We start from the raw sequence: 102,677 nt of genomic DNA, 5'->3' as shown, positions 1-102,677 counted from the left end.
CTAATTCCCAAGTTCTTAGCCTTTTCTGAAACCCGATATGTTGCCACATATGGCTCATCGTTCTCACACCTGTCCAAAAATTAGGTTTATATATAATTCAATTATATCTGTTAAACATAATAAAATAAAAAAGTATAAAGTAACTAAAAATAATAAACGCACGCGAAGATGAGTAAAATGAAAGAGTAAGAAAAATTCTAAGATATTATAATAAACTAAAGCTATGCCACTTTGAAAAGAAATATGGAATAAAAATATAATATTTAGAAATAATTATAAAACATCTTTAATTTCGCTTTTCATATACTATAATACATAATTAGATTTACATCACCTTCAACACAAAACTCTTTTAACAAAATACACATACGATATATATGAAAATCACTGATTATAAATATGGTTGGAGTTGGAGAAATTAAATGGTTTACGTACTTATTTGCAATTTGTAATGTCGGGTAGAGATTACGTAACATGTTGGCAAGTTCAGAGAAATGCACCACTCTCTCGGCCAAACAATATCTTCCAGTAGCTGAAGCAACTTCATATGCTAAAATATGAAAGTTTGCAACATCTTTCACGTTCACCCATGGATAACACAAATTTGGAAATGTCTTTGTACCTGAACACTTACGTCAAACGCTTCCAATTATAAGCAATATATAAATAACTCTTTTCTAGGGGCAAAAATGTAATTTTACTTTCACATGATGGAACTAAACACATGGACAAAATCATGAAACTAAATCTATCACCACAGATATATTTACAAGTAACACACTCATATTCTAGCACTTTTATTATAACCATTAACAATTGATATGATTCTACTCTAAGTTCCAATTAAATTATATATATATATATATATATATATATATATATATATATATGGTGAATTCTACCGTACCCTCTCTAAAATAAAGGGTAAATTACCCCTTGTGATATATACAGTGATTATTGATAATTATCTTTCTATTAGAGTTTTAAGATCCACGTTATCTTCTCTTTCTTTTTTAATTGACGCTATGTTTCTCTTGATTATTGATAACAATGTCATTTTCATTATTCCACCAAATACATTTCTTCTTCTCCAATTTTAAAATTCTAATTCCTTTTAATGAAAGGATAATTTATCAATAATTATTGTATATATCACAAGGGGTAATTTACCCTTTATTTTAGAGAAGGTATGGTAGAGTTCACCTATATATATATATATATATATATATATTTTTTTGGACTGAACTATAATAATATAGACAATTAACAAAATATATATTGGATTAAATGTAAAATTTTTAATTGAGAACCGTTAGATAAACATTTAGTCAAACATATTAAATTATTTAATGATTTTTAACTAACAACTTTACATAAAAATAATTGTACGTGAGTTTTTATGAATATATATTTTTATGAAAACTCACGTACAATTATTTTTATGTAAAGTTGTTAGTTAAAAATCATTAAATAATTTTTATGTTTGACTAAATGTTTATCTAACGGTTCTCAATTAAAAATTTTACATTTAATCCAATATATATTTTGTTAATTGTCTATATTATTATAGTTCAGTCCAAAAAAAAAAACTTTTTACACTTATATAAAAATACAGTTGTTATTAACTAATAATTATGCATTTACTTTTGTTTAAATACTAAAGCAAGAAAAATATGTGTTTAATTGTTAAAAAACTACTAATGTCAAAATAATATATATTGTAAGAAATGTAGACATAGCTAGTGAGACTAAAATAGAAATAACTCAATTTGAGGAGTAAATAAAAATATTTGATTACTACCATTAATTAGGTTTAAAATTGGTGTAACGCTATAATTAATGAGTGGTTGTAAGAGAGGGCCAGCCACCATTCCTGGGTTAATGCAAACCATGTCAATGTTGTTGTTCTTTGCAAACTTCCATGCAGCATCCTCAGCCAATGTTTTTGAAAGACAGTACCACATCTTTGCATTGTGAACACATATCGCAAGTACGCAACACAAAATAAGAAAATTAGAAAAGTTTGAAAACAAATAATAATACACTTAATTAATTAACTAATAATGCGCACTTGATTAATATAATTAATTAATTAATCATCATGTGTTTCCACTGATAAGGCTAATATAATAAAATAAGCTTCCAATTATTGATTTGATTTGAAACTACCTGTGATTCCCTACAGATATCTGGAAGAGAGAAGAGTGTCTCATCAACAACATCTTCGGGAGTAGTTCTATTCTTTCCACTATATAGATTTGTAGCCATGGAAGATGTTAACACCACTCGCTTCACTGATGGTGTTTTTGCACATGATTTAAGAACATTAATTGTTCCCTTCACTGCTGGATCAATTAGTTCTTTCTGAAATTAGAAATTGTGGACACAAAAGTTGTTATATATTTATTAACCCCGGATAAAACTAAAGGCTCAATTCATCTGTTTTAGAATAGGATTTTAAAAGAAAAATTAAAACAAAAAATTGTAACTTTATTACAATATATTAAAAACTTAAAAAAAATTATATTTTCAATACAGTGATGCTATATAACCAAATATTTTCACCTATTATTTTTATTTTTCGATAATATTATATGACTAAATTATTTTAATAATTAAGTTCAACTAAATTGGTTTAGTAACTTAAGAATTGATAACAAAAAATTTTAGTTAAAAAAAAAGAAGAGAAGGATAAGAGACATAAAGAAAAAGAAAGATTTGGTTAAAATTAGTTACGAAATAATTTGTTTAACTAATATTTTTTTTTTTAAATATGAGTAATATTATAGGACCAGTTCAGTTATTAATTTTAGTTAATAGTTAGCTAATAATATTTAAAAGTGTTAGTTAAAAGTATGAGATAACGAGCTACTAAATTAAAAATGTTGGATTATTGATTAAATTTCCTGGTCCTTTAAACTTTTTCATTTTTTTTTAATGGGCGAACCTGTGGATCTTGCACATCCAAAAGAACAGGTGAAGCAACATGAAAGACACCATGACAGTCCCTAATAGCAGAATCAAATGAACCTTCTTCCAAGAGATCTGCCTTAAAGAGGTGCAACCTCTCTTCTGCACCATCAAGCTTCAACAAGTGTTCAACCTTCTTCGGATTACCTGCATGCGTGTTCACCAAACAAATCGATACTCTAAAATGGAGGAGCTAAGACAAACATAAATGTGGAAGGAAAGCTAATTAAAGGGAGAGGGCAATATAATTAAATTACTTGGGTCGCGAAGGGTGGTTTTAACGGTGTAACCACGGTGAAGGAGAAGCTTGACAATCCATGAAGCTATGTAACCAGAACCACCAGTCACACACACCACCTTTCCATTTCCATTTCTCTCCATTCTTCTATCCTTCACTTTCTCTTTCCCTTTGCATGTTGCCTCGCCTCCGCATTTATATATCGCCAAGAGAATTGTTAGGAATAATTAAAATTTATTGTTTTTACTTATTAGTTGGTTATTAATTTAATAACATATTTTATTTTATAATTTTAAATATTTTTCTATCAATAATGTTAAAAAAATTAAAAAAAAAATTATTTTTTTTGTTACAGAACATATCTGTTGATAGGCACCGAATTCGGTGGTCTCAGAACGTTTAGACCATTAAATAGTCTCATAATAAAACATATTTTTTAAGTTTTTTTAATAACTGCTAAATAGTCTTTTTTTTAATTTAATTATAAATTAATCCCATATATTTTATTTAATTATAAACACAATTTTTTATTTTATAAATAATTATTTTATCATAAATCTATCCTGTTTATTAACAATCAAGAACAAAAACAATAACGAATGAATTAGATCTTCCATTGATCCTAATAATTTTTTTGGCTATTCCAATCGATTAAAAGATTAAATCGATTGGACTATCAAACCAATCGATTGAATTATAACTCAATCGATTGAATTACAGTTTATCACTAAACAATCGATTAGAAAATTGCTGGGCAGCATGGTTTTCGCAAAAATCAATCGATTGATCATATTACCCAATCGATTGAACGATGACTAAAAATGTGTGTTTCTTACAATTCAATCGATTGCTTTTGATACCCAATCGATTGAATTCATGAAAACAATATGGACATGCCAATCGATTGGGTATCAAAAGCAATCGATTGAATTGTGAGACCCAGGTTGTTTTGAAGCATTCAATCGATTGAAAATTCTAAACAATCGATTGAATTGTAAGAAACACATTTTTAGACACCATTCAATCGATTGGGTAATATGACCAATCGATTGATTTTTGCGAAAACCATGTTGTCCAGCAATTTTCAATCGATTGTTTAGTGGTAAACTATAATCCAATCGATTGAGTTATAATTCAATCGATTGGTTTGATAGTCCAATCGATTGGTTTTCAAGAAAACACAATTTTATGATTCCTCGCGAACGTGACGAATCAAATTTAATATTTTAATCAATTGAAATAGCCAAAAAATTTATTAGGATCCATGGAAGATCTAATTCGTTATTGTTTTTGTTCTTGATTGTTAATAAATATGATAGATTTATAATAAAATAATTATTTATAAAATAAAAAATCGTTTTTATAATTAAATAAAATATATAAAATTAATTTGTAATTAAATTTAAAAAAAAAATTATTTAACAATTATTAAAAAAACTTAAAAAATATATTTTATTATAAAACTATTTAATGGTCCAAACTTGTGAGAATACCTAATCCTGTTTGTATATAAGTTCCAACACCAAATATTTGGCAGGTTTTCCCTAGATGGTAAGGTGGACACGTGAACATGTACAAGAAACTTCAATAGATAAGTACATGGGATGGGCCAAAATCAACTTCCAGTGTCGATAGATAACAACTGTTGTTAGCATGCAAGGCCCATGAGTTAATATTCTTTCTTTTTTATTGTTTATTTTTAATATGAAAGATTACAAATTATTGGATCCATTAACTTTTTAAAAGTTAAATTTCTGTTATTTATATATGTTTTTCCTCTTCCAACTTCGGTTCCACAATAGGGTCATTCATAAAATTCACTCCGTTTTTCCCTTCCAACACTAATATATTAATTTATAGGTAGAAACTTAAAGTACCTTAAATTAATAATTAAGAGTTGTTAGATAAAAATTTAGTCAAATTAATTAAATTATTGAACAATTCTTAGTTATCAAGTAAAGTTGATTACAATTGAATTTTTATCTACATTTAATTGAAACTAATTCTAGAATTATTCTTTTCACACATTTTAAAAGACTAAAAACTATATTGTATATATGTTTATTAACAGAAATATTTAGTAATCAAAATAAATTAATTAAAAATAATTAAAATTTATTTTATTTAATATTTAAATTATTATAATAATTAATAAATACTAAATAAAATAAATTTTAACTAATTTTTTTGTCTTCTTAACATAACTGCTTTCTAAATATACTTGTAACGTTGATTTTAATTGGATAGCTAAAAGAAATTGTTAGTATAATTTAGTCTATTATACTTAAAGAATGTAATATTAACTCTGATTTCATATCAAGTATTGCCCTCATAAAAAAAAGTATTCTGCTAGTTAAGAAAAAGTATAATTTTTTTTTTCCATATTTCGCTATATAATTTACATTTTCTCCTCTTCCCTCAATTAAAATTACCTTCATTATGTGTATGTTTGTAGATAGTGTTTTTAAATACTGCCACAGCATCATAATAGTGAAGTTTAATATTTTTCTTCATTCATGTTTACTTTAGGGTTAAGTATGATTTTGGTCCTTAAAGTAGGGGTTGAAAATTTTTTTGTTTTCGACAATTTTTTTTGCTATAAAATAGTCCCTAAAATTTAACTTTGTTTTAAAATCATGTAAGCGGAAGGAAAGGTGGGGGAAAGAGAATCCGCCGTTGCTGCTACTCCTCGCCGCCACCGCTGCTCTTCGTCGTTCGGTCCCTGGATCTCGCCGCTGCTCTTCGACGTCGACACCAACAAATCCGCGAGAGTGGACGTCGCACGCCGCTCGCCGCTCGCCGTTTCTAGATCTGCTTCTCCTCCTCATTCGGTCGCCGGTCGTCGCTGCTCCTCGCCGGTCGTCGCTGCTTCCGATCGGATTTGCTGTCTTCTTGGTCCACTTGGCAATCATTCCTATCACTAGAACTGGGATTAACCCAGCTAGGAACTTTGGTGCTGCCATCATCTTCAATAGAGACCATGCATAGAATGATCAAGTATGTCTTCTTCGTTTGTCTTTTTTTTCTCACTCATTTCTTTCTGAATTTCACATGTTCTTTTCTTCATTGCAGTGAATTTTTTGAATTGGGCCTTTCATTGGAGCTGCTCTTGCTGTCGTGTACCACCAGTGGATTATGCTTCTGTTTCACTCTGATTCTAATTCTATTTATACTTCTGATTACATTGATTTTGCTTCTGATTTTATTATTATTGTTGTTGGTGTTGTTGTTGTTCTTCTGGTTCTGTTGTTTCATTGTTGCTCTGCTTTTGCTTTGCTTCTCGTTGATTTTGAAGAAGGGAAAGAGGAATGGGAAAGGAAAGGGGAAGGGTATTTTAGTTCGAAGGACGATTTTAAAACTAAATTAAATTTTAGAAACCATTTTGTAGCAACAAAAAGGTTAGAGACGAAAAAAAATTTCAACTCCTACTTTAGAGACTAAAATCGTACTTAACCTTTTAATTTAGATAGTGATACTAAATCTTTTTATTTTTCTATTTAGGTTATTAAATGATAGGTTATAAGAGAAAAATTAACAATGTAAAAGATAATTCTAAAAAGAATCTAATCAAGAGAATTAATGAGTTCATTTGTTTCAAAATCCTTATTTTTAGCCAAAACGTTATAGTTATTATTCATTTTATTATTCTTATCGTAAAATATTGTCTTTTTCTATCCCAATCTAATAAAATTTTATTTAAAAATAAGGAATATCCAGACCCAAAAGAAGTAGATTATAAAAAAAAAAATTATAAGATAAAAAAAAATTGACAAATCCAATCTAATAATTTAAGTCTAAATAATTGTGAAAAATTCTAATAGTAATTTGTGTATGTAGTAATTTATTAAATAATTACAAAATCTTTAAATGAAAATCAAATTTGTAGTGAATTAGTTCTTGATATGCAAGCCTAATTTAAGGTTGAGATGTACTCCCCTAATGAACTAGCTAGAATATAATGAAGTTCTTTTCTTTCAAGCTTTCTACAGTTTCTTTAAGGCTCACTTCCAAAGGAATAAACTCAATTCCTAAGCTCTTTGCCTTTTCTTTGGAAACCTGAAATGTTGGCTCATAAGGCTTATCATCTGCACACCTGATAAGTAATAATATTGTGAAAACCTTGTTAGAAAAAAAAATGAAAGATATTAAAAATAGCAACTTAATTATCTCTTAATTAGTTCATTAGTCCTTGTACATACAATTCATAGTCACTTACTATGATCAAGGGAAAAACAAAACCAAAATAATTAGCTAACATAAATTTCAAATATGTAATTTTTTTTTATTGAATTTTATTGTTTTCCTAACAAAGTTGTTAAACTCACTTGTCTGGAATTTTTATTGTTGGGTAGTTATCATGCAAGATCATGGCTACTTCAGAGAAATGTGAGACTCTCTCCACCAAACAGTATCTTCCACTGGCTGAGGCAATCTCATATGCCTGAATACGTGCATTAGCCACATCTTTCACATTTATCCATCCAAAGGTTTTATTTGGAAATGTTTCTGACCCTGCTTGCACCACCAACCAAGTATATATAAGAGCTCGTAGAAAAAAAAAAAAAAATCAAAGTCCTCATCTACCACTTGAATAGGTTTTAGTTTTCATATGGATTTAAGTTTTATATTGGTCCTCTGTTTTTTGCCTACCTTTTCATGTCAAGTCAACAATTTCATACAAAAGAATCAAACTTTGTACTTGTAAAAGCATAAGACTTTTACTTCTATTAACAATCTTACTTTAAAATGTTTTTTACACAGAATTTTTAATAATGTAAAAGATGTTAGAGAACCAATATGTTTAATGAAAAATAGAGAGTTAACTAGTATTAGTTTAAATATAAAAAATAAATAATTATATTAGCTGTACATTAAATTCAGTCACTATTAGTTTAAATATAAAAAATAAATAATTATATTAGCTGTACATTAAATTCAGTCACTAGTATAAAATATATATTAAAAATGAGATAAATTACACATATATTTATACACAAATATATAGTGATTAATTTTAGTGTGCATGTAGTAACATTCTTACCGCTAAGTAGGTCTAAAATTGTAGAAACACTTGCATTAAGCTCTGGTTGCAATAATGGGCCTATGGTCATTGCTTGGTTAATTACAACCAAGTCAATATTATTTTCACTCAGGAATTTCCTTGCAACATTCTCGGCCGAAGTTTTCCCAAATGAATACCACTTCTGTAGTTAAGGAAGGAAAAGCACACATATAAATATGCATTATGAGTAGAGGAGTGCTAGCGAGCCAGCATTTTTGTTAAATTTTGGCCAATACTTAACTATCAAAAGGAAATTAAATGATTCTACACCATTAGATACAATCTCACATCACTAAAAACATCATTGATAGCTAATTGATGGCTAAAAACCACAAAATCTGCTGACCTCCTAGACTTTCTCTTATGGTTATGGAGTATGATTATAGACCAAGTTTTAGGGAAAATTATTAAGGGAGGGGACGTACGCGTTGTTCCTTGCAGTAATCTAGATCTGCAAACCATGTCTCGTCAACAATTACATTCGGATGTTTAGGCTTTCCATTATGTATAAGTGTTGCAAAAGATGATGTTAAAACTACTCGTTTCACTGATGCTGATTTTGCACATGATTCAAGAACGTTAATCGTTCCCTTTATTGCTGGATCGATTAATTCTGCCTGAAATAAAATAAATTAGTTAAAATTAGTTAGAGCTGTTAGTTGTGGGGTAAAGTTAGTTAGAATTTGTTACATACCTGTGGATCTTTAACGGTAGATAAAACAGGTGAAGCAGTATGAAAGACACCGTGACATCCCTCAACAACAGAGTCAAAAGAACCTTCTTCTAGAAGATCTGCCTTAAAGAGTTGCAACCTCTCCTTTGCACTTTCAAGTTTCAGCAAGTGCTCAACCTTCTTCGGATTACCTACTCCAATTAAAATAAATCAAATTACATTCACAAAACGCTATACTAATTAATTTATAATTAAGCCCCAATTAAGTAGAAAAAGAAGACACTTACTTGGATCACGAACGGTGGCTCTAACAGTGTAATCACGTTGCAGGAGGAACTTGATTATCCATGAAGCTATGTAACCAGAACCACCCGTCACACACACCACCTTATTTTGTGCCCCGCTGCTCATCTTCCTTGTTTTTCTATTGATTGCTTCAAAGTTTTGGACTAATTCATCTAATCTAAGATTTCTTAATTGTGTTTGCTAATGACGACAGCAAGTGCATCATTCATTTCTTATAGTCATTACTACTTAGTACTAAAAGTCTAACACTATAATTTTCAAACTGACTTGTCAATGTCCAGATCTTAATTTGAATTCGGATATTTCTCACAAAATTACTACAAATGCCTATTATCAATGTCTATGATGCACGGACACTAACACGGACACGAGACACGATACGATACAGGACACGCCGACACTCAAATTTTAAAATCTTACATGACACGGAGACACGCATACATATAACATATAAAATATTTTTTAGATAAATCATAATGATATTTTAATATTTTATTGATATTAAAATATAAATTAATTTTTTAAATTATTTTTAATGTCTTATTTTAATTATATCAAGTATTTAAAATATTTTTTGTTTTAATAAATAATAATATATACTATATCTAAATTTATTTTAAGAATATATATTAAGAATAAGACCGGACACGCTGACACGTGATGGTATTTAGGTGTGTCCAAGTGTGTCCAGAGAAGAATTTTTTATTTTTTAATGAGACACGATTTGGACACATCAGACACGCCGGACGAGAGTCAGTAAGTGTCATATAAAAAATGTGTCTGACACGTAGATACGGTAACTCAGCAAAGTGTCCGTGATTCATAGGTCAATGTGAAATATAATTAAATTTAGGTTATGTTATCCATGGCTTGAGGTGAATTTTATGATAAATTATGTAATTTATAACAGAGGAGTGTTAGGTGACCAGTAAATTTTATAATTTGTAACCATAAATTAGGTAGCGTTTGTTTTCGGGGGCAGGACACAGAGATATGAACAACACTTGTTTAAAAAGTGTTTGGAAGCAGAGACATGGACAGTGGACATATTGTCTCCGAGACAGTTTTTTATACTTTTGTGTCCACTCTTTCACGAAGGACAATGATGGACACGGAATTTGGAAGAGTGGACACGGACAATTTTATAAATTTTGTTTTCCATTTTTTTTCCACTATTACCCCTTCTTATTTTTCCTATTGCGTTATTCAGAGATACTTTTTTCTTGCTGTTCTTCCTCTATCTCTTTCTTTTTCAGATACTCTCTCTTTTCTGTAGAATTTTTTATTGGGGGTAGATAATTCTTTTCTTTTTATCGTTTTACTTCAATACCATTTTAACCTTATATTATATTATTTGATTTGTAATAAAAATAATTAATCTTAAAACTTTTGAAAGATAAATATTAGCAAAAGTAAAATTAATCTTTTAAAATGTTAAAAAATAATTTATAAATTGTAATTGATTTTATATAATTTAAAGAAAAATCAGTTTTTAGATAAAAAAATTAGTTTTTTTTTTAAATAAAAAGATATTTTTATATGCAAAAACTAATTATTTTCTCATGTAAAAATAGATTTTTTTAAAATTAATTTTTTATTTAAAATTAATTTAGCTTATTAACTTAAACAAAAATTTTTATTAATCAAACTCAAATTTATTTTTTTTGTTAATCTTAACCATATGTATTCCTATATATTAATAATAAATTTTAAAATAAAATAATTATATTTATAAATTTTATTTTAATATAAATATTAATATATTTTTTTATTAAAATTTTTTGCCTCTTCAAATATTTTTTTAAAGTTCCGTTTGTACTCCTACGTACTCTCATTTTTTATTAAATTAATTTGTATTGATGTAGAAAATTTAGAATCACAGGGCTATTTTAGTCATTTCATATAATATTTTAGTCTTATCCATGTATATCCAAACATAATATTAGACATTACATTAGTGTCTTGTCCATCGTATCCAAACACAATACACAAAAGATAATTTTTAGTGTCTCTATCCTATTGTCTCCGTTTCAGTGTTATGTTCTGTCCTGTCTCTAAAAACAAATGGAGCCTTAATTATTATTAGTATTTTTAATTGTGTGAATTTATATCTAATGGTGTAATATTGCTTTTTTTTTGTTAGTTAAGTGCTGGTCAAATTTTAATAATATTGCTGGTTTTTTAAATTTTCTCTTTATAATATACATCTATTTTATGTTTATGTTGTTATCACTTATAATTGTGAAAAAAAAAAAGATTATGTAGATGAATTTTTTTTTTTTTTTTTGTATAAATTTTGTAGGGGAGTAACTACGATTGTGTGTACAACAACTACTGATAGTAAATAATTAGTAGTTTTAAAGTAGTTTCTATTTAGAAATAGTTATTAGTTGATAATAATAACGTGTACATGCAAGAATTGATAGGTAGGACTGACACCATATTTAGGACCATACTTGTCTTTCTCGTTTTTATTGGTTTGACCCTGTATTTATTTGATTTGAATCATTTGATACAACCTCAATTTTAAGTTTAATTAGTCTGGTGTAAATATCTTATTATAATTAACATGTTGAGACATATTATATTAAACGAGTTAGTTGAATATAATAAATTATTTAATAATTTTTAATTATTTTCGTCATATAAATGTAAAGATTTATGTGACTAGTCACCCATTAATAATTACTCCTTGAGTAAGGAGTATATAAAATATCACAGCAAGAAGAATACCATAAGTTTTTAGAAAGAGTAATATTAGGTAGGTAATAAATTAAAATTATTTTATTTAATTTAATATTTATAATTTTATGCGTGTAATATTTAATAACAATTAATAAACATAAGCAAAAGTAAAAAAATATGGCTTACTTGTAATTTCTAAACTTTAACCTCAAATATTTTTATGTAGAAAATACCGTGAACTAGTATAATTTAATTAAGAGAAAGTCTAAGGGTTAATAGATTTTGTAGTTTTTAGTCATCAATAATGTTTTTAATGGTGTGAAATCATTCAATTTCTTTTTAATGGTTAAGTGCTGGCCAGAATTTAACAAAAGTGCTGGCTCGGTGGCTCCTAAGACTCCTCTTTAATTAATTAACTTCTTTACTTTCAAACTTTCCATAGTTTCCTTGAGGCTCACTTAAAAAGGAATAAACTCAACTCCTAAACTCTTTGCTTTTTTTTTTCTTTTTTGGAAACCTGGAATTTTGGCACATATGATTTATCATCTGCACACCTGATAACATTTTGAAAAAATAAAAAATTAAAAAGGATAATTTTTAAAAAAAATGCATATGTGTGAAATGGACAAAAAGTGAAATTATATTTACTTGTGTGGAATTTTGATTGTTGGGTATATTTAACACAAAATCTTTGTGACTAGAGAGAAGTGCACTACTCTCTCAACAATAAAATATCTTCCACTAGCTGAATCAATCTCATATGCCTGAATATGTGCATTAGCCATATGAAAAGTTTCAGAAATGTTTCAGAACCTGGATGCACCAACAGTGAAAAGTTTCTGTTAGAGGTGTCCAATCAGAGAATAATTTGTAGTATAATAATCTTCTTGTTCCATTGTGCAAAATGCTATAGAAGAAACAAGAAAAAGGTTGGATTTTCATATTGGTTCTCTGTTCTTCACTTTTTTAGTCACCTTAATAATTAATCAAACTATACAAAAGAGATGGAATATATGCTCCTCTTGATTGATTAAAATTAGTATTCATGCCTAAGCAAAGCATCAATATGGAATAAAAAAAAACACCAAAAACTAGCAGTTCAAAGTGAAGAAGAAAGAAAAGAGACATACAAGAGATGAAACAGAGAAAATTTCAAACACCATCACACCCTTCAACAACAGAGTCAAATGAGCCTTCTTCTTCCGTGCTAGAACTTCACTATTCATGATGCTATGAAGCCATTGGCACCTTTCACACACATCACATTCTCCGTGCTGCTCATCTTCTTCTTCTTTAGCTGCTGCTATTATTGCTTAGCTTGCTTCAAAGAATTCTTGGTTACTAATTTTCCTAATATATTTTATAAAACGGACCTATATTGAATTGAATAAACGTAGTGACGGCGGATACTAAAGAAAAAAAAATGAGATAATGTAGTAGATGTTAGTTTTTCCTGCCAAACTCTGTTGCTACTATTGAATAATTCTAATTTGGCTTCTCATTATACGTTAACCACTGAGAGAGGTTTTATGATATTCTTAAACTAGGTGGTTATAGAATACATGTTAACGCTATATTTTCTATTATGAACTATTTAATCGCATTTAACAGGTATTCCAATAGTGTAATTAGAATCCATTTATTCTAGTTGTCTTGTGATAAATTAAAATAGATATTGTCTCCTTTTGGTCCCAACAACCAGCTAGTGAAGGCCGAATGAAGCATAAGAACAGTGCGGTAGATGCTCCATTCCAATCATAGATTAAAATAAGTACTTAATTAACAACATGAACCAAATTAAAAGAAAACAAATTAAATTAAGGGTTCATTTATTTCTTCATTTAATTTTGTGAAAGAATAAAAATGTGAGACGTATATTACGTAGGTTTGGTATTGTTTTAATCTAACAATGATAATACAAGAACATGACGCAGTTGTTTCCTGTTATTCCATTCCCACTCGTGCATTTCGTTTTATTCAATTTTTTTCCCACTGTTTTTTGTGTGATTTCGTTTACGTTGTATTTGACATCACTCCTATACTAAATGCCATACATATATAGGTGATAATGTTCGATATCAGTCAGGTATATTCAAATTACAACTTTATTAGCATATTATTTATTAACATATTATTTAATTTTCGCTTGCTAGCTATATAGGGGTGATTGAGATTCAATTCATTAAAAAGTCTCTTTTTCTATCAAAAGCATCTAGAATAAGATATATTATTCATTTATTCAGCTTAAAAACAGAATTTAAATAGCTTACGGTTCAAGATTAGCCAAAAGCAAATGAGATTTAGAGTTTAAAATTTGAGTTTAATTTTAATATATTATATTCAATTTTATATATATATTTGAATAATAATTTATTAATGTATTTATGGTAATCAGATATCCATATAGAACTAAATTCTCAAAGTTTTATATATGACCCCAAGAAGTTGGCATATAAAGCACCAAAGTCAATTTGATCGGATATGGTCTCATACAAATCCATATATGCCATCAATTTATACTGTAGGGTGTACAAATTTAGTTTTCATAGAAGATTTTTATATTTGACTCCAAAAAATGGGTTTCATCAAGTATCACTAGCCCCAAATATATATAGACATAATTAAGAAACAATAATGTTGTCGGCAACCCAAAAAAATTGGGAACAATGCAGTTATGACTTAAAAGATAGATAATATAGCTATGGTGTTTGAAAATGCTATTTAATTTGTCAAAAAAAAATTAAAAAAAATAAATAGTTAAAATTTATTATAAAAAGTAAATTAAAAAAATAAACATTAAATAATAGAGATCTAGAAGATAATCACAACTTATAATAAAAAGTAATCTCATTATATACCAATTTTATTAGATGAACAATAAAAAATACGAACAACGAGTTACATTTCAGGTTTATTAATTATTTAAAATAAAAATTATATCTACTTAATTTAAAATTTAATTTTAAAATTAAAATGAACTTTTTTTTTTAACTTATTATTTAAATTATTAAAAAAAAGCATTGTTCCACGTACTTTCTACTTATATACACACACATTATAGAGAGTACAAGGGCACACTACTCTGTAACTAGTGGCTAGTTGCTAGTGATGATGACTTGATGAGATTAGCTAATTCCATTAGGTAATGGAATGCAAGTCATAATCCACATTCCCAATTTTCATAATTGCTACTCAAACAAAAACGATTAGAATAATCTTAAATTAATTTAGTTAAAGATTTTAAATTGAAATTTACTTTTTATTTACAGTTTTATAATGGACATTCTATTAGTATCATAAATAAAAATAATTATCTTTTATATTAATTATACGAATAAATATCATCTAAAAAAATAATATAATTATATTAAATATTTTATATAAAAATTACTCTAATTATTTTAACGCCAATAATCACCTTTATTTTATTCAGGTAATAATTTTTATAAAAATACTATTTGTATATTAAAATTAATTATTAAAATTAGTTATTAATATATTATGTATAAATATATGTGTGGTTTAATTTATTTTTTAATGTATATTTATATTTTAACATATATTTTATACTGATAACTAATTTTAGTGGTTGATTTTAATGTACACGTACATGCTCGTAATTTCTATAAGTAAGTTATTTTTCTTTATGAAAATAGGCTCTGGCACTAATGTTCGCATCTTTCATGACTCCTGGTTTCCACCACCAGTTATCTTTAATGTCCCTCAAAATGCACTCACAATCCCGCCAAATCTATAAGTGTATTACGTTAGTGCGTTACTAAATCTTGATAGAATCTGAAATAGAAATCTGATTGAGTATTCTTTCATTCTCTTATTTTACTCTTCTTTAAGCTCTTAGTTAGTCACAGTTGATGATAAATGGAAATACCCAATTCTTTTGTATTTCCTTATGAAAACACTTTTATTTTATATTAATAAAATAATATTTATCTTTTTTAAAAAAAAAAAACCAGAAATACATTGAAACTATGTGGCTTCTATATGCGCACCTCTATTATTAAGGTGGCTCTTGAGGACCTGCTCAAGATGAAGCGCCGTGTCCGGTGGATGAGCCATCATCCTAGGCCGCTCGGGCAGGATCCACCGGCCGTCTCGGCTCCTGACCATTCCCTTGTTCTCGTCCTGTCGCCAGTGCGGCGGCACACCATACTCACTCCTCAAGAAATCACAACTCTTATTCACCAACGCTATGTCCCTCTTGGAAGCCAACCTAAACCTCCTCTTCTTCCCATGGTAGCCATCAACAAGGTGCAGGTGCGCCTCCAAGTTATGTGCGCACCCTAAATCACCCGTCGCCTTCAAAAACGGACTCTCTCTATGATCCAATGCAAGTTCCACACCAACATGCGCGTAGCTCCACGGAAAACTCAACGCGTCTTCTATGTACTTCTGAAACTGAAACTTCTCGTTCGTTATTATCCCTGGAACGGTTGGAACCATGTCATGCACGTTTATCACCCTCAAAACTTTCACCCCAAGCTCCTCGCACCGTTCTTTGAATTTCAGATTCCCAACCCTGGGCCCCGCAAACGAGAAAACCGTTACGGGAATCTTGGCCGTTACATCACCGTTTTCGATAACGTTCAGTTTGAGTTCCGCTATGTCATAAGCGCTTAGTACGGCCAAAGCAGCACCCAGACTATGCCCTGTTATGGTTATGCTGAGTTCTTCGTCTTCGTAATACTGTACAAGACGTTTCACCTCAGATAAGATTTGTTCACGCGCCGAGAAGGAGCAGTAGCTGCACGCGTCTTCTTTCTTGGTGTACAAGTCATAGAAACCGGACTCGATCTTGATGGTTGGGTCGTTGGTGAAGTTTGCGGGCGTGAGAATGTCCTTGAGGTCGTAGATCCACTCGATGTACGTGACGGTGCCTCTCCAGGCGATGACGATGTCTCGGCGTCCGAGACGCTGGATCTCGTCCTCGTCGGTGGAGACTGCCACGTATCCCATCCAGTTGGCGTGTGGGCTCCACACGCTGGCAATGGAAGATTTTTGGAAGAAGTTTGGAAGGTTGATGTTGGATGTGGCGTAGAGGTAGCGGCTTATGGTGTACCCTTTTTCTTCCATGAGAAGCTTCTCGAAGAAGTGTGAGGGATGGTACTTGCAGGTGCCGCAGTATTTGGAGTGAGGGTCAAAGTCAAAGGAGTCGTAGCATGCTTGTGCTAGCTCGCCGCAGCGGATAATTTCCCTTCTTAGGTGTGGGTTCATGGGGTCTAGTAGGCCTTCCCAGTCGTTGGAGCCTTGGATTTGTTTCCACACTTGGTTCAAGGGAGGTTCATGGGAGAGAAGAATTTCTTCTTCAAGTTCTTCTTCTTCCTCCTCCTCTCCGTCCTCGTCTCTTGATTTTTGGTGCAGATACTCCTGGTCTCGGGGGCGTAGGCTTGAGATAGAACATTTGATGAAGGATTGTGGGGAAGAGAGTTTGTTGTTTTGAAGAGAGAGTGGGTTGTGGAAGATAGGTGTTGTTGGATGGAAAATTAGGCATGGGAAGGTAGTGGTAGGGTGGTTGTGGATTGGAGAAACAAGAAAAGAAGCCATATATGGCATGAATTGAAGAAGAGAGATCAATGTAATTACTTAAATGTGAGGGAGATGGCACTAAGAAATAAAGAGGGAGAAGCCACTAAAATGGAGTGGAAGCTAAGTTATGATGAAAAGCATGGACTTGTCTTGTATATGTATGTTGTTGAGAAATAATGGAAACATTCTTTTTGCAAAGTGATGCCCTTCCAATAATGTTATATATTTTAGAATATTATACATCCAAAATTTTTTATAAACTACTTTCTTCATTTTATCCATTAGATAATGTTTTTTTTACCATCTCAACTAAAAAAAAAATCCTTTTATCTTGACATAATATGCTGCAGGTGTAAACCTCTTTTTTATGCAATAAAAAGTATATTTAAAAGAAAAGTTTTTTTTTATAAATTAAATCTAACTAAGTTAAATAATAAAATTTGAATTAATATTAATCATAATTATTTTTTGTTATAATAGGTTAATTTAATTGAACTTAATTAATAAAAAAATTTAAATATGTAATATTATTTTATATTTTATGAATGTTTTTTAAAATTTTTATTTTAGTATTAAAATAAATTAATAAAAAATAAAAAATTTCATATATATACACACAAAATACATTTTCTGATACATTCTTAATTTCCCACTTCGAATATATCTTGCACATAAAATTTATTACTGTACAAACATATGCGCGAACTATCCAATCTAAAGTAATTATAAAGATATTTTAGTAGTTATTAATAATCGTCACATGTATACCACCTATCAATCTTGGAGAAAATAATGTTAATATTCATATTCATTATAATAGGAGTAACACGTAGAGTTTCTAAAAGAATTTATATCTAACATAACTCTTAATCTTATAGCTAGACGATGCATCGAGATTCTTTATACTATTTTGCAGTATAAGTGGATGATGATGTTGGTATAGATATCACTTTTTTGTTTTAATTATGAGTAGCAAAAGAAATAAGTTGTGGAATCTGATCCCTAACAGAGGCATGAGAGAAGTATATATACATAATGTATAATTAAAGAAGCGTTAAAATGCAATTGGACGGCAAGGATCTCTCAAGAAGTTTATTCGGAATCCTTCTCATGCACACAACCTAACACCTTCGCGGGAGGGAAACTGTTGACAAAAAAATGTTTTAAAAACTAAAAACATGCAATTATTGTGAATATTGGTGATCGAATTGATTTTATATTTGTTAGCAGAGATTGGAATGAAAATTAACAAAGCGGTTATTTGAGAATAATCGAGAGTAATAATATTTTATATAGATAGTTGTTTATTATTTGGAAAGGATATCTTCTAGTATGTGACTTGGAGTAAAGAGGTGTGATTTGTGAAACGGATTGTGTGAAAGTTTTTAATTTTGTTGAAAATTTTCAAGATGATTCGAGTTTTGCATATCTTTTGGTGTTTAAAATCAGAGATATCATGACTTAGAAATTACGTGTTGATTGATCTTGAGAAAGGCAAACATAGTGGCAGACATCATGGCAAAGACAGCATTGAGGTCTTATTCTCAACAAATAGAGTTTTCGTTGCCTTAGAAGGAGTTTGAGAATAATATTTAAAGGGACTGTCCTGTCTTAACAGTCTCTTAGAAATTTGTTTCCTTTTTCTGTTTAGTTGTGCATTACTTTTAGTCACCAACAAAAAAATTGTCGTCGCAACTCGCAAGGCTAAGAAACTAAATTTCGGATATCGGACATACCCAATCAAAAAATATATTCTTAAAATTCAAAAATTTAGAAAAAAAAAATTCATCAAAACCAAACCCTAAGCCAAATAGTCACTGAAGCACAATTCAAAAAAATCAAAATTCTTTTCACCACAACCTAACCCTAAGGCAAGCAATCACTGAAGCACGAATTTTAACATCAACTAAAAAAGACTTATATTATTTAAATTTTTAAAAAATAAAAGACTGCAGAAGCAGATTAGAGATTGAAGCAGAATGACAGTAACGATTAAGAGATCCGTCTGAGCTGACAAACAAAACAACGAATAGAGATGACGAACAGACAAAATGATAGCAAGGCAAAGTAGTAACAAGAACGGACGATAGAGATGCAGTGAGACGACGACCACCCCAATGGAGGAGACGACCTTAGGAGTCGCGGTCTGAGAAAACGACGGAGGAAACGCGACGATGAGCGAGCCGCCAATGACTGAGGTGAACGGCAGTGGTGGATGAGGATAGAAGTGAGATGAATTTGGGACAATGAGCGGGATTGGGTCTGTGTGAGAGAGGACAGAGGAGAGGCCGAGAGGGAGAGCATGCGCCGTATAGAAGGGGTGTCTGAGTTAGGATTTGCGTTTTCTTAACTATGGTATTTATATTATAGGTGAGGATTCGTAGATCTGTAGATTAGATCCGCGGGTATCAATGCAATATCCGCTATCCGATCCCATCAGAGTGCAGATCGGGTCGAATAATATCCGCAAAATATGATCGGATGCGGATAAATTTCGCGAATTTGAGCTCTTCTTATCTTGGATTTGGCTCTCTAACATTCATGGAGTTTTCAACCACCCCAATAAGTGATGATATTGCAAGTGCAAGCTCACCAAATGTGCGATTATTCCCTATATCGCATGCATAATTCACTTCATGATTGAAATTCCTGGCGAAATAAGCAGATGCCACCAATGCTGCCAGAGGTAAATTTACCGGCGTTGAGCTTGAAACTCCCATTGTGCTCACAGAATGAGGATTTGGAGCCGATCCTCCAAAACTTGCTACTACATCTTCAAGTTTCGCATACAATTTTGTTGTACGAATCTTCGGAAAGCTTTTATAACAATAAAATATTACTTGTAAATCATCATCATTCCGTAACTCAAAAGAATTGAACTTCACAAATCCTTGCCCAACTACAATGGAAATCCTATATTAGAGTTGAGTCACTTGCCTTTTTCCCATGTACACTATTTTTATGTAATAACTCTCTAAATGTTGTGGACGGCTTGATAAATATAGCAGTTGGCTTCTTCTTCCCAGTAAAAGTTACACCCTCCCTAATTTCTTTAATTTCTCCATTACAATGAACAAGTGTTAAGAAATTATCACCAATTTTTTAACTATACTATACTCTTTTACGTTACTCTAGTTTATTTGTACCATCAAAATGTTCTGATCCATATACTAAATCGTTGCTTTTCGTCGAGTTTTGTCTCCTTACATTGCTAAATCGTAGTATTTATATTGGTTTTATGCCATCTCCACATAAATCGTTGGTTCAGTGGCGGAACTTGAAACAAAATTTTGGGGGGCCAGATAGAAAATAATTGTCAAAATATTTTTGATATGGACCTCATTTAAGATAAGCTCGTCTAATCTCATCTCTCTGGTTTGGGTGATATTGCCAAATTTAATGTCGTTTTTCAAGATCTCGTTCCAAAAAGTTAAGATTAAAGTTATCAGATGTAACTTTTTGAACTTTTGAAGGTTATATCTCATTTTATTCGTGATTCATTAAAGTAGAAGAACTATCTACAGGTGTTGATATTGTAAAAGTTATATGTTCTCCTTCTTAAATATTAGTCTTCCTCTTAAAAAATGTATCAATTATTTGATTTTCATTATTATTTTATATAAAAATTTGAATATATATCCTGTAAAATATGTAAAGAAGAAGTTAGAAGGACAAATATTAAAATTTATAATATTTATTGAATTTTTTTTATCAATTTATACAAATACAATAATATTAATACTTATTGAATGTTCTATTATTTTTTACCATATAAAAAATTAAATTAAATAAATAGTAAAATATAAAATAATATTAAATTAAATAAATAAAAAATATCTAATTTTTTATATTTGAACTTAAAGATAGAGATAGTGTTGTTTATTGAACTTATTAGATACTTTAAGTCATAGTAAAGTATTTAAGTCAATTGAACTATTTTTTATCTTTTGAAAAAGTACTACTAAATTTTTTATAAAAAATTTGGGGGGGCCATGGCCCCCTTTGTCTGAACTAAGCTCCACCACTGCGTTGGTTTTACTAGTGTTTCACGCTGCAACAAACTTTTCACCTAAATTGTGGTGATTGATTGGGTTTTAGCTTACAATTTTAAAACCCTTAAAACCTAAGTAGAAACTAGAATTTAAACATAGATCCGGTTAATATAAAACGTGGCTTATGTCCTGATTTTACATTTTAGTTAAAAACTTGTATGAATTCTACAATTTATATTAAAAATAAAGGTAAAAGTATAATCATTTTATTTTTAAGACAATTTGATAGTTTTAATAATGTAATAATTTAAATAAATAAATGACCCTCATATATAATAAAAATATGTTAAACAACAACACATATATAATTATGCACATATACATTATAGCGGTGGATCAAACACTTTTGAATTACATAACCTCTATTTTGTCAGATTTTACTGCCAAAGTTGTCTGTCCATATATTATACTACTAAGTTTACTTATCCAAATTCATCAATTTTTATCTTTTCTATGGTAGTTTTCTTTTCTTTTCAAACTAACATAACTAACTACCAATCTGCCATTATTCTTCTTAATAATTGTGTAAATTTTTAGTGGTATAGGATTAGACTGTCCAAGAGATAGTGGTCCTTTTTGTTGTTGTTGTTGGTTGTGGTGGTGGTGTTAGTGTGTGTGCTTTTCTTTTTTTGTTTCTTAAAAAAAAAATGTCCTTTTTGTTGCTCGTATGTATAATTGTATCCACTAACTCGTAAAGTATAGTAGTGGTCCTGGTGTTCATTACGAAGTGAAAACTTTTATCATCATGATAATGAAATTGGAATATATATTGCCAAATTTTAGACCCTATCCAACCCCACTCCGATGGAAAATGAAAGATTAATCCACCATAAACACGACTCAAATGAGAATGAGAAAGGACATACACCAAAGCATTCTACACGTGCGTAATCCCTCTTTCCCAATACATATTACTATTATGAGCTCATATATAGATAAAAAGGCTGTAAGAGAACCAAAAGTTTGGTGAGCAATTTAGAATTTCTTTTTAAAGTAATATGTATTGTAAAAAGCTATAGTATTCGGATTAAAGTGAATTTAGAATCATTTTATTAGAAGAATTCAAATTCTACTATTTTTCTATTGATTATATTTTTTAATTCTCAAGAATTTTAGATAAAACTCTATCAACAAGAGAATTTAATTTCTAAAAGGATTTTACTATCTGTGCCTTAAGGTATTGATTAAGCATACTATAGAAAGAAATATTTTAATGCTTTTGATATATTTAATATATTAAAAACGTAAAAAAAAAATTGCAATAAATAGCATTCTAGAAAACTAATTAAGAGAGTAGTTAACTAAAGCCAACTAATTAGAAAACAGGAGGTATATTATAGAAAAGACAAAACAACTCTTTACTATTTTAATTTTTCGAATTTCAAAACTAAAGATACAAAGAAGGTAAGAATTGACTTAAGTTAGCTTATATTGTAGTTAACTCCTTAAACTTTTTCTTAGAACCTTTTTTTTATGATATGCTTAACCAATGTCCTTAAGGCACAAGATAGCAAACTCCATTCTAAAATAATGTGTGCTCCCTTTTTTTATAAATCTGATTTGTTAATGTGTACTTATTTGTTTAGCTAGAATAATAAATGTGTTAAAGTTGGAGGTGAGGAGGAATTTAAAATTAGTCCCACATTTAAAAAAACACAAAAAATGTAGAATTTATAAAATGAGAAATCATTAATTTAACACTTAAGATTTTGAATTGAATTTAATATCTGATAATATTTGTTCACTTGTTTTGTCTTGTTGTTTTGTCTTGATACTGGAATATAAAATTGGTCTCAATATCGTAAGGTTTGAATTGGATGTAACTTTTCCAATAGTCGATATAGTTAAGTTTTAAGGTAGTCTCTAAAGTTGCACTCGAGTCTTAAAATGATCATTGAAGTTAATAATTAACTTGAAATACACGACATACATAGGTACAGAAATAAAATCCCTTAATACTAGGAGATAAATTCCCTTAATACTAGGAGATACAACAGAATCAGATATCTAAAAACAGAAACTATATCAAAACAAAATAATTTATATAAAGCATATATCTCTCAAAATAACTTATATACAGCCTATATCTCTAATCTAATATTCAACACTCCCCCTCAAGATGGAGCATATAAATCATATGCACCAAGCTTGTTACATATGTATTGTATCCGAGGACTCCGGAGAACTTTGGTGAAAATATCTGCAAGTTGATCGTTAGAGTTGACAAAGGCTGTTACTATTTTTCCACTTTGCAACTTCTCCCTTATGAAATGGCAATCAATCTCTATGTGCTTGGTCCGTTCATGAAACACAGGGTTGGAAGCAATATGTAAGGCAGCTTGATTATCGCACACCAGTTCCATCTTACTTGGCTCACAAAACTTAAGTTCCTTAACTAATTGCTTCAACCATATAAGTTCACATGTGGCAAGTGCCATAGCTCTATATTCAGCTTCCGTACTAAATCTTGCTACAACATTTTGCTTCTTACTCTTTCAAGATATCAAGTTTCCACCAATAAAAACACAATAACCAGATGTAGAACGTCTATCAGATGGAGATCCTGCCCAATCTGCATCAGTATACCCAATCATCTGGTTATGTCCTTTATCTTCATACAACAAACCTTTTTCTGGAGCACCTTTGATATATCTAAGGACTCTAACAGCTATGTCCCAATGACTATCACATGGGGAGTCAAGAAACTGACTTAGGATACTTGTGGCAAATGAAATATCTGACCGAGTGACTGTCAAATAATTCAATCGGCCAATTAATTTACGATATCTACCAGGATCTGCAAGAGGTTCTCCTTGATCTGGACTAAGTTTTGTGTTGGGATCCATTGGTATATCTACAGGTCTAGAATTCAACATTCCATTTTCTTCAAGAATATCCAGAGCATATTTTCTCTGTGAGATACAGATCCCATCATTAGATTGTGCCACTTCAATTCCTAGGAAATATTTTAATTTCCCTATATCCTTAGTCTGAAAGTGATCAAATAAGTGCTGTTTTAATTGAGTGATTCTCTCATGATCATCTCCAGTAATGACAATATCATCCACATAAACAACCAGATATATGGAGGTCGTGGAGGAAGAATGATGAGAGAAAACTGAATGATCTGCTTCACTCTGAATCATGCCAAATTTAGAAATAACAGCACTAAAGCGACTAAACCAATCTCGAGGGGATTGTTTCAAGCCATATAAAGATCGGCGTAAATGACATACTAAGCTGGAAGACTCCCCCTGAGCAACAAACCCGGGAGGTTGCTCCATGTATACTTCCTCCTCGAGATCACCATGTAAGAAAGCATTTTTAATATCAAGTTGATGAAGAGGCCAATGGCGAATGGCAGCCATAGAAAGAAAAAGACGAACAGAGGCGATCTTCGCAACAGGAGAGAAGGTATCACCATAGTCCAAACCAAAGATTTGAGTGTAGCCCTTAGCCACAAGGCGGGCTTTTAATCGATCAATGGTTCCGTCTGGGCCGACCTTAATAGTATAGATCCAACGACAACCCACAGTAGATTTGCCCGGTGGCAATGAAACAAGATTTCAAGTACCAGTAGAATGTAAGGCAGACATCTCCTCAATCATAGCCTGGCGCCACCCTGGATGTGAAAGAGCTTCTGCTGTTGTTTTAGGTATAGAAACAGAAGACAAAGAGGAGGTAAAAGTATAGTGCAAAGATGATAAATGATGGTAACTAAGAAAATTATAAATAGGATTAGGATTACGGGTGGAACGAGTACCTTGTCTGAGAGCAATAGGAGGACTACTGCTAACTCCCGAAGAAGGATCCAAGGACGGTTCAACCACGGGTTCAGGAGATGAGTTATCTTGGACTGCAGGCCGTGGGCGGCGATGATAAACCTGGAGAGGCTTTGTGGGAATAGGAGGCCCATCTAAGTAATGAACAGGAAGCACCTCCGTAATTGAAGGTGAAGTGATGTCGGGTGCAGAGAAAAAAGGGGTATTCTCAAGAAAAAGTGACATCTGCAGACATGAAGAAACGATTAAGAGCTGAAGAATAACAACGATAACCCTTTTGAAATCGAGTGTACCCTAAGAAAACACATTTGATAGAGCGAGCAGTTAACTTGTCTTTGCATGGGGTAATATCATGGATGAAATAAGTACAACCAAAGACTCGTAGTGGAAGAAAAAAAATGTGCTCATGAGGGAATAAAATGGAATGAGGAACTTGATTTTACAAAACAGAAGAAGGCATACGATTAATTAAATAACATGCAGTCAGAACAGCCTCACCCCAAAACTTAAGGGGAACATGAGTATGGAGAAGAAGAGTGCGAGCAGTTTCAATCAAGTGACGATGTTTACATTCAGCCACACCATTCTGTTGAGGGGTATGAGGACAAGACGACCGATGTAGAATGCCTTAGGAGGACAAGTAAGACGAAAAGGGTGCTGAAAAATACTCACGAGCATTATTACTTCGTAAAATTTTAATTGAAGTTTTGAATTGGTTTTGAATTTCAGAACAGAAAGACTTGAAATGTGCAAATAATTCAGATCTATCCTTTATTAAATATAACCAAGTGCAATGAGAAAAGTCATCAATAAAGGTGACAAAATAGAAAGTTGGCTAATAGAAATCAATTTGAAAGGACAATTGGGCATGTAAAGAACAGATTTCAAAGGTAATGTAGGAAGAGGAGTAGCTTGACCTATTCCCTTAGCACCAATTTTAGAACCATCAGCCAAAGTGATAGAAGGAAGAAATGCAGGATGTTCAAGTTTAGAGAGGACAGAAGAAGTACCAGAAATGTGATCAGAAACACCTGAGTCAAGGACCCATGGTCCAAAAGAAGAGGAATGAGAGATACAAGCAACAGAATTACCAGAGTGGGCCACCGAAGCAACGGGAGTAGATGCCTACTTTGAAACTTGGTACTGGAGAAACTCATCATAATCATTGCCAGAGACAAATATCCTTTGTGGTTGTGCGGCAGAGTAAACGTCAGATGGCTCATTAGTTTGGACAACATTAGCTACCTTGGTAGGACGACCATGGAGAGCATAACATTTATCCTAAGTATGACCAATCCTATGGCAATAGGTACAACTAAGGTGAGTACGATTACCACGACCATTACCACGACCCCCACGGCCGCCCTGAGTGGGCACTTGAAAGGACACTTGAGAAGAAGATTGGGATGCCAATGCAGTTTGGTCGAAAGTATGGGTCTCAAGAGAGGGGCCGGATTGCAAGAGTCATGCAAATACGTCCTGAAGGGAAGGAACGGGTGAGGTGCCCAATATTTGTTGCCGAAGAGATTCAAGTTCAGCTGGCAACCCAAGTAACGTAAGTACCAAAAACAGCTTTCCCTGTTGAGCATGATGGTCATCAGCATTAGACACATAGGGAAGGAGAGTCAAAAACTCTCCCTTGACAGCTTCCACAGCCCCAACATAAGATTCCATATCAGTTCCTTGAAGCTGTAAACTACACAGCTTCTTAGCAACATCGTAAAGTCTTGCAATGTCATTAGTGTATAAAGCTTTAGCACGGTCCCACACCTTTTTACAAGTTTTGTAAGCCCGAAACATAGTCAGCTTTGGTGGATCAATGGTCTGCCACATAAGGTTACATAGCTGGGCATCAATCTTCTTCCAAGTGGTTTTGTCAGCGGCGCGAACATCATCAACAGATTTAGTAAGGTGGTCTTCATAGCCTTGGCCCATGAACCAAAGTTCCACAGAATCAGCCCAAGAAAGGTAATTTTTGGCACCCATCAATTTTTCAGAGGTCATTGTAGCGGTTCCAGAAACAACAGATGTTAGAATAGCCGGTTTGCCACTATTGGAGTTGGTGTCGGGGGTTACCTCAGAAGACATGATGGCAGACACTCAGAAACGGCCAGAAAACACCTGCAGAAGGAAAACGAGGGCCGGAAAAAAAAAACCTGGGCAGCGGAGCGTGACGTTCACGCGCGTCTGGAGCGGAGGCGCGTGAGGACCACGCGCAGGAAAAAGGGGCGGCGCGTGTCAGCGCGTGCGGCAGTTGACAGCGGTGAAATTTTGGGGACAGGCCGAACTTGGCTTTCCGGCTCTGATTCTGGGGTTGCTTCGGAGTGGGTCTGATGTTTGACAAGGTTCTGACCGGAAAAACAGTTTCTGACAAAGAGACACAGCTGATAGTGTCAGCTGGTGGGAAAAGGGAACACGGCTGAGAGATTGCAGCCGGAAAAGAAGAAAAACAAATAGAAACCAGAGCCGGGTCGGAACCCGCTCTGATACCAACTTGAAATACACGAATGGAGTGAGACAAGTATTGTGTTTTGGATGAATTCCTTGAGAGAATCATCTCTCAGCGTCAATATATATATATATATATATATATATATATATATATATATATATATATATATATATATATATATATATATATATAGGTACAAAAATAAAATCCCTTAATACTAGGAGATACAACAGAATCAGATATCTAAAAACAGAAACTATATCAAAACAGAATAACTTATATAAAGCCTATATCTCTCAGAATAACTTATATACAGCCTATATCTCTAATATGATATTCAACAAGTTACTCAACTTTATCCTCGAATTTGTACTCCGGAACTCATACTAATCTCTAATGCGCTTTCCGTTCCTCCCTTTCCCTTTCCCCTTCCCCTTCCCTTCCCTTTTCTCTCTTGCTGCATCTCGCCGGCCTCCGTCACGTCGCCGCGCCGCACGCCCCCTTCCCCAACCTACTCTCTTACACTCTTGTCTCTTTTCTATCTCTCTTTGCCTCTCCTTCTCTTGTCTCTTTTTTGTCTTCCTCTACCTCCTTGATCTCAAAATTAATTCCTCTATTACCTCATTTTATTTTTCTTCATACACCCCGTGCAGAATAACAAATGCATAGAGACAGTAAACTAATGAAGTAAATTAGTGAAACAAAAATTCCAGTCAAACAAGAAATGAATTGTAAAAACATGGACAAACACAAATGCCAAAATCAATACATCCAGACATCCAGAACAAACTCTATTACAATAAAAAAATTGAAAGGAAAAGAACCCATACAAAAAAAAAAGACAGAGAAGAGAGACTAGGTTAAGAAAGGAGGCGAGCAGCGTGACATCATGACGGAAAAAGAAAAAAATCCACTATAACATGGAAGAAAAACCCACCATAGAGAAGGCTGAGTATGCAAAATCAAATGCTCCAAAGTTGACACCATCAAATACAAATGCCAATGAGTTCAGGGGTTGTGTTAATGCTACAAACTGGAAAAACAAGTAACATCAATTTAGAGGATTTTAACACTTGCTTTAATGATTGAACAAGGAATAAAATTATCGGTATCTCTATTCTAATGAGATGGAGGACTTTAACATCTTCAGTTTAGCTCCAAAGTGCAATCATGTTCCAAGAATAAATGCATGCAAAATTTTGGAGGAGGGAAAGGGAAAGGATCTCATATTGGGAGTCTCAGTTTGGAAAAGATGAGAGGACGGGAAAGGAAAAGGACCTCAAGTTGGAGAAGGAGAAGAAGAAGGAAAAGGAGAAGGGTTAGGAAAGGAAAAGGGGAGACTCGGGGAAAGGAAGGCGCTTTGGCTTTTTGTTTTGTTTTTTTTTTTTTTTAATAAATATAAAACAACATTGTTTTTAATGTTCCGAAGGGAAAACGCCTTAGGGATTAGTATAAGTTTCGAAGTGTAAATTTAAAGATAAAATTAAAAAATTATTAATTTTAAGAATCACTTTAAAACTTAAATGCAACTTTAAAGACCACTTTAAGGTTTAAGCCATAGTCTAGAACTTTCCATCCCACGTAGCACAACAAAATGTTTACCCGTTTTATTTTTCAATTTTGTGATTTTTGGTTTACAATTTTTAACTCGTAATTCTTTTATTTTTTGAACATGGGCCAAGCCCTACAAGTAAAACCCAATCCGCAAACCTGGTCCCCAACCTATTCCTATGCCCATTACAAAAAAATAAACCCTATTCCTATGCCTCTTAATTCGTTTTGTGAGTGCGAACTATTCATTTTGGCCATGCTAGTTTCTTTTTTTAGGGTAAAGTTCCACAATGACTTTGATAATGAATTCATGACCAGTCATATGAACATTTTTGGGTAGCATTCTTAGAAAATTTTAACAATTGGGCTATAAGCAATAGCAAAAGAATTAACCCTTTTTTTTTTTTCAAAAACCTGACACTATAAACTTAAAAAAGAAAAAGAAACGACAAAAAGTGAAAAAGTAGTGATCGTTGTATTTGTATACATGCTTAGTTGCTTACAGCTTAGAATATGACAAATTGTCAATTAGGAATTTAAAAATGTCATATAAATAATAAAAATTAATCATTAAATTGTTCACTATATATTTATATATAAATATATATTATTTAATTTATTTTTAATATATATTTTATATTGTAATGTGTATTTATATAAATATTTAGTGTAATAATTAATTTTTAATGTATACATAATATTGATATGAATTAGAATCTGATACTAAGCTTGAAATTATTGAAAGTAATTAAAGTTGTTTTCAAGAAAAAAATATCTTAGATCAAGTCTTTTTTACATCTAATTCTCAAATTAAGTAATGACATCTGGATTTTTTTTAAATCTTAATATGAGTATAAAATTTAAAATTTTAATTATTCACTTAGAGCAAAAAAGTAAACATGTAATTGTTTGAATTGAGAATTGACTGAAATAAATATAAAGATATAATACAGCTGCCAAAAACACAGTGTCCTTTAAGGCATGTCCACATAACATTAAGGCATAGATATAATAATAGTTCAAAACAAGAGGAATTACCAATACCAGTATAAATTCTCAAACCAAATATTCACAAGAGTTCAACGTATAAGAACAGATCAAAACGCAGCACATTAAAAAGAAAAGAAAAGTTTTTCACCAACTATTAGGAAAACCTAATTAAACAAACTTGTACGAAGATGCAAGCATGCACGAAAAGGCAAAAGTAGATTTTGTGACACAACATAATAATTCTCAAAATGGAACAAGTGACAAACTTCAAATCACACAGTGACACATTGAAAGTGAACCACAACCCACAAGCGATAAATTTAATTTAACAAAAGAACAAAATGAGTAATAAAAGGGAAGGAAAGAAAATGCTAAAAGTGTATTCTATAGATAAAACTATTTTGGGCTTTATTTAAAAACAAAAGTATTACAGTCTGAGGAAAATTTTCCAAACAGGTTGGATATGATTTTTCTTGGCATGTTGGAGATTCTGTCGTGTATAATTTTTTTGTCAAAAGAAGAAAAAGGAATTGATAAAGATTCCTTTGGTATTTGTAATAATGTAATAATATTCTCTTGAACTTTAGTGAGGCTAATATTGAAGATTCAGGTGAGTGGGAATAGCACCAAAATGAAATGGAGCCCACAAATAAAATAGGCGTAAATAGTGGACAGTTTAAGCTGTGACCAACTCCTTGGAGCTTGGACCAAGGGCCGGCCTCTCCCATAGTCACATGTGTTCGCACCTTTTTTTTTCCTTCACGGAATAAATAGTTTAGAGTAGACTGTCATTTAGATTAGCTAGGATTTCGACCTAGAATTAATTAATTTTTTAACCAAAAAAAAAATATCAATTAGATTATTTACAATAATAATTAGTAGATATGTTTACTCTTTTAACAGGTAATACGAAATAAAATAGAATTATTTATATATTTTGTTATTTATAGTAGTATGTATTTTATTAAAAATGATCTAATTTTAGATAATAAATTATTTATTATCTTTTAAATTTTCATATAATTTATATCAACTGTTCTTTATTTATTACGAGTCTTACCAAAATAGATGAAGTTGTTATTTATATAATAATTTTTTATAAATAAACACGTTACAATAGTTAATAGTACATAAAAGTACTATCGTTAAATTTTACGTATTAAATTAATAGAAGAACATAACATGTTCACTGTTTGCTATCGAAAAAAATCAAATTGATACTTCTTTTTCTTAAAAGACTAATTAGTTTGAAGTCAAAATCTTTGAAATCTTAGTTGTCATTTTACTCATAATTTTATTCGAGTAGATGTTACTTTAAATAGATGCTAGTTTCCCTAGTCAAATTGATTTGTGTTTAGAAAAAAAATAGAATCGAATGGATGAAATTTAGTCAATTTAAATTGGATCGAATAAACATATTTTTAAATGGATCTAAATCAATCCAAATTGATTAAGCCAGTTGGATCGACTTAAATACCCAGATATCTAAATTAGTAAATATGTGACGGCGAAAAAAAAAAAGATAGCACCAATCCAAATTGATTAAGCCAGTTGGATCGACTTAAATACCCAGATATCTAAATTAGTAAATATGTGACGGCGAAAAAAAAAAAAGATAGCACAGGTGAATTACAAATTATAATATATCATTAAATTTATATTTAAATAAATATCATTTAAGAATTGACGAAAAAATCAGAGTTAGAGTAATAAAGATAACAGACCTGCTATACATACATGCGTTTTTGGCTTATAAGTCATATAACTTGGGCCAAACCCAACAAAAAGGATGCTCACTCATACGAGCGTGTTAACACGCGCACTACTCAATGGTTTTTATAGCACGCTCACTCACCATTACGAAAGACGCTTCTTCTTCTTCCTCGATCAAAACCACAACTGTCGTTTTTCCTTCGTGTTCCTCCTCTTCATCCTCCTCTTTCTTCTTCTTCTCCTTTTTATTTACGTTTCTCCTTCTTTTTCTTTGCGTGTTTCATCTTCGTTGTCTTTTTTTATTACTGTTGTTGTTGCTGCATTTTTTTCCTCCTTCTCTTTCTATTGATTTTGCAATATTATGTATTTTTTTCTTCTTTGTTTGATTTTTTTCTCCCAAGAAGAATGACGAGAATATGAAATAAGAAGATGAAGAAGAAGAAACAGTAGAAGATGAGGAGGAGGAAGATGAAGAATTTTGAATTATGCAAAACTTATCAACACACATACACCGAAAATTCTCAAACAATACACCCAAATATATTCGTGTTACACCCAAATATGTTCGTGTTACACCTAAATTTACTGCAAATACAGAAAAATATTTCTCTAATGCTGCATTTTTTTGTTCTTTTTTTTTCCTTATTTCTTTCTTTCTCTTAGTTGAACGAATGTAAGTTCATCATCTTCCAAATAATTTTGTACCATTATGTGTTTTTTCTTCTTTTTTGTTTGTTTGTTTTTATTCTTATTAAATGAGTAAAACAAGTTAAAAAAATATGAATAAGGAAACAAAAGAAGACGACAATGACGAGGAGGAGGAGGAGGAGGAGGAGGAGGAGGAGGATGATGATGATGATGATGATTATGATGAAGCAGAAGATGAGGATGAGGGAAAATAAGAGTTTTGAATTATGCAGAACTTATTAGCACACATATACCGAAAATTCTTAAACAATACACTCAAATATCTTCGTGTTACACCCAAAGACAGAAAAATATTTTCTTTAATGCAGAACTTTTAAATTACATTCAATTCAAACCATCAATGATGAACAACAATTTTCACAAACAAAAACAATATTATTCACTTACAGAATCATAAACTACTAACAAAAATATTAACTAGAATCAAACCACACCTCAGCTACTTGATTAGATTCAAAATAATCAATTTTGTTCTGGTTCAATTGACAATCTAAACTTGAATTATTCATTATCTTCAACAACGATATAACTGACGATGGAGGAGAAGGAGAAAAAGGAAGGAGGAGAAGAAATTCCAATGAAAAAAGAAGGAGGAAGATGAGGAGGAGGAGGAGATGGTGGTGTTGGTGAGAGAGTAAAATAAGAAGAAAATTGAGAAGGTAAAACAAAAAGGAAAAGATGAATAAGAAAAAAAGAAGAAGATGGTGATGATGATGAAAAAAAGAAGAAAAAACAGCAGAAAATGAGGAGGAAGAAGAGAAAAAGTTTTGAATTATGCAGAACTTATCAGTACACATACATACATAGAAAATTTTTAAACAATATATCCAAATATCTTCGCGTTACACCCAAATATCTTCGTATTACCCCCAAATTTGCTGCAAATACATAAAAATGTTTCATCTAATGCTGCATTTTTTTCTTCTTTTTTTCCTTATTTCTTTCTTTCTTTTAGTTGAATGAATGTAAGTTCATCATCTTCCAAATAATTTTGTACCATTATGTGTTTCTTCTTCTTTGTTTGATTTTTTATTCTTGTTAAAAGAGTAAAACAAGAAGAAACTTAAAAAGATAAAACAAAAAAAAAGATGAATAATAAAAAAAAGATGATGATGATGATGATGGAAAAGAAGAAGTAGAAGATGAGGAGGAGGGAGAAGAAGAGTTTTGAATTATGCAGAATTTATCAGCACACATAGACCGAAAATTTTTGAAGAATACACCCAAATATCTTCGTCTTATACCCAAATTTGCTGCAAATACAGAAAAATAGTTTTTTAATGTAGAACTTTTATATTACATTCAATTCAAACCATCAATAATGAAACATTATTCACCTATAGAATCATAAACTACTAACCAAAAAATTAACTAGAATCGAACTACACCTCAACCACTTGATTAAATTCAAAACAATAATTAAATTTCGTTCTGGTTCAATTGACAATTTGAACTTGAATTATTTATTATCTTCAACAATGAGATAATGAGGAGAAGGAAGAAAAGGAAGGAGGAGAAGAAATTCTAATGAAAAAGGAAGGATAAAGAGGAAGAGGAGGAGGAGGTAGTGTTGGTGACGACGATAACGAAAAAGAAGAAGAAGAAGAAACGTGCAGTAACAGCACGAAGAAGAACGTGCATGCATTGATTGAAATCTGTTAAATTAAGAGGCACGTGAAATATGGGTGCGTAAGATGCACCGTACACGCGTGATGATGATTTAAAAAGAAATGATTTGTATAGTAAAATAACTTGTATATGGAGAATAATTGTAAACATAATATTTTATTTCTTTAATGCAAATATAAAACTAATCGAATTTGCTGATCCATACTTTTATTTATGCTGTAATGACTCTCTTAAGTCTTAATAAATGATTTGCAAGTGATAAATTCCTATCTAAAACATGCTTGTATTTGTCTCTTTGTGAGCATTATAATGCTATGTGAATACTATACATACATGAGAGAATCTATTCTTTTGTTTTCTTTAGTTGTTTTGAAAACGAGAGGTTCATTACTTTTATTTGCTACATGTTATTTCTACAAGTTGTAATTTCACCCATAATTTAAAACTGCATGTGTTAGTTTGCTGAATTTCAGGTAGATATGATTTAAACGTTAAAATTAATAATTAGATGCAAAATATTTACCAAAATGACAAACATATATAAAAAATAAATTGTTCAAGTTTTATGATTTAAAGTTATTCAGTGGTTCTTATTTTTAATTATAAGGAGAAGGGGAAAAAAAAAGGTAAAGAGGTTTATATATATAAGAAAGTGGGCATTTTATTCTTGATGCTTCCACTTCCCCTTTGAAAAAAAAAAAAAAAGGAATGACCGAATGAACGAATCAAAAGATAAAGTGATTACTAAAGAAAGGTAAATTTAAAGCGGATTAGTTTTTACATTCCAATAGTCTAAAGTATTTTATATTACCTACTTATTATCAATAATATGATTTGCCAAATATAATTTGCCATAACATTGAAAACATTAAATATTTTGTTATTATCGTAGTAATTTAAAACTAGAAGTTTTATATAATTTTTTATGTCGATAATAAATTAAAATGGAGAAAATAAATAAAAATGAATATTTAAATTGAGTCAAAAATAATAAAAGTATTGATGTAGTAATAAAAGGTTTAATTATCTATTGGTTACTGTATGTAGTTTTACTAACTTTGTAATTAGATTTTTATATTTTTTTATTAGATTCTTACGTTATTTTTAACTTTATAATTAGATCTTTTTTAGTATAAAAAATGTTAGAGTTAATTGAATATTTTTTTATAAATTGAGAGTATATATAATTAAAAATTTAATTAGATATTTGACTACATATATTTTAAAAGAAATATTCTGATAATTTTAATATTTTTTATATAAAATATTCTAAATATAAAATTAAAAATAGTGTAAGAATTTAATTAAAAAATATAAAAATTTAATTAAAATTTAGTAAAATTATAGAAACTAATATAATAAATAAAATGCAATAAAAGTATAGTATTTTTTTTACACTTTTTAATTTCAATATGGAGGTAAAGTTTGGGTTGGATGCGATTATGGAGAAGAGGAGTGCTTAACCTGTGTGTGGTGTCAGAACACCACAAATCAGACCATGCATGTTCCTCATAGCAACTCGGACGGTCCGAGTTGTAGGTGAAAAAACGGATGGTGCGTGTTGTGGTTCCCCAACCACGTGTCGCACGCAAATGTCTCCCCGCAACAGTGCCCTTATATCCAACATTATCCCATGCTGAACCCACACCCACCGTCCATTTTCACTTTCATCTTTTTACCAAAGAACAGCCACTACTTCTTATTCTTTCTTTCTTCGTTCTTGGTTTGCATGGTGGAAGAAAACTTAAAATGCCAAAAAAAAATTTTTTAAGATGTTGATCGTCCTGAACTTCATATTATACATTATCTCAGTCATCTAAAATATGTAAGTTTTTTTTTTTATTTTTTTAATATTTATAATTATAATTATTATTGTTAGGAAGTTAATTATTATTGTTGTGGTTAGAAATTGAATTTAGGAATTATTATTATTTTTACCTGATTATGTAAGTTTTTTTTTTTTTAATATTTTATAATTAAAATTATTATTGTTAGGAAGTTAATTATTATTATTGTTATTAGAACTTGAATAGGAATGTTTATTATTTTTATGTGATTACATTTTTTTTTATTTTTTTAATATTTTATAATTATAATTATTATTGTTAGGAAGTTAATTATTATTGTTGTTGTTAGAATTGAATTTAGGAATGTAAATGATTATTATTATTTTTACCTGATTATGTTATTTTTTTTTTGGAAATTTTTTTAGTTTTTTATAATTATAATTATTATTGTTAGAAGTTAATTATTATTGTCGTTAGAAATTGAATTTAGGAATATAAATAAAATGATTATTTTTTAAAAAAAATTAAGAATATATGGAAAAATAATAGTTAGAATATTTGTTTAAATGTAGTTAGAAACTTAGAATATTTTTTGTAATAATTTTTAAAGTTATAATTAGTTAATTAAATTTTATAATTAATTTTAGAGATTATAATTTTAGATATTATAACATTTTTTTGTAACCGTGAATAAATAAACAACTAATCTAGAATTGTTAATTAAATAAGAGCATTATTAGTTTAATAAGAATTGAAATTATGTATTAGTTGTTATTGTTAATAGTTAGTTATGAAAATTTTTTAGGATTATTAAGTAAATTTAGAAGTTTGAATTATTTGTTTTAGTTGGATTTAGTAAGATAATTTATGATAATTGTGTGGTTTCAATTAATATGTTGTTGAGTTAGTTGTGCAGATTTCTTACTAATGAGAGTTAATAAATTAGTGGGTTAGTACATGGTAACTATTAAATATTGTAATTAGGAAAAAGTTTAGCACGAGTTTGATATTTTAGTTGCTCTAGTAGTAAATTAGTAAATGTTAACGAGTTGACTAATAATAATTTGTTATATTTTTGTAGAGTTTAAAGATGTTGACATGTGATCATCCAGTCCCTCCGAATCGATACAATGAAAGGGTGGAGGAGCATTTACGATTAACTGATTTTTATCATGTATTTCAGATTGGGGTAGTCCAATGTCAGAAAGGTGAATACTATAATCGAAAGGTGGCACCCAGGTACACATACCTTTCACCTTCCGATGGGTGAATGTGCTGTGACGCTTGAAGATGTGGCAATAATTCTTGGTCTTCCGACGGACGGTCTTCCAGTCACAGGGATGACAGTGAGTAGTTTTGAAGCCTTGGAGGCGGAGTGTTTACACCAATTTGGAGTTGCACCCAGTAAGTCAGACTGTAGAGGAAGCTGCATAAAACTGACCTGGCTGCGGGATCTAAAAGAAAATTTACAGTTGACTAATGAAAACAGTATACAAAGGTACGTGAAATGCCACATTATGTTGTTGATCGGAACGATCTTGTTTGGGGACAAGTCTGGCGCAGGTGTGCATTGGAAGTTTCTACCTCTGCTTTGTGATTTTGAGAGTATTGGACAGTACAATTGGAGATCGACATACCTAGCACACCTATACAGGGCGTTATGTAGGACATCTCGTTATGACTGTAAGGAGATCGATGGTCCGCTAACACTTCTGCTGGGTTGGGCTTGGATCCGACTGCCATATCTAGAGCCACTTCCTAGGGAACCCCGCAGTTTTTCGCTTGCAAACATGTAATATTATCTTATAGTCACCCCGTATCTTATTATTTAGAATACAATTGTGTTAATGAAATAAGTCATATTAGGTGGCGTAATTAGGAGCGTGGAGACCGACGCTATAGATATCTTACGCTTGCTCACTTTAGGAAGACCTTGGATGATCTTCAGGAAGGCCAGGTGTGTTTTCATTAAAGAAGTATTTATTTCGGGTTTAGTGTTAGTGTTAATCTTATTGTTATTGTTATTGTTCTTGTCATTATAATTGTGAAGTGGATTGTAATCATGAGTTTACTTTATCTTTCCCAGTTTGTGTGGGTTGCTTATGCTGTCGATCGCGTGGATCCGGACATAATTCCTCCAGACATCTACATGCACTCGGTTTGTTGGAGCGCTACGGTGTCGTTGGTCTGTTTTGAATGCATTGAGTGGCATGCAACCGATAGGTATAGGCGATAGTTCGGTTTTGTTCAGGGAGTTCCTCATCAGGAACAGAATCTAAACAAGGCACACGGAGAAGTCCTGATTGGTCCTAAGAATCTTAACTGGACCACGGTCACGACTCATTCATTTTGGGTGATGCAGTGGACAAACATGTATAATCACATTCTCACTAAGCTTCCCATGCCTTCACAGCATTCCTTGGATACTTTCAAGTACTGGTACCGGAAAAAATTTGGGGACCGTTTGAACTTGTCCAATCTTGTGGTTCAAGAGAATGATGAGGGTAATCAGGATATGGATGTTGACAATCAAGAGCAGGAGCCACAGTCACCTGCACGATAACAAAAAACAATCGTAAAAAATGGATGACAAGCACTTGTTGAAGGTTACTCTGTTAGCAACGAACTTAGAATTACTCAACGTTACCTATATTGACGACCAGTTTTTGTAGGTACGGTGCCTTGAATTTTCTCAAAAAATTTGACTTTATATGCCTGATGTAAAACATGTGGAAAGCTCTGGGAGATGACCAAGCTCCGTTACTGCGTGCCACAGCTGCATTGATGGATTCGTGTCAGTCGGATATCAGCCTCACACCATCCCGAGTGACAACATGTTGTCCCAGATTACTGAGGAAAAAGTGCCACGCATCAGAAGTCTCCCTCCACGATAGCAAATGCAATTGGGACGATATTGTTGTTGCCATCCTGTGAAACTGCCACTAACAGACAACCCTTATACTTTCCGTACAAGTGAGTCTCATCCACCTGGACAATTGGCTTACAATGTCTGAATGCTCTAATGCAATGGTAATAACTCCAAAATACTAGATGCAATACCCGAATATCAGTCACCAAGTCATCGCCTTAATATGCAGGCATAATCTCAAAATAGACGACAGCTGATGGCTCCTTATGACACATGACCTCAAACCATATAGGCAATGCTTCGTACGATGCTTCCCAACCTCCGTATATTTTTTATACTGCCTTTTGCTTAGACAAGCATGCTTTTCGATAACTGACGGTGTAGTTGAATTTCGATTGCACTTCTGCAATAACTGATTTTACCTTTAACGAGGGGTCAGCCTCGACCAACGGCTTGATGGCTTCTGCAATTGTGATCGAATCCAGTTTAGAATGATCCTGAGAAATGGTGGCTTTGGTATAGGTGTGACTAGCATTATACCTCCTTATAACCCAACAGTACTTCCTGCTGATCATGCTAACCCTGACAAGCCAATCACACTCTAACCCATACTGTGTACACTTGGCATAAAATGTCAACGACTCCGACTCATACACCCGGTAGTCTACACTTCTTTGGATGGTATACTCTTTCATTGCCTTAATAACAGCTTTCCTGGAACTGAATTCCATCCCAACGGCAAATTCACCATCTACGACAACAGGAATTTCTGCGGCGAACGCAGCCGAACAGAAAATACTTAATACACGAATATTTAATAAAAAAAACTAGAAGTAAATCAATACTCACAGTATCAATTATGATATAAATAAACTGTACATCTGATCATTATCTCATTTTAAACAAAATAACAACATAAACACATAATTAAATACTGATTAATAAATACTAATTTTTTTAACTAAATCAAGAACTAACTAAAAGCATTATTATCTTAAACTTAACTAAATACACCGATAAACAAATGCTAGTTGAGTATATTTTCACACTTCACTTAACTATTTGGTCCATCGATCAATCTAAATTATTACAAGCTTCTAATCCTATTTATAAATATAGGCAACCACGTACTTGCACTCATATATTCCGGAAACTCTGGAACATGCATAGCATCCAAATCCAAAATTCGCATAAAAGATGGCTCCTCAAACGGCACTTCGTTTGCGAGTGCATTTACCACGTCTATCACATTTGGAGCCATGATGCCGTCACCTTGATATTCATCACCGTCTGGACCAACAACTTCGTAATTGCTTTCGAACTGTTTGGTGTGCGAAATCGTGATCATTCCATTCCTTGGTAACGGCGCTAAAAACTCAATACGCACGTTCATGATCTTATATCTGTTTCACAACTTCGTACAACTAACCAGCAAGTGCAGTGGGTCGTCCAAGTAATAAACCTTACGTGAGTAAGGGTCGATCCCACGGAGATTGTCGGCTTGAAGCAAGCTATAGTCACCTTGTAAATCTCAGTCAGGCGGATTAAATTGTATTAAGAAATTATAGTGGCTGAAAATAAATAAAATATAAAATAGGATAGTGGTACTTATGTAATTCATTGGTGAGAATTTCAGATAAGCGTATGGAGATGCTTTCGTTCCTCTGATCTCTGCTTTCCTGCTGTCTTCATCCAATCAATCCTACTCCTTTCCATGGCAAGCTTTATGTAGGGCATCACCATTGTCAATGGCTACATCCCATCCTCCTGTGAAAATGGTCCAATGCGCTGTCACTGCATGGCTAATCATCTGTCGGTTCTCGATCATACTGGAATAGGATTTACTATCCTTTTGCGTCTGTCACTACGCCCAGCACTCGCGAGTTTGAAGCTCGTCACAGCCATCCCTTCCCAGATCCTACTCGGAATACCACATACAAGGTTTAGACTTTCCGGATCTCAGGAATGGCCATCCATGGGTTTTAACTTATACCACGAAGACACTAATAACTCGGACTCGGTCCCCTGTATTCGATATCCAAGAGATATCCATTCAATATAAGGTAGAACGGAAGTGGTTGTCAGGCACGCGTTCATAAGTTGAGAATGATGATGATTGTCACGATCATCACATCCATCATATTGAAGTGCGAATGAACATCTTAGAAGCGGAATAAGTTGAATTGAATAGAAAAACAGTAGTACTTTGCATTAATCTTTGAGGAACAGCAGAGCTCCACACCTTAATCTATGGTGTGTAAAAACTCTACCGTTGAAAATACATAAGTGATGAGGTCCAGGCATGGCCGAATGGCCAGCCCCCAAACGTCTAAGATAGCATAAAACTAATCAAAGATGTAAATACAATAGTAAAAAGTCCTATTTATATTAAACTAGTTACTAGGGTTTACAGAAATGAGTAAATGATGTAGAAATCCACTTCCAGTGCCCACTTAGTGTGTGCTTGGGCTGAGCTTGAAGTTTACACGTGGAGAGGTCATTCTTGGAGTTGAACGCCAGTTTGTAACGTGTTTCTGGCGTTGAACTCCACTTTGCAACTTGTTTCTGGCGCTGAACGCCAGACTGCAACATGGAACTGGCGTTCAACGCCAGTTTGTGTCATCTAAACTCGGGCAAAGTATGTACTATTATATATTGCTGGAAAGCCCTGGATGTCGACTTTCCAACGCAATTAGAAGCACGCCATTTGGAGTTCTGTAGCTCCAGAAAATCTACTTTGAGTTCAGGGAGGTCAGAATCCAACAGCATCTGCAGTCCTTCTTCAACCTCTGAATCTGATTTTTGCTCAGGTCCCTCAATTTCAGCCAAAAAATACCTGAAATCACACAAAAACACACAAACTCATAGTAAAGTCCAGAAATATAAATTTTAATTAAAAACTAATAAAAATATACTAAAAACTAACTAAATCATACTGAAAACTATGTAAAAACAATGCCAAAAAGCGTATAAATTATCCGCTCATCACAACACCAAACTTAAATTGTTGCTTGTCCCCAAGCAACTGAAAATCAAATAGGATAAAAAGAAGAGACTATACTATAAATTCCAATATATCAATGAAACATAGCTCCAATCAGATAAGCGGGACTTGTAGCTTTTTGCCTCTTGAATAGTTTTGGCATCTCACTTTATCCATTGAAGTTCAGAATGATTGGCATCTATAGGAACTCAGAGTTCAGATAGTGTTATTGATTCTCCTAGTTCAGTATGTTGATTCTTGAACACAGCTACTTTATGAGTCTTGGCCGTGGCCCTAAGCACTTTGTTTTCCAGTATTACCACCGGATACATAAATGCTACAGACACATAACTGGGTGAACCTTTTCAGATTGTGACTCAGCTTTGCTAAAGTCCCCAATTAGAGGTGTCCAGTGTTCTTAAGCACACTCTTCTTTTGCTTTGGACCTTGACTTTAACCGCTCAGTCTCAAGTTTTCACTTGACACCTTCACGCCACAAGCACATGGTTAGGGATAGCTTGGTTCAGCCGCTTAGGCCAGGATTTTATTCCTTTAGGCCCTCCTATCCACTGATGCTCAAAGCCTTGGGATCCTATTTATTACCCTTGCCTTTTGGTTTTAAGGGCTATTGGCTTTTTTGCTCTTGCCTTTTGGTTTTAAGAGCTTTTGGCTTTTTCTGCTTGCTTTTTCTCTTCTTTTTTTTGTTTTTTTGTTTTTTTTTTCACAAGCTTTCTGTATTCATTACTTTTTCTTGCTTCAAGAATCAATTTTATGATTTTTCATATTATCAAATAACATTTTTCCTTATCATCATTCTTTCAAGAGCCAACATATTTAACATTCTTAAGCAACAACTTCAAAAGACATATGCACTGTTCAAGCATTCATTCAGAAAACAAAAAGTATTGTCACCACATCAAGATAATTAAACTAGTTTTAAGGATGAATTCGAAACCATGTACTTCTTGTTCTTTTGTAATTAAAACATTTTTCATTTAAGAGAGGTGATGGATTCATAGGACATTCATAACTTTAAGGCATAAACATTTAAATACTAATGATCATGAAGACACAAACATAAAGCATAATAAACGAAAAACAGTAAAAATAAATAGACAAGGAGATTAAGGAATGAGTCCACCTTAGTGAGGGTGGCGTCTTCCTCTTCTTGAAGAACCAATGGTGCTTTTGAGCTCCTCTATGTCTCTTTCTTGTCTTTGTTGTTCCTCCCTCATAGCTCTTTGATCTTCTCTAATTTCATGGAGGATGATGGAATGCTCTTGGTGCTCCATCATTAGTTGTCCCATGTTGGAACTTAATTCACCTAGGAAAGTGTTGATTTGTTCCCAATAGTTTTGTGGAGGAAAGTTCATCCCTTGAGGCATCTCAGGGATTTCATGGTGAGGAATTTCCTCATGCTCATGTTGAGGTCCATGCTATCTTGTTTGCTCCATCCTTTTCTTAGTGATGGGCTTATCTTCTTCATTGAGGATGTCTCCCTCTATGTCAATTCCAGCCGAATTGCAGAGGTGGCAAATGAGATGAGGAAAGGCTAACCTTGCCAAATTAGAGGACTTGTCAGCCACCTTGTAGAGTTCTTGAGGTATAATCTCATGAACTTCCACCTCCTCTCCAATCATGATACTATGGATCATGATGGCCAGGTCTATAGTAACTTTAGACCGGTTTCTAGTAGGAATGATTGAGCGTTGAATGAACTCCAACCATCCTCTAGCCACTAGTTTGAGGTCAAGCCTTCTTAGTTGAACCGGCTTGCCCCTTGAGTCAATTTTCCATTGAACTCCTTCCACACATATGTCCATGAGGACTTGGTCCAACCTTTGATCAAAGTTGACTCTTCTAGTGTAGGGGCGTGCGTTCTCTTCCATCATTGGTAGGGTGAACGCCAACCTTACATTCTCTGGACTGAAATCTAAGTATTTTCCCCGAACCATGGTGAGCCAATGCTTTGGGTTCGGGTTCACACTTTGATCATGGTTTCTAGTGACCCATGCGTTTGCATAGAATTCTTGAACCATTAATATCCCGACCTGTTGAATGGGGTTGGTGAGGACTTCCCAACCTCTTTTTTGGATCTCAAGTCGGATCTCCGGATACTCATTCTTTTTGAGTTTGAAAGGAACCTCAGGGATCACTTTCTTCTTGGCCATAACTTTATAGAAGTGGTCTTGATGGACCTTAGAGATGAATCTCTCCATCTCCCATGACTCAGAGGTGGAAGCAATTACCTTCCCTTTCCTCTTTCTAGAGGTTTCTCTGGCTTTAGATGCCATGAATGGTTATGAAAAAATAAAAAGCTATGCTTTTACCACACCAAACTTAAAATGTTTGCTCGTCCCCGAGCAAAAGAAGAAAGAAAGAAGTAGAAGAAGAAGAGAATGAAGGAGATGGAGGGAGAAGTGGTTTCGGCCAAGGGGTGAAGATAGGGTTGTGTTGTGTGAAAATGAAGAAGGAATGAGGGGTTTATATAGGAGTGGGGAGGGGTTTAGGGTTCGGCCATTTAGGGTGGGGTTTGGGAGGGAAATTATTTTGAATTTAAAGGTAGGTGGGGTTTTTGGGGAAGAGAGGATGGATGTGATTGGTGAAGAGGTGATGGGAAAGAGTGATTGAGTTGATTGGTGAGGGGTATTTGGGGAAGAGAGTTATGAAAATGTGTGAAGAGGAGAGAAGAAGTAGGTGGAGATCCTGTGGGGTCCACAGATCCTGAGGAGATCCTATGGGATCCACAGATCCAGTGGGGCCAATAACTTAATCATCCCTGCTCCAATTAGGCGTGTAAACGCCCTCTGTAGGTAATCCTGGCGTTTAACGCCAGATTGCAGCATGTTTCTGGCGTTAAACGCCACTTCCATGCTTGTTTTGGGCGTTCAACGCCAGTCTATAGCATGTTTCTGGCGTTGAACGCCAGTTTTCCTTTGGGGTGCATTCCTGGCGTTTAAACGCTAGAATGCTGCTTGTTTCTGGCATTTAACACCAGTTTCATACTCTGTTCTGGCGTTAAACGCCAGCCAGATGCTCCTTACTGGCGTTTAAATGCCAGTAAGCCCTTCCTCCAGGGTGTTCTGTTTTCAATGCTATTTTTCATTCTGTTTTTGATTTTTCAGTAGTTTTTGTGACTCCACATGATCATCAACCTAATAAAACATGAAATAGCAAAGAGAAAATAAAATAAAAATGATTAAATAACATTGGGTTGCCTCCCAACAAGCGCTTCTTTAATGTCAATAGCTTGACAGTGGGCTCTCATGGAGCCACACAGGTGATTAGGTCAATTTTATAAACTCCCAACACCAAACTTAGAGTTTGATTGTGGGGGCTTTGTTTGACTCTGTACTGAGAGAAGCTTTTCATGCTTCCTCTTCATGGGTGCAGAAGGAGATCCTTGAGTTTTAAACAAAAGGTTATCCTCATTCAGTTGAAGGATCAATTCTCCTCTGTCCACATCAATCACAGCTCTTGCTGTGGCTAGGAAGGGTCTTCCAAGGATGATAGATTCATCCTCCTCCTTCCCAGTATCCAGGATTATGAAATCAGCAGGGATGTAAAGGCCTTCAACCTTTACTAGCACGTCTTCTATTTGTCCATAAGCCTGTTTTCTTGAGTTGTCTGCCATCTCTAATGAGATTCTGGCAACTTGCACCTCAAAGATTCCCAGTTTCTCCATTACAGAGAGTGGCATGAGGTTTATCCCTGACCCAAGGTCACATAGAGCCTTCTCAAAGGTCATGGTGCCTATGGTACAAGGTATTAAGAACTTTCCAGGATCCTGTTTCTTCTGAGGCAATGTCAGTTGATCCAGATCACTTAGTTCATTGGTGAGCAAGGGAGGTTCTTCTTCCCAAGTCTCATTACCAAATAATTTGGCATTTAGCTTCATGATTGCACCAAGGTACTTGGCAACTTGCTCTTCAATAACATCTTCATTCTCTTCAGAGGAAGAATACTCATCAGAGCTCATGAATGGCATAAGGAGGTTCAATGGAATCTCTATGGTTTCTAGATGAGTCTCAAATTCCTTTGGTTCCTTAGAGGGAAACTCCTTATTGATCATTGGACATCCCAGGAGGTCTTCCTCACTGGGATTCACGTCTTCCTCCTCTCTTGTGGTTCGGCCATGATGGTCAATTCAATGGCCTTGCACTCTCCTTTTGGATTTTCTTCTGTATTGCTTGGGAGAGTACTAGGAGGGATTTCAGTGACCCTTTTACTCAGCTGGCCCACTTGTGCCTCCAAATTTCTAATGGAGGACCTTGTCTCATTCATGAAACTTAGAGTGGCCTTAGATAAATCAGAGACTATATTTGCCAAGCTAGATGGATTCTGCTCAGAACTCTCTGTCTGTTGTTGAGTGGATGATGGAAAAGGCTTGCTATTAAACCTGTTTCTTCCACCATTGTTAAAGCCTTGTTAAGGCTTTTGTTGATCCTTCCATGAGAGATTTGGATGATTTCTCCATGAGAGATTATAGGTGTTTCCATAGGGTTTCCCCATGTAATTCACCTCTGCTATTGCAGGGTTCTCAGGATCATAAGCTTCTTCTTCAGAAGATGCCTCTTGAGTACTGTTGGATGCAGCTTGCATTCTATTCAGACTCTGAGAAATCATATTGACTTGCTGAGTCAATATTTTGTTCTGAGCCAATATGGCATTCAGAGTATCAATTTTAAGAACTCCCTTCTTCTGAAGCGTCCCATTACTCACAGGATTTCTCTCAGAAGTGTACATGAACTGGTTATTAGCAACCATGTCAATGAGTTCTTGAGCTTCTGCAGGCGTTTTCTTTAGGTGAATGGATCCACATGCAGAAGTATCCAATGACATCTTAGCTAATTCAGACAGACCATCATAGAATATGTCTAGGATGGTCCATTCTGAAAGCATGTCAGAAGGACACTTTCTAGTCAGTTGCTTATATCTCTCCCAAGCTTCATAGAGGGATTCACCTTCTTTCTGTCTGAAGGTTTGAACGTCCACTCTAAGCTTACTCAACTTTTGAGGAGGAAAGAACTTGGCTAAGAAAGCCGTGACCAGCTTATCCCAAGAGTTCAGACTATCTTTAGGTTGAGAGTCCAACCATACTCTAGCTCTATCTCTTACAGCAAACGGGAAAAGCATAAGCCTGTAGACCTTGGGATCAACCCCATTGGTCTTAATAGTATCACAGATCTGCAAGAATTCAGTTAAGAATTAAAAAGGATCTTCAGATGGAAGTCCATAAAACTTGCAGTTCTGCTGCATCAGAGAAACTAATTGAGGTTTCAGCTCAAAGTTGTTTGCTTCAATGGCAGGAATTGAGATGCTTCTTCCATGTAAATTGGAATTAGGTGCAGTGAAGTCACCAAGCATCTTCCTTGCATTATTATATTTTCGGCTGCCATCTCCTCTTCCTGTTCAAAAATTCCTGTAAGGATGTCTTTGGATTGTTGTATTTTGGCTTCTCTTAGTTTTCTTTTTAGAGTTCTTTCAGGTTCAGGATTTGCTTCAACAAGAATGTTCTTGTCCTTGCTCCTGCTCATATGAAAAAGAAGAAAACAAAAAATAATAGGGATCCTCTTTGCCTCAGTAGAGAGAGGTTCCTTTGTGTGAGTAGAAGAAGAAAAGAATGTAATGTAAAGAAGAGAAGAGGAAAAACTCGAACACAGAGAGGGAGGTGGTGTTCGAATTTTTGGATGGGAGAGAAATATTAGTAGATAAATAAATAAATAGAAGGAGATGAGAGAGAGAATTTCGAAATTTAATTAAAATAAAAATTAAAATTGAAAGTTAGATTTCAAAAATTAAAGTTGAAATTAAATTAAAATTAAAACAATTAGTTAATTAAAAAAAATTTTGAAAAAGGAGAGAGAGAATTTTCGAAAATAAGAGAGAGAGGATTAGTTAAGTAGTTTTGAAAAAGATATGATTGAAACAAAAAGATAAGATTGATTGAAAAAGTTTTGAAATTTATTTTTGAAAAAGATATGATTAAAATTTAAAAAGATATGATTGAAACAAAAAGATAAGATTTGAAAATCAATTTTAAAAAGATAAGAAGTTAGAAAAGATTTTGAAATTGAATTTGAAAAAGATTTGAAAAGAAAATTAAAAAGATTTGATTTTGAAAACTAAAGTTGATTACTTGACTAACAAGAAACTAAAAAGATATGATTCTAGAGTTTAAAGATTGAATCTTTCTTAATAAGCAAGTAACAACTTGAAATTTTTCAATCAATCATATTAAATGTTAGTAAAGATTTTGAAAATTAAGAAATAAAATAAGAAAAAGATTTTGAAAATCAAATTTAAAAAGTTTTCGAAAATATGAAGGTAAAATGAAAAAGATTTGATTTTTGAAAAAGATTTTGAAAAGATAAGATTTTTAAATTGAAAATTTGATTTGATTCATAAGAAACAATTAAATTTAAAAAAGTTTGAAAAAGTCAACTCAAATTTTCGAAAACTTATGAGTGAAAAAGGGAAAGATATTTTTTTTATTTTTGAATTTTTAATGATGAAAGAGAAAAACATCAAAAAGACTCAATGCATGAAAATTTTGGATCAAAACATGTGATGCATGCAAGAACACTATGAATATCAAGATGAACACCAAGAACACTTTGAAGAATGCATATGAAAAACAAGGAAAGACACAAAACAAGAAAATATGAAGATCAAACAAGAAGACTGGCCAAGAACAACTTGAAGATCATGAAGAACACTATGAATGCATGAATTTTCGAAAATTTTTAGAAAAATAAAAATATGCAATTGACACCAAACTTAAAAATTGACTCAAGACTCAAACAAGAAACACAAAAATTATTTTTGATTTTATGATTTTGTAAATTTTTTTTTGTATTTTTCGAAAATTAATTGGGAAAAACGAAAAATAATTTTTTTTGTATTATTTTCGAAAATAAGAAATAAAAAACTTAAAATTAAAATAAAATTACCTAATCTGAGCAACAAGATGAACCGTCAGTTGTCCAAACTCGAACAATCCCCAGCAACGGCGCCAAAAACTTGGTGTGCAAAATCGTGATCATTCCATTCCTTGGTAACGGCGCTAAAAACTCAATACGCACGTTCATGATCTTATATCTGTTTTACAACTTCGTACAACTAACCAGCAAGTACACTGGGTCGTCCAAGTAATAAACCTTACGTGAGTAAGGGTCGATCCCACGGAGATTGTCGGCTTGAAGCAAGCTATAGTTACCTTGTAAATCTCAGTCAGGCGGATTAAATTGTATTAAGAAATTATAGTAGATGAAAATAAATAAAATATAAAATAGGATAGTGGTACTTATGTAATTCATTGGTGAGAATTTCAGATAAGCGTATGGAGATGCTTTCGTTCCTCTGATCTCTGCTTTTCTGTTGTTTTCATCCAATCAATCCTACTCCTTTCCATGGCAAGTTTTATGTAGGGCATCACCGTTATCAATGGCTACATCCCATCCTCCTGTGAAAATGGTCCAATGCGCTGTCACTGCATGGCTAATCATCTGTCGGTTCTCGATCATACTGGAATAGGATTTACTATCCTTTTGCGTCTGTCACTACGCCCAACACTCGCGAGTTTGAAGCTCGTCACAACCATCCCTTCCCAGATCCTACTCGGAATACCATAGACAAGGTTTAGACTTTCCAGATCTCAGAAATGGCCATCCATGGGTTCTAACTTATACCACGAAGACACTAATAACTCGGACTCAGTCCCCTGTATTAGATATCCAAGAGATATCCATTCAATCTAAGGTAGAACGGAAGTGGTTGTCAGGCACGTGTTCATAAGTTGAGAATGATGATGATTGTCACGATCATCACATCCATCATATTGAAGTGCGAATGAACATCTTAGAAGCGGAATAAGTTGAATTGAATAGAAAAATAGTAGTACTTTGCATTAATCTTTGAGGAACAGCAGAGCTCCACACCTTAATCTATGGTGTGTAGAAACTCTACCGTTGAAAATACATAAGTGATGAGGTCCAGGCATGGCCGAATGGCCAGCCCCCAAATGTCTAAGATAGCATAAAACTAATCAAAGATGTAAATACAATAGTAAAAAGTCCTATTTATACTAAACTAGTTACTAGGGTTTACAGAAATGAGTAAATGATGTAGAAATCCACTTTCGGGGCCCACTTGGTGTGTGCTTGGGCTGAGCTTGAAATTTACACGTGGAGAGGTCATTCTTGGAGTTGAACGCCAGTTTGTAACGTGTTTCTGGCGTTGAACTCCACTTTGCAACTTGTTTCTGGCGCTGAACGCCATACTACAACATGAAACTGGCGTTCAACACCAGTTTGCGTCATCTAAACTCAGGAAAAGTATGGACTATTATATATTGCTGGAAAGCCCTAGATGTCTACTTTCCAACGCAACTAGAAGCGCGCCATTTGGAGTTCTGTAACTCCAGAAAATCCACTTTGAGTGCAGGGAGGTCAAAATCCAACAACATCTGCAGTCCTTCTTCAACCTCTGAATCTGATTTTTGCTCAGGTCCCTCAATTTCAGCCAGAAAATACCTGAAATCATAGAAAAATACACACTCATAGTAAAGTCCAGAAATATGAATTTAATTAAAAACTAATAAAAATATACTAAAAACTAACTAAATCATACTGAAAACTATGTAAAAACAATGCCAAAAAGCGTATAAATTATCCGCTCATCACTCTTCTTCACTGTCACTATTGTAATCTTCGCGTACAATATTCCGGTCGGCCTCAGATTGTTCAAACTCAACGTACAACTCGATGAACGAGATTTGAGTACGACTTTCAATATACATTGAAAACATCTCTTGCAAACTCGCTTCGTCCGTTACATATTTGGTTTGAAATTGGACGAATCCACCAAACACTAGTATGGGATATCTGTATAAAATACAAGATATTTTCCTTGATATCTCAGAATCTATCTTCTCACAGGTCACACCTTTGAGCTCTTCAAATGATATTGTGAAGGGAATAAAAACATCTAACGGATTTTCACAAATGAATTTTACTCCTTCAAATGTTTGTAATAAAATTTGACCAAAATAATACACTTTTAAAAGAACTCTGTCATCCATTTCTCTCACTCTACTAAATAACAACAGAAACTACACTACTAGATTATTGGGCTACATACCAAGAAGGAGAAAAACACAAATGGAAGAAACCAGAGGAAGAAGCCGAGCAAGATGAGGAAGAAGACGGGATCTGAGACTCTTCTACGAGTTACACACTTTATATATACAATATCCATAAATCGGACCCACCGATTAGGGAGAGCTGATTCAAATTAAATTTAAAAAATACAATTCGGACTGTGCGACTTCATTTTCGGAGTACAAAAATTCATATATATATATATACAAAAGGCACTGTCTGATTTGCATGCTGTGAAATTCAAATTTCAGCCCCTGCCAAATCAGACCCTCTGACTTGTTTGCACATTTTTTTCTAGTATAGAACTCGAACCGTGCGAGTTCTAATCCCTGGCACTCACATCAAGTTGTCCTACCATTTCGTCTAGCACGCCCTATTTCCATATTCAGGCACATCACATTCATGAGTTCCATAACGAACAAAATTGAGCCATTTTTTTAAGTGCACTGCCATATAATTTTAGTTTTTTAACCGAGTACCTTAAAGTGGGGGGATTGGATGGCAAATCACATTTGTAACGAACTAATGTCAAAGACATTTTATTTTATGTTTTATTTTTTTAATAAAAGAGCTCAACAAAGCATAAGGTGGAGCATAAAATGAAAGAAAAAAAAGAAAAAAAAACCAACAATAATTACCTGTATTATGTATATAAAAAATTTATTTATTTATATAAAATATATATTAAAAATAAATTAAATAATATATATTTATATATAAATTTAATTTAATAATTAATTTTTATGTACATATAATATTTTTAAAAAACAATAAAATAGGCAAATAATTATAGGTGACTATAAGAAAATTCCAGTAAGGGAATTTTTTTTTTATTTGTGCAGAAGAATTCTTTCGTTTGCTCTACAAAAGAATAGAATAATGAGATTAACATGCTTAAATTGAACAGTAAATATCTTATAATTAGTCATTTTTTTACAGATGATTTTATCTTGTTTTGCAAAGCTAGAGCGAGAAATTAATGAAAATTATTGAGAAAAATTCTAAACAGCCATTGACAATTAATTCGAAAGACAACGAGGCTCTTAACAAAAAAAATACTCAATCTGGCTCCGGAGCTTTACTTTTATGGGACTGATTAGTCTCTGTGTCAGTATTTTTTTTTGTTTTTATTTTGGCACAGAAACTAATCAATCCCATAAAAGTAAAGTTCATGGGTCGAGTGGAGTATTTTTTTAAGGACCTCATAGTATTTTCGAGATATATGTCAGGGATCGGGTTGGATATTCACTCAAAATTATTTGGGTTTATAGTGAGATAAGTGGCCAGAAAGTAAATTTGAACAAATCATCTGTTTTCTTTAGCAATAATATCCCTCAAGAGGAATGAATAGTCTTATCTACTATCCTACGGGTCTCCACATTGACTCACAAGACAAGTATTTGGGGCTGCCATCAGTGGTGCATATATATAAAAAAAAAAGGTGACATTTTGCTACAACAAGGACAAGATAATAAAAAAATTACAACATTGGAAGCGAAATTTACTTTCAACAAGCGAAAGAGACCATTTATAAAGTCAACTGGATCTGCAATATCAATCTATACACTTGCTTGTTTCAAATTACCTAACACTCATTGATGATGTTCAAAGGAATATGATGCAGTGTTGTTGGGGTCAAAAACAGGATGAGAAAAGATACAATGGACTAAACAAGATACATTGTGCAAGGAAAAACGATAAGGCGATATAAGTTTTAAGGACTTAAAGACCTTTAATTTAGCAATGTTGGAAAAATAGAGATGGAGATTGATAACAAAGACTAATTCTTTAGTCCTTAAGGTATATAAAAGCAAGTATTTTTGCTTTTCTTCATTCCTAAAAGCAGAAGCGGGTTCGAACCCATCTTGAGCATGGAAAAGCTTATTGGAGGGGAGAAATGTGCTAGAGAAATAAATTGTTTGGCGAATTGGGAGACCGTCGACAGTGAGTATTTGAGAAAAAATTGGATACAAAACCATCCAGTTATTTTAGACCTTAAAATTTGCACTTATGGACTAATTTACTATGAGTTAGTCAACTAATGAAAAAGAAGAAAATTAAAATGCTCAAATTATTCAAAACAGTTTCAACCCAGCACAACCCAAACAATTTTACAAACTCTAATTCATAAAGGCAGAGATAGAATTAGATGGAGCAAAAAAAGAAATGGTACTTACTCAGTCCGCACAGGTTACTTTATTGGTTTCCAGTTCTATCACCCCCTATAGATCCTTTACCCACTTACTTCAGGAACAAAAACCTATGAAAAGAGATTTAGAATGTTAATAGCCCATTCAAATTAAAAGTATTTTTCTAAAAACAGGTTTTGGCAATGAAACAAAAGCTACATACCATAATTGAAGCTATAACAGAGACTTGTCCTTGTTATTATTAGTGCCCAGTATCGATGACCCATTGCTTGATAAAATTTTTCCCATTTTTTATGGAATTTGGCAGCGGGTAGATGCGCACATACCTCAAGACGATGCACAATGGAGAATTAACAGTAGTAGTGGCTGGAGACGGTGAACAGTCTTCGCTGAGCTAAAACTTGGCAAAAAAAAAGTAAGTCTTATTACCATAGTGTGTATGCAAAAATTTGAAATGCAAGAAATAAAGAGATTTTTTAAGACTTAAAAAGTTTTCCTGCAAAAAAATTGTTGATGCTACATCAAGATTGAAAGATGAACAATGACATTAGGGTAGCAGAAACTTTACTCACTATTTTTTTAATCTTTTCTCTCCTAATGTTGTCTTTTTATTTCTTTTGAATTATCCATTTTTTCTGTTTGATGTCTACGATTGAATTTTTAGAGTATTAGAGTTATACTTTTTTACCCTCATTTATTTAATAAATTCATACTTTTGAAAAAAAATAAAATTATAGGTGACATAAGTTTTGATATCAACCCCATAATGTCATCTTTCTCATTATCATAAACAACATTTGAAGTTAAAGACAACATTATAATCTAGCAACTGCGCTTGAGAGAGAGCGAAGGAGAATCGTGCAACGTCGGAAAGAGAGCAATGAAAAATCATGCTGCCGAAGAGAGAGGGAAGGAGAATCGTGCCGTCGGAGAGAGAGAAGGAAGGAGAATCATGTTTGAGTGAGAATGAGGAAGGAGAATCGCACTTGAGAGTGAGACTGAGGGAAGGAGAAAGAGAAAGGTATGTTTTAGCGTGTATAAAGAATGAGTTTGATTTTTAATTTTTGAATTTGATATTCCTATATGTATACAAATATGATAGCTGAAAGTAGTGTGCATGTAACACATCTAGAGTACAAAAGAGTTAGTAGAAGAAATTTTTTTGTCAATAAATTTTTTTATTTAACTATTAGGCTCAGTTTGAATAAACAATTTAATTAAGCTCTTTTAGAAAAAAAAAAAAAAGAAACTTAACACATAAAGATTTATATTAAAACCAGTTTATAAATAAGTTATTTTGTATTTAAATTTTTAGTCATAAAAATACTTGTTTAATAAATGAAAATGATAAAACTGCTTTTGAAAATGAAAGAAGAAATATTTTTTTTTCTTCTTCAAAAATTCTTAAATAACTTTTTAAAAAATTAAAAATACCTTTTAAAAATTATACCAAACAATATTAATATAATTTGTTATAATTCAAAAAAAAAAGCTTTTACCACTTTTTGAACAGACTAATCAATTTAGTTTAAGATAAAAATCATTGTCGGTAAATTAATTAAAAAAAGTAAAAAATTAATGTACTAATTTAAATTAGTTAATTTTTTTAATAATTAACTAATTTAAAATAATAAAATATAAAAAATATTTTTTATTTTACAGACAAATATATTATTTATTATAATCGATTTAACTTCCATTAAATTTCTATTACATCTCTAAATCTTTAAACCTCTAAATTTTCTAATTTATAATCCGTCAGGTTTTAGAATCTTGGAATTTAAGTAATAAATGTTGAAATGTTGAAAATATCTAATAATTATCCACTTCCATAACAAAAATAATGAAAATCGTTAATACTTCAGGTAACATCGAAGAATTTAGTAATAAATGTTGATATTATGTAAAATTTATCCATATAAAAATGATAATAAGCAATAAGCTCATGAATGCAAACCTTCCATTCTTACAATGCATTTAACGCATTGAATATATTGGATTCTCCCGTAAAAATTCCTTAATTATTTATATGTGAAGATATTTTTTTTATTAGATGATAAATTATAATATTTAATTTTAGTATATTATAAAAATATTATTATTCTCTCTGAACCGTTTTTTTTTTTTTTTTATAAATGATACTTTTGAAATGTGAGTAAATTAATATTTTGTTTAGAGTAGGTACAGTATGATATTTTAACAAGGGGGAGGTACTAGGTAGTGTTAGACTGTTAGGAAAGCTATAAACCTAGTGTGTAGTGATGAGTGGGGAAAGCACATGAGAAGTAACGCCCTCCGTTGTCGGCTTCAAAAGCAGAGAGGAAAACAACGAAATTGACCAAAACCTCAAAAAACCAACAACTACATTTGCCTACTCATTAAAAGTATTAAACACTTTGTTACGCCTTACAAAAACCACAACAACAAGAAGAAGAAGAAGAAAAAGAAAGCCAACTTCTAAAACGACATCGATTACAATGTCGTCGTTCGCTTTCTCTTTCACTCCAGCTCCCTCCTCCTCCTCCTCCACCTATTCCCCTTTTTCTTCTTCCAAAACTAACCCTCCCTTCTTCGCTTCCTTTTCTTCTTCTTCTTCCTCATTTTCTCTTCGTCTTGCTTCACCTCCCTCCTTTTCTTCCTTCTCTTTCGGAATCAACCGCCGCACAGATCCCGCTTTCGTTCTCCATTCCACCGTCGAAGTCGCCGGCGGCGGCGGCGATCACGGATCCATCGGCGGCGGTCATGGAGGAGGTGGTCACGGCGGAGACGACGACGGCAATGCGGGCGAGCACGGGAGGAAGAAGGAGGCGATGATGGTGCTGGCGGAGGCAGGGAGGTCGTTGGAGAGCGTGCCTTCAGACTTGGCGGCCGCCATCAAGGACGGAAAGATCCCCGCCTCCGTGGTGTCACGGTTCTTGGAGCTTGAGAAGAATCCATTCTTCCGGTGGCTTCTTCAGTTTGGTGGATTCAAGGAGCGTCTTCTTGCCGATGATCTCTTCCTCGCTAAGGTTGGCATGGAGTGTGGCGTTGGCATCTTCACCAAGGTTTGCTTTCTCTTTCTGATTTCATGCTTTCAAATTTCATGTTTAGAATCTAATTCTGTTCTGAAAAATTTTCATGCTGAATAGACTGCCGCTGAGTATGACCGCAGGAGAGAAAAATTCTTTGACGAGCTGGAAATAGTTTTCGCAGATGTGGTATGAATATCTGCTCTTTATATTCAACTTATTTCTTAAACATGCTCATCATCGTCAAGATTAAATGCTTCCAATTAGTTCTAAAATGATACAGTAGTGAATTATTTTGGCAGATTCAAGGACCAATTTTTGAGATATTTGATCTTTCAGGACTATTTTGACTATTAATACTATTTGTTAAGGATATAGTCAAGTGAGGAATTCAATGGCATAACACCCCTTTTCCCTATACTGTTGTTCTTAGGTGATGGCCATACTTGCAGATTTCATGTTGGTTTATCTTCCTGCACCTACCGTGTCTCTTAGACCGCCGCTTGCAATCAATGCAGGCCCCATTGCTAAGTTCTTCCACAACTGCCCGGATAATGCATTCCAGGTCTCTATATAATCTTGTAGATTATTAATTGATGTTGATTACTTGTGCAATTATTATTGTTATTTTGGTTTCCCTACTAAGTGTTTATATTGTTCTTAATTTCTTTTCCAGGTTGCTCTCTCTGGGACATCATATTCTTTGTTACAGAGGTTTGGTGCAATAGCGGTGTGTACAATTTCATAACTTTTGTCTTATTGCACCTTATAATTCTGATTCAATTTCTTCCTTCTTGTTGCCTTCTCTTGGCATATATTTTTTTAGTTTATGCAACTAATTGTTATACAAACGGTTACACTGTACAGCGTAATGGGGCTAAGCTTTTTGCTGTTGGATCTGCATCATCACTGGTTAGTTCTCATCATCCTCTGCGATTCTTCTCACCCTCTTACATTTTATGCTTTCTTTTAATAAGTTTTGAATCTACTTTTTCCTTCACGTTAATATATGTTTCTCATAAGTGTGATTAATGATCCTTTTGACACCTGATAATTATGGTTGTAATTTAATTAACTTTTTTCATCTTTTTGTTACGGGGGTATGGTTTAGTTATCTCTATGCTTCTGTATCTATGGTTAAGTTTGTCTATGATGCAGTTCTAATCTAAATTGTGGTTGTTTGCTTGTGCTTCTTCCGTCGTTGAACTTGTTTTTAACTCCATGAATTATAAATCTAATATAATGATGAAATGCTGTCATAAATGTTCTTCAAATATGAATATGAAAATCACTGATCAATTTTCTAAGTAGTGAGATGTTGAAGATTTATAATGTTTGCAAAAGGATCCGTGATAATGTGATATATATCCATAACATTGCGCTCAAACATTTAATCCAACCAAATGTTCTTCCTCACCATTTTAAAGGAAAATGGTATCAATTGAGTCTAGACTTTGATACATACTCTGTTCTGTATATATTTAGGTCGGGACAGCTGTGACAAATGCCTTGATTAATGCAAAGAAGGCTGTTGATAAGTCTTCCTCTGGAGAAATCGAAAATGTTCCAATATTATCTACCAGTGCTGCCTATGGTGTCTATATGGGAGTTTCTAGCAACCTCAGGTAAATTATGTAATTAGCAACACCTTTTTATTGTGAAAAATAAATTTATGTTCTAATATCTATTAGTGCCTGAAGCGAGTGGAACTTCTTATAACTTGCTCGCGCCTTGGTACGAATATGTATACCATTAATTAAATTTGATGCATCATGGTAACATTTTTGTAAGTTTGGGTGAATGTCACTTAAATACAGTGCCAACTTTCCGATCATATTAAAAAGTGTTCTTAGCCTATTAAGGTTGTCAATAATTGGTTTTCTTGTCTTAAACCTAGTATTTAGAATCTAATTTTGTTGACAGGTACCAAGTACTTGCTGGAATTATAGAACAAAGGATTTTGGAACCATTGCTGCACCAGCACAAACTCATGCTCAGCGCGCTTTGCTTTGCTGTTAGAACCGGCAACACTTACTTGGGTTCATTATTGTAAGAAACTCGATTCCTTCGCTGTTTTTTCTTACAATACACTCTTGGTTCTTTTTTATCTGATACTGTCACTTCCAGACAAAAGTTTAAGCATTGCTGGTTATCAATGGCTCATGGTTTGTAATTCTTCCTTCGACAGGTGGGTGGATTATGCTCGATTTATCGGGGTTCAGTAGGGCGCAACACCAACGGCACAGGGTTTGGAATTTGGATACCCTCTTTGTTGATTGACTTCCAAGTTTTTTGTTTCAAGACCGTCATTTTGCTTCAATAGTGGCCATCACAAAAACAATTTGTTTTTCTTGGGAGGTTTGGTCATAGGAATAGTCCATTAGATTTTTATTTATATGCTCATTGTTTGAGCACGCTACGTTATTTTTTTTTTCTCTCTTGTTTTCCTCATTCAATTGATGATAAGAGGATGTTCACATAATTTTAAACACAAGCATAAACAGATTGAAGGATATTGAAGGAACAATATTTCTTTTCTTTTTTCAATAATATCTAGCATGAGGTACTGGTTTTGCATATTACTTCACATTGTATATTTATTGCATCCTTATAATTATATTCTAATAAGGAATGTTAGAAGATCATGAAAATTTATTATTTTTGGTTATTATTTAGTCATCAATGTTTAAAAGTATGGAATAAAGTATGTTGTTGAATTATTAGATTAAAGAAACTAGATTAAAAGAATTGAGTTAATAGTTAAGTGATGGTCGAAAACATTTTGATGGTTTTTAATATTTTTTTCCAATTCTATATTCAGTTTATATGATGCATTAGTTATATATAGATTATTGATGGTCTTTTTAAAACTTTACTTTGCATTAGTTATATATTAGTGTTTATATCATGTATTTGTTTTTAGTTTTGAAAAGTTAGGAACACTTTTTAAGAGTACGTAATATTTTTTAATGTTGATTTGTACTTTTTCAAAATTAGAAGAGTTAATATAATTTTATATGTTTATGAATATTTATATTTTTTATTTTTATTGAATTTATGTCTATTAAAATTATTTTAAATAGTATTCAAAATAATTTTATCAAACACAATTTTTATAGTTTATGCTTATTGGAAATTTTTTTCCTTGTAATTTACTATAACTTTAAAAGATGTTTTTAAAATACTCGCTTTAATAAGCTATTTTTCAAAGCCAAAGTTTTACAAGTTGTGTTGGTTCTACTTCTACATCAGTTGCTTTTAGAACTTTGGTTATAATCGAGGGCATTTATGTATATTTTTGTTTTGGGTAAAACTACAAATATAACATCGAAGTCATAAAATGATAAAGTGTACAAGTTTTAAATGTATGCAGATTGATAGATTCACCTAAATTGAACCATGACAAATAGTCATACAGGATAATAAATTCATCTAAAATGAACGAAGACAAAATTGATATATAATAATAAGAAGAAAATATGTTATTGAATAAGTGGAAAAAAATAGGAAAAGATATACTTTATATAGTTTATACTCTCAGCATTTCTATATGATTTTAATTTTGCTCTTAAAATTTTAGTTAATTTTAGTTTTACACCAAACATTTCAATTTTACCATTCTAATAACATTTCTATCAGTAGAGGATAGTCAACTATTATAGGCAAACTATTGAGTTTAATTATCTTTTTCTCCTAAAAAAAAAGTGTTTCTGAGTACTGATTCCATAGTTGTTCAGCTCTTACAATAACATAATCTCCCAACTCAATTCTCTACAATTTTCATCATCATCGGTGGACACTACTGTAGTGAAAAACAGAAAATTATAAATACAACCTTCTATTGATACAAGAAAGAAAACTACACTAAACAAAAGTTACCTTAGCAATTTTCTATAACATCCCACTGTAGGCCCTGTGAAGGCCCCTAAAGCCCTACTAGAAAGAATATACTCTCCATTCCGTTTGTCACTCTGGAAATTCGATATAGTATCGAATTTCCAGAGTGACAAATGTTACGAAAACAGGAACAATAGATATTTAGAAGTTATGATTCACGAGGACCGTCGAATGATTGTGTCTTTCTCAAGTTCCAATGGAGTCCCTCGTGAATACTGCGCAAGAAATCGTTGGTAGAATCAACAAGGCACGCCGTGGGAACTGGCCAAGGCGCCATGCTGCACACAAGGGCATCCCCTGGTTCTAATTGCTTCCTGTCCTTGCCATCAAAAGAGGCCCATGCAGGGCTTCTGCTATTGAATGGAACTTGCACCCTCAAAGTTACATGCTCAGGTAATATCAATGGCCTAAATGATAGAGAATGTGGGCATATTGGTGTGAACAAAATACCTGGAACCTGCAAGATTTTCCCAGACTCAGTTTTAAATGTAACTAGGTAGTTCATTGTAACTAGCATCTTAGGCTGCATTTGTTTACAATCACAGAACAATAATGCAAAGACATGGAGATAAAATCATATTTGGCAAGTGAGAGATGCACACAAATAGTGTTGTGCGATACTAAATTAGTGTATTTTTATCCTTCTTGAGAGGAGAGACAAAGAACACTAGCAAAAAACACAACTTATTTTTTCATAATCACATTTTTTACCATTATATTTTGCTTCATAAATTGTGTAAAGAAGAAAATGAGGGTAAGTTGAACTTTTCATAATTTGTTCTATTTTATATTTAGTTTATTACAAAACAAAATACAAAATACTAATTTTTGTATCTCATCCAGTGTATCATGTTCTGTTTTCAAAACCCAACGCAATCTTAGAGAAGACAAATGTAGTAACAAGCAGGCGAAAAGAGAATAAGGAAAGTAAATATGGATGACAAAGACTTCTAGGCGAAAGCTCATAGTACAATTACAAAATATTTAATGTCGTCATGGCATACGAATGTGAAATTCTCAAGGAAAGTACCTGAGGATGGACCATTGAACCGCCAGCTGCCAATGAATACGCAGTGCTGCCAGATGTTGTAGATAAGATTAACCCATCGCCTTGCACACACGTGACGAAGGAGTTGTCACAATAACATTCGAGATTTGTGAGAAAGGATGATATTCCACGGTCAATCGTAACCTCATTTAGGACAAGTATTGGTTCTTCAGCTTCGTATTCATTTTTAGCTGCATCTCGTATGACATGGCATTGCAGCCGGTGTCGTAACGCAATACTAATGGGACCCTTCAAAATTGAATCAAGGCACTCTTTATAATGCTCGCTATCTGAAGGATGGTTAAGTTAGCTTTCAAATCATAAATGAAAACAGATATGACAATGAAAAGAATATATAATACAAAATGTAGCCAAAATGTTGGAGGATACAAAAAGGGGTCATGAAGCCGAGAGAACCTAAAGAGAAGGGGACGATAGGCGGTACTGGCCCTTTGAACATAGATGCCGCCTGCACATTTAGAACGTCACAATTTATAGTCAATGTCACATCAAAATAACTATGAATGTTCGGATATGTAATGCAATGCAAAATTTCAGAGTTACCAAACTCTCTCATCCTGAATAACCAATGGCCAAAGTAATCATTCATGTTGAATAAAGTATCACTCAATATAACAAGTCAACAAATCAGAAAACACATTTATAGTATAGATTAAACAACTGAAAAAGTTTCTTAAGGTGCACTGATTCCTCTATTATCCACAATAGTTGTTGGCTAAAATCTATGCAAACGGTTTCCTTGCCTCTGATCATATATGTGAGAATATTTGATAGAAAAATGCAACTGAGCTAGATTTGATCAGAAGCAGTTCTGTTTCACCAAGATTGAAATATGAAAATCAACTAGTTGCAAATGAAATAAAATTGATTTACCGTACCCATAGGACAGTTCCATCACCGCCAAGCGTTATTACCAGGTCAACTTTAGTGTGCAGTGCCAGAACTTCCTTATCTTCAAACAAAAAATTGATGTCACAAATGGTTATAAACTCATGAACAATAAAAACATTTAATATGATATATCGCTGCCAGTGAACATAATACATAGAGCACAATCTTTTTATTTAAAATTATATCGGTTGTTTGCTTCACGTCATTTTAAATATTAAATTATCAGGATGCCGACTAACCAAAATAGCAGCTCATAAAGGAAAGAGGGCAAGATATCCAATAATTTAATCACAACTTGTTATTTAGGCTCATGAATCACAATAACTGTAAGGAAAATGCTTTCTACATCTTTCACTATTTTTTCTTTTTCCAAATAGTTAGCTCATGGAAGATGGATTCTTTTTGAGAAAGATGAGGACTGCTGAACTGAAAAACATTTTGAAACTGAGAACAGATCAATACCTAAATATTTAACTGCTTACCATCATTCCAGGTTTCAACAAAGTTGAAGTATGATGACTCGGTCAAAAGATCCACCCTGACACGTGGTTCAACATAGATATTTAGCTTCTTTTGCTGCCTCAGCCATCTGGAAACCAAAAGAAAAAGGAAAGCAGCGCCATTAATCGAGGTTTGCATCTGCTAAAAATGTAAAATAAAATGAAGAATCTCCTATTATTATTATATAACCTGTTATAGATGCATGTCATAAAAACAAGTAAATGGAAATATTTTAAGGGTAGAGGACAGATATAAAACTAAATGCTCAATATTAAGAAATGGAAACATAACCAGAAAGGAAATAATACTAAATATTAAGGGTTAAGTTAAACTTAAAACTTGACAAGGAACAATACTAGCTGTTGAGGACAAATACATCAATTCTATCACTTTCATGTTTTGCATGAAGCATTCATTATCCGACAGATAGAAATATTGTGCTAAAAGATTTTAAAACAAAACTATCAAAGTATAGGAAGCTTTTAGATTTCAGTTAAGCAGAGACCTGAGTCTAGAGAAAGAGAATGAAACAGCTTAAAGTGGCAACAAGGTATTGGGATTCACACCTAACCATTTCAACACAGAGAATTTGAACTGAAAGTGAATTTGGTTTGGTCAATATGAGCACTGTCTGCGGGCTTGATTCCCACTTCAAAGATATCTGAAATGAATTGACTGCTCAATTAGAAGAAAATAACTACAAAAATTTGGTATTAGCAAGACAATAGACTTTAAGAAATTGAGGAGGCTATACAAGCTTATCAATTGTAAGATAATTTCTTAATTAATAAAACCAAATGCTCCATAACAAGACGTGATACCTGCTTACTACTGCGCTCTGCGGTGGTTATATTTCCTTTCTCGAAAGAGACAACGTCATGTTTGTGCTGGTCACTTTGCTCACCTTTGCAATACCATGAAAGTTTAAATGAAGCCTGGCTCAGAAAAAGAAGAATTTTAGTCACAGTTGAACTGACAATTTTGACACTATTAGCGGTAATAACAAATATAATTGTAGCTACACCTAAAAAGATATGAAATTAGTTACTGTTAGGACAAACTCCTCAAACCATATAATGATATTAATTGCACAATGTCATGGGAAAAGAGGACCCAAAAATTCAATAGTAATTATCACAACATAAGATCAACTGAAACCACAAAAGCAACAGAACGCAGGATGATAAATAATAACACATTTTGCTTCAAGAAGGGGTTAATGATATACCTTTCTGACCATTTTGGAATCAGAATCAGATTTCCCATCCCTAAGAACTTCATGGGAGCAAATACCATTGCTTGAACAACATCTTTCAAACCGCTCATTAGCTTTCTTAGATAAGGGAGGATGGTTGGCGGGGCTGTTTGTCCTCACATCACCAAGATCTGCTTGATTCTCTAGGGATGATTTCTCTGGAAAAAAAGCAGTAAGATTAGAATGATGAAAACAAAAGGACTTTTAAGTTTAGATAATTAGCAGAGATATCAGAACCAGAGAGGTCCCTGATTAAAATTTATTAAAGAGGAAGAAGTTCTAAATCATGAGACAAAAAAGAGTGTCTGGTGAGTATGAAATGCACAAAAAGGAGGGGGGAAGAGTCTTCTGCAATAATCTCAAGTAAACAAATAAAATTGATTTTGCTGTTCAGGCAGATGAAAAAAGTTTATTGTTTCTTCCGCAATATCAACTGTTATAGAACAGAAAATGTGTACACAGAAAGTGAAACTTGCATTATTTAATTATAAGAACCTGTAGGATCAAACTGCATATTCCGCGCCCTCTCCAACTCGAATTTCCGTTTCCATTCAGCGGCCTCAGCTTGAGCAGAAGCTTTTCCTTCAGCTACTCGCCTTAAGGCCTTCGCAACGGCTAGAAGGAGTTTAAGATAAAAATAAGGACAAAGATCTCTGTATCAAAGATCATGTCTTGTTGCATTTTGATATTAATAATTTCAACAAAATATGATCATACTTCTTAACGCCTCCGAGAACTCTATAAGATGGTCGTCTGATCCCTGGACTGGAGACTGAAGAAGTTCTTGCACCGCTTTCTCGGGGAATAGAGAAAACGAACTGATAAAACCATTATCAGACTGTGAACCATGTACACTTGAGTTTCCCTGCATCACACAAACCAAGATAATGATACACTTGTAACTAATAACTGCTACAACAGTTTAAACTACATATATACAAGTGTAAACAAATCATAGAATCAATTACATTGTGGTGACTTTGTTTATGAATCACTGGTGATTGGTTAATATTTGTGATAGCATAAATACTATTCTCCACTATAGCCCTATGTCAATACACTATAGCTGATGCTGATTATAACTATTAACTAATGAGAATCAAGGACAACTTTAACTCTTGTCATTTTCTTTGGTATTCAAAAAACTGAATTATCAAAGTAGCAAGTACTTTGTTTCCAGACTCCGAATTTCCAGGAACACAAATCCAAAACTAAATCCTAAGCTGGAAAAATAGGACTTAAAAACCCTAGCAGTAAAATACACACACACACAATTACAAAATTAAAATCAAAACAAGATGGAAGCTGGAATTAAGAAACAAAACGATCAAAACACGTGAGAAGAGAATATAGATACATACCGATGATGAATTGAGCTTGTTAGGGGCCATGATGAAGAGTGAATAAGAAGGGAAGAGAGACCCAAGAGGAAGAAGAGAAAAAAGATTGAAAATTTGGATCCCTTTTCCCTTGGTAGAGCCTTCCCTGGTCAAATCAATATGAATAATAAAAATGCATCTAACAAAACAAAGTGGTTAAGGACTCTTGAGGAAAAGGGTTGATTTTTGACCTTGTATTTATAATATGGAGTGGTGGATTGTTGAGAGAAGTGTGAGAGGGACATGCACATGTAAGAGAAGACACAAAAGATTGTTTTTTTGGTTGGGATTTATGGTGGGTGTTAGGAACAAACCAGAAAGGAGGCAAGTGCATTCAGAAAACTCAGATTTTGACATTTCCATTTTCATGGTTCCTTCAAATTTTTCATTTTTATTTTGTTTTTGTTTCTCCTTCAGTGGGAACCACAATCTTGCTAACACAAAGATGATTGTATTCGAAAATAATAATTAAACTGTTTAATATAATATTTATCAACATTTTTATTATTATTATTATTATATAAAAACATTTGTAGTTACTTTTTTTTATACCACTATTTTTTATTTTAATTTTTTTTAAATAAAACAAAAAACAAAAATTTTATTGTTTCTTTTTGAAAATTATAAAAAGATTTTAAAAATAAAATAAAATAAAAAGTGATCTTTTAAACCAAACAATTTTCAATGTCCTTTATTTCTGAAACCAATAAAATGTCTTTATTTCTGTACCTATAATAAATTGATAAGACTGATGCTATAACGACTCTCGTTAAACATTTATGAAATATTAATTACTTTTAAATTTTCAAGTCTTATTATAATTTGGATTTATATATTTTGTATCTTAAGTACACATGTTTAGGTTATAATTTTTATTAAAATTATAAAAAAATTTAAATTTTTAAATATTTATTTTATATTTATTAAATAAAAAATTTAAAATTTTTTACTAATAATAAATTTATCATATACTCTTAAGATACATATTAATTAAATTTTTATGATTAAAAAAAATCATGTTAATGTCAACATGTTTACGTGTGTAATTAGAGTTTGTCTACCATAACATCAAGTTATTTAGGTTGTAAGGGATTACAATTTTTCTTGGAATTTAATTAATATTTTTAGAATACATAATAAAATTATTAATTAAGTTTGAAAAAAAAATTAATTTTTAATATATTTAATATATTTTTATTAAAATAAATTATTTAAAATCTTTTAGAGTGAAACCCTGATAATTATCTCGAAAGGACAACGAGACTCTCAAGAAAAAAAAACACCCAATCCAATCCCTGATATTTTTTTGGTACTGATTAACTTCTGTGCCAAAAAAATAACATTAACTTTTTTTTGACACAGAAGTCTCGTTGTCCTTTCGAAGTAATTATCAGAGGTCGAGTTAAATTTTTTTTTCAAGAACCTCGTGGTCTTTCAAGATAATTGTCAGGACTATTTTAAATTTTTCTCAATCTTTTATTACTACCAACTTTAATTTATACTCTTAAAACTCATATTAATTAAACCCTTCTCATCTTAACACAATTTTCTTACCTGAATAATGTCACAAACCAATAAAATTGGGAGTCTCCAACGTGGAATCCTTGACTATTCGCTAGTAATAATTAAGGACTATAAATATAATCAATGATGCCATCTAATTGTTTGACTCTCTTAATTGAATTTTTCAGCAAACGGATTTTGTTTTATTTTATATTTATTTATTTTTATAAAACAATTTCTTTTTATAAAACAATTTCTATATGAAATTCCCTGTAAGCCTTTTAGAATGCAATGTTAGACATTCTTTTATCTTTTATTAAGTAAAAAATTAATGAATTGAGGGATTTTATCTATTTAAGCTAAATAAATAGGATAAAGAGGGGAAAAAATAGATGGTTGAATGAATAAAATTACTCGCCCTCAAACATTCTTAAATAAGTAGTCTATTATTTTTTATATTGTAAAATGATACCAAACTTAAAATTCAAGTGAATTACAAAAATAATTATAAGAAAATAAGAAGGTTAATGATGTACTCTCATGTCATTGAAATTTAAAGTAATGAAAGAAGAATTAGAAAGAAGTGAAAAGAGAGAATAATTGATTAAAAGAACCACCGCAGAGTACTGAGTACCAATTACAATATATATAGCAAAAGGAAAAATAAATTACTAACTAATAGTGCTATAATTATGTCTAACAAACTAACCAACTTGACAGCTATACAAAAAACAAACTCTATTATGTTACATCCCCCGCAAGCTGGTATTACGTGGTTTGTGCAAATCAAGTAATCCCAGCTTGGAAAGCAAATGAGAGAATGGTCCTAGAGGAAGGGATTTAGTGAATAGATCAGCCGGTTGTTCACTGGAGACAACGTGCCTAAGATTAGAAACCCCTTCTTTGAACTTGTTTCGAGCCACATGACAATCAACCTCAACATGCTTGGTTCTTTCATAAAAAACATGCTTGGTTCTTTCATGAAAAACAGGATTTGAAGCAATATAGATAGCAGATTTATTATCACAGAAGATATCAACCGGAAGAGGAGGAAGAATGTTGAATTCCTTTAGTAGTTTGAGTAACCAAACGAGTTCACAAGTGCCATTAGCAAGGGCACGATATTCTGCTTCTGAGGACGACCTTGAAACTGTAGCGTGCTTCTTACTCTTCCAAGAAATAAGAGTTTGGTCAAGGAAGAAACAATAACCACTGATGGATTTTTGGGTGTCTTTACAAGCCCCCCAATCAGAATCAGTGTAACCAGATAGTGTGAAAGAATTGTTGACAGAGAAAAATAAGCCAGTTGCTGGTGATTGTTTTAGATACCGGATGATCCTATAGGCAGCCTTCAAGTGGGCATCAGTTGGTGAATCCATGAACTGAGATAGGCATCCAACAGAGTAGCTGAGATCTGGTCTTGTGTTAGTAAGGTACAGAAGTCTGCCCACCAATCTACGATAGATGGTTGCATCAGGAAGATGGGAGCCTGAAACCTTAGACAGAGAAGTAGTGTACTCCATAGGAGTAGATGCTGGTTTTGCACCAAGCAAACCGCAGTCTGTGATCAAATCCAATGCATACTTTCTTTGATACAGTGCAATACTAGCATTGCTTCGTGCTACCTCCATCCCAATAAAGAACTTAAGAAGGCCAAGGTCTTTAATTTTGAACTTATCATCCAAAAATATTTTGACAGCTTGAATTTCACTCAAATCATCTCCAGCTAACACAAGATCATCAACATAAACAAGAATAGCTGTGAAAGTTGTACCTGTGGATTTGGTAAAAAGCGAGTGATCATTTTCAGATGGAGTAAACCCCGGATCAACAAGTGCAGCAGACAACTTGATGTTCCATTGGCGACTAGCTTGTTTCAAACCGTACAAAGATTTTGTCAACTTGCAGACTAAGTTTGGATTGGAACACTGTAACCCCTTTGGAAGTTTTCTATAAACGTCCTCATGTAGGTCTCCATGGAGAAAAGCTGTATTCACATCAAGTTGATGAAGATGCCAATTCTTTGCTGCTGCAACGGTAAGAAGAACACGCACAGTGCTCATTTTCACAACGGGACTAAAGGTGTCAATGTAATCGACTCCAGGAATTTGAGTGAAACCCTGGGCAACAAGACGTGCCTTATGCCTCTCGATAGTGCCATCTGGGTGGAATTTTGTGCGAAAAATCCATTTACAACCAACTGCATTCTTTCCAGGAGGAAGAGAAGTGATGATCCAGGTTTTGTTTTGCTCAAGAGCAGTGAGTTCTGCCTCAATAGCCTTCCTCCAACAATCATGCATAACAGCCTCAGAATAGTGTTTGGGGTCCGAGTTATTTATGAGAGCAAAAGTGAAGGCCTGGTGCTTGGGAGTAAATAATGAATATGACAAATGGTGAGAAAGGGGATACTTACATGTTGAAGGTAATTGGGCCGCATTGATTGGATCTCTATGTGATGAAATATGGAAACAATGAAAACCTTTAAGATAAGAGGGTGTTTTTCTTTCTCGTTCAGACCTTCTCAAAACTGGTGCAGCAGATTGTGACTCAATATGAATGGATGAATGTTCCAATGGTGCCAATGCAGATGCTGAGTCTAAGGTGGCGGGTGATGCAGAATCTGTTATATCATGAAGAGATGCCATAGGTGATGTAGAAGTGGCAGATAAATCAGGTATAGTGTGTATGGTGTGAGGTGCAATTATGCCATGAGTATGCTCATATGAAGAAGTATGTGCAGAGTTATTATAAAAGAATGCAAAATGGTCAAAATTGGATGATTCAATTGAAGGCTGATCTATAGAAAAATCAGTGCTTGGTATTTGTTTGAATGGGAAATAGTGTTCATAAAATTCAGTGTTTCTTGATATAAAAATTTCTTTGGATTTTAAATCAAACAAAATGGACCCTTTTGTTCCTGATTGATAACCAAGAAAAACACATTTTCTAGCTCTAGGATCTAATTTTCTTCTATTAGTACTCAAAGTGGTAGTAAAAACAAGACAACCAAACACCTTGAGATGAGTCAAATCTGGTTTATTCTTGAAAAGTGCCTCATAAGGCGTTTGATGATTCAAGAAGGTGCTTGGTAGTCTATTTATTAAATGTATTGAATGTTGCATAGCATAGTGCCAAAAATATTTTGGCACATTAGAATGAAACAAAAGTGCTCTTGCAATACTCAGTATATGTTGATGCTTCCTCTCAACAATTCCATTTTGTTGAGGAGTTTCAACACAAGATGTTTGATGTAATATTCCTTTTGAGTTATAGAAGGAGTTCATTTTAAATTCCATCCCATTATCTGTTCTAATTTGTTTCACAACTTTATGAAATTGAGTTTGCACCATTTGAACAAAATTTTTTACTAACACTCTAGTTTCGGATTTTAGTTTCATGCAATAAATCCAAGTAAACCTCGTTTTATCTTCCACAATTGTAAGAAAATATTTATGGCCAGCAGTAGATAAAAGTGAGAGTGGTCCCCAAATATCTATATGTAACAAATCAAAAATATATTCTGATTGTGTATTACTAATGGGAAAAGACAATTTCTTTTGTCTAGCCAAGTGGCAAGAATCACAAACATGAGATGATGAAATGCATTCAATAAATGGAAATGTATTTTTCATGATTGACATTCTTTTGGATGGTAAATGACCTAGTCTAGCATGCCATAGAGTTCCTAAATCTTGCTGCACTGTGACATTTACAGAATGTGTGTTAACTTCTGGTGTAGTTAGTTTCCAAAGTTGAGCATCCATCACATAAAGATCACCAATGACTTTAGTTTGCCCAATCATCTTCAATGATGGGAGTACCTGTATCTCACAAAAAGAATCAGTAAATTTTAATTCACAATGTAATGACTTTGTGAGTTTAGACACTGAAATCAAATTATATTTAAAGTGAGGTATGAATAAAACATTGGTAAGAATCAAATGTTTAGAGAGTTGCACAGTGCCACAAATGTTTGTTGTAGTGGTAGAACCATCAGGTAGATTTACCAAAACTGGTCTCATATAACGAAAAGTTTTGAAAGACTCTTGAATATAGGATGCATGATCAGTAGCTCCACTGTCAAGTATCCAAGAAGTTTTAGTAAATTTTGATGATACACTCAAACAATGCCTACCTTTTGGTTGAGTAAGGGTGGCAGAAGAAGTAATGTGGTTTACACTATTTGAAGTTGGCATGCGTGGTTGTTGAAGGAGTGCTAGTAAGGTTTCCTTCTGATCTGGAGTCAACACAAGTACTGTATCATCGCTCTTTTTATCCTGGTTAGAATCAGCAATCTCAGCACTAGAATTCTCAACTATCTCGTCAGTGCTAAGTTGATTGGCTACTCGCTGCTTTTGGTGAGTAGGAAAGCCATTTTTCTTATAGCATGTCTCTGCTAAATGACCAATTCGATAACAGTAGCTACAAAACTTTGAAGTGTAGCATCGACTATAAGATTTTTGATTTTCTCCTCTGCCTGAATTTCGTCCACGGCCTCTGCCTCTTCCAGAAAATGAACTGCCTCCAGTTGAGGTTTGCACCTCTAAAGAGTTAGTCACTATGTTGCTATTTGACGGGTCACAATTCAATTCTTGCTCTTGTTGGGTTAACATAGATAGTACTGTGTTGATTTCAGGTAACGGCTTCATTAGCATGATTTGTGATTTAACATTTGAATATTGCTCATTCAATCCTTTTAAGAATTTGACAACATATTCCTCAGAAGCATAGTCTCGAACAATTCGTAATCCACATGAACATCCATTAACACAAGCAACACAACTAGGAATAGCACGTAAATTTTCTAATTCTTCCCAAATAGCTTTCAACATAGCAAAGTAAGAGGTAACAGTAAGATCACCTTGTTTGAGTGCATAAAATTCTTCTTTTAACGCACCAACTCGAAAGACATCTCCCTGTGAGTAACGACGTTTTAAATCATTCCACAAGTCTGGAGCTGAGCTAATCCACATCACGCTCTTAGCGATTTCAGGGCTGAGAGAGAGGTTGATCAGGAGAGGAGAAAATTGTTACACCTATCCCATGCTTCAAAATTAGGATCACCTTCACCTGGTTTTAGAATGGATCCATCGAGGAATTTCACCTTGTTCTTCGATCTGAGTGCTCTCCACATATTGTGCGACCACTGATAATAATTTTGAGGTGTCAATTTAAGCGGAATTAGAGCCAAACCAGGATGAAGAAAATAAGGGCTAATCGGATCAGAAATTGCAGAAGAGGAACTAGATCTGTCAAGATGTGCCTGGAATTGAGAGAATTGACGCATGAAAGCGGTGAAATTCTCAAAATCTGCAGCGGAATTTGATGAAGGGCTTGCATTCGGATTAGCTAAATTATCTGCCATAGTTGGATCTTCCATGTAAAATGATACCAAGCTTAAAATTCAAGTGAATTACAAAAATAATTATAAGAAAATAAGAAGGTTGGTGATGTACTCTCAGGTCATTGAAATTTAAAGTAATGGAAGAAGAATTAGAAAGAAGTGAAAAGAGAGAATAATTGATTAAAAGAACCACCGCAGAATACTGAGTACCAATTACAATATATATAGCAAAAGGGAAAATAAATTACTAACTAATAGTGCTATAATTATGTCTAACAAACTAACCAACTTGACAGCTATACAAAAAACAAACTCTATTATGTTACATATATATTAAATAAATCTTAACTTTATATTAATAATTTATATTTAAAAGGATAATGTGTTCATGTTAACCATATTTTAGTAAGATTAAAAAAAAATATATATAACTATTAATTTATTATCTCTGATAACAAATTATTTTTTAAAAAAATGTTATATTTCTTTTTTTTTTTTAAAAAAGTATTAGCATTTATCTAACAAAATAAAGAAAGATAAAATGCTTTTAGGGAAAAATAATTGAATCTCCCATTTATTCCAATAAGATTAATGCTTGATGGGTTGTGGCAACACTGGATAGTTGGTGATAAACTTGGTACAATTAATAGTCTCTTGAAATCAGTTGTCTCCTTTATGTATGGACTTGTCTTGATTCTTTTTTAAGTTTTCTTCCAAAAATTGATTACCATTCAGGTAGTCGATCAAGACTGCTTCCTTTGTCGTCATCAGTTGAAGGATTCAGCAATAAGTAAATTCGAGTTAGACTGAAAGTAATTAGAAATTGCGATCATTTTATTAGGATGGAGTGTAACTGGTTTAAGTTGAAGGCCATAAATATCTGTTCTTTCTTTAACTTAAATAAATGTTGATGATTCGAATCTTATTTTATGTATATATTAATTTATTGATATTTAACTAGAATTTAGATCTACAGCAAATTTAATTATTGTCTTGTGAAAACTTAAAAATTCTCAGAAAAATAAAAATCTTTTGGTGAGTAGCTAGAAAACCATATATCATATCATATACTACTACATTTATAAATTATAATTGATGTTCATATTGCTAATTGTGGTTAATTAGTTCCTAGCATATGACAGCAGCAAAAGCAAAAAGAAATTCAATTGAATGTGGCCCCCTATAATCAACTAACTGGTCAGGTCTTCACGCGGCATTACCAGTCAACCAACCACCCTCCCACTCCTATTTCAATTTTCTACGATCTTATACAAACCAATTTAAATCTATCTCTATATATGCTCTCAAATTTTGTATACCATTTTTTTATGTGTTACAACTTACAACCGAGGTTTAAAACTGAGAAGTTATGCATACCTTTCGGCTCTCACTCACTCATTCTTCCTCTATTTATATATATATATATATATATATATATATATATATATATGAGTGTAGATTGATAATAATGTAGCTGAAATTTAAGTTTGTTTTTGTTCTTTGTGTTGTACTTATTTGACTTACTGCCACTGGAACAACTTTCTTCTAATAGGAACTTAGGAAGAATCTTAAGAGCTTCAAAGTCGCTCAGACTTATACCAAAGTTAGAAACATATGTATTCACATTCATTTATTTTTAATTGACTCGACCAAATTTGTCTCTCTGGTCTTCTGTTTCCTCAATTTTCTTTCTTTCCTTCTTTATTTTCAGTGGCTCAAGAACCTACATTTGTTCACACTTCATACCGGGTTAATTCAAGAATCTAACTCAATGTGAAACATTACTATCAAAGTCTCATTGGTTATTGCTCAGAATCAATTCAATTTTAGTGGTACATAATCTTGATGACAACCTACATTATTATTACCATCTACTTGTAATGCTATGATAATAATTGAAAAATAAGTTACACCATATATGAAAAAGTTTAGGACCAACAACTTTATTAAATTTTGACCAGCATATAACCAACAAAAGAAAAGTAAGTAATTTCACACTATTGGATAAAATCTCACACCATTAAAAATATCATTGATAGCTACAAATCACAAAAGTTGCTGGCCCTAACACTCCTCTATTCATTATATATATCCGTATATTATTTTCTAAACTAGAATATATGATTCCCTTTTCCACCCTACAAATAAGGGAGTCACTTAGATAAAGACGCTGAAAACGTCTTTTTATAAAGATGTTTTTTAATAATTAAAATTTAACACATATTATCGATTAAATCATGTTACTTTTGTCAAAATTAGAATAGACAAATTGATTTGACCGAAAAATGGTGAATCAAATCGTGAACTGGTCTAAATTAATATTATTTTTTATAGAGAATGACTACAATACCCTATTATTCTATAATAAAGATATTGTAGTCATTTTTTATAAAAAAAATAATATTAATTTAGACCAGTTTAAAATTTGATTTACCATTTTTTCGGTTAAATCAATTTGTCTAGCCTAATTTTAACAAAAATAACATGATTTAATCGATTATATATGTCAAATTTTAATTACTAAAACACATTTTTAAAAAAAGACATTTTAGACATCTTTATTTAAGTGGCTCCCTAAAAAAAGATGCTTCCTTTCTTAATTGTTCATTTGAATGGAAAGTTGGAAACCACCATGCTGCATGATTATTGATTCATATTGATTTCATTACCTCTCTTCCTAATTTGATGAGCCATACATAAAACAATCCCGCTACGTTAATTGTATTTAATGGAAGTGTCTTTGTGGATGTGTTTAATAAAAATATTTTTTTTATAACTGTGTTTAATAAAAGTGTCTTTATAGATATATTTTCTGTGTCTCTTTATATATGTGTTTAAAATATAATAATTAATTATTATTGACAATAAGTTGACAGATAATATGTTGATATCCTATACTTTTTTTATATAAAATTATGATGTTAAATATACATAAAAAATCAACCACCAATCAATAATATTTATATAAAATATATATTAAAATATAAAATATACATTAAATTGATTGTCAAGATTATACCATTTGAGGTATAACATATTGGCTACCAAATCTCAGTTATCAAATAGTAAAATAAGTAAATAAATCCGGAATGAGCAAATCTCCTAATCCGAAGTTATTGGGATATTTGCACATGCCAATAGGTTTTTTTTTTTTTTTTGTCGATGGAATAGACAATTCTCAATTCTAGGTTACATAACACATCCACTCACATACACTAAAAGTTCTATCACTACCCAACTATAGCTGGGATTCGAACTTGAGATGTGGCCTCACAGAGGCCAACATATTGGCCATTGGTGCAATGCCTCGGCCACATATGCCAATGGTTTTTATGTCGTCTCTTCCTGTTCTTTTTTTTTTTGAAACAAGGTCTCCAGTTTTCGTTTATGATAGTCACTATTGGGCCTAAAAACAATAGGCCCAGCCCAATCCAAAACACTTCATAAAAACGAAACCCAACCCAATTGAGTAGTTAAGGAATATTCTGTCGCTGTCAGTTCAGAGTTCTGAGTCTCAGAGTGTCTCTGTTATCGGAAGCGCTCTCGTTTCTTCGCCGAACCTCATAGAGTCATAGTCATAGTAGTTGCACTCGAAAAATAAAATCAAATAAAGAAAAAACCCTAGAACCGCCATGGATAATTTAAAAGCTTCGTACAAAGACGAAGAGGAAGAAGACGGGGCACCAACCACCGCTGCCGTTGCGGCGGCGGCCGCTGCCGCTGACGCCGTCGTTGGCGACGCCGCGATTCCCAGTGACGCGGTAGCTGCCGGAGGAGGCACCGATACGGAATCAGCCGAAGTTCCTCCTGTAACAACCACCAGCACCGCCTCCGACACGCCAACGGAAGCCCAAAACGACGGCAGATCGGAGCCCGACCCTTCCGACATGTCTGATGACGAACCCGTCTCTGACGAAGGTTCCCTGAAGAAGTCGCCGAAGTCGCCTGCAAGAGACGATGGCGGCGGCGGTGACAACGACGAGGACGACGAGGAACCTCCACCGAAGAAGCAGAAGCAGCTCTCCAAATTGACCGCTGAAACCGTTACCGTTAAGATCGAATCTTCTCCGGTAGCTGCGGAATTGCCAGAAGGAGCTAGCAACGGCGACGCCAATGCGGCCGTGTCAACGCCGGCCACAACGGCCACGGGAACAACGGGGACGAATTCGAAGAAATCTAAGAAGAAGAACAACAATGTGTGGGTAACGAAATCGAAGAAATCAAAGAAGAAGAACAAGGCTAACAACAATAACAACAATCACCACGGCGCAAACGGCGAAGACACGGTGCTTATAACGCCGGTGCCAAGGTTCCCAGACAAGAGCGACGACACGGCGGAGATGAAGATCTGCCTCTCGAAGGTGTACAAGGCGGAGAAGGTTGAGCTGAGCGAGGACCGAATGGTGGCAGGGAGCACGAAGGGCTACAGAATGGTGAGGGCAACGAGAGGGGTGGTTGAAGGAGCGTGGTACTTCGAAATTAGGGTTTTGCATTTGGGGGAAACAGGGCACACACGGTTGGGGTGGTCCACTGAGAAAGGTGACTTGCAGGCACCGGTTGGTTACGATGGGAATAGTTTTGGGTATAGGGATATTGATGGGAGTAAGGTGCATAAGGCTCTGAGGGAGAAGTATGGAGAAGAAGGGTATAAGGAAGGTGATGTTATTGGTTTCTATATCAACTTGCCTGAAGGGGAGAAGTATGCCCCAAAGCCACTGCATTTGGTTTGGTATAAAGGACAGAGATATGTTGTTGCTCAAGATGCTAAGGAAGATCCTCCCAAAGTTGTGCCTGGTGAGTGGTTTTTCTTTTCTTTTTCTTTGTTTTTGTCATGAACTCTGTTATCTTTTACTTTGGTGTAGTTGGTTTTCTGTTTAGTTATTGTGATTTTTGGTGTTTGAGGGTTGTGAATTAGAACTTCAGTTTTTTAGTGGGAATGAAGGCTGAATAATGGGGTTGATGGATGTGATGTGTTATTAGTATTTAACAACGGATGCTTGATTTTTGCTAACTTAGTGGTTTAGCCCAAATTACTTGTTTGTGATTTAGGGTAATGGGGAGGGGGAGGATTTTCAATCATTTTTGTAGTACTGCATGGTTGTGAATGGTTTGATACATTGAGTTATGGAATCCATTATTTTATCTAGACTCGGAAGCATGTGGAGAATACAGCTTGCCATGTTTTCAATCAAAGCCATTTAATGGAAATTGGTAGCAGGTATGGAAGAAGGGAAAGCATTTTAAAAATATGTAAGATATACAAAGCAGATCTGCAGAACATACTGAATAAAAAGTGAAGTCCTTCAACCAGCCATTGCATAGTTAACGGCTGTGAACGATTAATACCTCACGAACAAGCAAAGAAATAGTCAGAAATGCATGTGTCTGTTATTTGTGTGAAGGTGGCCAGAAATAGTCTGAGATTTTGCTCAGAACAGAGACTAGGCACTTAAGATTAAGAAAGCAGACATGAGAGATAGATGGCAGTGATGACACTTTGAGAGTAGCTACCTGAGATGAGATACTTTGTCCAAGCGTGCCCCTCACAGCCAAGAAAAGATGAGAGGGAAGAGAGTGAAATTTGACTGTTGAATGAGGTTTCCCTTGTTTTTCACAAGAGTGGGAAGAGTCAGAAAAATATCCTCTAAAATTTTATAAACTATAGGTTAGAGGATATGAAGCATGGACACTTGTTTTAGGTTGTTGTGTCCACATGTTGGACATATTCCAGATAAACACTTGTCCGACTTGCTGGTGTTCTGTGTCAAACTGTCTTCATAAAAAATAAAAAGTATTTCTCTAGACATGCTTTGACACACCCAAATATGATTGCGTATTGGCATATCTAATCTCATTCTTGGTTTATATTCTTGAAATGAGTTTAGAAATAATGTATATTATTAATTATTAATACAAAAAGTTATCTAAAATATTTTGTATAATTAAAAAACACATCAAAAACAAAAGGCTAGTTTGTACTTTAATATCAATAAAATTTCAAGCTATTATTATAATTTATTTACAAAATTCTATATATTTTATATATATGTTCTGTCCTTATACCTAACAAATTTGAAATTAGCGTGTCGACATTCTTGTGTTGTGTCATACCTCGTGTCCGTTAGACCGTGCTCCATAAGTTATAGAGGTGAGGGCAACGAAATTTTCATATGGCTCCACTATTTTCCCTTAGGTGGATGCAAGAACTTTGTTTTTAATACCTTTAGAAGCAATTTACCTATAAACTTCCTGAATGCCATGTGTTATATCGTCCTTCATCATTGATATCAGTGGCCATAAAAGCATATTGCTATGGCTTCATTTTTAATTCTCTCATTCTTGCTATTCTTTGCTCAAATTGGTATATCCTCTGTGTCAAAAATTCGAATCCTTCTCATAAAATGCCTAGTGTGGTTCTTTGGAAGATAATGTGTGTGTGTGTTAGAAGTAATGCTAGGCTTGTTCCTCTATTGGATTGGTAGACATTGTCATTCTTCCCATTTGACAAAAAGTTTGAATAGTAAGTTATGGATCTAAGACTACATTGGGCCCTCCTTTCTACATTTAATTCCTTATGGTTGGGAATAGACAATAGAAGGTAAAAAAGGGAAGAATTTTGCAAAGGATCAAGCTCCTCTAAAGTGAGGTTGGTAAAGTGAAAAAGTGAGAGTCTAATCACCCTTGATTCAAGATAGTGGGATGCATACGTTATGATTATTATAAGTTCAATGGTAATCAATATCTCACTTTATCATTTTACTAATCTCCTCATTTTAGAGAATCTTTTTCCGCTTGGGAAATATAGGAGATATGAGACTGCAATGTTGGAATAAGGTCATTGATGGTATTGCTTAGCTAGATTTGTCCAAGAACCAGGATGTATGTAAAAATTGGCACATAATTTTTGTGGATACATTAATTGATTGACCCTCAATATAAAATTGGTTGGAAGTGGTTAATAATGCAGAACAGTAAATTTATTGGTTTCTTTATGGCTGTTAATGGAGTTGTTAGACAAAACGCAATTAGATACAATCTAGGCAAATGATAATTGTTTTTGGATCTGGGATTTGATTGTATGCTGCATCTTTGGTTCATTATACACTATAGATATAATCACATTCCTTTTTGAATTCCGCAGACTGAATATCTGCTTATTGGAAACTAGGTGTGCTTGCTCTGTCTTGTTGGTTACTGTAGTAGCAAATCAGATTTTGTAAGTGTCATTGCTTGTGCTGTTATAAATTAAATTCCCTTGCCTATAATATAAATTTTGAATTTCCTTTGCTGTAAGTTGTATTCTAAGTGTTCGATGTTTATAAAAATCACCTGATTCCAAATATCATGTTGTATGCAGGAAGTGAGATATCTTTCTTCAAAAATGGCGTGTGCCAAGGTGTAGCTTTCAAGGATCTTTTTGGTGGTCGATACTACCCTGCTGCTTCAATGTATACTCTCCCCAATGAACCAAACTGCATGGTCAAGTTCAACTTTGGCCCCGACTTTGAATTCTTTCCTGAGGATTTCCAAGATCGGCCGATTCCCAAGCCAATGATCGAAGTTCCCTACCATGGTTTTGATAATCGAGTTGAAAATGGAGAGGCCACTGAGAAGAAACCGTGAAAAGGTTGATGCAGTTTGCATATATTATTAACTACGACTCTGCCTGCAAAACCCTAGCGGTGCACACGCACTCTGCCTCTGCTGCATTTGATATATTTCTTTTTTTTTTTTTCAATTTTAAAAGAAACTTACATTCTTTTCTGTTTCAAGCTTGATCCACTGTACACCGTACCAGCTGAAGGTGACCTATGATTGCACCACCTTTGAAAAGTGTATGTGCTGCACACATGGTCTTATTCTTCTGTAACTCTAGATGGTTCCTGAATTGACTCAAATGACTAGCTTAGCTGTGTAAACTTATGAAACAGAGAAATTGTTCAAGTCGAATATATAAGAATTTCATGGCTTCGATAAGATATTATGCAGTTTCTCTGGCCTTGTATCTTTCCAATATTCTTTTTCTTTTACATCTGTTATATCCATTGTTTACTATGCAGTTATGCATGATTCTTTCACATAATTCGTTACAATCAAGTAAATGGCCTTTGTTCTCAGTACAGGCAAACTTAGAAGAATATAAGAAACAGATACCAAGTGAATATGAATCCCCTCATAGAAAATGGCCTATATGTCGCAGATGGGTTTTTCAAAGCGTAATGATACTCAGGTATAATGCAGTACCACCAATGATATATAGTACATAATATATAACTTCAGTGAACTTATTTTCCTTATATATCTGTTTCATTGTAGATAATGAAATAAGAGACATATTTCAACGTTTTGTTTTGGTCTTTTTTGGTTTCTAAATAAGTAAATTGTAAATTGTATAAGTTCTTTGCTTTGCAAGGGTTCTGATACAATATCAGTAGTATGTTGTTGTGTGATTGTTGTATCTTTAATGAATTGGTGAGTTGAGACCCTCTTGAGAAGACAAGGGATGCAGTGTTTGGTGCCTCTTTGAAGAGAAAGATGGTGTTTTCCTGAAAGATGGCCTCTTCTTGATGCGTTGCATTGCTTGCTTTGCATAGATACTATAAAGGAAATGTGAAGCGGGGTCTTTGAATCTGAGAATGATAAAAAAGAGAACTCTATGCAGTATGAGGATGAACACGACAGCAGCTAAGTCCCACCATTTTGAATATTCAATTCTCATGCCAAGCATGGTTGTGAGTATGGTTTCTCCTTTCAGCTTTGGACCACCTGGTACTAGAGGATCAAACTCCAGCCCAAGCAAATCATTCTTGAATGCTCCCTGCATCCCCAAGAATCATTATTTGGTAAGTCGAATGAATAATGATACATGTGCTCACTTTGCATTGTACATAAATTCTCATTACTATCAAGATGAAGTGTAATTCCCACAAATAGTAATGATCATGTGAGTCAACTGGTTATTCAATACGAAATGAACTAAACACTTTTGGAGTTGAATAACAGATTACTACAGTTTATCATTAGAATCTCGAGATGTAAACTACTTATAATTTGTCATTTTATAATTTTCATATTACAATACTCACCTACACTACTTACGCACTCACACACACAATACTAAGGGTTCACACAATTACACCCACATCTAGCTCAGACAGCTCGAACCCGAGTGGGATCTTTCCGGAGGCACGAGATATGCCATTAGTACAAGCCTCCATTTGATGAAGTTATTTTTTTTTTTTAGAATAAATTACCATTTGTACCTATAAAAGATACAGATGCTGACAAATGTATCCATATAAGAATAAAACGATAATTATAACTAGAGAAGATGGCTTCCGTGTGCTTAGAGTACCCGGACGTTGATTACACAATTGGTCCGTTAGGGTATTTTCGGCACACAGAAACTATCTTCCGTGGATATAATTGTCGTTTTATTTTTATATGGATACATTTAATTTGTTTTTTTTTTATGTTCATTTGATCATAACATACTTTTAAGAGTTTTTATAATGGTAATGATGCTGATGAAGTTATTATTATTACCTGTAATCCCCATGCCCCATAATTAATGTATGAAATTGGGTAACGCCAGAAGAATTTGGGAAGATCAGGGATCTGACGGAAGTAGCCAGCAGTCATCATCATTACACCCTGCACCCATGTTACAACAAGTAATTAATAATAATTATGTTCAAATGGTAAAAATTAGAATAAAGGATACTTTTTGTTCAAAAATATTTTTAATGTTTAATTTGCTTTAATTTCGTCTCTAATATATTAGATAAGTTAGAAGGATAAAATTAAAACTTATTGAAAATGTTAGCAAAAAAATTGAAATTTATCGAAAACGTTAGGGACAAAATTAAAACAAATAAAATATTAAAGATAGAATTTAATTTTCATACACTGTCAGTATAAAGTAAAGTAGTTTTAGATGTGCATCCAATTATGTAATGTCATATCAGTAAAATAACTATATTTTATATTGACCGTGTGAATGGTCATCTAAAATAACAGATGTAACTGCACTGCCAATATATTAAAATTAAACTTATTAAAAATATTTTTAAAACTTTTCGAAAATAATAGAGACAAATTTAATACTTTACTTTTAAAATTATATGACTTACAATATATCCTGCTCCTATTATTACTCCCATGAGGAAGTTGGGAACTAATGAAGCTATGATCATCATGGAACTCTCCACAACCGCAATGCAGCCAATAAGATCAAGGGTGATGTAACAAAGATGTGAAAATTCTGGACGAAACTTGACCATATAATACGTTATGGTGGCAGTGGCAATGGACATCATTGAAACAAAGGGAAATGAAGAGAGAAAATTTGATAGAATGTAGACACTAATTCCATAGTATCCATTAAGCCTTTCTTTATAAAACACCTTCATTTCCTCTATGAAGGAGGGGAAGCCTCCAATGGACAAGAATGTCATGAAACCAGAAATGAAAGCCCCACATGCACCTCTTGCAAAGATGGCTCTGTAACTTGTTCCAACATCAAAGAAGATTGTTCCAACAGATAAAGATAATGCTATGTAGATTGCTAGCCTTATCCAATAGTATCCTACATCCCTACTCATGTTCACCAAAGATCTATGAGTCAATGTTGTTAGTTGCTTCCACCATTTCGCTTCATTCTTGCTTTTGCTTTCACCATCATATCCTTCCTGGAGTAATAATAATAATGATGATTTAGTTAAAATGTGTCTTAAAGATTTTTAATTATAAAATTTTTAAACTTTTTAATCCAATAAATACATACAAATATATTTGAAACTTTAACTTTGTATGTTTTTTTCTTTTTTTATAAAAAGAATTTCAATTAGTAATTTTTACATGTGTTCTAAAAATATATATTAGTTAAATTCTAATAATACTGATAATATCTATAATTTTTTACTCGCTATATATGATTTGACATTAAATTAAATTACTCCTTCTACTAGAAACAAAAATATTCGAAAAGCAATAAAAAATCAATCTAAAAAAGATCTAAAATTATTTTATTTTATATTTTTTAACTATTATTTATTTTATTTTATATTTCTTAATTACCGCTTGAATAATGGATTAATATTATGTGTAATAGGTATATAATTATGAATAATATAGGTTTAATTATAAATATTAAATTAAATAAAATAAAATAATTTTCAATTGTTATCTCCTAGTAGTATTATACAAAATACTAAAAGTTCATTACCATCACTTTTTATTTTTAATGAATCTTTGAAGTTTGAATTAATGTATCTAAATGTATTAATTTAAAAATATACTAAAAAGTGAGATAGAAAGGATAAAGAAATAACTTACAAAGTTGGAGATTTGTTTGATTCTAGTTCTTGCGGCGGTTGCATACTCAGACCAACGGTATCTCTCAATGAGTTTTGCTCTGATTGCGGCAGTTGATAAGTTCCCTAATGATGGTGTTAATGAGTTGTGTTCCTGAAGATGAAAAGCAATAATAATAATAATAATATAATATTAATTAAATTAATTAATTACTCAATGAATTTAATCAAGGGAAGTGATGATTTAATTATGATATAAAGAACATAATACATGGATTCTTTGGGAGGCCATGATGGTGGTTGTGACAGTATCAAAGTCTGAATTAATACAGCGGAGGAAATGATCAGAAGGGTTTCTTCTACTTGGACATGGGAACCCTGCTTTCCCAAAGAACTGCACAAATAAATGGACAAAATCATTTTTCTCATCAAAATAGGCTTTTGTGATCTAAGGCTCTAAGCACCTAAGCTAAACACATCCAAAATATTGAAAAAAATTTAATATGAATTTTTCACCAAAACTTCCTCTAAAATATGTTTAGAGGGAAAGAATTGAGTAAAATGATAAATTAGATCCTCGAAGAATTAATGTCGAATTAATTAGTCCCTGAAAAAAATTATCAATTTGGTCATTTATGATAGTAAACAGTAGATAAATAGAGTAAAACTTTATGAAAGATTGTCATATAGATAACAATTTTTAGAACGAAACTTCATCTGCTTTTAGTAGAATACATGATAAATAAAGCACAATTGATAATAATTATATAAAAATAAAAAAATAATAAATATTTCACCTCATGTAATAACGAAATAACTCTATTTCATTTTGCATTGTCCATCGACGATAATACATACTTTATTAACTTTAAAAATACATGCAAGTCAATCTCCAAATATTTTGGTCATTTAGTGGTTGTTTTATATGATTTTAAATTATTAAAGCCAATTTGTGCATTTTCCAAAAGAGAAAGAATTTGAATCTTTTAAATTTTAAATTTTTATTTTAGAAAATAAAGTATGATCTTTTTTTTTAAATATTTTTTCTTGATTCTATCTATAAAATAAATAGTGAGAGATCACACTTTTTTCTCTAAAGTGAAATTTAAAACTTAGAGAATTTAAATATTAGTAAGCAACACTTTTTTCTTACATTTGAACCAACATTAACTAATTTTATACCTTTTTTCTCCCTTTAAAAGTGTTAAGTCCCTAACATTCTTCTTTAATTTTTAAAACTCAAGAGTTAAAACAACGTACATAACTTATGGTTCAAAAGTTTAAAATACATCTTCTAATACTTATTTGACAACACAAATTTTTTGTTTTGGTTGCCAACTAAGAAAGTAGGAGTGAAAGTTTTCTAATTTTTCAATGTATTTAATGTTATTTTTTCTCATTTATAATAATCTTTAGGCTATTTTATTACCTCTACATATTCTCAATTGTTGGTGTGTAATAACAAATGAATCATAATAATAGATAGATTTAATTATTCTATTAATTTTTATAATTTTATTAAATTTATAATTTTTTTAATTGAATCTCTACATTATTTTTAATTTTATAATTAAGTCATTGTCAGGATAAAAAAATATTAAAATTAATAGAATATTTTTTTATAAATTAAAGATACTCACAATTCAAAAATTAATTAGAACTTTGATTATATATGTTTTGGGAGGAATATTCTGTTAATCTTAACATTTTTTATACGAAAAAATTTAATTATAAAATTAAAAATAGTGCAAAGATTTAATTAAAAAATATATATAAAAATTTAATAAAACTACATAGAGCAATGTAGTAATTAAACCTAATAGATATATATGTACCTCGAGTGAGTTTTCAGTTGGTCCAAAATAAATAGTTTGGCCTCGAGAAAGCAGGAAGAGATCATCAAAAAGTTGAAAAAGCTCACTACTTGGTTGATGAATGGATGAAATTACAGTCTTGCCATCATGAGCAATGTTCCTCAAAGTTTGAACAACAAAATAAGCAGAGGCACTATCAAGGCCAGTGGTTGGTTCATCAAGGAATAAGAGACAAGGCCTTGTTAATATCTCAACTGCTATGCTTACTCTTTTCCTTTCTCCACCACTTATTCCTCTCAAATGCCAATTCCCTATAACCCTATCTGCACAATCTTCAAGACCCATCTCCATTATCGTTCCTTCTACAATCTCATTTACCTCTTCTTTCCTCATTCTTGATGGAAGCCTTAGATTTGCTGAATAACTTATTGTTTCTCTTACTGTTAGTGTTCCCAACAATATGTCTTCTTGGGTCACATAAGCCTATAGTACGAATGTTTACATAACAAAATAATATATTGATTAATTAAAATATAACAAAAAATTATTTATTTTTTTCTTGATATACTAATAAAAAAACCCTTTTTGTATAACTGTCCAATCACTTTAGTTCTTTAAATAATAATCATTTACATAGTAGATATAAAAATTAATCACCATAAATTTATATAAAAATATATGTATTATTTAATTTATTTGTATTATATATTTTATATTTTAATAGTATTTAATATAGATAATTAATTTAGTGACTATTTTCTTTTCTAACATGATTGAACAAACCTTCAACTAACAAACTTTCAAGTATATCTATTACTATCAATTTTTATACATCTGTTTAATTAATGCACATGTAGATGTACGAAAGATATGATGGCCAGATACAGTTATGCAAAATTTTCGTTTTTTTTTTTTTTTTGCTGTGAAAATTAGATGGACGATATATTTTGACATTATAATTTTTGGTATTTTTTAAATTGAGAGTTTGATTTTTGTACAACAAATTAAACCGTTTCATATTTGAAATTAATATCCTAATTCGAAAAGATATCGTTATTAATCCAATATCAAAAATAAAAAGTGGCAAAATTTTTCCCAAAAAGAAATAATAAGATATAAAAATGAAGGATATGGAATAATATACAAAAATAATATATATTGTGATCATAGTTACTTACAACACCACCATAGTCCAATCTTCTTTTCTTTCCATTTAAAAGCACATTTCCAGACAAGATAACATTCCTAGCGAGTCTACCTGTAATCAATAATTCCAATAATAATCTGAGGATGTTAATGTGCCACCATATATATTCATAATAAAAAATGTTATTTGTACATTAAATTAAAATTAATCACCAGTGTATTTGTGTACAAATATATGTGTAGTTTAATTTATTTTTAATGTATATTTATATTTTAACATGTATTTTATACTGGTGGCTAATTTTAGTAGCTGATTTTGGTGTACGCATAACATAATTCATTTATAATTTGTACATACACCTATTTCGTATATATATCAATGCTATGTAACGAACTATGCTTTATTATAATTAATGAAAATATTTCTCTTATTATTAATAACACCTTAAGAATTTGGTAACTGTTCATCATCACCATCCAACAATTTCTAAATCAATTAGTAGAGCCTACCGTCCGATACACATGATTCTGAAAATCTCCACCTACCTTAACTTCTTTTAGTAGTGCATGTTTAATTAATAATTATACAGAACATTTTCGGCGAGGCCACTGTTAGGGCAATATAATAATTTTATATTTAATTTCCATTTAAAGCATAAGCATTAATTTTTCCCTTGGTGACCAAAATACATGACAAATAATAGTGAAATTATTATTACTTGCAACCGTCTCTACCAAGGGTAGATGTTCAATAATAAATGAAATATGCTTTCTAAGATAATGTTCATCCAGATAGAGATGATTCTTTGTTTGATCCCATGAAATAAATAAATAAATAAATGAGGACAGTTGATGGTAGGGCTAACTTTAGCTATGTTAAAACTTTAAATAATTATCTTAGAAAGGCCAAGGAAGAATATTTTCTTTGAAATTAAATGAAGTGACAAATTAAATAGGATACTTTTTTTAAGTTTTCATATATTGCTCATTTATTCTATATAAAAAAGAATCTGTAGCCTGTAGGTAGTATAAATTATTATTGCTTATTATAGAATAAAAATAATCAATTTATATATATTAATAGTGTAAAATATTTTTACATTATTTATCTATTAATAGTAAAAAATAGTAATCATGCTATTTAACTTTCAACAACTGTTTTCTATGTTTTGTTGAGTTTTTGAAAAAATTTTTAGTTAATATTATCAAAGTATTATTTTATACTATTTTTGGCACTTAAAAAATAACCTCTACAATTAATTACCTACACCCTAATTATCTATGCAAGGACATGTTATGGGGCTCTCTTTGGCAGGGTAGAATGGAACATCATGATTTAATAACATGATAAACTACAGAGAAAGACTATTGGGTCTGTTTTACACAGTTATGCAATTACATCTATTTTTTTAGATGATCATTCATGTGGTCAATATAAAATATAATTATTTTTACTGATGTGACATTACGTAATTAAATACACGAGTAAAACTATTTTTTACTGACAGTGCATCAAAATTAGAGAAAAAATGTATCATCCACTTTTTACGTTAATTTTATATTAGAATCTAAATAAACAAATTTTAAACAACAAACTCCCTCCCCCCAAAAAAAAGAGAGAATAAAACAAGAACAAAAAGATGAAAGCCATTTTTGTTAACTTATCTAAACAAATATTCAACTTTTGCAGTATGGTGTCAATGTATCAAATAAAATTGCATGATTTGATGATTTAATATGAAAAATATTTGTCTTTGATCTAAAATAGATAGTCAATGGTAAAAGTTTCTGAAGAAAATCTTTATAATTTAATATGAAAAATATTTGTCTTTGATCTAAAATAGATAGTCAATGGTAAAAGTTTCTGAAGAAAATCTTTATAAGGGTAATTTATTCATTCCCATCTCGTTGGGAGATAACAATAACTAACCCCACCACCATTTGAAATAATAAATATATGAGAAAGAGACATACTTATCACCTTTCAATAAAGTACATTATTTTATTCTATTCTATCATAGGATGATTTGAATCATATCACAATCACATCTAAGAGAAGCATGCAAATTGAAACAATGAACATGATAATCATTAATCAAGTTACTAAAAAAAATGAAGGTTTTTGCAAATGGGTAGTTAATAGTTAATAGGATGTTTAGAAACTTTTATATCATAATTTAGACAAATTATAGAGTGTTTCTATCAACATGCATATTGGCCAATGCAAGGTTTCCCAATGGAAAGTAAAAAAATAAAATAAAATAATAATAATAATAATATAAAAAGCAAAATAGAAGTATATATAATAACGAACATGAAAGCTAAGGCATGAAGAAGCAAATATGAATGAATATTGAATATTATTATTATATTTGATGAAAAGATGGAAATGCAAAGAGTGATGAAAAAAGAATAAAAACCTGCCAAAGAATCAAGAAGAGTGGATTTTCCAGAGCCAGAAGGACCCATAATAGCCATGATTCTGTTAGGTTCAGCATACCCATTCAAGCCATTAAGCAACCTCTTTGTGTGTCCATTGCCAAAGTTTGGAACCACAACAGTTATGTCTTCCCAAACTAGGTACATTCCTCTCTTCTCACTTCCCTCATCATCACCATTACTTCCACTGCTAGTACTTGTAGTAATGCTTTTATTCTCCATTTCTCTCTCAAATCAACAATACTAGACAAAACCCTGTACTTCTAGTACTCTTTGGTTTTTGGAATTAATCAAATATCAAGTAATAATAATATTATATTATATATAACATTGCTGCACAGCTAGCTAGCTTAGATGTGTGTATGTATATATAAATGAAATGTGTGTGCATGATCCACAGAAATGGAAAAATGGGTCACCACTTACAAAGTCACTTTTTAGGTATATATTATTATTATTATTATTATTTTTGGATGAGAAATTAATTAATGGTTTCTTCGTTCTGATCTGTCCAAAACAAAACAACACAAGAGAGTAATATAGATAGGCAGGTATCGTTGTTAAATAATGATGATGGGCTTGGTGATGCATGTGAATTAATTAAGGAGAAGCTGAAAAGGACACATCTCAATCTCAACTAGTTAGGGCAACATCAACTAGAGCTTCTTCACTCTTCGGATAATTATGAAAAGCTGCCTCTACTTTTAGTTTTAAGAGAAAGGAAATAAGTTATATATATATATATAAAGATTAAAAGCTTGATATTTGCATGCAATAGACAAGTGCTTTATTTTGAGCAAAATAATTTATCGCTACCGTTAAATAAAATTTATATATGTTATTATTTTAAATTTTTTATTTTATTTTGTTTGCCAAATAATTCAAAGATTAATTATATTTTATAAAAATATAATATAATTATAAAAATTATTATCATATTATATATATAGAGTTAATATTTAATTTAATTTTTGAAATTTGAGGCCAGGCTCAAATTCATTCTTAAAATTACAATTGGCTTAATTTGAACATCAAAATTTACAATAATAACTCGTGTTAGTCCATGAACTATAATAATGAAGAATTTACAGAAAATTTGAATGAAATAAGTCTCAACCAACTATACCTACTAGAAAAGATTATAATGATCTTTTAGTTGTAAATGTCAAACGTATATGCAATTTCAATTTTTTTACATAATTTTTTGAGTTCTAATATTTAGTTTATTTCTTTTATTTAATTTTGTATTTGATTGCAGACATTTTTACGGGAGAAATTACAACTCACAAAATAAAATTTGACATTTGAAAAATAATGAAAAAAAAGTCATGATGGAACTTGATGGGCATGGACAAGGTCGAGATAATGGTGCGAATTTATTGGTAGGTGTAATGGTCCGTAAAGCAACGCTGTAAATTGGAAAGTCTTTGGTGCTGAAAATGTAGGGCGTGTGATAAATTTAGAGAAGTTGGTTGGAACTTTAGAGAAAAAACTATGGACATAAAGAAACCAAAATCCAATTGACGGCTCTATACAAATTTTTGTTATCAAAATATAGTAATAAAATGTTTAGTCTATCTAGTGATATATCAGACATTTAATTAGTGTATTTAATAAGAAATAGTTAAAATTTTAAATATATTTACTCTAAAAGATGTTAGAATTTTTTTATTTATGTTAAAATTCTTCTTATTTCTTATTATATATATACAAGTTTAGACTTTATTTATTTATTTATTATTATTATTATTATTATTATTAGTATTTTTTATGAAAAAATGTTAAATATTATATTTTTTAAAAAATTGATTTTTTTATTAATGTTATATATAAATATAATTTTAATTTAATAAAATTGTTTAATTAGAGCAAATTAGCACAAATTAGCCACGAATTGTATGTGAAAAACAACGTGAGCTAGCCACGAAAATAGTGTGATTAAATAATTTGACGTTAGCCACGAAAAAAATTGTGGCTAAAAAACTCGGCCTGCATAAATTAGCTATGAATGAAGTGTGGTAGAATTATACTTTTTGATTTGATTATTCTTATTTAGCCACGACATTATGCGTGGACAATATTATACAAATCGTGGTTCTTCGAAGGTTTTCATGATATTTAAAACTGTGGCTAATAACTCTAAAATCGTGGCAAATTAAAAATGCAATCCCCAATTAGCGACAAATATTATTTCGTGGCCAATGTATGGTTGCTACCATTATCTTGAAGTTTAGCCACAATTTTTTTGTGTGGCTAAACCCCTTATTTCTTGTAGTAGTGATTAAAATTAGATCTCCTATAAACTTTTATTGGTTTTCTAACATTCTCACCAAAACGACCATAACAAATTTAATTTGAAAAATTTTGGGACTCTGAAAGTAAGAGTTAAATTTCTGAAAGCTCTAATAATAGATCTCAATTACATATAGAATCAACTGAGCGAAAAATTCAAATCACAGGAAATTAATATATTAAATCAATACGTTGTTATCAGAAATCAACTTAAAAATTAATGCAAGTTATGATTACAAGTTTTAAAATTCATTAAAATTTTAAAAATTAAATTAAATTTGATCTCAAATTTCAGATATCAAAGAAAAATATTAATTGATATTCTTTGCTTTCACTGTTAAAGTTGTTTAGATCTGTTGGTTGGACACAGGGGCTTCCAAAGTCGCAATAACTACCCTACTAAGGTTACAAGACGCAGTAATTACTCTCACCAAACCAACAAACCCCCTAAAATAAATTCCATTATGAAACTCAGAATCAAAAGCAGCATGGGGAACAGGGCTTTGAGGTTTGAACATTGAATATGGACAATAATATGTTGTTGTTTTAACCCTTTTTTTTTTCTATCCTATTTTTCCATGTTTTTTTTAATCACCGTTTATTCTCTGATATTGACACCTCTACACACACAAACTGTCACATATTTCAATTTGAAAAAGTATAGGGTACCAACATATTATTTGTTAATTTATTATTAATAATAATTAATTATTATATTTTAAATACATGTATAAAAAGACGTATTCAAAAAATATATTTATAAAGACATTTCTATTAAACACAGTTATAAAAAAGACATTTTTATTAGACATTTCCATTAAATATAATTATAAATAAGAGTTGACAAAAATTGACAAAAATGCTGTTGGTAACGTAGCAATAACCGTTTCAATTTCAATCTCTTGCTTCTTGGACAATTTCAATAATTAATAGTAACATACGTATACATGATTGTTACTCAAACCAGCTACATGAAAAAAAATGGGGCCGTTTAAAAAAAATGCTATTAATACATATTTTTTGGTGAGGTGGATTTTACCATAATTTCTCCAATAATTAATTTGTTTTTTTGTTTGTTTTCTCTTAAAAAAGAAAACAAAAAAATCACGTCCCATCACTGTTTTTGTTAGCTAGTTCTAAATATAGGAAAGTGTTTAATAAGTAATAGGAAGAGTATTAAGTAATGTTGAATATGAATCACCAACTCCAACTGTGAATTAAATCTTCTGCCACATTATGAATTCAAAATTTGTTCTTTCAATATAATAGTGGGGACCTTTAAATTGACACAGTTTCGTTTCATTGGGCAATGGGCATAGTAAAGCCCCATCTCCTTCTTCATGCAAGCAGAATGTGTTTGCCTATAATCTCGTTTCATACTCTCTTTCCATCATCTTTATTGTCATATTTAAATGCTCCTAGTTCACCTAGCTATCTGGGTTTTTTACTATTTTATTTTAAGATAAACTATTAAAAATACATTCGAATTATTTTTATGCTGATAAAAAAATCTTTAAATCTTGTTATCAACAAAAATATTGTCAAATTATTTTAGAATATGACAAAACATATTCATATGTAACAAAAAATGGAGCACGTTTTTTTATCACGACGTGACATTTTTGTTATATTTTTATTTAAAGATATTTTTGTCGATGATAAAATTTGATAATATTTTTATCAATAAAAAAAATAATTTAGATGTCATTTTTGTAGTTTATCTATTATTTTATTTCAATGTCAAACAATGATCAAGTCCAGTCACACACTTTAACCATGACAAATAAAAAATACCAACGTTTAAAAGGTTTTTTTATATTTGTAATATAAATATATTTTTGACTCATTAATTAGTATATAGATATAAGATAGTATACATTTTATTGATAGAGTATTTGATGACTACAGTATCAGTATATGTTTCATTTTACATTTGAAATTATTTGTCCAAATTTAAATTGATAAGAGAAAATATATATGTGTTGTCATTTCAAATAAAATTCTCTTTCTTTAAATTTGTATAATTTTTGCATAAACGTATTTTTATTTATATGCTGAAATTTTTTTTTGTTTTTATTATGTACTTTTTTATTTTCACTAGTTATAAGAATACTAATGTTTAAGTGGCACATTCTACTACTAACTTAGGATATTAATATTGTTATAAATAAGGATTTCTTCTTTACCATCAAAAACTCTTCTTCTCTAACTGTTATGGAACATTGACAACATGCAAATTTATTACGATCACAGAGAAATAATGACAGAAAAAGAAGGGGTACATTGTCTCTGCTTCTGCATCTATCTATCTCTATTTGTGTGTGCTATTTATTATTAAAATTGTGTTGCACTGCCTCACCCATCATTATATAAGTATCATTGAATTAATTCACTCATTCACTGCCTCACCGATTAAGCTTGTCATGCATGCATGACCAATTTATTAACAACAATTTCAAATGTTTTTAAATATCAATATTTTAATATTTTTAATTGTTAATTCTAATTATAATATATATATATATATATATATATATATATAATAATAATAAATTAATTAAAATTAACTCTTAAAATTATTGGAACACCAATATTTCATAAATATTTAAAAAAATTTCACCTAACTAGCTTTATGTTATTTATTTATTTATTTTTTAATAAGGTAAGACACTTTCAGTTTTTGTATACATATATATTTATATTAAGAATAAAGTTCGATATGTGAATAAATTGAGGAGTTAATGTTGAAATATATATGGATTCGATCGAAAGAAAGGAAACTGATTTGAAACAAAAAGAATTAAAGTAGGCTTTGAATATATAAAGGGCTCTATTTTTATATAGTTATAAATGACTTAATATTAAAAAGAATTTTATCCTGACTTTATTGCAATGATTTTTAATTAATTTAATTGATTATTTTTTTATTATAGTCTGTTTCAATTAATATAATATAGATAATTACAAAACGAATTATTAAAGTAAACAAAATTTTCTATGATTTTCATTTTCAATAATTTGACATTATTGATGAGTGAACCATTGATTTTAATATAAAGAATATAATTCGTGTTTCATTTTCCTCTTGCACCATTTAAAAGTTCTTCTAAGTATTATTAAACTTATGCATTTTTGCAAATAAAAATGATACATTTATTTTACATATTTTTTTTTGAATTAAAGGGAGCTCAACACAATAGGGTGGAGCAATAAAAGGAGCTACAAGTTCATGAAATTATGAAATAAAACCAACTCCTAGCTATCATATGAAAACAAACTACCTCCTAGTTAACTTTGACATGGTGTCAACAACCAAAGGGTTCACCTCCAATCCATTCCTCAGCAAAAGCAAAAGACTTGTTTATAATTTTTCACAAACTGGATGCTTTATTTCGAAACAGTCTGCCATTCCTTTCTATCCAGATTGTCCAGACCACAACAAAGAACCCAATGAACCACCTTTTTCTCTCGACCTTCCATACTGCCATATTTGTCCAGCTTTCGAAGTGGTCCTTGAGATTACCGGGCGAGCACCAACTCCTACCAAACGCATGCAGCCAGGCACACCACACCTGCCATGTGATATCACACCCAAGAAACAAATGGATCACAGTTTCCTCAAACTTAGAACATAGTACACAAAACCTGTCATTCTGGTCAAGAACACGTAATCTACACAGACGATCCTTGGTATTCACCCTTCCAACCAACACAAATCAAGACAAGAGCTCAATCCTTGGAGGGACGAATCCTTTCCATATGACTCGCGTAAAGCTATAGCTAGTGATTTCATCCGGAAGAACTTCCGCCTGCATCGTTTGTACAAAGGAGTCCGTTGAATAAATACCTGTTTTATCAAATTTTCAAATCACAGTATCCTCTCTTTCATTTGTAGGCTTGGCTAGCTGCAAGGTCTCGTGAAGTTGTTTTACATATTTTTAATTGTCTAACTAAAGTGAGAGCTAATTAATTAATAATTGAATATATATATATATATATATATATATACCATAATTTTTTTTATATATGGCCATATTTTATTCTCCTGAATTCATTCAAATAGAACAAAATATATAATTCACTACTCTTGCCAATTACTTTTTCAAATTAGTTACATCTTTTTAATACTAACACTTTTTATTTTGGTGGTGGTTATCAAATTTCCACCCCAAGAAACTCTATTACAATTTTACTCATATTCAATCATTTACTTATTAAAGTACACGTTTCTCCAAGTAATTACTTATACTTTTACACTTTTTTTTATATATTATATTACAAAAATATTGTATTATATTAAAATTAGTCATTAAAATTTTATATTGTTTAATTTATTTTTAATTTATTTTTAATATATATTTTAAATTTTAACATATATTTTATAATAGTGAGTAATTTTGATAACTAATTTTAATATATATCTAACATGGTTAATTATATTGTATGCTTAATTGAATAATCCAAAAAAAAAATATAGTCCATTTTGACAGGATTTCATGTTTTTATTCTTAATAAAAAAATAAAATTCATTCAACCCATCAAAATAGGTTTACAAAAGATAAGAAAGTATAATTTAAAAAATATAAGATAAGAAATTATACTTTATTAAACAATTGAAAAATAAAATTGAAAGAATTTATTTCCTTAATTAAAAGGTAATTGAATCAAATTGAGAGAATAACCCCTTTAAATTAATGTAAATTGATAATGTGTGTTAATTGGATTTAATTCCTATTTCTTTTTTATTTGGAGTTTAACTGCGTTGTTATCATCATCATCATCGTCACATTTATCATCTACATACATCGATATCATTTTACATTTTCACCATTCTTAATGATCTTTTTGAATAATTTTATATTTTCTTTATTTTATTTATTTTTAAACACTTGTTTTTTCATTATACAGTGTCTATTTATTTTTAAACCATATAGTCGTATTAGAGTATACCTAATTTTTTTTTATTTTTTACGATATTTTTTAATTCGATAACTTAAAGATTAATTTATTGCGGATCTAAATTTCAGTTAAAGGTTTATTGCTGGTCAATAGATTATTGCATGTACAAAATGGCCAACATTTAAAATTCTTCAAATCCAATATATAAAAACAAGAATGCTTCCCACACTTTTGGATAAGTAGTATAATAGCATTTTCATAAAAATTAAAGATAAACAAAAAAAAAAAAAGGCCAACTAATTTTTCTCCCGTGTTCCTATAAATTAGTGAAGCTTTCTACACTTTTACAATCCCATTAATTTCATATATTTCAAGTTTCCTAAAACCTGTATACTGATAATTGCCAATTCAGACATACTAATATTGTATAAAAAAAAGTAACATTTGTTAGATTTTATATTTAGGTAAAATACTGTCTTAGTCATTTATGTTTAGTTTAAATCCTAATTTTATTTTTAACGTTATAAATATTTAATTTTTATTATAAATATTTTTTTCATCTAATACTGTAAATATTGTCTTAGTCATTTATGTCTTAGTCTTTTTTTAACGTGACCCGTTTGCTACCTCTAGCTAGGTGTGAGACTGGAGGCTTGTTACCCAATAATTCTATTTTCTTGTTAGAGTTTTTCACTTTTTTGGATTTCAAATGAAGAAGGAAAGATTTAATTTAAATGTGTTTATAAAATTAATTAAAGAGGAGAATATGGAATTTTGATATAGTTATATTTCTGAAAAAAAAAAAAAAACGTTTTTGAGAGAATGAGAAGTTGCTGCATGTACAAAACAGAATTCGAATCTCGATACTTACTTAAACGGACGAGTGAGCTGACCACTCGACCAACCCAAATTAGTTAGATAAATTGAAAGTTAAATGGACTTTATTAAATATTTAGCTAGGATTTCTTAGTTACCTAACAGCACTGAAAGAGAAAAAAAGAGTAATGAAAGTTTAAGTTAATTAATGTGCTAGACTATGTTAATTTGTTTGGGTGGAGTGTGGACCAATTGCTTTGGTTGTAATTAAGCATCATTATTGGTAGAGGTTTGGGTTATATGTGTCATGTGTTCCTGTTTTCTCCTTTAGGTTATATATTAGGTAACTGTATGCGACCCTTGTCTCTTTTAAACCATACATAGAATAAAATTTCAACGTTGAGCTATCGATGAACTATCAAAAATCGAGTTGCATTTAGTTTCTATTTTTTTTAGATTTATAAAAAAAATCAAAAAATAAAATTTTATTTTCTATTTTCACCTCCTATTTTTTTATAAAAATCTGAAAACTAAAAATTTTAAAAATAAAAATACAAACTAAATACATCCTAAAATATTATTATTAGTTATTTTTAAGATTTAAAAACTCAGAATTATTTATTAAAAAATAATTCACTTATTATTTTAGTTAATCTAATTTAACCAAATTCATTATACATTTTGATGAATAAAAATAAAATAATGGAAATTAATCCATATGTTTGTTAATGCCTTAAAAGTAAGGGGATGCTACGGTAAAGATGTCATTTTCATCTTTTCGTAAAGACGTTTTCTATTTTGTAGTTGTTATTGATTTAAAAGCATATCACTAAAAGTGTTGTTTAAAGAGAAAGTGTTACCTTTAATCGTTAACTTGGCTCTGATACCAATTTTTCAATTTGGACTTTTTTTTTAATTTCTTTTTTCGAAATTTCTACTAACTCTTCATATTTTGCTTCGAATAAGTTTATAATTTGTATAGATTCAATTGGTGGTGCTTTGTTTAAGGGATTTTGATAAAAATAATTTGTAACTTCATAATCTAAAGTATTGACCATTTCCACTATTTCTCTTGTATTTGTTATATGATCATTTATTACTAATCCTTGATGTATATTTATAATTCTGATTTCATATTTATAGTTTTTTAACTTTGGCTTAATTTCTATCATAATTATAATATTCTTTTTTGTATGGATTATTGTATATAAAATCTTTTATCTGTTTGTCTTTTCTTTAATATAATTTCTCAAATCCTCAAAAACTTCTTTTATTTCTACACTTTCTCTTGTTTCTAAATATCTTTCTAATTTTTCAACTTCATCCTCCATTTTTTCTTTCAACAGCTTTAATTCTTTTAAATCATAATATTGTTTTTCAGGCATTTATAAATTTTTTAAGTTTAATTCCAACTTGTTTATATTTATTCTTATTTCTATCATTTTTATTATAAGATCATCAATTTCGATCTGAAGATTATTTAATTCCCTTTTATACTCCTCTATTTTACTTTTTAATTTTTTTGCCCTTTTCCTTTTTATTTTATTTTCTGGTTTTTTAATCTTTTTATGCTTCATTATTTATTTTAGAATTTCTACAAACTCTATCATCGATTCATCACTATTTTCTAGAGATTCTATTAATTTTTCTAGCTCTTCAACTTCTCTTTTCAACTTGTCATAGATTATTTTTAGAGCTTCAAATGCTCTTTGATTTATTTCAGAAAACTGTAAATAATTCAAACGATTTTCTCTTTCAAAGAGCTCTTATTTCTTGTTTTGATAAGTTACACATATTTCTTCTTTATTTATTGTCATAATTTAGTATTTAGGGTTTCATTTAATTTTTCGACCTTTTTGTTAATTCTTTTATTTCAGAATTTTCTTCTTTAATTTTTAACTTAGATAAACATAAAGGGCTATTAATTTTAGATTTTCTCATTTGAAAATTTGATGAAACCAATTTTCCTGATGGTTCTTTTAATAATAGAACTGGGTTTTCAATAGCTTTATATTTTGGTATTTCTGTTTTTACAATTTTCTGAAATAATTCATCGACATAAATTCTTTCTCTATTTTTAAATATTATACTATGATGGCTATTTGTTAGAGTATAATTTATTGCATATGTAATTGAAAATGGTTCATCATCTTGTTCCATTAGATTCTTTCTGTGAAATTTATAAGCCAAACTTATAGATCTTCCAAGATTTTCAGTTGATAAAGGTATAGCATATCCAAGATGGGCATTGAATTTAACATTTACGTTTGCCAAATTTCCATGAACAATTTCAATTATTTGATCTATTGGGTCATCAGTAATTCTTTTGTCACAGATTGCTAAACTTATTGGTGAATTAATTCTTTTCATATATGTAGATTTGATTAAGACTTGTATAGTACTAATATGAATCCATCCAATTTTAGATCTTTTTTGTTGATCCTTAATTTTCTCAATCTGTTTACTCAATTCTTCATCATTTATCAAAGCTATTTCAAATTTTCCATTGGCAGATTTTATCTTTATAGGGGCTTCAAGTTGAATTTTTCCATAGTATATTATATTTTTTCTATTAAAGACTTCTTTTAAAAGATTTTGTTTATTAAAATTTTCATTTGATTTGAGATTTAATTCTGTTTTTAGAACAGCCTGTTTTTCGTTATCTAATAAAGCAGTTAATCTATAATAATCAGATTCTTCCGTTAATTCTAAACTTTCTAAATAATTCATAACTAAAAGACTAGGATGAAGATGTACCTTTCTGGAGAAAAACTTCCTTTATTTAGTATATTTTACATAAGGTGTTTTTATCTCCAGAGAGGAGATTGTAGATACTAACTCCAGAGGGGAGTTTAGAACTATTTTTCCCTAAGGAAATTCTTTGTCAGACTACAGAATCGCCTCGGCAGCTTCCTCCTTACTCTCTTAACGTATGACTACTCTTAACCTTCTGCTTTCTGTTTTCTGATGCCTCTTACAATTGCCTAAGTAATCTATTTATAATGGTTGGGTCTGATGGACAATTCCCATCCTTACCCTTCTTATGACGTCATTGCTTACGTCATTGTTTATTATCTTGCACCAGCTACATTGTTGGTGCCTTATGACCTAAGCGCTTACGTCATTATGCAATAATGTTGAGGGATGCTTCAGATGCACTGTCCTCTTCTTTTATCATGTGGGCTTCAGATGCATTGTCCTCTTCTTTTATCATGTGGGTTGATTCCATTTCATTATTGCTTTCTTCAGATATTTCTGAGGCACATAGCTGGCATTTGTGGTCTTCTCTGTCTTTTATCAAATAGCAGAGATTCCTCTTTATCCCTTCAGGGAGTTTTTCTAAAAGTCCAGATAAGTTGTAGAATGCTGATTCAAATTCCACCAGGAGTCTCATCTCTCTTTCTTCAATTTCATTTCTTTTGCTGGACACAAGCAGAGTATTTCTACTTTTATAATTAATCCTTGTGTGAGATTCCTTCGTTATTTTTTGAGTTCTTTCAAAGACCCTTGCTAATGTGCTGGCTAGTCTTCCTTCATGACTGTAAATTGTTAAATCTTGAATTTGATCAATTGGTTGAAAATTTCTTGGGAAGACGGACATGAATATTACTTGGTGTGCTGGAACCAAGCATTCTTCTTCTTCATTAAAAATAGGTTGACTGTTTGTAAATTTTAGGGATACATCCCTTGGATTTACATTGTCAATCATATTTTTAAATCTCTTTACTGCATCAACGAATCCTGCAGGAAACTCACTAATAATTTTTAGATCATTAAAAATTAAAATTGTATCAATTAATCCATACTGGAAGAACTGATAAGTGTCAGATGGGGAAGCATCTGGAAAGATAACCAGTTTTGTTAGCTGTTCTTTGGCAATAGGATAATATCCCAAAATTGTCTTTTTTTCTTCAGTCCAATTCAGAACTATATTAAGGATTTCTCTGAGATTTGATCTACAGACCCTTTTCTTTTCCTTGATTTCAGCCCTTGTAGGAATGTTTCTTATTATTCATGTTCTCTGGGTTTGAATTGGAGCTTTATCTGCTCTTTTTAGGGTTTGCTCTGGATGAAGAGCTTCATATTCTCTGAAGGATTCCTTTGCCTCTTCCAATGTTAAAAATCCTCCTTTATGAATTATCCTTGATTGATGTGTGAATGGTGCTGCTTTTTCCCAGACATCATATACTCCTTTCATGGGGCCATTATAAATTACATAATATTTTTTATCTTGGGTAGATTTTTTAATAATTTCAGCAATTGTTTTATTTTCTGAAATTTTTTCTTCACCTGATTTGTCCACCATGCTTAGCTGGCTGAACTCTGATGGCTTTGTTTGTTGTGTTGATTTCATTACTTCAATGGCCTTCTTGAGGGATTGGATTTGTGTCCTTATTTGCTGACAATGCTTGCATTTTTCGAGTTCTTGCTCATATTTTTGAATTTCTTGATCTAATGCGTTGTAGACGAACTCCATTCTCTTGTTAATGTATCTGCAATAACATTTTTGTCACCCTTAATATATTCAATCTTTATTGGATATTGTAACAAAAATAATTGCCATCTTACCAATCGTCCATGATTATAATCAACTTTTAAATTATATCGTATGAAACATGTTAAGTAACTTGAATCTGTCCTTAATGTAAATTCTCTGGGTAGTAAATCAATTTTCCATTTCTTAAGAGATTTAATTGCTGCTAGAGTTTCCTTTTCATGAGTAGTATATCTCGTTCTGTTGGAGTAAAAGTCCCTGAAATATACCTGCAAAGTAATTCCTTTAGGGAATATTTAGAATCTAGTGATTCTTTTTCTTGTTCCAAACCTTTTATAGCTTTCTTAACTTTTAGACATCCCGACCAGGTTATGTCTGAAGCATCTGTTTCCACTATTAAGTAGTCATTTTCTTCTGGAATATAAAGTTCTGAAAGTTTTTCACATAATTCTTTAACTCTTTGAATTTGCATACTATCTTTTTCTTCCCATTTCCATTCTTTTTTAGTACTTATTTTTGGAAATAAGCTTTTAGTGTATTCTGTTATATTCTTTAAAAATCCTTGATAAGAAATATAATTTATACACCCTAAAAATCTTTGTAATTGTTTTCTATCTTCTATTTTATTGGGAAATAAATTTACCTTTTCTAAAACATTTGGTTGAAGTTTTAGCTTTCCTTGAGTAGATATAATTAATCCAAGAAACTCTATTTCTTGTTTTGCTATTCTTGCTTTCTTTTTGCTAAGAACTAATCCTTTTTCTTTACATCTTTCTAAAACTATTAATAATTTTTGAAGATGATCTTCTTTATCCTGTTTTGTAAAAATTAGTATATCATCAATGTAAACTAAAACAAATTCATTTAACTCTTTTAGATTTTCTTCCATAAATCTTTGATAAATACCTGGGGCTTGTTTTAATCCGAATGGTAATACATTCCATTCATAGAGCAACACACTTGTTGATTCTTTTGTTAGGCAAGTAAAAGCAGTTAATTTATTTGTTTCTTCGTCTAAACGAAGTTGCCAATATCCTAATTTTGCATCAAGAGATGAAAACCAAGTTGCTCCTTTGATTTTTTCTAAAATAGAATTTTTTTTTGGAAGTTTATGAGCATCACCAATAGTTGCTTCATTCATCTTCTTATAATTAATTACCATTCTTCGTTTTCTCCTTTTAATTTCATTATTGTTTTCGACATAAAAGGCTGGAGTCGCATGAGAACTTTTACTTAATCTTATAATTTCTTTTTCCAAAAGATCTTTACATTCTAATGAGAACTCTTCTCTATCTCTTGCGGAATAAGG

General features: G+C 31.8%; 8 protein-coding genes across 11 annotated transcripts in view; 2 read left to right on the top strand and 6 right to left on the bottom strand.

The window, feature by feature from the left end:
• Positions 1–3,421, bottom strand: part of LOC112737199 (cinnamoyl-CoA reductase CAD2) — a 3,628-nt gene extending 207 nt beyond the window's left edge. Inside the window, exons 1-6 of the mRNA XM_025786979.2 lie at positions 3,228–3,421; positions 2,948–3,117; positions 2,170–2,364; positions 1,802–1,964; positions 436–622; positions 1–69 (exon numbers count right to left, since the gene is read on the bottom strand). The exon at positions 1–69 is cut by the window's left edge and continues 207 nt beyond it. Of these exons, the coding sequence (XP_025642764.1) occupies positions 1–69; positions 436–622; positions 1,802–1,964; positions 2,170–2,364; positions 2,948–3,117; positions 3,228–3,351 (908 nt within the window). The 5' untranslated portion in view covers positions 3,352–3,421. The remainder of the gene's footprint in view (positions 70–435; positions 623–1,801; positions 1,965–2,169; positions 2,365–2,947; positions 3,118–3,227) is intronic.
• Positions 3,422–6,974: 3,553 nt separating this feature from the next.
• LOC112737198 (cinnamoyl-CoA reductase CAD2) lies at positions 6,975–9,513 on the bottom strand. The gene is made up of 6 exons (XM_025786977.2): positions 9,231–9,513; positions 8,965–9,134; positions 8,696–8,887; positions 8,250–8,412; positions 7,534–7,720; positions 6,975–7,301 (listed from the first exon to the last, which is right to left on the bottom strand). The coding sequence occupies exons 1-6, from the start codon at positions 9,352–9,354 to the stop codon at positions 7,157–7,159; spliced, it is 981 nt and encodes a 326-aa protein (XP_025642762.1). The 5' UTR covers positions 9,355–9,513; the 3' UTR covers positions 6,975–7,156.
• Positions 9,514–15,803: 6,290 nt separating this feature from the next.
• Positions 15,804–17,670, bottom strand: LOC112737197 (phospholipase A1-Igamma3, chloroplastic). The gene has a single exon (XM_025786976.3). The coding sequence runs from the start codon at positions 17,503–17,505 to the stop codon at positions 15,922–15,924; it is 1,584 nt and encodes a 527-aa protein (XP_025642761.1). The 5' UTR covers positions 17,506–17,670; the 3' UTR covers positions 15,804–15,921.
• Positions 17,671–55,529: 37,859 nt separating this feature from the next.
• On the top strand, positions 55,530–58,895 carry LOC112737196 (protein RETICULATA-RELATED 4, chloroplastic). The gene is made up of 8 exons (XM_025786975.3): positions 55,530–56,349; positions 56,434–56,502; positions 56,747–56,878; positions 56,990–57,043; positions 57,181–57,225; positions 57,799–57,938; positions 58,237–58,362; positions 58,502–58,895. Exons 1-8 carry the CDS (start codon positions 55,783–55,785, stop codon positions 58,536–58,538), a joined length of 1,170 nt encoding a protein of 389 aa, XP_025642760.1. The 5' UTR covers positions 55,530–55,782; the 3' UTR covers positions 58,539–58,895.
• A 1,088-nt stretch (positions 58,896–59,983) lies between these two features.
• Positions 59,984–65,768, bottom strand: LOC112737195 (NAD(H) kinase 1). The gene is made up of 11 exons (XM_025786973.3): positions 65,288–65,768; positions 64,644–64,791; positions 64,422–64,541; positions 63,900–64,084; positions 63,493–63,606; positions 63,238–63,332; positions 62,653–62,759; positions 62,158–62,231; positions 61,649–61,727; positions 61,241–61,548; positions 59,984–60,667 (listed from the first exon to the last, which is right to left on the bottom strand). The coding sequence occupies exons 1-11, from the start codon at positions 65,315–65,317 to the stop codon at positions 60,359–60,361; spliced, it is 1,569 nt and encodes a 522-aa protein (XP_025642758.1). The 5' UTR covers positions 65,318–65,768; the 3' UTR covers positions 59,984–60,358.
• Positions 65,769–67,554: 1,786 nt separating this feature from the next.
• On the bottom strand, positions 67,555–71,781 carry LOC140177441 (uncharacterized). Its single transcript, XM_072210545.1, has 3 exons — positions 70,735–71,781; positions 70,470–70,629; positions 67,555–69,605 (listed from the first exon to the last, which is right to left on the bottom strand). The coding sequence occupies exons 1-3, from the start codon at positions 71,779–71,781 to the stop codon at positions 67,555–67,557; spliced, it is 3,258 nt and encodes a 1,085-aa protein (XP_072066646.1).
• Positions 71,782–75,497: 3,716 nt separating this feature from the next.
• LOC112737194 (protein TRAUCO) lies at positions 75,498–80,131 on the top strand. Of its 4 annotated transcripts, XR_011869351.1 has the most exons (4): positions 75,498–76,946; positions 77,300–77,370; positions 79,294–79,368; positions 79,510–80,131. XR_011869351.1 is itself a non-coding variant. In XM_072211214.1 (3 exons), the coding sequence occupies exons 1-2, from the start codon at positions 75,785–75,787 to the stop codon at positions 77,365–77,367; spliced, it is 1,230 nt and encodes a 409-aa protein (XP_072067315.1). In that variant the 5' UTR covers positions 75,498–75,784; the 3' UTR covers positions 77,368–77,370; positions 79,510–80,131. The 4 variants fall into 4 exon arrangements, 2 of the variants coding, with proteins under 2 accessions (XP_072067315.1, XP_025642754.1); XR_011869352.1 differs by lacking the exon at positions 77,300–77,370; XM_072211214.1 differs by lacking the exon at positions 79,294–79,368.
• A 292-nt stretch (positions 80,132–80,423) lies between these two features.
• On the bottom strand, positions 80,424–89,251 carry LOC112737193 (ABC transporter G family member 15). The gene is made up of 8 exons (XM_025786968.3): positions 88,848–89,251; positions 86,460–86,539; positions 85,303–85,764; positions 83,739–83,861; positions 83,490–83,621; positions 82,286–82,843; positions 81,699–81,806; positions 80,424–80,970 (listed from the first exon to the last, which is right to left on the bottom strand). Exons 1-8 carry the CDS (start codon positions 89,086–89,088, stop codon positions 80,614–80,616), a joined length of 2,061 nt encoding a protein of 686 aa, XP_025642753.1. The 5' UTR covers positions 89,089–89,251; the 3' UTR covers positions 80,424–80,613.
• Positions 89,252–102,677: the final 13,426 nt, after the last annotated feature.

This window comes from Arachis hypogaea, chromosome 13 (assembly GCF_003086295.3).
Source record: "Arachis hypogaea cultivar Tifrunner chromosome 13, arahy.Tifrunner.gnm2.J5K5, whole genome shotgun sequence".
Classification (NCBI taxonomy): domain Eukaryota; kingdom Viridiplantae; phylum Streptophyta; class Magnoliopsida; order Fabales; family Fabaceae; genus Arachis; species Arachis hypogaea.
This window is presented reverse-complemented; position numbering and strand designations above follow the sequence as displayed.

Coding starts and splice junctions, on each gene's coding strand:
- LOC112737195 (XM_025786973.3), bottom strand. CDS start 65,317: ATGGCCCCTAACAAGCTCAATTCATCATCG. Junction 62,760..63,237: donor CTCTGTGTTGAAATGGTTAG/GTGTGAATCCCA, acceptor TTTGGTTTCCAG/ATGGCTGAGGCAGCAAAAGA. Junction 61,728..62,157: donor GTGATGGAACTGTCCTATGG/GTACGGTAAATC, acceptor CTAAATGTGCAG/GCGGCATCTATGTTCAAAGG.
- LOC112737198 (XM_025786977.2), bottom strand. CDS start 9,354: ATGAGCAGCGGGGCACAAAATAAGGTGGTGTGTGTGACGGGTGGTTCT. Junction 7,721..8,249: donor AATTTTAGACCTACTTAGCG/GTAAGAATGTTA, acceptor TGGTGCAAGCAG/GGTCAGAAACATTTCCAAAT. Junction 7,302..7,533: donor ACAATAAAAATTCCAGACAA/GTGAGTTTAACA, acceptor ATTACTTATCAG/GTGTGCAGATGATAAGCCTT.
- LOC140177441 (XM_072210545.1), bottom strand. CDS start 71,781: ATGTGGATTAGCTCAGCTCCAGACTTGTGGAATGATTTAAAACGTCGT. Junction 70,630..70,734: donor AACATTTGATTCTTACCAAT/GTTTTATTCATA, acceptor TGTGAGATACAG/GTACTCCCATCATTGAAGAT. Junction 69,606..70,469: donor TCTATGGCATGCTAGACTAG/GTCATTTACCAT, acceptor ATTTTTCTATAG/ATCAGCCTTCAATTGAATCA.
- LOC112737197 (XM_025786976.3), bottom strand. CDS start 17,505: ATGCCATATATGGCTTCTTTTCTTGTTTCTCCAATCCACAACCACCCT.
- LOC112737194 (XM_025786969.3), top strand. CDS start 75,785: ATGGATAATTTAAAAGCTTCGTACAAAGACGAAGAGGAAGAAGACGGG. Junction 76,947..79,509: donor TCCTCCCAAAGTTGTGCCTG/GTGAGTGGTTTT, acceptor TGTTGTATGCAG/GAAGTGAGATATCTTTCTTC.
- LOC112737193 (XM_025786968.3), bottom strand. CDS start 89,088: ATGGAGAATAAAAGCATTACTACAAGTACTAGCAGTGGAAGTAATGGT. Junction 83,622..83,738: donor TGGCCTCCCAAAGAATCCAT/GTATTATGTTCT, acceptor TTTCATCTTCAG/GAACACAACTCATTAACACC. Junction 82,844..83,489: donor TCAAACAAATCTCCAACTTT/GTAAGTTATTTC, acceptor TTATTACTCCAG/GAAGGATATGATGGTGAAAG.
- LOC112737196 (XM_025786975.3), top strand. CDS start 55,783: ATGTCGTCGTTCGCTTTCTCTTTCACTCCAGCTCCCTCCTCCTCCTCC. Junction 57,226..57,798: donor TTGGATCTGCATCATCACTG/GTTAGTTCTCAT, acceptor GTATATATTTAG/GTCGGGACAGCTGTGACAAA. Junction 58,363..58,501: donor ACTTACTTGGGTTCATTATT/GTAAGAAACTCG, acceptor TTCCTTCGACAG/GTGGGTGGATTATGCTCGAT.